General features: G+C 42.3%; 4 protein-coding genes and 1 pseudogene across 14 annotated transcripts; 2 read left to right on the forward strand and 3 right to left on the reverse strand.

The window, feature by feature from the left end:
- Positions 1-132, reverse strand: part of LOC109867007 (vitamin D(3) 25-hydroxylase-like) — a 4554-nt pseudogene extending 4422 nt beyond the window's left edge.
- Positions 133-2331: 2199 nt separating this feature from the next.
- On the forward strand, positions 2332-11140 carry LOC109867518 (transcription factor E2F4-like). Its single transcript, XM_020456711.2, has 10 exons — positions 2332-2780; positions 3580-3689; positions 4091-4252; positions 4672-4715; positions 4812-4876; positions 5518-5806; positions 5903-6058; positions 6255-6302; positions 6510-6554; positions 9974-11140. The coding sequence occupies exons 1-10, from the start codon at positions 2625-2627 to the stop codon at positions 10087-10089; spliced, it is 1191 nt and encodes a 396-aa protein (XP_020312300.1). The 5' UTR covers positions 2332-2624; the 3' UTR covers positions 10090-11140.
- Positions 11141-24887: 13747 nt separating this feature from the next.
- Positions 24888-72442, forward strand: elmo3 (engulfment and cell motility 3). 2 transcript variants are annotated; one of them, XM_020456980.2, is made up of 21 exons: positions 24888-25079; positions 27385-27493; positions 28435-28475; positions 28591-28663; positions 31155-31205; positions 31387-31556; positions 32352-32451; positions 32792-32943; positions 33195-33273; positions 35527-35577; positions 35778-35900; positions 36109-36231; positions 36418-36522; positions 36712-36820; positions 40949-41085; positions 60175-60338; positions 65433-65545; positions 65739-65843; positions 65994-66073; positions 67645-67725; positions 67963-72442. In XM_020456980.2, exons 2-21 carry the CDS (start codon positions 27419-27421, stop codon positions 68173-68175), a joined length of 2145 nt encoding a protein of 714 aa, XP_020312569.1. In that variant the 5' UTR covers positions 24888-25079; positions 27385-27418; the 3' UTR covers positions 68176-72442. The 2 variants fall into 2 exon arrangements, with proteins under 2 accessions (XP_020312569.1, XP_031657721.1); XM_031801861.1 differs by lacking the exons at positions 24888-25079; positions 27385-27493; positions 28435-28475; ... (10 more) ...; positions 36712-36820; positions 40949-41085 and adding an exon at positions 56740-57212.
- A 10921-nt stretch (positions 72443-83363) lies between these two features.
- On the reverse strand, positions 83364-102142 carry LOC109867008 (cyclic nucleotide-gated cation channel beta-1). Of its 9 annotated transcripts, none has more exons than XM_031801946.1 (22): positions 101886-102104; positions 99017-99308; positions 96186-96219; positions 95170-95873; positions 94019-94196; positions 93755-93772; positions 92407-92505; positions 91913-92067; positions 89950-90111; positions 89265-89473; positions 89050-89100; positions 88258-88344; positions 88031-88095; positions 87696-87818; positions 87465-87606; positions 87108-87267; positions 86909-87006; positions 86723-86806; positions 86429-86547; positions 86169-86315; positions 85906-86083; positions 83364-85804 (listed from the first exon to the last, which is right to left on the reverse strand). In XM_031801946.1, exons 4-22 carry the CDS (start codon positions 95408-95410, stop codon positions 85580-85582), a joined length of 2541 nt encoding a protein of 846 aa, XP_031657806.1. In that variant the 5' UTR covers positions 95411-95873; positions 96186-96219; positions 99017-99308; positions 101886-102104; the 3' UTR covers positions 83364-85579. The 9 variants fall into 9 exon arrangements, with proteins under 9 accessions (XP_031657806.1, XP_031657805.1, XP_031657803.1 ...); XM_031801945.1 differs by having other exon boundaries at positions 96008-96219; XM_031801943.1 differs by having other exon boundaries at positions 95170-96219; positions 102028-102142.
- A 5003-nt stretch (positions 102143-107145) lies between these two features.
- Positions 107146-121530, reverse strand: LOC116356348 (uncharacterized). 2 transcript variants are annotated; one of them, XM_031801898.1, is made up of 14 exons: positions 121464-121530; positions 118735-118819; positions 118553-118583; positions 118361-118412; positions 118161-118263; positions 118009-118028; positions 117745-117847; positions 116998-117018; positions 111589-111613; positions 111386-111470; positions 111055-111146; positions 108935-108989; positions 108724-108812; positions 107146-108371 (listed from the first exon to the last, which is right to left on the reverse strand). In XM_031801898.1, exons 2-14 carry the CDS (start codon positions 118816-118818, stop codon positions 108343-108345), a joined length of 789 nt encoding a protein of 262 aa, XP_031657758.1. In that variant the 5' UTR covers position 118819; positions 121464-121530; the 3' UTR covers positions 107146-108342. The 2 variants fall into 2 exon arrangements, with proteins under 2 accessions (XP_031657758.1, XP_031657759.1); XM_031801899.1 differs by lacking the exon at positions 116998-117018.
- Positions 121531-121896: the final 366 nt, after the last annotated feature.

The raw sequence follows: 121896 nt of genomic DNA on the forward strand, positions 1-121896 counted from the left end.
CCACTTTATGGGACTCCCAATCACAGCCAGATGTGATACAGCCTGGATTCAAACCAGGGACTGTAGTGACACATCCTGCACTGAGCTGCAGTACCTTAGACCGCTGCACCACTTGGGAGCCTGAAGGGCCATGTTCGAGACCATCAAAACGACTATAGGCGACTGCCGACTGACTGATCTACAAATCACCTTGCATCACAAATAACAACCCATTACTATTTGTATATCAGTCAGAATTTACGCATGATACATTGCGATTTTGATCCTCTCAGACACAGCCATTGACTTGATCTTAGAAGGCAGTGTGACAAAAAACACATCTAATGACCGAAGGAAATTAATTCAAAGTGGCGTTACCTGATTTGACATTTTGTGATATTTATTGAGATGCTTTGTTTTCGGTGGAAAAAATACCCAATTGTCATACTTGAGTAAATGTGAAAGTAACTCAGTAAAATACTACTTGATTAAAAGTCTAAACGCATTTTGTTTTAAATATACTTAAGTATCAAAAGTATAAATAATTTCAAATTGCTTATATTAAGCTTTTTTTTTATATGTTATTTGTATTTACGGATAACAAGGGGCAAACTCCAACACTCAAATCATTTACAAATGAAGCATTTGTGTTTAGTGATTCCATCAGATCAGAAGCAGTACGGATGACCAAGGATGTTCTCTGGATAAGTGCATGATTTTGACCATTTTCCTGACCTGCTAAGCATTCAAAATGTAACGGGTTTCAGGGAAAATGTATGGAGTAAAAAGTACATGATTATCTTTAGGACTGTAGTGAAGTAAAAGTAGTCAAAATATAAATAGTAAAGTACAGATACCCCCCAAAATAATTAAGTAGTACTTTAAAGTATTTTTACTTAAGTACTTTAAAACACTGGAAATTGGGCGAACTATTAGAAATTTAGCTGCCAGGAAATGGCGGAGCGATTTCTGCATATTGCACCTTTCAATGATGATCACATTTTTTGGTTGCACCTCAACTCAAATTGGTTTGAGTTTTAGCAACATTTAATCTTAAGAAAAGTGCTTTATTAGTGGTTGTACCTATCTTTTTTTTTTTACACAGTTCTTTTGAAGAATGTCGAGAATGACCGCCATCCCTGCAGTTAAATTCTTATATATTTTTTTACAACTGGCCCATTTAAGAATATAGTTGAATAGCCCTGGCCTAGAGATTACATGCGACATACACCTTTCATGTTCTTGGGGCGGCAGGGTAGCCTAGTGGTTAGAGTGTTGGACTAGTAACCGAAAGGTTGCAAGTTCAAATCCCTGAGCTGACAAGGTACAAATCTGTCGTTCTGCCCCTGAAAAGGCACTGTTCCTAGGCCGTCATTGAAAATAAGAATTTGTTCTTAACTGACTTGCCTAGTAAAATAAATAAATGTCCAAGAGACATGCTACTCAATTTTAGGTTTATGTGCAAAGGTTGCTTTGATGAAAGTATTTCATAGATGCTTCATATTGCAACTTGACACATCAAGTACTTATTGATTATTAATGTTAGTTAGAAGAATAGCATAATAATAGAGTTGTATACAAGACCTACCATCTCCAGGTTTTTCATAAGATTCCCAAATATTAGAATGGGTTGTGGACCAGGAGGAAAGTTTTTGGGTCTATTAACCTTTCGGAAGAAGATGAGGAGGTAGATGCATATCCACACAGAACAATTGAACACACCATACATGTTGTTCAGATCCAACCATAGTGACAGCACACTGCGCTCCTCTTCTCCAAAGTGACAGACATGGGCGTACACGCATGCGCACATTTGCACAAACAGTGTTCTGGTAAATAGAATTTGCCATCTATAATTCTCTATTTATTACACAGTCATTGTCAGTAGCGTGACCATAGCTTTTTTGTCATTACCACTGAGATTTTCTTCATGTATGCGATATGTCTATAGAGCAATGAGTATGCAATGAAAAAAAGTAGTAATATCAGACAAAATAGGCACCACATTCTCATTTTTAATTTCCTGGTACATGAATTGCAATTGATTAAGCATTTCTCAAACTGTAAAATCCTAAAGATTTAGCATAAGCATATCCTCGAAAAATGTATTATTATTTGACTGTTAAATGAAAGTAGTTAGGGCATGTAGAAAATAGAACTGTCCCTAAAAAAGGGCCACATTTGCAGTCTAATCCATAATAAACAAACATTTAGTGATCTTGTGATTTAGCATAGGTGATGAGGTAATATCTAATATTGCGAAATGCTTTACTAGCAACAGTTGACTTTCTTGTCAAGTTAAACGATTACTATTTATAGTGTACGCTTTTCATAGTATCTCATGTTTTGCAGGTGGCCCCTTAGCTTCACAAACCAAACCATCCCAGCATACCTCGTGTGTCCAACGGCTTCGGACGGTATGCTCGTTGAAATATTTTGCAGGCCTGTTTTTTTTTAATTATCAGGTCAATAATCTGGACCGGACCATATTGGATTATCCTACAATTAGTACCATGCAAAGTATTTTATATAGATAAATCTCACTTTAGCACGGCGAATGAAAAGGGGTTTCTAGCTAGCAAGTGAGTTTGGGCCGGCTAGCTAACGTTACTGTTGTACGGATTCGAACAAGAATTCCTAATCAGATGGAGTTGGAGTCGGAAAGAACCGAATTTGGAGCTATGGGTGACTCGCTTCAACCTCAAACCCCAAGTCGACACGAGAAGAGTCTAGGATTGCTTACAACCAAATTTGTATCTTTGCTACAAGAGGCCAAGGATGGAGTTCTAGACCTGAAAGCAGTAAGCATGCCTTATTCTTTGTTGTTGGCACGCGGATGTAAATGTAGCTTGTGGCTTGCTACCGTTAGTAGTAAATCTAAATCAAGGTTTTCGCTAGCTAACATTAGCCATCAGCGTGATACGTTGGGTCAAGTGTTTTTTTTCTTCTGTTTATGTGTTTGAATAGTTCAATTAACTCCCTAGTTTGTTACAATTTGCCCGTCCACTGAATGTAGGAAAAGTTGGCTAGCCAGTTGCCAAGTAACGTTACTTCTACTCCTCTGTTGAGGTCATACAGTCATTGGTTGAGGTACTAAGCAGCAAGCTAGCCAGCTAACTTGATATATTCTGCCCCCTGCAGCCGCAATGAAGACAAGCACGCAAGGCTGCACGTTGTTGTTGTGAACTGGATCTGGCAAAACAGTTAAAACCCGAACCCGGTTCAGAGTCACACACCCTTTTATGTAGCTAGAAACTAAATAAATCCGCAAGTCAAAATTATCATTGGTTAAATTATGCTGACAATATGTTAGCTTTTGTTTAGGCTGGGCGTGACTGACCACAATAGAATATATGTCATCCCATTGCAGTAATGAGGATTAACCCATCGTAGTTATCAGCACTAGCCATATGTTTATTGCTGTAAGTGCTTGTTGAAGACTCAATTATGTGTAACTTTGAAGCCCATGAATAGCTAAGATTCCTCAACGTTATAGAATCTACCAAGCTATTTGTTTTTAGCTGTGGATTTGTTCAATGGACCCCCAAACTGCTCTACACCAATGTATAAATAACATTGACCACTCTTTCTCTCCCACAGGCAGCAGACACCCTAGCTGTAAGACAGAAGCGACGCATCTATGACATCACCAATGTGCTTGAGGGCATCGGACTGATCGAGAAGAAGTCTAAGAACAGTATTCAGTGGAAGTAAGTCAAGGGCATGGCGTTATGGGCTCCGTTAGTAAATATTGGGTGACACCCTCTTGCCATTCAGAAACTACAAGTGTGCTAGCTGTCTGTTATGTAAGTGAAGTCAGATAAGGAGAGGTGTCTTAACTGTGTTCCTACCAATGCCTTGCGTTGACTGTTGTGTGTGTTATCCAGAGTCATATATTTAGAGAGTTGGGTCAATGGGGTTTCTGTCAGAACATTCCGAGAGCGGCACTTTCCTCCATAGCTGTTGCTAAGTGATAACACTTCCCGTGTTGTGCTCTCTATTTCTGAAATAGATTTTGAAAACTATAAACATTTCCAGTGAAAGTAGATATGCAAATTGTTGATACCACAACACGGTACATTTCTTTGTGATACCTGTTTCCTGTCCCCAGGGGTGTTGGTCCTGGCTGTAACACACAGGAGATAGCCGATAAACTCATTGATCTGAAGGCAGAACTGGATGATCTGGACAAGCGGGAGCACGAGTTGGATCAACAGAGGGTCTGGGTCCAGCAGAGCATCATGAACGTCACAGACGACTCACAGAACAGCCCATATCCTCAACTACAATCCCTCTGTCTAGTAGTCACTAAGCTTAGCAGATCTAGCGTGTTAGTTACTAGATATTTGTATTTATTTATTTCACCTTTATTTAACTAGGCACGTCAGTTAAGAACAAATTCTTATTTACAATGATGGCCTACCCTGGCCAAACCCGGACGACGCTGGGCCAATTGTGCGCCGCCCAATTACGGCCAGATGTGATACCGCCCAAATTCGAACCAGGGACTGTAGTGACTTCTCTTTCACTGAGATGCAGTGCCGTAGACCGCTGCGCCACTCGGGAGCCAAAATGGGTTAAGGTCACCCCAAGATGCTTTAGATGGTAGTGATCAGATTTTTAACTCAATGCTTAGCTCTTAAATTCATGTTGCAGTAGTAAATACAATCTTCACCCTTAACACAAGCACACTATGGCTTATGTAAAACACGAAGACCTCTGTAGTGCTTTCAAAGGTATGTTTCTCTCATATTTTTCTGTGTTGTTCAATTATCTTTTTGTTCTAAAAATAAAAAATAAAATCCCACTCACCCCATCTCTGGCCTCCACAGGTGACACTCTCCTAGCGATCCGCGCTCCCACAGGCACACAACTGGAGGTGCCCATACCTGAGTCGGTAAGTGTTTGTACTATTAGACCCAACTACTCTCCTCTTTCTGTCTCACCATCCTCAGATCAGGGGTCTCCAACTTGGATTCTGGCGAGCTGTTGGTTGTGCATGGCCTGACGACACACCCTGAATTGAATTCCTCTTCTCTATCGATTGCTACATACATTCAGTCTGAATCAGCAATCCTAGAGATCGTTTGTTTGACTTCAAAATAAATCAATCAGCGATTGGATCGTCTCAAACAAATTTAACCAATCAGAATATCAAAGTTGATAAGGTCATTATGTAGGCTGGCTCTTGCCCAACCCTTCGGTATCTGGGACCAATCAGAATGGTCAGAATGTGTTGGCATTCTAGAAATCATAGCGGGAGGAAGGCAAATCTAGACTCACTGTGAAGAAGAAACTTCAGTTTGTCTGGAGCGATGTGGATGGTAGCCAGCCAAGGTTGTGCATGCTTCTGTTCCAGCCTAGCACTAATTCTACTTTTAAAAATAAACTAATCGCAGTCTGGACAACGATTTATACAATTATATGAATCAACTGTGTCAGTGCTGGGTTGAGACAAAGGCCTACACGCAGCAGCTCTACAGAATCTGAGTTGGACTTCCCTGTGCCACGACCGTCTGACTGAGTGATTGTTGGCAGGTACTGATTGGACAGAAGAAGTATCAGATCCGTCTCAAGAGCTCAGCAGGACCCATTGAGGTTCTCCTTGTGAACAAGGACCCATCCAGCCCGTCTCCAGTGGTACTGTCCGTCCCCCCACCCGAGGACATGCTCCAGAGCCTTCCAGTGCCTGCTGCTGCCAACACAAAACCGACACCTACTGCCCCCTCACAGCCCAGCCAGCCTCTGGCCCACTCCTCCAACCCCAGTCCTGCCACACTCTTACCTGCCTGCACAGCTACTTCTAATCAGGCAGTCACCACTGCAGGTACGATTTGGTCTTTATCTGAGCAGTGTAGTTATTACGTGATGAAGTGAAATTGCATAAAAAGATGTCACTTATATCACCATCCTTCTTTTACAGTGTCCAGCACACCGACTGTTTCCACACCCACTACAAACACAAATGCCCAATCGACTCCCCTGTTGGACACCCAGCCTCTCCAGTCCTCTGCCTCATTGGATGGCTGCTGTTCTTCTTCAGCAGTCTTTGAACCAATCAAGGCTGACCCCTCAGAATGTAAGTGTCATCTGCTGTTTCCCTAAGATCATGATGCTTCTCTATCCTGCTACAAATTCATACAAGGGGGATACCGCATAACTACTACATTTACATCAGAGTCTAGGTTTATTTCGTGTGTTTAGATACTCTTTGTATCAATCGTTTTGGGGAGTTGTTGAGTGAGTGACTAATGTTTTCTGTCTTCTGTTTGTAGTGCTGTATTTCCCCAAAGAACTTTCAGACATGTTTGACCCGACTAAAGGTAAAGATCACCTCAAAATATTATGAAGTCTATTGAAGGAGTTGACATGTGTAACCACTGTATGAACATGCTATTACAGATTATATCAATGTATAGACAATCATTTGAAATTATAGATACCAGAATAGAAGTTGTATATCTTTATTCTAACCCCTCATCCTCATTTCCCATATCTCTCCCTCTCTTTCACACCATTTCTCTGAGTAGAGATCATGAGTGCAGACCTGTTGGAGGAGTTGATGTCTTCCGAGGGTAAGTTGACATTTATAAACTAGGTGGTTCGAGCCTTGAATGCTGATTGCCTGACAGCCGTGTTATATCAGACCATATACCACGGGTATGACAAAACATTTATTTTTACTGCTCTAATTACATTGATAACCAGTTTATAATAGCAATAAGGCACCTCTGGGGTTTGTGGCATATGGCTAATATACCACGGCTATGGGCTGTATCCTGACACTCTGCGTTGCGACGTGCATAAGAACAGTCCTTAGCTGTGGTATATTGGCCATATACCACACCACCTCAGGCCTTCTTGCTTAAGTATACAGTTCTGCTGACGTGGATTTGTGGATCAGCAAATATTTACTTAACCTATCACAACTAAAAGAGGGTTGTCTTTTAATTAGGAATGCACAATATATCGGTGAACATATAGGAATCGGACGATATTAGCTAAAAATGCCAACATTGGTATCGGCCCTATGTCTAGTTTAACGGCGATGTGCAAAGCCGATGTCAAAGCTGACGTGCATACCTATATAACGTAGGTACATGACGTAATGATGCCACATAAAATGTTGCGCTACATGTGTAACACAGCATTCCTAACCTAGCCCACAATGTCTGCTGTGTGGATCGAGCAGTCAACAAGTCGAGCAGTCATTTGAAAGAGTAAGAACAATTCAGCAAGACAACTCAACGACAAAATCCATTAACGCCATGATAATGGAATTCATTCAATCAACTATTCTCTGTCATGGGTGATGTTGGTTTTCGCCGACTGGTCGAGCACAGGTACACACCACCAAGTGCGCTATTTTTCAGATGTTGCCCTAACGGAAGTTACACAGTAATAGCGTCCCTGCTATTAGCTTCACGACATACGATGGAACGCCGTTTGGGTCTTTGCGTGTCAAAAAAGATGCACGTCAAATAACACTTTGACACATTAAATAAAGCTTTTAATTTGACATGTAAAATAACAGAGTTCTATTATAGAATGTTGTGTGTTTTGAATTTGCACGTGCAAGCCAAGTGCCACCACTACTATCAGTTGCACTGTCAAAGCTGTACAAAAAAGGTCTGCAAACACCGGCCACAAACGATGTGTTTACAATACCGCGTTGGTAATAAAGCATTATTTGTTCGACCGTAACTTCTGGGGTAGCTTGGTACCTTGCTAGCACCAATACAACCAGCCTACAACTGCAGTCATTTTCATTATTCTTAGCAATGATTTAGGAATCCTTGTGAGTAAGTATTAGCTAGGTAGCCACTTATTGTTCGCCCTTTGAAATTGAACTTAAGTAGCTAGCCAGCTAGTTAAACCTGTTGCCCAAAGCTAACGTTATAAGCAGCCAGCTAGCTTCATCTGGCTAGTGAAGCTCGACCAGACCGGGTTATGTGTTGTGAAGCAAGCCACAATAAGAATTTGGCACAATAGTGGAATTTGCCGTTTGCCTTCAAAATACAAGTACCTCTTTGAAAGTGATGTAAAAGGTTAATTGGTGGAATCTTGTCATATTTAGACTAGATAATGTTAATGGAATGGAATGTGAAGCAATGAAATTGTGAAGCAATGAAATCTGTCTACTCGGTGACACCCACAGAACACAACTGTGAAGAGTTTATGCAAATATTAACATTGTAGGACTGTGACTGTGTGAAAGCACCTTCCCAGTTAGCCTATTGTGTGTATTGACATTCATATTGCCCTGTACAGCCTATTGTGTGTATTGACATTCATATTGCCCTGTACAGCTTTACCTAAGGATTGGGTATTGGGGCGGCAGGGTAGCCTAGTGGTTAGAGAGTTGGACTAGTAACCGGAAGGTTGCAAGTTCAAACCCCTGAGCTGACAAGGTACAAATCTGTCGTTCTGCCCCTGAACCGGCAGTTAACCCACTATTCCTAGGCCGTCATTGAAAATAAGAATTTGTTCTTAACTGACTTTCCTAGTTAAATAAAGGTTAAAAAAATTAAATTAAATGGTGTATCAGTCTACTCAAGATATTTTTTATCAGACTCCAAAACATCCATGTAGTATTGTTTTTCCTCGGGAATAGTGTTCAATACACACAGGTTGACAATACATGTGACTCAATTAAGTTGTTTCAGAGTCCTGCAATAAGAGCTACGATGCTAATGTTCTCTGGGTGTCACTGAGTAGACTGATACCCCATGTCATTGATCCACAATCCATAGGTAAGGCTGTACAGTGAAATAAGTATGCCCCCAATGCAATTCTAAAGTATAATACATCCAGTGTGATTTCAACAGATTTTTGTCACATTAACAAATTATTGTCTTTTGTTGATTTTCTATAACATTCCAACCTCATTTAGCATGATCTATTCAATACTGGCAGAATTCTAGTATTTGTATTCATTTGTATCACTGTCAATTGCAAACTCTTATTTTGAAGGCTAACCGCAGAGTCAACAATTGTGGCTAATCCTTATTGTGGCTAGCTTCACATAGATGGGTCCGACCACCATTAATCAAATAAGAACTGTCTTATGAAGTAGGGTTATTTTAGATGATGACGCCTAGCTATATAGTTAGCTAGCTAACTATAGCTACTGAAACAGATTGTCGTTTTGCTATACTTTTGGGGAAGAACATTGTTTGCATCCATGAGCGAGCTAGCTAGCTTTTTTTTATGACCAGCACTCTAGGTGCGCGATACAACTTTACCAGCATCATAGCATACATATCGATGAATCGTTGTGATATATGAAATAGTGATAGTGTAATCAATGTGTAATAACTACGTACAAAAATTATGAATGCGTTAAATTATTATGTGACGTGCAGTCATATTCAGGCCCTGATTGTTCAACAAGCTTATTTAACACGTCAAATAGTGTTATTTGACGTGTATCTTTTTTGACACGCAAAGATCCAAACGGTGTTCCATAGAAATCCTGGTTAAGAACGAAACGACTGAACAAATTAACAACGAAACAGAGCAGCAAGTAAGTGAAATAAATAGGTTTTGATTGATTTACTGGTAATGGGGACATACGTAAATGCCAACAAAATAACTTTTTGGTCAGTGTGGTGTGTGTGTGTGTGTGTGTGTGTGTGTAACCTTAACTAGGAAAAAACCTTAACTAGGAAAAAAAATCTTATTTACAATGACTGCCTATCCCGGACGACGCTGGGCCTGTTGTGCACCGCCCTATAGGACTCCCAATCACAGCCAGATGTGATAGGGCCTGGATTCGAACCAGGGACTTTTGTGACGCCTCTTGCACTGAGATGCAGTGTCTTAGATCGCTGTGTTCATGTGTGTGTGTTAACTGTACTAGAATGCTAGTACGTTTTTCTTATATCGGTTACCTGTATCGGGTATTTGACAAGGAAAATATTGGGTATCAGCCAAAAATGGCATATCGGTGCATCACTACTTTTAATCTCTTATGTCCCTCTCTTTTTCCTAGTGTTCTCTCCACTCCTCCGTCTATCGCCCCCTCCGGGTGACCACGACTACATATATAACCTGGACGAAACCGAAGGCCTGTGTGACCTCTTTGATGTTCCGATTCTTAACCTTTGACCTCTGAGCTGAGTTCCCAAAAATGTATTATGTAAGGAAATTTAAGAATCATTTTTACCATTTTCTATGGAAAAAAAACAAATGTGTGATTCTATTTTTGGATCCTGGTGTATTATAAGATTTTTCTGTGTAAACAATTAAGTGTTTTGATGTCGTACCCAAATATTTCCACTAAACATTGGCAGCAAATGTTTGAGGGCGTAGTGGCTTTAGGTTAGATAAAAAGGGGTATAGTCCTCTCCAATCTGAACGGATGATCTCTCAGGTGAAATGTCTCGCATTCATGCTGACCTGTGATTAACTCTATTCCCTCATTTATCTATGTTTGAAATATATATGTAACAAACTGGCAACGGCAGTCATCATCACACTCTGATCCTCATCAACTCGGTGTCAACAGATTCAAAGACACCTAGGCAGCTGCATACACTCGGACAGTACGCACGAATGTGTACAGATACACAGCTGATAAAAGTTATGCGCTTTTGTTCTGTATATAGAGAATATTTATATTTTGTATTAAGAGCCTTTGTGGAGTTGTGTATAATGAACTACATGTGAAATACATTGAGACAGCAGTAGTGAACTAGGGTGCCAAACAAAGACAGAGACAGTTTAAGTGTTTCAGATGTTGCTCGCATTGGATCAACTGCTAAAACTGCTACACGTTTATCATTCACTTTGGCCCCCTTGCGTTGTTTTGCCAGTAAGTTTTTTTTCTTGCAAATTATGTATATGAATATTATTTTATTCAGTTTGTTTGTAAAACGATTCAACTTTTTTTTTTTTTTTTTTTTTTAACAGATACGGTAATTAGTTCCTATCAAGTAGGGGTTAGTGCTTTGAGAACTGGTCTATAGTCTGTATATGTTGCTCAGAACTGTGTTCAATACAAAAAACGTTCCCCAACATGCTTTCACCATGACTATGGAAACACAAATGTTGACTTTGTTATTTTTGTGAGAGAATATTTATTTAAATTTTCCTTCTGTTTTCATTCTTGTTTTCATTCATTCCCAGAATACATTGTTTCCCTTTTATTATAGAAGAGCATTTTTTATACACCACTATAACAACACTACTGTTCAAAAGTTTGGGATCACTTACAAATGTCCTTGTTTTTGAAAGAAAAGCACATTTTCTGTCCATTAAAATAACATCAAGTTGATCAGAAATACAGTGTAGACATTGTTAATGACTATTGTAGCTGGAAATGGCAGGATTTTATTTTTATGGATTATCTACATAGGCGCACAGAGGCCCATTATCAGCAACCATCACTCCTGTGTTCCAATGGCTAATTGATCATTAGAAAAACCCTTTTGCAATTATGTTAGCGCAGTTGAAAACTGTTGTCCTGATTAAAGAAGCAATAAAACTGGTCTTCTTTAGACTAGTTGAGTATCTGGAGCATCAGCATTTGTTGGTTTGATTACAGACTCAAGATGGCCAGAAACAAATTCTTTCTTCTGAAACTCGTCAGTCTATTCTTGTTCTGAGAAATGAAAGCTATTCCATGCGAAAAATCGCCAAGAAACTGAAGATCTCGTACAACGCTCTGTACTACTCCCTTCACAGAACAGAGAGAACTGCCTTTGACCAGAATAGAACGAGGAGTGGGAGGCCCCGGTGCACAACTGAGCAAGAGGACAAGTACATTAGTGTCTAGTTTGAGAAACAGACGCCTCAGTCTGGCCAACAAAAACAGAATATTAAGATGGGCAAAAGAACACAGACACTGGACAGAGGAACTCTGCCTAAAAGGCCAGCATCCCGGAGTCGCCTCTTCACTTTTGACGTTGAGACTGGTGTTTTGCAGGTACTATTTAAAGAAGCTGCCAAAGATAATCCTGAAAGAGCTGCAAAGCTCCACAGCGGAGATTGGAGTAGCTGTCCATAGAACCACTAAGCTGTACACTCCACAGAGCTGGGCTTTACGGAAGAGTGGCCAGAAGAAAATAAGCAAACTTGTTTGGCGTTCGCCAAAAGGCATGTGGGAGACTCCCCAAACATATGGAAGAAGGTACTCTGGTCAGATGAGACAAAAATGTAGCTTTTTGTCCATCAAGGAAAACACTGGTGCAAACCCAACACCTTTCATCACCCCAAGAACACCATCCCCACAGTGAAGCATGGTGGTGGCAGCATCATGCTGTGGGGATGTTTCTCATTGGCGGGGACTGGGAAACTGGTCAGAACTGAAGGAATGATGGATGGCGCTAAATACAGGGAAATTCTTCATGGAAACTGGGACGGAGGTTCACCTTCCAGCAGGACAATTACCTTAAGCATACTGCTAAAGCAACACTCAAGTGGTTTAAGGGGAAACATTTAAATGTCTTGGAATGGCCTAGTCAAAGCCCAGACCTCAATCCAAGAATCTGTGGTATGACTTAAAGAAGTACACCAGCGTAACCCATCCAACTTGAAGGAGCTGTAGCAGTTTTGCCTTGAAGAATGGGGAAAAAACCCAGTGGCTAGATGTGCCAAGCTTATAGAGACATACCCCAAGAGACTTGCAGCTGTAATTGCTGCAAAAGGTGTTTCTACAAAGTACTGACTTTGGGGGGGTGAATATTTATGCACGCCCAAGTTCAGTTTTTTATGTCTTATTTCTTGTTTGTTTCACAATAAAAAAAAATATTTTGCATCTTCAAAGTTGTAGGCATGTTATGTAAATCAAATGATACAACCCCCCCAAAAAATCTATTTTAATTCCAGGTTATAAGGCAACAAAATAGGAAAAATGCCAAGGGGGGTGAATACTTTCACTAGCCACTGTCTATGTGTGGGTGTGTGTGTGTATGTATATATATATATATATATATATATATATATGTGTGTGTGTGTGTGTGTGTGTGTGTGTGTGTTGAAAGCGTTCCACAGTGATGATGGTCCATGTTGACTCCAAAGCTTCCCACAGTTTTGTCAAGTTGGCTGGATGTCCTGTGGGTGGTGGACCATTCTTGATACACGTGGGAAACTGTTGAGCGTGAAAATACCAAGCAGCGTTGCAGTACTTGACCCAAACTGCTGTGCCTGGCACCTACACCAGTGTTTTATTGCCCCCCCCCCCCCCCCCTACAGGTTTTTGAGCAAAAAAAAAAGAGTTCAATTTCCATTGTTTTCTATTAAAAAATGTAAAAAAACACCAGGAAATCAGCTCCAATTTATTTTAATTTGGGAAATCTGTTCCTATGTATTTCCAAACATAATAGAGCGACACGTGATCATATACAAATGTAAGCAAGGTTTGAAATAATCTTTTAATAAAATATGTCTGGGCTTCTTGCTGTCAATTTGCAGGCTACAAATGATTTGTTATTATGTTCCGGCCCCCAACCATCCGCTCAAAAAAAGAAATCAGCCCGTGGCTGAATCTAGTTGATGATCCCTGCCCTACACTGATCGAAGTTGATTTAAGAAGTTACAATAAGACATCATAGCATTCACCTGGTCAGTCTTTGTCATGGAAAGAGCAGGTGTTCTTAATGTTTCTATACTCAGTGTATATCTGTCAGATATATTACTAATTTGTGGTTATGGTGTATGAACTATATTGACAAAACTAGCATCTGTATCAAACTTCTCTCACATCATTGCACTTTACACCACTCCAACCCGTTAAGATTGCACCATCGGTCTGGGTTGGGTGGTGTTGCCAGTTCACTGAAGCCTTCATTGCCCAGGGAATTGAAGCTGAGTCTGCTTACATGTAACATTGGATGTGTTAAGAGGCTCAGAGGATCTACAGTATCATTCCATTCGTAATAATAGGATCATGATGACTAAACTGTTGAGTTACATCACACATGAAAGGAATATATATATTTTTAAATATGTATTTGTAAACTTTGCATAGTTTTTTCCCGTTTTTGTCTTATCTTATTGTTGTTGGCAGAGAAGGCCAAATTGCAGGTAATGCAATGTTAGAACTTACTATGGCTAAAGAACCCCATATACAACTATGATGACTGCATGAATTGGATTGCAAAACATGTAGCATTGGCTGCTGCACAGATCTGTAGGTAGGTTATCCAAAATCAAGATAATATAATCTGACACAATATTTATCAGACCAGATTCATATTTATGGATTAGTAGTAGCCTATATAATTGAAATACCATACATATTTGAATGCGGACAACGATCACATCATTCCCCCCAAAAATGTATTACATTTTTAAATACTGAATGTGGAAAATATGCGCCATATTTTAGTGTATTCTAAACCCACCTATACTAATTTTGAGCGCTCTATAGGTGTTTCACTGAATTTCCCCTTGAAATGAAAATGCATTTACAGTAGACCTACTGTAATGTTGGAAAAGTTGGGACGGGTCTATGGTCTACAACAGGGCGGCAGGTGGCCTAGCGGTTAAGATCGTTGGGCCAGTAACTGAAAGTTGACTGGTTTGAAAATCAGCTGATTTGATTAAAAAAACTCTGTGCCCTTGAGCAAGGCACTTAACCCTAATTGCTCATGTAAATAGCTCTGGATAAGAGTGTCTGCAAAATACCTCAAATGTAACATGGATGGGCAACTCCAGTCCTTCGGGACATGAGTGTCACACTTTTGCCCCAGCTAACACCTGAGTCCAATAATCAAGTAATCATGATCTTCAGTTTAGACTGCAATTAGTTTAATAATCTGAAATTGCTAAGGATGGGGGGGAAAGTGTGACACCATCCTAGGTTTACAACAATGATTTATATATACTCACACTAACTCTTTAGACCCCAATAGAATTATACTGTAGATTACTGAGAATTTTCACACATTTCAAACAAAGACATAGCAAAAAAAAAAGACAACTACAAGTTAACTTAGTTGTAATGAGCACTTTTCTTTAATATGACACTGCATTCATGTAAATAGGAATAACACTCATTTTGTGTAGACAATCACTATCAAAAAATACTATCTCTCAACACAACATAGAACCCTAGAGTATTTCAATTGTATATTTGACTAAATTACTCACTCAAAATATATACAGTACCAATCAAAAGTTTGGACACCTACTCATTCAAGGGTTTTTATTTATTTTTTACTATCTTCTACATTGTAGAGTAATTATATACACTGCTCAAAAAAATAAAGGGAACACTAAAATAACATCCTAGATCTGAATGAATGAAATATTCTTATTAAATACTTTTTTCTTTACATAGTTGAATGTGCTGACAACAAAATCACACAAAAATGATCAATGGAAATCAAATGTATCAACCCATGGAGGTCTGGATTTGGAGTCACACTCAAAATTAAAGTGAAAAACCACACTACAGGCTGATCCAACTTTGATGTAATGTCCTTAAAACAAGTTAAAATGAGGCTCAGTAGTGTGTGTGGCCTCCACGTGCCTGTATGACCTCCCTACAATGCCTGGGCATGCTCCTGATGAGGTGGCGGATGGTCTCCTGAGGGATCTCCTCCCAGACCTGGACTAAAGCATCCGCCAACTCCTGGACAGTCTGTGGTGCAACGTGGCGTTGGTGGATGGAGCGAGACATGATGTCCCAGATGTGCTCAATTGGATTCAGGTCTGGGGAACGGGCGGGCCAGTCCATAGCATCAATGCCTTCCTCTTGCAGGAACTACTGACACACTCCAGCCACATGAGGTCTAGCATTGTCTTGCATTAGGAGGAACCCAGGGCCAACCGCACTAGCATATGGTCTCACAAGGGGTCTGAGGATCTCATCTCGGTACCTAATGGCAGTCAGTGTACCTCTGGCGAGCACATGGAGGGCTGTGCGGCCCCCCAAAGAAATGCCACCCCACACCATGACTGACCCACCGCCAAACCGGTCATGCTGGAGGATGTTGCAGGCAGCAGAACGTTCTCCACCGCGTCTCCAGACTGTCACGTCTGTCACATGTGCTCAGTGTGAACCTGCTTTCATCTGTGAAGAGCACAGGGCGCCAGTGGCGAATTTGCCAATCTTGATGTTCTCTAGCAAATGCCAAACATCCTGCACGGTGTTGGGCTGTAAGCACAACCCCCACCTGTGGACGTCGGGCTCTCATACCACCCTCATGGAGTCTGTTTCTGACCGTTTGAGCAGACACATGCACATTTGTGGCCTGCTGGAGGTCATTTTGCAGGGCTCTGGCAGTGCTCCTCCTTGCACAAAGGCGGAGGTAGTGGTCCTGCTGCTGGGTTGTTGCCCTCCTACGGCCTTCTCCACGTCTCCTGATGTACTGGCCTGTCTCCTGGTAGCGCCTCCATGCTCTGAACACTACGCTGACAGACACAGCAAACCTTCTTGCCACAGCTCGCATTGATGTGCCATCCTGGGTGAGCTGCACTACCTGAGCCACTTGTGTGGGTTGTAGACTCCGTCTCATGCTACCACTAGAGTGAAAGCACCGCCAGCATTCAAAAGTGACCAAAACATCAGCCAGGAAGCATAGGAACTGAGAAGTTCCTTTATTGGGGGTGTCTTGCTAATTGCCTATAATTTCCACCTGTTGTCTATTCCCATTTGCACAACAGCATGTGAAATTTATTGTCAATCAGTGTTGCTTCCTAAGTGGACAGTTTGATTTCACAGAAGTGTGATTGACTTGGAGTTACATTGTGTTGTTTAAGTGTTCCCTTTATTTTTTTGAGCAGTGTATATTTGAGATTCTTCAAAGTAGCCACCTTCTGCCTAGATGACAGCTTTGTACACTCTTGACATTCTCTCAACCAGCTTCATGAGGTAGTCATCTGGAATGCATTGCAATTAACAGGTGTGCCATGTTAAAAGTTAATTTGTGGAATTTGTAGGGGTGGTATACAGAAGATAGCACTATTTGGTAAAAGACCAAGTCTTATTATTGGTGTCCTTTAGTAGTGGTTTCTTTGCAGTAAGTCAACCATGAAGGCCTCATTCACACAGTCTCCTCTGAACAGTTGCGATGTGTCTATTACTTGTACTCTGTGAAGCATTTATTTGGGCTGCAATTTCTGAGGCTGGTAACTCTAATGAACTTATCCCCTGCAGCAGAGGTAACTCTGGGTCTTCCTTTCCTGTGGCGGTCCTCATGAGAGCCAGTTTCATCATAGCACTTGATGGTGTTTGCGACTGCACTTGAAGAAACTTTCAAAATTCTTGAAATCATCCGTATTGACTGAACTTCAAGTCTTAAAATGGACTGTTGTTTCTCTTTGCTTATTTGAGCTGTTCTTAATATGGACTTAGTATTTTACCAAATAGGGCTATATTCTATACCACCCCTAACCCCTAAGAAATTCCACAAATTAACTTTTAACAAGGCAGACCTGTTAATTTAAATTAATTCCAGGTGACTACTTCATGAAGCTGGTTGAGAGAATGCCAAGAGTGTGCAAAGCTGTCATCAAGCCAAAGGGTGGCTACTTTGAAGAATCTCAAATATAAAATATATTTAGATTTTTTAAAACACTTTTTTGGTTACTATATGATTCCAAATGTGTTATTTCATAGTTTTGATGTCTTCCCTATTATTCTACAATGTAGAAAATAGTAAAAATAAAGAAAAACCCTTGAATGAGTAGGTGTCCAAATATTTTACATACACTACCGTTCAAACGTTTCAGTATTTTTTTAAATGTATTGGCCAGTCTGAGATATGGCTTTTTCTTTGCAACTCTGCCTAGAAGGCCAGTATCTAACAGAAGGGGGAATTAACAAAGATTCACTGACAACAACCAAAACAAAACAAAACAAAACAGATGGGTTCTGAAAGTTAACTAGCAACAACAACTGGGACCTAAAAGACATCCACCATGAGCGTCCCCTAAATGCCCCCTGAGATACAAACAAAAGAAAAACCCATTACTAAACTTAAAGACAGAATGCAAACCAAAAAGTTGAACAAAACAAAAACAGGGAAGATCAGACAAAGGAATGTTTTTCTAGAAATCTAAGGGTCAACTAAAGGTGTTGACCCTTCGCATCTCTCAAGACAACTGGAGCACGGGGCCAGCCACTCTTAAATATCACTTGGGCCAGCACTGGTGAAACTCCTTCTGAATAACTATATAGACAAGCCAGCACAGGTGTAACACATATTGACTAATGAGGTGACACAAATCGGTGCTCCCTACGTACTAATGTGCTAAAAGTCCAGCCTCATGCACAGACAGAAAATAGTGTACGTGCTGTATATCCACCATTTTCTGCCAGTGCGTCCAACATTATAGTTGCTCCTGAGCTGGTCAAGATGGTCAACCCTGACAATTTTCTTGTTATAATTCATTACAAACTCTGCAAAAGATATACATTTGTTCTGTCTGAACTTAAGACAATGGTTTGAGGATGTCCTTCCCTGAGCTGTTTGTGGACAGAAAATACACCTCTCTTTAGTCCCTCCAGCGACATGCCGTTACATGATCTACTGACCATTTCACACTGACCTCTCTGGAGCTTGCCCTCCATAATGGCCTTGGGGAAGTTCTTACGATTGGGCCTTACTGTGCCACAATAATATGTGTTGGTGTCAAGCAAGTCTCTCACCAGAGGAATGGATTTGAAAAAGTTGTCTGCGTAAAGATGGGTGGTGTGACAATAGGTAGCCTCTCATGCTTCACCCCACCCCTACCCTCCCGACCTATGTGCACATTGAAAACAAGGCAGTAACCAGTCAATGAGTCACACAGACACCATATTTTAAACCCCCACTTCACTGGGTTCTTCAGCATGATCTGTTTCCATAAAGAGTCTACTGTCAAATTGGATCATTGCCTCATCCACAGAGAGGGCTTGCCAGGGATGAAATAGTTTGGGGAAGTTGTGTTGCAAAATGTGGATGAAAGGCCTAATCTGTCTCATTTGTTGAATTTGGATCCAAAAAGTGCATGTACCTACATAGCTGCTCAATGTGTTTGCGTGCCATTTTACTAGCTACACTGAGGGCTGCATCAGTGGACCAGTACCAATGAGAGAGGTGGATTCCCATGAGAGTATTGATGCCTATGAACATTTTCAATTACATATTCAGACTCAGGGGAGGATGGCCAAAAATCCACTGTTTTATTTTATAGTATTTATTTTTTTATTTCAATCTTCAATGCTGTTACACAAAGCGTGCCATGAGTATGAAAATTATATATTCTGAATTGGGGAAGGATGGACAAAAATCCACGGCTTGTTTTTGTTTTCTAGATTTTTTGTTGTTGCTTTCAGTCTTCTAAGGCTCTTTCTGTTTAAGGAGCAGGTTGTTGGGGTGGGAGGAGGGTGACTAATGACCTGACAAAGATTCAACTCAGATCAAGCTACCCAGGAAAAGGGCTGAAAATAGCCCATATTATGACATCTATAGCAATATGTGTTTTTAGTCATGAGGTTACGTGAAACACAAACAAAGTAAATCAAATCAAATGTATTTATATAGCCCTTCGTACATCAGCTGATATCTCAAAGTTCTGTACAGAAACCCAGCCTAAAACCCCAAACAGCAAGCAATGCAGGTGTAGAAGTATGGTGGCTAGGAAAAACTCCCTAGAAAGGCCAAAACCTAGGGAGGAACCAGGCTATGTGGGGTGGCCAGTCCTCTTCTGGCTGTGCCGGGTGGAGATTATTACAGAACATGGCCAAGATGTTCAAATGTTCATAAATGACCAGCATGGTCTTATAATAATAAGGCAGAACAGTTGAACCTGGAGCAGCAGCACGGTCAGATGGACTGGGGACAGCAAGGAGTCATCATGTCAGGTAGTCCTGGGGCATGGTCCTAGGGCTCAGGTCCTCCAGGAGAGAGAAAAAAGAGAGAATTAGAGAGAGCATATGTGGGGTGGCCAGTCCTCTTCTGGCTGTGCCGGGTGGAGATTATAACAGAACATGGCCAAGATGTTCAAATGTTCATAAATGATCAGCATGTTCGAATAATAAGAAGGCAGAACAGTTGAAACTGGAGCAGCAGCACGGCCAGGTGGACTGGGGACAGCAAGGAGTCATCATGTCAGGTAATCCTGGGGCATGGTCCTAGGGCTCAGGTCCTCCGAGAGAGAGAAGGAGAGAATTAGAGAACGCACACTTAGATTCACACAGGACACCGAATAGGACAGGAGAAGTACTCCAGATATAACAAACTGACCCTAGCCCCCCGACACATAAACTACTGCAGCATAAATACTGGAGGCTGAGACAGGAGGGGTCAGGAGACACTGTGGACCCATCCGAGGACACCCCCGGACAGGGCCAAACAGGAAGGATATAACCCCACCCACTTTGCCAAAGCACAGCCCCCACACCACTAGAGGGATATCTTCAACCACCAACTTACCATCCTGAGACAGGGCCGAGTATAGCCCACAAAGATCTCCGCCATGGCACAACCCAAGTGGGGGCGCCAACCCAGACAGGATGACCACATCGGTGAATCAACCCACTCAGGTGACGCACCCCTTCCAGGGACGGCATGAGAGAGCCCCAGTAAGCCAGTGACTCAGCCCCTGTAATAGGGTTAGAGGCAGAGAATCCCAGTGGAAAGAGGGGAACCGGCCAGGCAGAGACAGCAAGGGCGGTTCGTTGCTCCAGAGCCTTTCCGTTCACCTTCCCACTCCTGGGCCAGACTACACTCAATCATATGACCCACTGAAGAGATGAGTCTTCAGTAATGACTTAAAGGTTGAGACCGAGTTTGCGTCTCTGACATGGGTAGGCAGACCGTTCCATAAAAATGGAGCTCTATAGGAGAAAGCCCTGCCTCCAGCTGTTTGCTTAGAAATTCTAGGGACAATTAGGAGGCCTGCGTCTTGTGACCGTAGCGTACGTGTAGGTATGTACGGCAGGACCAAATCAGAGAGATAGGTAGGAGCAAGCCCATGTAATGCTTTGTAGGTTAGCAGTAAAACCTTGAAATCAGCTCTTGCTTTGACAGGAAGCCAGTGTAGAGAGGCTAGCACTGGAGTAATATGATCAAATTTTTTGGTTCTAGTCAGGATTCTAGCAGCCGTATTTAGCACCAACTGAAGTTTATTTAGTGCTTTATCCGGGTAGCCGGAAAGTAGAGCATTGCAGTAGTCTAACGTAGAAGTGACAAAAGCTTGGATTAATTTTTCTGCATCATTTTTGGACAGAAAGTTTCAGATTTTTGCAATGTTACATAGATGGAAAAAAGCTGTCCTTGAAATGGTCTTGATATGTTCTTCAAAAGAGAGATCAGGGTCCAGAGTAATGCCGAGGTCCTTCACAGTTTTATTTGAGACGACTGTACAACCATTAAGATTAATTGTCAGATTCAACAGAAGATCTCTTTGTTTCTTGGGACCTAGAACAAGCATCTCTGTTTTGTCCGAGTTTAATAGTAGAAAGTTTGCAGCCATCCACTTCCTTATGTCTGAAACACATGCTTCTAGCAAGGGCAATTTTGGGGCTTCACCATGTTTCATTGAAATGTACAGCTGTGTGTCATCCGCATAGCAGTGAAAGTTAACATTATGTTTTCGAATAACATCCCCAAGAGGTAAAATATATAGTGAAAACAATAGTGGTCCTAAAACGGAACCTTGAGGAACACCGAAATGTACAGTTGATTTGTCAGAGGACAAACCATTCACAGAGACAAACTGATATCTTTCTGACAGATAAGATCTAAACCAGGCCAGAACTTGTCCGTGTAGACCAATTTGGGTTTCCAATCTCTCCAAAAGAATGTGGTGATCGATAAATATAAATATGTGTGTATCACAGTTTAGTGTGAACCCTTTTTACTCCACTCAACACAGGATTTAATATTATCCAGCACACAATCCCAACAAAGAAGACCAGGACAGGTAAGTATGCTCAAGGTAAGTTTTATTTTAAATTCATGGGTTAACATGGATCGGACCCCGATCCCACATCGGGCATGCAAAGGTGACACACTGCACACTGATATGGCACTGCAACAATGTGGTGAAAGGCACCACAAATCTCACTCTACTGCACACTGTGAATTATTCTGATATGGCACTGCAACAAGATAGTTATTCTAAGGGAAGGCACTGCAAACAATATGGTGAAAGGCATTACAATCTCGCTCTATTGCTGCACACAATATGGGGCCCACCCTTGGCCCTGCTCTACTCTGCCAACCCTCTAACGGACTCTACTGCTATGGGACAAACTATAGAGGGGGAAAGACAGACAAGACAACATATAGAAAGGGTGGGGATCGGTTCATTTTCGAATCCGAGTGTAAATAGAGACGAATATACTGATAAAAGTCACCTTGTCCAAGAGAGATTTAAATGGTTATCAAAACGCCAAGCCAGGGTAAGCCTACATGAAATACAGGCCTTATTTTAAGTTTATAAAATGATGGAAAAACGATTGGAACCATTTCCCTGTTTGACCACTAGGTTTTAAGGGTATTATGACCTCTCCACTGTGGGGCTCTATTGGCCAGTACAGAGAATAAAGTAAACCCACAAGTCCAAATCCTTATCTCCATCCATGGCTAATTTTTGTCAATTACACTTTGCTCATGATGTGATGTAATTGGTGTAAAGCCAATCCAAACTGGCTTTCCTTGACACTTTTTTTTTGGTGCGCCAGCTGAGCTCAATGCAGATTGGCTTGTATTTTAAATCATTTTAAATCAAGGGAGACCAAATGCTCGCTGGCTTCCCTTGCATTCTATGGCACACTGTTGATTCGAGAGAGGTTGTTAATCACTCCATCTCTGAAACCTCAAAAAGCCAGACTAAAATAATACAGCTAACTAGGGTAGCTACAAGTTAAGTAGTACTTGATGTAGGCTAACAACCCCTCACCCACAAACACACATAAGCAAGAATACCTAGCCACAGCTTCACTATCTAAGTTATCTAGCTAGTTAACTAGCAAGCTAGACTGTTGGTTTATAAAAGCCAAAGAAAGCTAAACTAGTTTTTATGAATTTCACATCCATTTAAATGTATAGACGAAGACCACTAATGTAGCCATCTAGCCAGGCTAATGTTGCTAACTAGCTAACCAAAACTTGCCTAGCATAGTTCACAATTGTCCATTTAAACAACTTTAGCTAATTTATTCATTACAAAATGTAGCTAACATTAGATAGTTAATCCAGAGATTATTATGCTGCGTTCACATACTAGCGGGAACTAGGACATTTTCGGACCTGCTGATTCGTTGAATGCGTACGTGTATAACTACAACCAATTAGCAAGTGGGAAATTTTGGAGTTTCCTAGTTCCTACTAGCACGTGAACGCAGCATTACTTTAGCCTTGATTTGGCAGTCCCGTCTAGATCATCATGGCCTTGTTGAGTGACGTGAAGCTTGAGACAGGCATTTCTGTATACATTTGTAGTTCACATTAGCAGCTAATTAGCATTTCATTTGGGGGGGTGAATACAGGCGAAAATATTGAGAGATTTATACCGTTATCAAAACGGCATGCCTACATGAATCACAGCCCATACTTTAAGTGTTTCTAAAATCCACAATGGATCAAATTAATAGTGGAAAAAATATTGGAACCATTTCCATGTTTGACCTCGAGGTGAAAGATTTGTATAACTATCCCAAGATAGACCTGGGTTTTATGAGCATTATGACTCATACTCAGTGGTGTAAAGTACTTCAAAAAAAATACTTGAAAGTGCTACTTAAGTCGTTTTTGGGGGTGTCTGTACTTTACTTTACTATTTCTATTTTTGACAACTATGACTTCACTACATTCCTAAAGAAAATGATGTACTTTTTACTCCATACATTTCCCCTGACACCCAAAAGTGCTTGTTACATTTTGAATGCTTAGCAGGACATGAAAATGGTCTAATTCACACACGTATGAAGAGAACATCCCTGGTCATCCCTTCTGCCTCTGATCTGGCGGATTCACTAAACATGGAGGACTGCTCCTTCTGGGAGTGCCAATATGGCCGACCGGTGTCTCCATAGCACAGGTATAAGCCTCTCACCCTGGTTTGAATCCAGGCTCTATCACAACCGGCTGTGATCGGGAGTTCTATAGGGTGGCGCGCAATTGGTCCGGCGTTGGCCAGTGTAGGCCGTCATTGTAAATAAGAATGTGTTCTTAACTGACTTGCCTAGTTAAATAAAGGTTAAATACTTTTTTATATTTTTTTACATAAAACCAAGTGGTCAAACAGGGAAATGGTTCCAATAGAAACACTTAAAATAGCTTACCCTGGCGTGACGTTTTGATAACCATGTAAGTCTCTATCTGACAAGGTGATTTTTATCAATATATTCGACTCTTATTTACTCTCAGATTCGAAAATGCTAATTTAGCTAATTTTCATCAAAGTAGACATCATGCAAAACTATAAATCCCTGCAAGCTCCTGCATTTCATCTCTAGCTGACACCTTTGCTAACAGGAATTGTGTCAATTTAAAACTTGCACAAGACATTTCACAGAATTGTCAATTTAAAGAAATGTTGCACATTTATTCATAACTACATTTAGATAACATAGTTAATCCAGAGATGTTTTTACTTTTGCCTCGATTCGGCAGTCTCGTCCAGATCATCATGGCATTTGTATTTCTTTATGATAGCCACATTAGCAGCTAATTAGCATTTACATTTTGGGGGGTAAATACAGGCGAATATATTGATAAAAGTTACCTTGTCCAATAGGGATTTACATGGTTATCAAAACGTCACACCACAGTAAGCCTAGACAGCCCTTATTTTAAAATCTAAAATCTTCTACGGGAAAAATGAATGGTGTAAAAACGATTGGAACCATTTCCCTGTTTGACCACTAGGTTTTATGGGTGTTATGATTCATACTGTGGTACTCCATACCTTCTTTTCACTGTCTATGGTCGACACACAGTGCTTCCTACAGGGGGCGGGTGACTAAACTCAACCCGGAACTTTGCATGGTCAATAATTTTTGGAAACCTCTCCACCTAGGCACATAGGTTCTCCAAAATAGTTGAAAATATAATTCACTCTCGGATTATTGTCGTCCTCTCTAGGGAGAGATTTCAAATGCTTCCAGTCCCGATCTCGGCGCTTTCGCGAGGACAGTAACTTTTCTTTTCAAACAGGTAGGAGCCAAATAAAAGTGCAACTCAACCAGATATTTTCTTTGATTGTTCGCTAAACTTTGCGAACGAGAATGAACAAATCTGTTTCGTCAACCTGATACAAATGGCCCCCGGGTCCCAAATTCAGCATTACCTGTTTCTTTTTAATGTTACCTGTTTCGTCCTTTTTTGTGTCTATGGCGAACTAGTAGGATACACGGGCTGAGGAGCGTTGACATCATCAATAGTCAGTCACCCTAACTTTTATATATGAGTGAAACAACATCTCGAATCACCCTACATAATGAATAGTTTAATTCATTGGTTGGTATTTTTTAAGTCGTTTTCAGTGTATGCTAGCATGTACTGTGAAATGGCTTACTGCAAAGAAAATAGTTTCCATTCCATTTTTGTAAAGTGTCAGGTAACAAGCAATCCTCAATGTTTCGACATACATTTGCAATTAATCACGACAGAAAAGGGCTGGCTCTCGAGCCATGGATCAATTTCACTAGTGTGTCGACAACTGCCATTGACAAAGTTCTACTCAGCACCCAGAATGTAAAGCCTCAGGCACTAATAACCCCTCTCAAGTGGTGGTGCCGATGACAACAGACTTCAAAGTGTGTGTGTTTGTATGTATGTGTGTGTGTGTGTTTGTGGTGGCAGTTGTAGGTGGTCTGTCAGGATTGGAATTCCAGGGAGCTGAAGGCCAGCTCCTCCCCACCCCCTAAGGGGACAGGCGGTGGGATGGTTATTACAGCGTCAAGGGGCATGGCACAGTGTTAGTTCAGCAGGCTAACAGAAGGGATACTGGAGGATACACATTTATGCATAGCCCTATATGGTCATGGGCACTATTACTATATGGTTCACTGTAATCAAATCAAGCTTTATTTATACAGCACATTTCCAACATGGAGTGCAACGCAATGTGCTTCACAGGAAAAAACTAAAAATTATGAAAATAAAAAGTGAAATATTTACTACACAACAAACATAAGAGGAGTGAACCGTAGTTATACCATTCATATACAGGATTTACAAATGCAGAGACACTGATTCACACTTTACCTCTATACTCATACAACACATTCTCTTTTTCTCTCTTTTCTTTTTCTCTCTCTCGCACCTCTTCCTCTTGCAGTAGTAGCAGCGAGAGGGTGCAGCCCAATGCATGCTGGGACAGGCAGGGGAGAGAGCCTAGGAAACCCAAACACTGCTCTCCCTGCCAGCCTGTCATGTAGCCTACATTTTGCATTTTAGTAATTTAGCAGACACTCTTATCCGGTGCGAATTACAGTTAGTGGATTCATCTTAAGATAGCTAGGTGGTACAACCAAATATCTCAGTCATAATAAGTAACATTGTCCTCAATAAAGTAGCTATCAGCAAAGTCACTGCTAGTAAGAGGGAAAAAAGTTAAGTGCGAGTGTTAGTTCACAAAAGGCTTATTATTATAATTGCCTTGTATTAATAGTAGGCTAGTATAGTAATGTTTGGGTCGAAGGAGCATTGTCTTTCACAAGGCTTCAAGAGTATTAGTATATGAAGTGAGTGAGAAGATTTTCAGGTTAGAGTTTCCATCTGCTCTGCTTTAAATGTGTCTTAACAAAATACCAAGGCTGAAGAGCTTATGACATTCCAGTAATTACAGTGTTATGTGATCAGCTATCAATGTAGGCTACAAGTTAACATCTATTAACCTACTTGGGATGACATAGGGCTACTGAAATGGAAGGGTTCTAGAAAACTATGTGCAGTTTGTCAGGTGAAAGAGGAAGTGTCCATGTTTTGACAGAAATGGCACTTAAACACCAATAATAAAACATAACATATTTTTTGTAGGTTAGTTCCATTGACCTATGAATTGGAGACACACACACATATATTTCCCTTTTCATCAAGTGAAGCATGTGCAGAATTGTTTAAAAAACTTTAGTGTTTCCATATGTGCTGGAGAGAGTATGAAAAGAGCTTGACTGTCCTCTCCTCTGGGACTCCCATCTGTGAGCTGAGGAGGAAATGGATGTCTATGTGTGCCATGGAGGTTGTGTATGCATGTCTGTCTTTGTCTAGCCTTGTATTCAATTGTATGTAGTCCTATGCACAGAAAGGGCTATGTTTCTGTACACACTGAAGCAAATGTAGACATAGTACCTTAAAAGAGGAAGATATAAGTTCAGCAAATTCATTTGGAAAATGAAAGCTCCAATGACTCGAGGGCAGGGCCAATCTGGTCAGGCAAGAAACGTACAGAAAAATACTAATTTACTGTCTGAATTATTTGATAGTAATATTAACCTCATTTGACCTTATATCTCAGAGTCTTAGGAGGACAAACATACACACACTTCAAGATGCCCCAACAGGATATTGTGAAGATTGCCATCCAGATGCCAGGGGCATACCCTCAGCTCATTCAACTGGACCAGGTAAGCATCAGAACACAGGAGTGGAGCCTGAGTCAGAGAGTTTAGAAAATCTACTGTACTATCAACGCCTAAGTGGAAAGTTACAATAGGAATCCGTATTGCAGCCTGTGGGTTGTATTAGAGCTGTGGTATATGTAGCAATACTGAGCGGAGATGGGCAGGATAATAATGTTTTTTATGAAGGGCTGATGCACCTCGGCATTACATTGATGGCCCACCCCGGCCAAACACTAACCCAGACGATGCTGGGACAATTGTGTGCCGCCCTATGGGACTCCCAATCACATCCGGTTGTGATACAGCCTGAAATCGAACCAGGGTCTGTAGTGACGCCTCTAGCACTGAGATGCAGTACCTTAGACCGCTGCGCCACTCGGGAGCTAATGTGCTGGGTGTTTAGGATGTCAAACTGTGAATAGACCAAGGCCATAATTAAATAAAAGGTTTTAGTTAGATATGGGTGCCTGTGAAGTTTGAACAAGCTGCTGCTGTAGACATTTCATGGGAGAAAAAAACTAACGGCAAGTCCCTCAGAAGCACTCCTATTGGACTACCAGACCTCACCAAAAACCTCTGATTGGTTGACCCCCTACAGACCACAAATTACAGGGCAGTGATAGATCTACCACAGTACACAAACACTTTTGATTGGTTGACCACCATGTATACCACAAATTACAGGGCAATTGAAGTGTAGACATTAAAGTAGTTTGTCTCAGTTTGTCTTATTTATTCACTCTACCGAATGTCCCTGTTGCCTCATAAGTCAACAGCATAGAGGAAGTAAAAGCTTTGAGTTTATCTTGGATCAGCAGGCTCAGGGTCATAGGACCAGTGTACTATAGTTAATCCACCATGGCTTCCAAAATGAAAGCATGATATCTAAATCACTTCTTACCTTCTGCTGCTTATTGACCACAAATATGTTTTTCTCCTGACAGAAAAAGCCCCTTTCTGCTGTAATAAAGGAGGTTTGTGATGGGTAAGTGTGTGTGTCTGTGTGTGTGTGTGTGTGTGTTCATGTTATCCTTGTAGAGTTCAAGCAAATACTTTGTCCACTTGCAGTAGTTACAGTGCCTATGATGACTGGGTTTTAGGTGGAATCTCCCAGGCCCTGATAACTACGCCCTCCAGTATGCCGACGGTGTTCAAACCTACATCACTGAATCTGTGAGTTGATTCTCTTTCTTTTCAGTGAACATGGAGGCTGTCTGTAAACAAACATAGGTCTTTCTGTCTGTCTAGTGTGTGACTTCAATACTTTAAGTTGACAGTAGAGGGTGTGGTGTCCCTGTCATGCCAGTGATGTCTGAAATGTCATCAACGCCAGTGGCCTTGGTCTGGGTAGCTGTTGGAGCTAAACTAAGCTTGTGACTTTTGAAAAGGCCAAACACAAACCTCTACCAAGGGGTATGCTGTGGCTGTGTTCATTGTTATTCCACTGGGTGTGTGATGAGCATGGGGTAATAGGAGGGCTGGTTGGCACTGTTACAGTTGTGTGTCTGAGGAGATATTCCAGCTATTTCCTGGGCCAGTGCAGGCATGAATGACAAATTAAACTAAACCTACTTAATTTCTTGCTCTCTCTCGATCTCTCTCTCTCTCTCGTCCCCCTCTCTCCTTTCCCCCCTTCTCTCTCTCCCTCACTCTCTTTCTTTCCCCCCTCTCTAATTCTACTGAACAAAAATATAAACACAATATTAAGCAGATCTACTGTATATAGTTATAGTAGACATAATGTATATAGTTATAGTAGACATAATGTATATAGTTATAGTAGACATAATGTATATAGTTATAGTAGACATAATGTATATAGTTATAGTAGACATAATGTATATAGTTATAGTAGACATAATGTATATAGTTATAGTAGACATAATGTATATAGTTATAGTAGACATAATGTATATAGTTATAGTAGACATAATGTATATAGTTATAGTAGACATAATGTATATAGTTATAGTAGACATAATGTATATAGTTATAGTAGACATAATGTATATAGTTATAGTAGACATAATGTATATAGTTATAGTAGACATAATGTATATAGTTATAGTAGACATAATGTATATAGTTATAGTAGACATAATGTATATAGTTATAGTAGACATAATGTATATAGTTATAGTAGACATAATGTATATAGTTATAGTAGACATAATGTATATAGTTATAGTAGACATAATGTATATAGTTATAGTAGACATAATGTATATAGTTATAGTAGACATAATGTATATAGTTATAGTAGACCTACTGTATATAGTTATAGCAGACCCACTGTATGTAGTTTTAGCAGACCTACTGTATATAGTTATAGCAGACCCACTGTATGTAGTTTTAGCAGACCTACTGTATATAGAATGCCTACTGTATATAGTTATAGCAGACCTACTGTATATAGAATGCCTACTGTATATAGTTATAGCAGACCTACTGTATATAGAATGCCTAATGCATTTAGTTATAGCAGACCTACTGTATATAGAATGCCTAATGCATTTAGTTATAGCAGACCTACTGTATATAGTTATAGTAGACCTACTGTATATAGTTCTAATATACCTACTGTATATAGTTATAGTAGACCTACTGTATATGGTTATAGTAGATATACAGTATATGGCTATTGTAGACCTACTGTAAATAGTTATAGTAGACCTACTGTATATAGTAATAGCATGCCTACTGTATATAGAATCCCTAATGCATTTAGTTATAGCAGACCTACTGTATATAGTTATAGTAGATCTACTGTATATAGTTATAGTAGACCTACTGTATATAGTTATAGCAGACCTACTGTATATAGTTATAGCAGACCTACTGTATATAGTTATAGCAGACCTACTGTATATAGTTATAGCAGACCTACTGTATATAGTTATAGTAGATATACAGTATATGGCTATTGTAGACCTACTGTAAATAGTTATAGTAGACCTACTGTATATAGTTATAGCATGCCTACTGTATATAGAATGCCTAATGCATTTAGTTATAGCAGACCTACTGTATATAGTTATAGTAGACCTACTGTATATAGTTATAATATACCTACTGTATATAGTTATAGTAGACCTACTGTATATAGTTATAGTAGACCTACTGTATATAGTTATAGCATACCTACTGTATATAGAATGCCTAATGCATTTAGTTATAGCAGACCTACTGTATATAGAATGCCTAATGCATTTTGTTATAGCAAACCTACTGTATATAGTTATAGTAGACCTACTGTATATAGTTATAGCAGACCTACTGTATATAGTTATAGCAGACTTACTGTATATGGTTATACTAGACCTACTGTATATAGTTGTTATTCTCCCACTGCATATAGTTATACTAGACCTACTGTATATAGTTGTTATTCTCCCACTGCATATAGTTATACTAGACCTACTGTATATAGTTATGAGTTATCTGTGACCAACAAATATATATCCATAGATTAGGGGCCAATGAATTTTTTTCAATTGACTTATTTCCTTATTTGAACTGTAACTCAGTAAAATCTTTGAAATTGTTGCATGTTGCATTTATATGTTTGTTCAGTACATGTTCCTCAGAGGAGTGTGAAATTATTTATCATTGTGTGTATGACTATATTTGTTATTGTGTCTGCTCTGTGGTCTTCATGTTCTAGAACCGTCTGGACATTAAGAATGGCTGCATTCTCCGTCTGACCAAGGCACCGGTGAGTCTGCAAACAAGAGCCTAACAAACCAACCATGCTCTGTTCATTACATAATCCCCTCTTGGCTGTGTGTGTGTGTGTGTCTGCACGCTATGTAGGCCTATTGCAATTGTATTACATTATGGGTATATCTACTTCATCCATCCTTTGTCTGTGTGTTTTTATGTTGTGTGTGTTGTAGGGCCGTTGTGCCGAGGACCTCTACAAGGGCATCCAGAGCTCAGACTCAGGTGTGCGCTGTGATTCGCTGAAGCAGCTGGCCTGTGTGTCCACTGACGTCACTTTTGCCCAGGAGTTTATCAGCCGTGATGGCCACTCTCTGCTGGTGAAGATCGTAGAGGACGCTGACGAGTCAGTTCCCTTCTCTGTGTCTCTCTATATGTCTATGTGTCTCTCATAATGTCACTATGTCTTTGTTTGTGTCTCTGTCTCTCTCTACTCTCTCTTCAACTAACCTTATATAGCAGAGACAGCAGACTCACATAAGTGAGCGCTTCTCTGTCTGTCCTGTTCTCCTAGCAGACTGTGGTTATTTTGGGGGATGGGGGAAATGCAGTGCAGTAGTGCATATTTCTGCTGGCTGCAGTTGAATGCTGTGCTTTGATAGATGCTGCTGCAGAGATATGAGACGATTACCTCACGTGGGAACACGTCCCTGGGTGAAGTATGGGCTGAGTCTGGCCTTCCCCTCATACTGTTAGCATAGTTACTATGGAGGAATTCAAGGATGCTGTAGTTGGGTTCGTCTGTTGAATTCTAGAATAACATTGAGTTGGCATGGAGAATTGGCTAGGAAGAATATGCAGCTGTGTTGCGTAGTTAGTGATTTGGTTAGTTTGATCAAAATCAACATGGGATGGAGAGATCCAAGGATATGAGTCTGACCTCATGCTTTTGAACATGTCTTAAAATAGTCACAAATCAATTATACCTCTATTATACCACTTGAATCCCAGGGAAGGCATGAAACACATTCCTACCAAACCTGAGAAAACATTTCAGCCTGGTATAGTCTAGTCTCTCCTAATCTCGCCACCTAGAACCAAATCAGTGGAAATACTCAGTGGCGTCTGTGGTTTTCTTTGTCAATGTTGTATTTGCTGAAGTTGTAATATTCTGTTCTGAGTTGTGTGTATTGTCTGTTAGGGCCCCTCTGATCATGACCCACACACTGACAGGCTTCATGGAGTTGATGGACCATGGGATTGTATCATGGGAGAATCTTTCTGCTGTCTTCATCAAGAAGGTAGGTTCCTAAACTATTGGCTTCTTTAACCTAAGTGGAGGAGGATAAATAAAAATATGTCAGGAGTAAGAAAGTAAGGCATTAGACATTTAGGGTTGGTTCCCAGGACTAGGCTTAATCTTTGTCTGGGAAACCGTCCCATAATGTTAATGTGTGTAATGTTTGACCATGAGAAATGTCTGATAGGAGCTCTGGTGACCACTAGTCATGGGACTGACTCTCCGCACTCAGTTTCAACCTATTATATCCCCATCGCATTCTATCCCACTATTATCCTACTCTGCTATCTGTGCTCTTCTATACTAACTGTATCCTGTGTCTATTTCCTGGTACCTGTCAGATTGCTAACTTCGTCAATGCCAAGGTGCTGGACGCGTCCATCCAGCAGGTGTCCCTGGCCATCCTGGAGAGCATGGTGCTGAGCAGCAGCAGCCTCTTCCAGCAGGTCAAGCAGGAGGTCACTCTGGAGAGACTCCTCTCACATCTGCAGGTGTAAGTGTGTGTCATCCATGGATAGAATTGTGGGAAAAACCTGCATTACCTCCAATGAATGAGTGTGCTTATACCTGCTTACACACATAGACCCTCATTTCTAAATCATATTACGGTTAAATGTACCTCAGGAAAATGTAATGATAAGCTTGTCCAGGGTCTGAAGTCTACAGTTCATCTAAGAAATACACACACATACTACTCTCTCCCATCTCTCATTATGCCCACCCATACGCTCTCTTTCATTCCAGGACAAACCAACAGATTCAAACCAAAGCCATGGCCCTCCTCATGGCTCTGCTACAGACTGCTGGAGATGCAGACAGACAGGTAAGAATGGTCTCTATTTCCCCTCTCTCTCTCTCTCTCTCTCTCTCTCTCTCTCTCTCTCTCTCTCTCTCTCTCTCTCTCCCTCTCTCTTTCTCTGTCTGGATCTCCCTCTCTGTCTCTCCCTCTGTCTTTCTCCCTGTCTCTCTGTCTCTCTCTCAATTTAATTTAATTCAATTTGCTGTGTAACAATGTGCATATTGCTTACTTTGGAGATTTACAATATTAACATAATTAATAATAATAATCAATAATATCAATATAACAGTAACAACAATAACCATACATTGGACAATACCAATAAGCATAGAGGTCATGTGCAGGTTGGTTGGTCTGTCAGACACTGTCCCTCATCTTATGGCAGGCAGCAATGTAGTGCCCTGCCATCCCACAGCTCTCTGCGTTCTCCCCCAGCAGAACAGATAGCCTATCCTCATCAGAGAGGTCTTTGAAACCTTGAATACAGGTTTTTGTCAGGAATTGCAGCTCTGTCTTGGGTTCTGCTGTGGTGCAGTGGTTGCACAGCCTTTCCTCTACAGGGAGCCATGTTTTCCTGTGTCTACCCTTCTCAATGGCAAGGCTGTGCTCACTGAGCCTGTACTTTCTCAAGGTTTTTCCAAGGTTTTGATCATTAACCATGGTCGCATAGTTTGCCATGGTGTACTGTCGATTTAGGGCCAGATAGCACTGCATTTTGCTTTGTGCTTGTGTTTGCATTTCCCAATAAGTAATGTAGTTTTGTTTTGACTGTGTTGTAATTTAGTTTGATCTGATTGATTGGATGTTCTGGTCCTGATGCTTCAGTGTGTTAGTAGAGGCTTGAGTGTGTTAGTAGAACAGGTTTGTGAACTCAGCCCCAGGACCAGCTGGATGAGGGGACTCTTTTCTTTGCTCAGCTCTTGGTATTGAAGGGCGTTGTAATGATATGAGAGGGGATCACTGTATTTGAGATGTTTCCAAAACTTAATTGCTTTTTAAAAAGTTTTTATTATTAGTGGATATTGGCTTCATTTTGCCCTACATGCACTGTTTGTAGTTTTCTTCTGGACATGTAGGAGAATCTTACAGAACTCGGAATGCAGGGTTTCAATGGGGGGTTTGTCCCATTGGGTGAAATCTTGTTTTGCAAGTGGCCCGCACTCCTCGCTGCCATAAAGTGCAATTGGTTCAATGACACATTCGATTAGGTATTTCATTTTGAATTTGTTTTTTAATGGCGTAGAATGCCCTGCTTTCTCTCTCTGTCTCTCTGTCTCTGTCTCTGTCTCTCTCTCTCTCGCGCGCTCTCTCGCTCTCTCTCTGTGTATCGCTCTCTCTCTCTGTATATCTCTCTCTCTCTCTCTCTCTCTCTCTCTCTTTGTGTATCGCTCTCTGTCTCTTCTCTGTGTATCGCTCTCTCTCTCTCTCTCTCTCTCTCTCTCTCTCTCTCTCTCTCTCTCTCTCTCTCTCTCTCTCTCACTGTCTGTCTCTGTCTCTCTCTCACTGTCTCTGTCTCTCTGCCTGCCTGTCTCTCTCTCTCTCTCTCTCTCTCTCTCTCTCTCTCTCACTGTCTCTCTCTCTGTCTCTCTCTCACTGTCTCTGTCTCTCTCTGCCTGTCTGTCTGCCTGTCTGCCTGCCTGCCTGCCTGCCTGTCTGTCTGTCTGTCTGTCTGTCTGTCTGTCTGTCTGTCCGTCCGTCTGTCTGTCTGCCTGCCTGTCTGTCTGTCTGTCTGCCTGCCTGTCTGTCTGTCTGTCTGTCTGTCTGTCTGTCTGTCTGTCTGTCTGTCTGTCTGTCTGTCTGTCTGTCTGTCTGTCTGTCTGTCTGTCTGTCTGTCTGTCTCTCTCTCTCTCTCTCTCTCTCTCTCTCTCTCTCTCTCTCTCTCTCTCTCTCTCTCTCTCTCTCTCACTCACTCACTCACTCACTCACTCACTCACTCACTCACTCTCTCTTTCTCTCTGTGTATTGCTCTCTCTGTCTCTCTCTCTGTCTCCCACTCTCTGTCTGTCTCTTTCTTTCTTCTCTCCCTCGCCTGCTCTGTTTTCCAGAGGGAGGTCCAATTTAATCAGTTTAACCAGCCTGAGTGAGTCTGTTCAAAACAAAGGGTTTTGTTCAGATTTATGTGACCATTATGTCACTGGTGGCAGAGTCCTGACCTGATTTGTGACTGTATAGCTTTTACCGCCTACTTATGGGGAAGTAGTGTCACTGCATTTCAGTAATAACTGATATAGCCAGTGGTAGTTATTTGGTGATGACACACATGATATTGGTTTTCAGGAGCTGTTTGCCTTCTTAGGAATGAAGAATCTTCGACAGTACATCTATAAGGTAAACCATCTTGAATGTTCAAGATTGAGGTACAAGGGCACCTTACTGTCATTGCATCCAGTAGAATGTCAAATTGGGGAAATGCAATTGTCTTTCATTAAATCTTCTATGTAGCAATTTTTTGGTCTTCCAGTCATTTTATCCATAGTAAATACTCTACTGTCTTGAACCTATGTCTCATGGTTTGTTGTGACCCACAGAACATTATCCATAGTTCTGCCTCCGTGGGGGATGAGATGGCCCACTACCTGTATGTCCTCCAGTCTGTCACTCTGAACCACCTGGAGCCTCGCATGAGGATGCCCCTGGACTCCTACAACCAGGTGAGATAGATGACCTCCCTGACTTCTGACCCCTCCCACACCTGGAAACCACTGCCTCTTCGCGCCCCAGGAGAGAGTGCTGACTAGTGCTTACTAAGTATCCTTGAAATCCACTTAGTCATACAGTACCATACTCCCTTATATTGGACCATAGTGTCTCTCTACTGTTATCTTTCCATCCTTCCCCTTCCTCCCTCTCCTCCCACAGGACCAGAGGGAGATTCTACATGGCCTGCGGCAGGCAGCCTTCGAGACGGAGAGTGAGAACAGCTTGAGTCATGAGCGACGGCGCTCTCTCTGTGCCAAGGAGTTCAAGAAGCTGGGCTTCTCTGTGAGTCTACTCTATGGGATTCTACTTACCACCACCTCAATCAGTCACTCTCATTCGGCCTCTGTGTGTCCTACATATACTGTACATATTAATAAACTTCTCTGAGTCTTGCTCTTGTCTATCCAAACCATTGTCTCCCTCCATACAGAGTGTGTTTAATTCCTGTTCTGTCTTCTCTCTCTAAAGAACAACAGTAACCCAGGTCAGGACCTGCTGCGGGCCCCTCCTGGCCTGCTGGCTCTGGACACCATGGCCTACTTCGCCTCCCGCTACCCCGATGCCTACAGCAGGGTGAGCAGAGGGAGGGGAAAGGGAAGAACGGGGAGGAACAGAGGGCGGGAGGGAGTTAAAGGGACAATCCTGGGTTTTTGTTCGGGAGAGGGTTAAGTATTTGTCATCCTCTGACTATTTATTTCTCTCTCGTTTTATTTCTCTCTCTGTCTCTCTCTCTCTCTCTCTCTGTCTGTCTCTTTCTCTCAGTTTGTTCTAGAAAACAGCAGTAGGGAGGATAAGCACGAGTGTCCATTCGCCCGCAGCAGCATCCAGCTGACTCTAATCTTGTGTGAGATCCTACGAATCGGAGAGCCCCGTAAGTCAACCTGAGCTTGTACATGTAGGCCTACATGTATTTAAGACAGGTTAAGCCAGGTCTGGCTTTTTTTCCCCACTGATGTCAGGCATGTTTCCTCTACTTATGACTTTCAGCTGTTAGTGTCAACATGCTGGTGTGAGTTCACACAGTATGGATACGTCTGTGTATGGGTGCATTGGGTCTGTACTGGAAACATACAGTACCAGTCATGATTTTGGACACACCTACTCATTCAAGGGTTTTTCTTTATTTGTACTATTTTCTACATTGAAGAATAATATGAATTATGTAAAAAACAAAAAAGTGTTAAACAAATCAAAATATATTTTGAATTTTATATTCTTCAAAGTAGCCACCATTTGCCTTGATGACAGAATGCACACTCTTGGCATTCTCTCAACCAGCTTCACCTGGAATGCTTTTCCAACAGTCTTGAAGGAGTTCCCACATATGCTGAGCACTTGTTGGCTGCTTTTCCTTCACTCCAACTCATCCCAAAACATCTCAATTGAGTTGAGGTCGGGTCATTGTGGAGAAAGGTCATCTGATGCGGCACTCCATCACTCTCCTTCTTGGTCAACTAGCCCTTACACAGTCTGGACGTTTGTTGGGTAACTATTTGTTAACCTCTCTGGGATATTTGGGACGGTAGCGTCCCACCTCAACAACAGCCAGTGAAAGTGCAGGGCGCCAAATTCAAAACAACAGAAATCCCATAATTCAAATTCCTCAAACATACAAGTATTTCACACCATTTTAAAGATAAACTTGTTGTATATCTAGCCACAGTGTCTGATTTCAAAAAGGCTTTATGACAAAAGCACACCAAACGATTATGTTAGGTCAGTACCTAGTCACAGAAAAACACAGCCATTTTTCCAGCCAAAGAGAGGAGTCATAAAAAGCAGAAATAGAGATAAAATTAATCACTAACCTTTGATGATCTTCATCAGATGACACTCATAGGACTTCATGTTACACAATACATGTATGTTTTGTTTGATAAAGTTCATATTTATATCAAAAAATCTCAGTTTACATTGGCGCGTTACGTTCAGCAGTTCCAAAACATCCGGTGATTTTGCAGAGAGCCACATCAATTTACAGAAATATTCATAATAAACAATGCTAAAAGATACAAGTGTTATGTGTGGCCTTTTAGATCCACTTCTCCTTAATGCAACCACTGTGTCAGATTTCAAAAAAGCTTTACCGAAAAAGCACACCATGCAATAATCTGAGTACAGCGCTCAACAAAGCAAGCCATACAGATATCCACCATGTTGTGGAGTCAACAAAGTCAGAAATAGCATTATAAATATTCACTTATCTTTGATGATCTTCATCAGAATGCACTCCCAGGAATCCCAGTTCCACAATAAATTTTTATTTGTTCGATAAAACAAATATCTCCTTTTTGTTCACACGTTTAGCCCAGTAATCCAAATTCATGAGGCGCGAGCAGATGAAAAGTCAAAAAGTTCTGTTACAGTCCATAGAAACATGTCAAACAATGTATAGAATCAATCTTTAGGATTTCCAGCAAAGCACCCCCACACCATCACACCTACTCCTCCAATGCTTCACGGTGGGAACCACCTACTCTGCGACTCACAAAGACACGGCGGTTCGAATCAAAAATCTCAAATTCGGACTCATCAGACCAAAGGACAGATGAGTAGGTCCTCATTGTGAGTAGGCCGGAGTAGGCCCTCATTGTAATTAAGAATTTGTTCTTAACTGACTTGCCAAGTTTAATAAAGGTTAAAATATTTTCCATTGCTCGTGTTTCTTGGCCGAAGCACGTCTCTTCTTGTTGTTGTTGTCCTTTAGTAGAGTGTTTTTTTTGCAGCAATTCGACCATGAAGGCTTGATTCACACAGTCTCCTCTGAACAGTTGATGTGGAGATGTGTCTGTTACTTGAACTCTGTGAAGCATTTATTTGGGCTGCAATTTCTGATGTTGGTGACTGTAATGAATTTATCCTCTGCAGCATAGGTAACTCTGGGTCTTCCTTCCCTCTGGCGGTCCTAATGAGAGCCAGTTTCATCATAGCACTTGATGGTTTTTGCGACTGCACTTTCATTGATTATTTGATCTGTTCTTGCCATAATATGTACTTGGTCTTTTACCAAATAGGGGTATCTTCTGTATACCACCCCTAGCTTGTCACAACTGACTGGCTGAAATGTATTAAGAAGGAAATAAATTCCACTTTTTAACTTTTAACCTTTCTAGCGCAGGCGTTCCACTAGCAGAACCCCTCGACAACATTCCGCTGAAAAGGTAGTGCGCAAAATTCAAAAATATTTTTTTGAAATATATAACTTTCACACATTAACAAGTCCAATAGAGCAAATGAAAGATAAACATCTTGTTAATCTACCCATCATGTCCGATTTAAAAAATGCTTTACAGTGAAAGCACAACATATGATTATGTTAGGTCATAGCCAAGTAAAAAAAAAAAAAGGCATTTTCCCAGCCAAATAGAGGAGTCATAAAAGCAGAAATATAGATCAAATGAATCACTAACCTTTGATGATCTTCATCAGATGACACTCATAGGACATCATGTTACACAATACATGTATGTTTTGTTCGATAATGTGCATATTTATATCCAAAAATCTCAGTTTACATTGGCGCGTTACGTGCAGTAATGTTTTGATTCCAAATCATCTGGTGATTTTGCAGAAATACTCATAATAAACATTGTTAAAAGATACAGCTGTTATTCACATAATTAAAGATAGACTTCTCCTTAATGCAACCGCTGTGTCAGATTTCAAAAAAACTTTATGGAAAAAGCATAATCTGAGAACGGCGCTCAGAGCCCAGTCCAGCTAGAGAAATATCCGCCATTTTGGAGTCAACAGAAGTTAGAAATAACACTATAAATATTAACTTACCTTTGATGATCTTCGTCAGAAGGCACTCCCAAGAATCCCAGTTGGACAATAAATGACTGATTTGTTCCATAAAGTTTAATAAAGTACATAATTTATGTCCAAATAGCCACTTGTTGGTAGCGTGTTCAGCCCAGTAATCCATCTTCATGAGGCGCGAGCACTTCATCCAGACAAAAACTCGAAAAGTTCCGTTACAGGTCGTAGAAACAAGTCAAACGATGTATGGAATCGTTCTTTAGGATGTTTTTAACATAAAACGTCCATAAGCTTCCAACCGGAGAATTCCTATGTCTGAAGAAAAGCACTGGAACAAGAGCTAACTCTGTCGGGAGCGTGCGTCACGAGCCTGAGATACTCTGCCAGACCACTGACTCAAACAGGTCTCATGAGCCCCTCCTTTATCGGTGAATCCTCAAACCAGTTTCTAAAGACGGTTGACATCTAGTGGAAGCCGTAGGAAGTGCAACTTGACTCCATAGACACTGTGTATTCGGTAGGCCAAGCTTTGAAAAACTACAACCCTCAGATATCCCACTTCCTGGTTGGATTTTTCTCAGGTTTTCGCCTGCCATATGAGTTCTGTTATACTCACAGACATCATTCAAAGAGTTTTAGAAACTTTAGAGTGTTTTCTATCCAATAATAATAATAATATGCATATATTAGCATCTGGGACAGAGTAGGAGGCAGTTCACTCTGGGCATGCTATTCATCCAAAAATGAAAATGCTGCCCTCTATCCCAAAAAGGTTAACAAGACACACCTGTTAATTGAAATGCATTCCAGGTGACGACCTCATGAATCTGTTTGAGAGAATACCATGAGTGTGCAAAGCTTTCATCAAGCCAAAGGGGGGCTACTTTGAAGAATATAAAATATGTTTTGATTTGTTTAACACTTTTCTGATTACTACATGATTCCATATGTGTTATTTCATAGTTTTGATCTCTTCACTATTATTCTACAATGTAGAAAATAGTAAGAATAAAGAAAAACCCTTATGTATATGTATATGTGTACAGTATACAGTATGTCTTAAACTACTGATTAAGAATATACTGAAGCTATGTGTAGCTCTATAAAGGTACGCTGATACAGGGTTGTGTTCATTAGGGTTTGCAACGGAAAACATTTAAAAACATTTGGCAACAAAAAACTAAAATTAACGTTTCTTAAAGGTCTCATATTGTTCCTCTCGCTCTCTCTCCCCTAGCCTCAGAGACTGGTTCAAACTACCACCCCATCTTCTTCTCTCAGGACCGGCTGCTAGAGGAGCTTTTCTGCGTCTGCATCCAGCTGATCAACAAGACCTGGAAGGAGATGAGAGCCACGCAGGAGGACTTTGACAAGGTAACACAGCCTGTGTTACCCATCATACACCTGTCTGTGTCTCACAGTAACTTTTTTTCTCACTCTTTCCCCATATCTAACTTTAATCTATGAGTACAAGCAACCACTTCTTAGATGGTTCATTTGTGTGGCAAAGCAGTAATCTAATTTAGAAAATCTAACTTCAAAGCAGTCCATGGCATCTGGAGTGGACACTGTCTATTTGACTGCATACACTACACTGAAAACAATAACAAGCGCTCTGTGTCCTATGAGCCACCATAAGCCACTACAGTATCCAAGAACAGTATGCAGGACAGTGACAGGCAACCCGCTGGGGTATATTAGTCAGACGGAATTGTTAGAACGGAACATTGATTAGTCAAAGTCTAGATGGTAGACACGGATGTAGAGCTATAGCCTTTGAAGCGTTTTTATTTCCCAATAACCATCCCTAGGTGATGGCCATCTCCTTTCTAATACTAACTGCACTGGGCTCCCTCAGACAGAACCATTCAAGAACACTCAACAACAACAAAACAGCCTCACAACAGGGCCATGTTTTACAAAGGAGTCATTCCATGTCATTTGAGCAAGCCATGACATCTCAGATTGTTCTTAAAATGTTTCTGTAGTTAGAAACAGGTAAGATTGTCATTCCTGAAACATTATTTTGTTGAAATGTTATTTTATATATGAGAAATTAAGCTAATTGATTGCACCCAAATGTGCAATTTTAATTTATAGGATTCAGATCATATTCAACAAATATAGTACCCAACATCTGACATTTCCTAGCCAAAGATTAAGCGTAAAAGAAGGACAAACTGATTTGCTTTCATAGAGGACTTGCTTGAATTATGAGGATGACCACAAAATATATTTTCATAATGAGCCAAATCTATTGGTTTTCTACCCAAAGTTTAGCATGAACTGTGGCATCTAGTGGTCAAAACCTGATACTTTCACACTACTTTATGGTAAATAATACAAGCGACAATGACTATTTCTCTGAAAAGTTCCATTTTTATTTTTTGAATTACCTGGATTTCTGCATAAATTGGTCATGAAATTTGATCTGATCTTCATCTAAGTCACAACAATAGACAAACACAGTCTGCTAAAACTAATAACACACAATTATGCATTTTCATGTCTTTATTGAACACACCATGTAAACATTCACAGTCCAGGGTGGGAAAAGTATGTGAACCCTTGGATTTAATAACTGCTTGACCCTCCTTTGGCAGCAATAACCTCAAACAAACATTTTCTGTAGTTGCGGATCAGACCTGCACAACAGTCAAGAGGAGTTTTGGACCATTCCTCTTTACAGTTCAGCAATATTCTTGGGATGTCTGGTGGGAACCGCTCACTTGAGGTCATGCCACAGCATCTCAATCGGGTTGAGGTCAGGACTCTGACTGGGCCATTCCAGAAGGCATCTTTTCTTCTGTTGAAGCCATTCTGTTGTTGATTTACTTCTGTGTTTTGGGTCATTGTCCTGTTGCATCACCCAACTTCTGTTGAGCTTCAATTGGCGGACAGATAGCCTTATATTCTCCTGCAAAATATCTTGATAAACTTGGGAATTCATTTTTCTATTGATGATAGTAAGCTGTCCAGGCCCTGAGGCAGCAAAACAGCCCCAAACCATGATCCTCCCTCCACCATACATTACAGTTGGGATGAGGTCTTGATGTTGTTGTGCTGTGGATTTTTTTCTCCACACATAGTGTTGTGTGTTCCTTCCAAACAACTCAACTTTAGTTTAATCTGTCCACAGAATATTTTGCCAGTAGCACACCTGGAACATCCAGGTGCTCTTTTGCAAACTTCAGACGTGCAGTGTTTTTTTTGGACAACAGTGGCTTCTTCTGTGGTGTCCTTCCTGAACACCATTCTTGTTTAGTGTTTTATGTATCGTAGACTCGTCAACAGAGATGTTAGCATGTTATAGAGATTTCTGTAAGTCTTTAGCTGACACTCTAGGATTCTTCTTAACCTCAGTGAGCATTCTGCTCTGAGCTCTTGCAGTCATCTTTTTTGTGTGTTAATTAATTTGCAAAAAAAAAAATATATAATTTACCCCTCCACCATGTTGCCTGTGAGCTCAATATAATATTATATATATTTTCAAAAAAGTGTGGATCGTCATTATTTGGCCCATATAGATGAATTAGCCAGATCTGTTTTTGTTCCAATAGCATATTTAAAATAATCCATCTTCCTTGAGGATCTGTTTGCACAGTTTGCACAATCGGACCAGAATGTGAATTAATTTGTATAATCACTCCTTTTGAGTTTCTTTGACCATGACAAAAATATACATTCTCCCTCCCAGTACTTTTTCCACCCAACCTCATCTATTTTTGTAGAATGAGTTTCCTGTAGACAATATATATTATATTCTTTCTCTTTTAACCATGTAAAAATTGATATTATTTTTTATGATCTGCTAAGCCATTACAATTATATCTTGCAATACTTATTTCCCCACTTACCATAATGATACCCAAGTTTCAATTATACTTACCACAACCAATGTTTGTAAACTTACCATTATAAAGCACCATGATGATTAAGTGTCCATATACAGTGGGGCAAAAAAGGTATTTAGTCAGCCACCAATTGTGCAAGTTCTCCCACTTAAAAAGATGAGAGAGGCCTGTAATTTTCATCATAGGTACACTTCAACTATGACAGACAAAATGAGAAAAAAAATCCAGAAAATCACATTGTAGGATTTTTAATGAATTTATTTGCAAATTATGGTGGAAAATAAGTATTTGATCACCTGCAAACAAGCAAGATTTCTGGCTCTCACAGACCTGTAACTTCTTCTTTAAGAGGCTCCTCTGTCCTCCACTCGTTACCTGTATTAATGGCACCTGTTTGAAGTTGTTATCAGTATAAAAGACACCTGTCCACAACCTCAAACAGTCACAATCCAAACTCCACTATGGCCAAGACCAAAGAGCTGTCAAAGGACACCAGAAACAAAATTGTAGACCTGCACCAGGCTGGGAAGACTGAATCTGCAATAGGTAAGCAGCTTGGTTTGAAGAAATCACCTGTGGGACCAATTATTAGGAAATGGAAGACAATACAAGACCACTGATAATCTCCCTCAATCTGGGGCTCCACGCAAGATCTCACCCCGTGGGGTCAAAATGATCACAAGAACAGTGAGCAAAAATCCCAGTAACAAAGCCTACCATCAGTAACACACTACGCTGTCAGGGACTCAAATCCTGCAGTGCAAGACGTGTCCCCCTGCTTAAGCCAGTACATGTCCAGGCCCGTCTGAAGTTTGCTAGAGAGCGTTTGGATGATCCAGAAGAAGATTGGGAGAATGTCATATGGTCAGATGAAACCAAAATAGAACATTTTGGTAAAAACTCAACTCGTCGTCTTTGGAGGACAAAGAATGCTGAGTTGCATCCAAAGAACACCATACCTACTGTGAAGCATGGGGGTGGAAACATCATGCTTTGGGGCTGTTTTTCTGCAAAGGGACCAGGACGACTGATCCTTGTAAAGGAAAGAATGAATGGGGCCATGTATCGTGAGATTTTGAGTGAAAACCTCCTTCCATCAGCAAGGGCATTGAAGATGAAACGTGGCTGGGTCTTTCAGCATGACAATGATCCCAAACACACCGCCCGGGCAACAAAGGAGTGGCTTCGTAAGAAGCATTTCAGGGTCCTGGAGTGGCCGAGCCAGTCTCCAGATCTCAACCCCATAGAAAATCTTTGGAGGGAGTTGAAAGTCCGTGTTGCCCAGCAACAGCCCCAAAACATCACTGCTCTAGAGGAGATCTGCATGGAGGAATGGGCCAAAATACCAGCAACAGTGTGTGAAAACCTTGTGAAGACTTACAGAAAACGTTTGACCTCTGTCATTGCCAACAAAGGGTATATAACAAAGTATTGAGATAAACTTTTGTTATTGACCAAATACTTATTTTCCACCATAATTTGCAAATAAATTCATAAAAAATCCTACAATGTGATTTTCTTGATTTTTTTTCTCATTTTGTCTGTCATAGTTGAAGTGTACTTTTTTACTTTTTTGCCCCACTGTAGCTGTACCATAATAATTTGCACTGTTAAGCATACTGTAGCTGCTACTTTTGTAAACCTCCAAATGTCCTAATATTCCACCCACTAAAACCTCCCCGCATATCTAGGTCTGTTGTCACTAAGACCATCAGACCATCTCCGTGACTCATGACACACCTTTGCGTCCTAAGGCAAATCCTTGGCCGCCAATTGGTGTTGGCCAGAGGGAAATATGGGCAATCCTATGATAACATAATTATCTATGAGGATGCCTAAGAGAACTAACCAAATAACATGGAAAACAGTCATAAAAAATAGTAACAATAATAGATAGTATTAATATAAATAATAACAGCACAATCTAACAGCATGCTCATATTTGAAAGTCCTAGCAAGGCTATAAGCATGTCAGCCCAGCCTGCTCACTTCATTGGATTCAATTGTTGGTAAAAAATAAAATATAAAATGAAACAAAGAAGAGAAAACAACCTAAATATATCGCAAGACAACCCCGGGCACTCCCTTATTCTGGCACAGCCACGCACAACAGCCAAGAACACATGCAGTACTGACAATCCAGAGCGAGTGAACCTGTAAAACCAACCTGTTTATGTGCCTCCTTGAAGGAGGGAGGTGCAGGAATCAAGAGCAGGAGAGCAAGGAAGTCCCAGTGGCACAATAGTTTATTCCGAAAGTCCCAACTCAACAACATCATGGGGGGGAATACGCCCAAACGAGGTCGCCACACACAGGGGAAATAAACGATACCCACGGGGGAGAAACCTACACACATACCAAACCGGTACAACTGCCGTGTGAAAGAAAAAACCTGTGGTGCAGACACGCACCCCTAACACAGTAACCACAGCAAAACAATCCCGCACAGACTAACAGGCAGCGGAGGTAAATAAACCCACCGAAATCAACTAACAGGACACAGGTGTAAACAATACAGACAGACACAATCAAAAAGGAAAAATGGATCGGTAGCAGCTAGTAGGCAAGCGACGACGACCGCCGAGCACCGTCCGAACAGGGAGAGGAGCCACCTTCGTTGGAAGTCGTGACAGTACCCCTCCCCCTGACTCGCGGCTCCCACAGCGCACCGGCGCCGGCTTCGAGGACGACCCGGAGGACGAGGCTCAGGGCGATCCGGATGGATGAGGTGAAACTCACTCAGCATGGGTCCAAGACGTCCACCAAGACGTCCTCCACCGGCACCCAGCATCTCTCCTCCGGACCGTACCCCTCCCAATCCATGAGGTACTGCAGGCCCCTCACCCGATGCCTGGAATCCAGTATGGACTGTGTAAAAAACCAGAGGTCAGGCTGACCGAGACCCCCAGACGCTCCATGAACACCTGCCAAACCCGGGACGTGAACTGGGGACCCCGATCAGAAACTATGTCCTCAGGCACCCCGTAGTGCCGGAAGACGTGAGTATACAGGGCCTCCGCAGTCTGTAGAGCCGTAGGGAGACCTGGCAAAGGGAGGAGACGACAGGACTTAGAAAACCGATCCACAATGACCAGGATCGTGGTGTTAGGATGGAGGAAGATCAGTCAGGAAGTCTACCAACAGGTGTGACCAAGGCCGTTGTGGAATGGGGAGCGTTTGTAACTTCCCTCTGGGCAGGTGTCTAGGAGCCTTGCACTGAGCGCACACTGAGCAGGAGGAGACATAAACCCTCATGTCCAAAGCTAAAGTGGGCCACCAGTACTTCTCCCTAAGGCTTCGCACCGTCCTATCGATACCCGGATGACCAGAGGAGGGTAACGTGTGCGCTCACCAAATCAACCTATCACGGACACCAAGCGGGACGTACCTCCGTCTAGCTGGACAATGAGGTGCAGTAGGCTCTGACCGAGATGCCCACTCGATGTCCGTGTCCACCTCCCACACCACCGGCGCCACCAGAAAAGAGGCCAGAAGTATGGGGGTGGGATCGATGGACCGCTCCTCTGTATCATACAGACGGGACAGTGCGTCTGCCTTAGCGTTCTGGGAACCTGGTCTATACGATATCGTAAATCTGAATCTGGTGAAAAACATGGCCCACCTTGCCTGGCGAGGGTTCAGTCTCCTCGCCGCCCGGATGTACTCCAGATTACGGTGGTCAGTCCAGATGAGGAAAGGGTGTTGAGCCCCCTCACGCCAATGTCTCCACACCTTCAGAGCTTTACGACAGCCAGCAACTCCCGGTCCCCCACGTCATAGTTTCGCTCCGCCGGGCTGCGCTTTCTCGAATAGAAAGTGCAGGGGCGGAGCTTCAATGGCGCGCCCGAGAGCTGTGAGAGCACGGCTCCAATCCCAGCCTCGGATGCGTCCACCTCCACTATGAATGCCAAAGAGGGATCCGGATGAGCCAACACGGGATCCTCGGTAAACAGAGTCCTCAAGCGACAAAACGCTCTGTCCGCCTCAGCCGACCACCGCAGACGCACCGGTCCCCCCTTCAGCAGTGAGGTAATGGGAGCAGCCACCTGCCCAAAACCCCGGATAAACCTCCGGTAGTAATTGGCAAACCCTAAAAAACACTGCACCTCCTTTACCGTGGTGGGAGTCAGCCTATTACGCACGGCTGCAATGCGGTCACACTCCATCACCTACCCTGATGTGGAAATGCGATAACCCAGGAAGGAGACAGCCTGTTGGGAGAACACGCATTTCTCAGCCTTGACGTACAGGTCATGCTCCAACAGTCGCCCAAGTACTCTACGCACCAGAGACACATGTGCGGCGCGTGTAGCGGAATACAGTGGGGAGAACATGTATTTGATACACTGTCGATTTTGCAGGTTTTCCTACTTACAAAGCATGTAGAGGTCTGTCATTTTTATCATAGGTACACTTCAACTGTGAAATCACATTGTACGATTTTTAAGTAAATAATTTGCAATTTATTGCATGACATACGTAATTGATCACCTACCAACCAGTAAGAATTCCGGCTCTCACAGACCTGTTCGTTTTTCTTTAAGAAGCCCTCCTGTTCTCCACTCATTACCTGTATTAACTGCACCTGTTTGAACTTGTTACCTGTGTAAAAGACACCTGTCCACACACTCAATCAAACAGACTCCAACCTCTCCACAATGGCCAAGACCAGGATGCTGTGTAAGGACATCAGGGATAAAACTGTAGACCTGCACAAGGCTGGGACGGGCTACAGGACAATAGGCAAGCAGCTTGGTGAGAAGGCAACAACTGTTGGTGCAATTATTTAAAAATGGAAGAGGGCCAAGATGACGGTCAATCACCCTCGGTCTGGGGCTCCATGCAAGATCTCACCTCGTGGGGCATCAATGATCATGAGGAAGGTGAGGGATCAGCCCAGAACTACACGGCAGGACCTGGTCAATGACCTGAAGAGAGCTGGGACCACAGTCTCAAAGAAAACCATTAGTAACACATGCCGTCATGGATTAAAATCCTGCAGCGCACGCAAGGTCCCCCTGCTCAAGCCAGCGCATTTCCAGGCCTGTCTGAAGTTTGCCAGTGACCATCTGGATGATCCAGAGGAGGAATGGGAGAAGGTCATGTGGTCTGATGAGACAAAAATTGAGCTTTTTGGTCTAAACTCCACTCACCGTGTTTGGAGGAAGAAGAAGGATGAGTACAACCCCAAGAACACCATCCCAACCGTGAAGCATGGAGGTGGAAACATCATTATTTGGGGATGCTTTTCTTTTCAAAGGGAACAGTATGACTGCACCGTATTGAGGGGAGGATGGATGGGGCCATATATCGCAAGTTCTTGGCCAACAACCTCCTTCCCTCAGTCAGAGCATTGAAGATGGGTCGTGGCTGGGTCTTCCAGCATGACAACGACCCGAAACATACAGCCAGGGCAACTAAGGAGTGGCTCCGTAAGAAGCATCTCAAGGTCCTGGAGTGGCCTAGCCAGTCTCCAGACCTGAACCCAATTGAACATCTTTGGAGGGAGCTGAAAGTCCGTATTGCCCAGCGACAGCCCCGAAACCTGGAGGATCTGGAGAAGGTCTGTATGGAGGAGTGGGCCAAAATCCCTGCTGCAGTGTGTGCAACCCTGGTCAAGAACTACAGGAAATGTATGATCTCTGTAATTGCAAACAAAGGTGTCTGTACCAAATATTAAGTTCTGCTTTTCTGATGTGTCAAATACTTATGTCATGCAATAAAATGCAAATAAATTACTTAAAAATCATACAATATGATTTTCTGGATTTTTGTTTTAGATTCCATCTCTCACAGTTGAAGTGTACCTATGATAAAAATTACAGACCTCTACATGCTTTCTAAGTAGGAAAACCTGCAAAATCGGCAGTGTATCAAATACTTGTTCTCCCCACTGTATATCAGAATGTCATCGATATACACCACCACACCCTGCCCATGCAGGTCCCTGAGAATCTTGTCTACAAAGGATTGGAAGACTGCTGGGGCATTCTTCAACCCATACGGCATGACAAGGTACTCATAATGGCTGGATGTGGTACTAAAAGCTGTCTTCCACTCATCTTCCTCCTGGATACGTACCAAGTTATACGCGCTCCTGAGATCCAGTTTTGTGAAGAAGCGTGCTCCGTGAAATGACTCAGTCGCCATAGCGATGAGAGGTAGTGGGTAACTGTACCCCACCATAATAGAATTTAGACCTCTATAGTCAATGCACGGACGCAGACCTCCCTCCTTCTTCTTCACAAAAAAGAAACTCGAGGAGGTGGGTGACGTGGAGGGCCGAATGTACCCCTGCCTCAGAGATTCAGAGTCATATGTTTCCATAGCCACCGTCTCCTCCTGTGACAGGGCATACACGTGACTCCTGGAAAGTGCTACGTTTACCTGGAGGTTTATCGCACACTCCCCTCGTCGATGGGGTGGTAATTGGGTCACCCTGTTTTTACAGAAGGCGATAGCCAAATCGGCATATTCGGGGTGAATGCGCACGGTGGCGATTTGGTCTGGAATCACCACCGTCGTTGCACCGATGGAACCTCCCACACACCTACCTGAGCACTCCTCTGACCACCCCTTTAGAGCCCTCTGTTGCCACGAAATAGTGGGGTTGTGAAAGGCCAACCAGGGAATCCCCAACACCACTGGAAATGCAGGAGAATCTATGAGGAAGAGACTAATTCTCTCCTCATGACCCCCCTGAGTAACCATGTCCAGTGGAGCCATGGCCTCCCTGACCACCCCTGACCCTAATGGTTGACTATCTAGGGAGTGCACAGGGAAGGGTTTGTCCATCTGAACAAGGGGAATCCCTAACCTATGCGCGAAACCGCGGTCCATAAAATTCCCCGCTGCGCCTGAATCTACTAGCGCTTTATGCTGGGAATGGGGGAAAGAAATGAACACATACATGTGACCAACAGGGGGCTCTGGGTGAGCCTGGTGCTGACTCACCTGGGGTGTTCCGAACATTACTCGGCCTGCCGTCTCGGCTCCCAGACGAGCTCCTCCAGCACCGGTCGGCAGTGTGCCCTCTCCGACCACACCCAGTGTAGGAGGAGGCTCCTCCTCCGATCACCCTCGCTGCAGCACCCCCTAATTCCATGGGGGTTGGAGCGGAGGCGCTGGGGGGTGGAACCAACAGGACCCGATCTGGACGCCCGCACGTAGCCAGCAAGTTGTCCAACCTGATGCACGTGTCCACTAGCTGGCTGAGGGTAGCGTCTCTGCATGCTAGCTCCCTGCGGACGTCCTCACGTAAGCTGCGCTACAGCGGTCAATTAGGGCCCTGTCGTTCCACCCTGCGCGGGAGGCCAAGGTCCTGAACTCCAGAGCGAAGTCTTGTGCGCTCCTCGTCTCCTGCCGTAGATGGAACAGACGCTCACCCTCCGCTCGACCCAACAATCCCGCACAGACTAACAGGCAGCGGAGGTAAATAAACCCACCGAAATCAACTAACAGGACACAGGTGTAAACAATACAGACAGACACAAACAAAAAGGAAAAACACAACCCGTCGACACAACCCTCTCTCCACCCTATAGATTATGTTTTTTATTCCAGGGTCATTGCTCTATCACCTTGGCTGTTTTACACCTAGGCCTATATCATTAGGATCAAGAATATAAAAGGTAGCATAAATAGCTTATATAGAAATATATAATATACCTTTCTCTCACTTAGAGAAGTGCTTCCATAAGCCAATTATTGTGATAGTTTCTACCGTTAACTTTAATCACTTTATCCCAGTGTTAACCAGCCCACACACACACTAGAGACAACAACCCTGTTGACAATATCTAATCCATCCATTCGCCAGTGTGTATCAGAAGAATAATCATCCTTTACATTTTTTCTTTTGAGATTTATTTTTTAAATGTAAAAGGTTAATACCAATTATTTTAGGATCGTATAGGCCTATTCCAATTGAGAACCTAGGCAGGTTTTTAATTATATAATCCTTTATCCTAGCCCTATAATACATCTATTCATATTTATGAAGTTTTATTTTAAAAGCGAATCATTCTGATTCACATTGGCGAACAAGGGCGGCACTATATAACAGCTTTTAAGCCATAATATACCCAACCTCTACAATTAGGACATACAGTTGAAGTCGGAAGTTTACATATACACTTAGGTTGGAGTCATTAAAACTAGTTTTTCAACCACTCCACAAATTTCTTGTTAACAAACTATAGTTTTGGCAAGTCGGTTAGGACATCTACTTTGTGCATGACACAAGTAATTTTTCCAACAACAGGTTATTTCACTTATAATTGACTGTTTCACAATTCCATTGGGTCAGAAGTTTACATACACTAAATTGACTGTGCCTTTAAACAGTTTGCAAAATTGCAGGAAATTATGCATGGCTTTAGAAGCTTCTGTTAGGCTAATTGACATCATTTGAGTCAATTGGAGGTGTACCTGTGGATGTATTTCAAGGCCTACCTTCAAACTCAGTGCCTCTTTGGTTGACATCATGGGAAAATCAAACGAAATCAGCCAAGACCTCAGAAAAAGAATTGTAGACCTCCACAAGTCTGGTTCGTCCTTGGGAGCAATTTCCAAACGCCTGAAGGTACCACGTTCATCTGTACAAACAATAGTAGGCAAGTATAAACACCATGGGACCACGCAGCCGTCATACCGCTCAGGAAGGAGATGCGTTCTGTCTCCTAGAGGTGAACGTACTTTGGTGCGAAAAGTGCAAATCAATCCCAGAACAACAGCAAAGGACCTTGTTAAGATGCTGGAGGAAACAGGTACAAAAGTATCTATATCCACAGTAAAATGAGTCCTATATCGACATAACCTGAATGGCCGCTCAGCAAGGAAGAAGCCACTGCTCCAAAACCGCCACAAAAAAGCCAGACTACGGTTTGCAACTGCACATGGGGACAAAGATCGTACTTTTTGGAGAAATGTCCTCTGATCTGATGAAACAAAATATAACTATTTGGCCATAATGACCATCGTTATGTTTGGAGGAAAAAGGGGGAGGCTTGCAAGCCAAAGAACACCATCCCAACCATGAAGCACAGGGGTGGCAGCATCATGTTGTTGGGGCGCTTTGCTGCAGCAGGGACTGGTGCACTTCACAAAATAGATGGCGTCATGGGGATGAAAAATGATGTGTATATATTGAAGCAACATCTCAAGACATCAGTCAGGAAGTTAAATCTTGGTAGCAAATGGGTCTTCCAAAAAATTGGAAATTACCTCATGGATACTTCCAAAGTTGTGGCAACATGGCTTACAAGGTATTGTTGAGGTATTGAAGTCAAGGTATTGGAGTGTCCATCACAAAGCCCTGACCTTAATCCTATAGAAAATTTGTGGGCAGAACTGAAAAAATGCGTGCGAGCAAGGAGGCCAACAAACCTGACTCAGTTACACCAGCTCTGTCAGGAGGAATGGGCCAAAATTCACCCAACTTATTGTGGGAAGCTTGTGGAAGGCTACCCAAAACGTTTGACCCAAGTTAATCAATTTAAAGGCAATGCTACCAAATACTAATTGAGCGTATGTAAACTTCTGACCCACTGGGAATGTGATGAAAGAAATAAAAGCTGAAATAAATCTTTCTCTCTACTATTATTTTGACATTTCACATTCTTAAAATAAAGTGGTGATCCTAACTGACCTAAGACAGGGATTTTTTTCTAGGATTAAATGTCAGGAACTGTGAAAAACTGAGTTTGGTGTATGTAAACTTCCTACTTCAACTGTATGTTATTAAACAAACAAAAAACGACCTTGATATTTCTAATGTACAATCTTTAAATTAAATACATAAAAAATCATAAAGAAAAAAAAGGTCAGCCTTACCCATCCCCGCCTTCCCCTAAATCAAAACTTGATTTTACGTCCATATAGTTCAAAGTTCCATATTGCCTAGATAGAAAAATGAAAAAAAAGTTCATCATACCCATTCTGCATTACCATAAATCCAACCTTATTTTAAGTCCACATAGTCCACGGTTCCATAGTGCATGAAACATTTTTGTTGTTGTTGTAAAAAAACAATAAATCCATATTTGTACTGTGTAATGCAGTGCAAATATGTATTGGGGACTACTTCAACAGGAGGTAGCTACACTCACAGCCACGTTGTAATCTTCCAGTCCTTGAACATTTGATTATTTACATGTAATTTATCGACCACTAGACGAACATTCTGCTTCTCTGCTCAGAGCCTTTTGAAAGTGGGGTGCAGAGCACGTCGTCTCTCCACTATTTCATGAGGACATTTTTCATTAATAGAGAATGGGGAGTTCTTCAATTCCCTACCCTGTTGTAAGAAGGCAATTTTCATTTCGTAGTGGGTTAGCATAGTTACGATTGGACGGGGCCTTCCCTCTGTTCTTCCACCAAAACGAGATCTTTGAAAATCAATTGTTTCCACCTGTTCATCCATCATCTTGAGATTACGTTTCATGAACACTGACTTTTTCCTCCGTTGACTGATAGATTTAGTTTTCATCCTCCTTTATTCCCATTATAACAATATTATTTCTCCTACTTCTGCACTTTAGATCAAGTAATTCTGCTTTCATTGTTTTATTATCATACCGTAGCCTCTGTAGTGTCTTTTAGGGAGTCCAATATTTTCAATATTTTATTTTCCGCTCGTATTTCTTCTATATTTTTATTACTGTAATCCATTCCTGTTTTTAAAGCCTCAACCTCCCCCAGTAGCCCAGGCAATAGATCCAGTTTTTGTTAACTGATCGCTCATATTCTATCTTCTGGAGACATAGTTATAAAAACATCCCCCTCCAATGTTAAGTTTGGAATTTTTGAAGGCAGCTTACCTCCCGTTTGGCTCGCAGAACTCGAGGAAAGATCTTCTCTTGTTCGATTCGATGTATCCATTTCTTTTTTGAACATATCAAAATGCTGATCAATAAATAGTTCCAGATTCACTATAGTATCCAGAATGTTTGTTTCGTAGGTATCAGCAATTTTTTTGTGATTAATTCATGGGACAAGCTGTGCCTACCATGCTGCCACCTGCCACATCATCACCCCCCTTGCAGTCATCTTTGCAGGACGGTCACTCCTAGGGAGAGTAGTAACAGTGCTAACTTTCTCCATTTATAGACAATTTGTCTTACCGTGGACTGATCAACATCTTTTGTAACCCTTTCCAGCTTTTGCAAGTCAAGAATTCTTAATCTTAGGTCTTCTGAGATCTCCTTTGTTTGAGGCATGGTTCACATCAGGCAATGCTTCTTGTGAGTAGCAAACTCACATTTTGTGAGCGTTTTTTATAGGTCAGGGCAGCTCTAACCAACATCTCGTCTCATTGATTGTACTCCAGGTTAGCTGACTCCTGACTCCAATTAGCTTTTGGAGAAGTCATTAGCCTTACATATTTTTTCCAACCTACACTGTGAGTGTTTAAAGTATGTATTTTATGTAGACAAGAAAAATACAATAGTTTGTGTGCAATTAGTTTAAGCACAATGTGTTTGTCTATTGTTGTGATTTAGATGAAGATCAGATCAAATTCTATGACCCGTTTATTCAGAAACCCAGGTATTTCCAAAGGGTTCACATACTTTTTCTTGCCACTGTAGTATGGAGAAGCAATACTCCAAGCCACAGCTTCATACTCCTTGGTGTGGGGGGTACATGGGCGGTTTTTGACAATTTTGGGGGATTCCTCATGTCTTACTCATTTGTATGAAGAATTTTGGTCCAAATTGGATGTTGGGTACTATATTTTGGTCATAAGTTCCTAACCTTGTGTAACGATCTTCTTCATCTGAGGAGTATGAAAGATCGGACCAAAACGCAGCGTGGTAAGTGTCCATTGTAATGAAATATAACTGAACACTGAAATACAAAATAACCAAAGTGAAACAATGAAAATCGAAACAGTTCTGTATGATGAAACACAGACACAGAAAACAACTACCCACAAACCATAGTGGGAAAACAGGCTGCCTAAGTATGGTTCTCAATCAGAGACAACGATTGACAGCTGCCTCTGATTGGGAACCATAACAGGCCAAACACATAGAACTATGACACACACTCAGATTTGTGAACATGGTCCCTAGCTGTGTGTTGCCGCTCTCCATGTTGTCTGTTGTCTGTAGCTTGTGAGGTGTGGAAATACTTTGTTGCTTTTATGAATTTTGTCTTGCTGCTTTTTGTTTTATGTTGCTCTGTCTGTATGCTACGTCTTGCTTGTCCTATGTTGCTCTGTCTGTATGCTATGTCTTGCTTGTCCTATGTTGCTCTGTCTGTATGCTATGTCTTGCTTGTCCTATGTTGCTATGTCTTGCTTGTTCTATGTTGCTATTGTCTATATTGTAATTGTTTTTAATAACCTGCCCAGGGACTGCGGTTGAAAATTAGCCGGCTGGCTAAAACCGGCACTTTTACTGAAACGTTGATTAATGTGCACTGTCCCTGTAAAAATAAAAATAAACTCAAACTAAACTCAAACTCAAACTCACGCCCTGACCAAACTAAAATAGAGACATAAAAAAGGAACTAAGGTCAGGACGTGACACCTTGTGTCATTGTGTTGCACAGCTTGTGCCCACAACTCCCTTCCAAAGTCCCGTGGGGCAGGGACAATGAGGCATTAGAAGCACAAAGAGAATCCCGCTCCATAGCAGAATCATAGCTAGGGATAAAGGCCCCACACAATCGCTTGTTTCCATCAGCAGTAATTACACAAGAGAAAATCCTCTGGATGCCGACAATGGAGAGATGGACAGTGGTCAGCCATGTTAGAAAGAGAGACAGAGAGAGGGGGGATACAAAACTAAGGCATCTTCCTATGTTGCTTGTGTTATTCTTCTCTCTGCTTTAGATTAGTTCACCCTTTAGTCAGATACTTGTTAGGTCTGATGAGAAATATTAAGGGAATGAATGCAGACTCCTGGTGCTGAGTGAATGTGTTGTTTACTGCTTGAAGAGTGACTGGTGTCTGTCCCGTCCATGCTTGTCTCACAGGAGCAAATTCAACACCTCAGTTAGACTGTCAACAAGCCATAATGAGAGTCTATATTTGGCTTTTATTACCATGTACCTCAGACTCACCTCTCATCCTCTACCGCTCTGTTGCAGTCTCGCTGTTTCTCTTCTCATTCAATCACAAACCCTGTCTCTCCATCTCTTTCTCTCTCTCCCCCTTCTCTCCAATAAACCCCTAACTGTGCTGTCGATTTCAGCAGTTAATCGCTACCGGCAACACACTGCTGCCAGCTGGGGGCCTCCAACTAGCTCTGTGTGTATGTGTGTGTGACGACCCCCCCACCACACACACACACATAATTTTCCCGTGCACACACACACTGCTGGGTTGTAAGGGAACAGAGACAGCTGCTCCCCACTATGGCTGAGGTAACAGTCTCCTGTACTAGGGTTCTCTTTCTATTGGCTAAACCAGAGGAGTGACGGCAGGGGAGAGAGGCACCGGACGGGAGTGTTTGTGACTATGTGTTTACAAAATAACCTTAGCTCTGGACTATGATGCCATAAAGGTGCTACTCTCTCTTATTCCCCCCTCGGCTGTCCTCTCCTCCATTTCTCTCCTCTCATATCTCCCTTCCTCTCTCTCTTGACCCTGGAACTAACATTGTTGGCCTCTGGGTTGTACTTGAAGGACACACTATGGAGGTGAGATACTGTATTTTTGTTAATTTATCATTTATAGGTGGTATGTACACAGAATGTGGATAATGTTGTTACACAGGGTGGAGCTTGGGGGCATTTAAGCAAGGTGTCAATTATAGCTTTGCTTTGTTCAAGTATTTATCAGAATATAAAATTACTGTCTGAATTTCGGTTACAGTTTTAGTGCCATTGTCCTTGGATGTGTTCTTATAAAGATATTGTTGTGCCTACATGGATTCATTAAGTAATAAGGCCTGAGGAGGTGTGATATATGGCCAATATACCATGGCTAAGGACTGTTCATATGCACAACCAAATCTGGAGTGCCTGGACACAGCCCTTAGAACCCCCCGAGGTGCCTTATTGCTATTATAAACTGGTTTCCAACGTAATTAGAGAAGTAAAAATACATGTTTCGTCACACCCGTGGTATACGGTCTCATATACCACAGCTGTCAGCCAATCAGCATTCAGGATTCAGCATTGAAAAATCAGCATTCAGGGCTCGAACCAGTTTATAATACATATTATATTACATGGCTATTACATATTAGTACATTCTGGGCTTAAAAAAAATATTTTTTTAGAATTGTGTGATTATTATACTATAAAGTGCTGTGTAGGTAATGTACAGTAGTTGCTGTGTTGTAGTGTAGCCTTGTCCAATTCTGTGTTTAACACAGGATATTTGTTTAACGGTCACTGGTTGTAAAGTTATATTGTTTTTAGTAATATGTATTTTGTTACAGGTGTTGCATTCTATTTCCTTTCATTTCTGTTATTGAGGCTTGATTATTTGGGATTTAACATCAGCACGACAGGCATTGGGATGAATTGGTCCAATAGACTTGCTGCTGACAAATACAACTATGTGCCTCATGAGTACTGTATGCACAGCAGATAGATGATGAGTGCCCCATTGCTATACACTGTTTGCTCCTTGCTTCTTACTCCATAGATACTGGGGTCTCTATGGACACTCTGTAACTTAGAGCCTGTCATCCTTCATGGGTCATGGTTATTGTGCCCTTCACATATCTGTACACATTATTTCATAAAAGGGCTCCATACTGTGGTGCTGTGGAGCTTTTGAGAGGGCAGGTTACCATGACTCACAGAAAAATGACATTCCCATGGCGACGGCTGCTTGGGGTCAAGAGCAGTGTTGAGACACATTCCAAGTAGGGACACGCTGAGAGGAAGAGCGATGAAGATAAAGTGAGAGAGACAGAGGAGGGGAGGAAAGAGGGAGATTGAATTAAATTGTGTTGGGTTTGGTGTGTTCTCATAGATTTCTGTAATGAATTTTTAAACTGTGGCCACAATGGTAGAGAGAAACATAGATTTTCCTCTCTCACATACAGACACACACTTGCACAGACACACACCAGCGGCGGTCGGTGCCATTTAAGATGATGGAGGACGATAATTTTTTTTATGGGCATGGCCTTATTTCTATTAAAGCATATTGGATGACTGTCATTCATATTCCATTCACCCAGATACATGTGACATTGATAGGTTTAGGCTACTACATGATACTCAACATGTTCCCTATACCCATCATGATGTTGCTACAACCTAGCCTATGAATGAAAGTTTACAACGTAGGTGCACAGGTTGAGAGAAGAATTTGAGTAATCAAGGTGACAGACAGTGACACATTCAATACTGCATTGCACACTCTTGCCTGCATCTAGTTGATCTAGGCCCTAGAGTGTAATCATTAGTCCAACAGTGGCAAACTACAGTTTCTATTGGACAAATTCAGGTATGTTTATCCCTGTTTCGTTCCGTTTAAGAAACGTTTTTCAACAGAATCAGGGGAAGAATACACCCATGATCACACGCAAACACAGTTCACTTTCATAGCAGCCACATACAAACAGCATGTACACTTTGCTCATTGTATATTCCTCCTCTCACCTTTTCCCTTCACTTGTGGACTTCAATGTACAACACATCAGCTGTCTGTGACCAGGCTAAAAAAGCTTTCCAAGCCAAACCTTCATATCACAACCACTAACCGCTACACACAGCCTACATCATTGTCACCAAATGAGCTAATGTCATAGTCAACATAGCTACTAGAACTAACACCTAGTAAACTCGCTACAATCATGCAGTACGGTGTACGATCGCCAAGCATGTTATGCAGTTACACCGGCAGGCCCCGGTGGCAATACATTAATACAATCAAAAGCTTACCTTGACTTGGAAAGGTTCCAATGTTGGATAACCATAGCCAGCTAGGTAACATAGCATCCCTCTCTGTTTGAGCTGGGTGTTTGAATAGGCTAAACTAGCTAGCTGCATTCACTAGATAAGTGTAAATAAATATAATACAACGAAATATAGCTAGCTCTCTCTCGCTTATCTTTCTTTTTTGAATAAAAGTATTTGTTCAAAACTAGGCTAGCTAGCTGTAGCTTATGCTTTCAGTACTAGATTCATTCTCTGATCATTTGATTTGTTGGACAACATGTCAGTCCTCCAGAAGCTGTCATAATTACTGCGTAAGTCTATGGAAGGGGGTGAGAACCATGAGCCTCCTAGATTTTGTATTGAAGTCAATGTACCCATAGGAGGACGGAAACTAGCTATCCTCCGGCTACCCCATGGTGCTACCATACAGAGTGTTGTTAAGGTTACTGTTGACCGTCGCTGCAAAACAGTGTGTTTTAATCAATTATTTGGTGACGTGAATTTATTTTGCATAGTTTTATCTAAAAGGTGTTTAAAGCCTTGTGTAAGCATCACTGTGTCCAGCTCTCTCTCAACTCATACCCACATTCACTCAAATTGCTAGCTACTGAAATATATGCAAACATACATAAACTATGATATACAGTACTGCATACTTTTGAATAGTGTAACCCACCAGAGAAACCATTTCTACAGCCATAACATAGCTGGTATTTTTCCATTTAAATAATCATTGTTGACTCTCTCTGTACATCTTTAGGTAATGCAGGTTGTGCGTGAGCAGATCACTAGGACTCTGTCCAGTAAGCCCACGTCTCTGGAGCTGTTTAAGAACAAGGTGAATGCTCTGAACTACAGTGAGATCCTCAAACTACGCCAGACAGAGCGGCTGCACCAAGAGGAGACCCTCGCCCCGCCTGTATTGTGAGTCCTTTAACTGTTTGAGAAGAATTTTTTTCTCTCTATCTCGATCTCTCTCACTCTCTCTATGACACACACACACACACGCACACACAACCCCTTGTCAGCCTGTACTTCCCCCAAAGGCCTCTAGAGGACAGCGATCAGCCCCCGTAGTGTGTGTATGTGTGTATACTTCAGTGTGTATCAAAATCAAATCAAATCAAATTGTATTTGTCACATGCACCTAATACAACAATGCTTTAAAACCTTAACCAACAATGCTTTAAAACGTTAGAGAAAAATAACTGATAAGTTAAAAATAGATAAGTAAAAAAGTAACAAATAATTAAACAGCAGCAGTAAAATAACAATAGCGAGGCTATATACAGGGGGTACCGGTACAGATACAATGTGGAGGCTATTTACAGGGGGTACCGGTACAGATACAATGTGGAGGCTATATACAGGGGGTACCGGTACAGATACAATGTGCGAGGGCACCGGTTAGTTGAGATAAATGAGGTAATATGTACATGTAGGTAGAGTTAAAGTGACTATGCATAGATAATAAACAGAGAGTAGCAGCAGCGTAAAGGGGGGGGGGGGGGTGATTAGATGTTCAGGAGTCTTATGGCTTGGAGGTAGAAGCTGTTAAGAAGCCTTTTGGACTTAGACTTGGCGCTCCGGTACTGCTTGCCATGTGGTAGCAGAGAGAACAGTCTATGAGTAGGGTTGTCTTTTAAAATTTTTAGGACATTCCTCTCACCGCCTGGTATAGAGGTCCTGGATGGCAGGAAGCTTGGCCCCAGTGATGTACTGCGCCGTACGCACTACCCTCTGCAGTGCCTTGCGGTCAGAGGCCGAGCATTTGCCATACCAGGCAGTGATGCAACCATGCTCTCGATGTTGCAGCTATAGAACCTTTTGAGGATCTGAGGACCCATGCCAAATCTTTTCAGTCTCCAGAGGTGGAATAGGCTTTGTTGTGCCCTCTTCACGACTGTCTTAGTGTGTTTGGACCATGATAGTTTGTTGATGATGTGGACACCAAGGAACTCTCAACCTGCTCCACTACAGCCCCGTCGATGAGAATGGGGGGGCATGCTCGGTCCTCCTTTTCCTGTAGTCCACAATCATCTCCTTTGTCTTGATCACTTTGAGGGAGAGGTTGTTGTCCTGGCACCACACAACCAGCTCTCTAACTTCCACCATAAAGGCCAGGGGTGCACAATTAGAATTCAAAGAGGCCCAGTGACTAACATTTTCTCCCCCCAAAGGTCCAAAACCATTCAAATGTCTAACATGCGCTATGATTTGAGTTTGAGTTTATTTTATTTTTACAGGGACAGTGCACATTAATCAACGTTTCAGTAAAAGTGCCGGTTTTAGCCAGCCGGCTAATTTTCAACCCCAGTCCCTGGGCAGGTTATTAAAAACAATTACAATATAGACAATCATTGAGCAGTGAGCACACGCAGAGCAACATAGGACAAGCAAGACGTAGCATACAGACAGAGCAACATAGAACAAAAAGCAGCAAGACAAAATTCATAAAAGCAACAAAGTGTTTCCACACCTCACAAGCTACAGACAACAGACAACATGGAAAGCGGCAATACACAGCTAGGGATTATGAAAACAAATCTGATTGACCTTTAGCCATGTATTCATACATTTTGTGAAAGTGTGATAGGTGGTGCAGTTATGTGTGTCTGATGGCAGTGTATTCCAGACATGGGAAGCTCTCACAGAGAAAGCAGATTTACTAAAGGTGCTTATCCTTAAGGGAACTATACAGTCACCTCATACAGTCAACTATACAGTCATTTGGGGGCATATGTAGTTCTTGTATATGTATAGCTAATAAACAAAGTACTGCATTTCAATAACATTTCAACAATATTTATTGCACATTTTCAATGCAGACACATTAAACATGAGGTAAAAATAAATATGCAGCCAAATCATAAATAAAAGTAGGCCTATCACAAATGTTCTCTCTCACACTTCACTTCTCCATATCTCTTCTTTAGTGAGAGAAATGGGCTTTTGCTTTCCCTGCCAGTATTTGAACCTTGGCTGGAATGGAGTCAGTGCCATTCTTATGCACATATGTAGGTGCTCATTGGTGAGTCTAGAATGGTACTTATTTTTAATGATGTTCAAATTGGAGAAAGAAGACTCACAACTGTATGTGGAGCCAAACATGGTCAAGGTGTGTAATGATACTTTGGTTAGACCAGGGAAAACAGTCTCAGACACAGTCTGCAGCCAGAAAGGGTCATGATCAGTTCGTTGAAAGTGCTCTCTTAGTGCAACATTTGCTTGTAGATCAATCAGTTCCATCTGTAGAGATCCAGCATGTGCCCACTTGAAGGTCTGTGTCACCTCCTCTGAAAGTCCCCTGACATCTGTGATGAGGAATGGAATCTCAATTAGAAGAAGGAGCTGCTGTCCAAGGCTGAAGCTGTCAAAGCGATTTCTGAAGTTTCCAATCAGCTTATCTATGAATTCAACATGAGGAGAAACATCTCTCTCAACCTGAATCTGTTCCTGCACTTTTGGGAAGTGTGCACAGTTTCCTTGAAGATCTTCCTTGAACACTTCCAGTTTCCTCTGGAAGGACCAGACAGATGTCATCAAATCACAAACTGAATTGTTCTTGCCCTGTAGTTTCACGTTGAGCTCATTAAGGTGTGATGTCTACCAAAAAAGCAACAATGTCCATTTTGCTCTTGTCTTGCAAATATAGTGAAAACTATGTTGCCTTCTGACTCCTGAGCTGTACTAGGAAAGCTGTTATTTCCTTTCGAATGGACCAAAAGCGTTCCAACACCCTGCCTTTACTGAGCCATCTTACATTGTTGTGCAGCAGTAGGTCATTTGCATTTGCCTCAACTCCTTTCAGGAATTCTCTCAGCAGGCGATGTTGATGAGATGAGGATGCCCTGAGGAAGTTGATGAGTTTCATCATTGTATTCATCACTTCAGCATACTCTTCTGATAGATTGGTGCACAGGACAGACTGATGAATGCAGTGGTAAGCAGTGAGATCAGGGTTGTCCTCTTTCAGCCGTGCCACAGCTCCTCTCTCTCTTCCAGTCATGACAGGGGCCCCGTCTGAGGTGATAGAGACCACTTGTTTTAGATCTATCCCCCTCTTTCTCAACTTCTCCTTTATGGCTTTGTGTATGTGTCCTTTCCTCTTCTATGTGTCGCGAGTGGTGTTACACCTAACAGATCTTCACAGAATTCCTTCTTCTCTGTGTGGTCAAATCTAACATACACCAGAAGCTGGGCCTTATCACTCACATCAGTAGGTTCATCAACAGCTAATGCTCTGCATGGTGCACTCCGAATAGCTTCATCACTCTGTGTTAATACATCCTCTGTTAGTATTTCACTCTTTCTTGCTGTTGTTGGACGTGACATTGGGATTTGCTTGATCTTTTCACAGCTCGTCTTTTTGTTTACCATCAAGTAAAGTTTCAGCAACAGCATTCATGCACTCCGTCACCACTCCCCCGTCAGTAAATGGCTTCTGGTGTTGACCCAAAATCCAAGCAATTGTTTGTGAACATTCGTTTGCACGTTGTTGGGCAGTGAATGCATGGAAGAGGACTCTGGTGGACCGATCATACTGGGCTTTGAGTTCATTTATTTTGCGTGCCCTCACCTCAAACTGATGTGGATATGTTTGCTCAAAAGATTCACTTTGACACGTTTTATTAGAGCCACGGTCTCTGAACATATCAGGCAGAGTGATTTGACACTCGCTGCGGGAAGGATAAATGCATATTTGTCTGTCCACTCCTCTCAGAAAGATACATTTTCTGGATCGACTTTCCTGACTTTTTCGCATGCCATTCTATAATTTCTCCCCTCGCTTCCGCTTTTTTCTTCTCTCGCTGTCTCTCTCTCTGACAACATCAGTCTCCTAACATGCATTGTAAACATTCACTTTGACTGGCTGAGTTTTGTGAAGTGATTTAAATAGCACACGTGATTGGACAACACACAGTAGTATGGGGCGCTGTCTGGATGTTTAGCTCAGTGTGGATGTTGCCTGTAATCCATGGTTTCTGGTTGGGGTATGTACGTACGGTCACTGTTCGGACGACGTCATCGATGCTCTTGTTGATGAAGCCTGTGACTGATGTGGTGTACTCAATGCCATCAGAAGAATCCCGGAACATATTCCAGTTTGTGCTAGCAAAATAGTTCTGTTTAGCATTTGCTTCATCTGACCAGTATGCAAGTGTAAATGAATGGCCACCATTCTTCTCTGGTCCAGAATGCTTTCAACCCCTATGAAATCAGGGGTGTTTCTATATTCTGTCCCTTGCTTTAGCAATGCAAGATACTCACTTATCAGTATCAGGTCAAATAAAGCTCATTGAATTGAATAGAATGATGTTGAGTGTGTTATGGGTAGACCTAGAGAGACCATATTTTATGACAAACAACGTATATATCTCCTCTGCCATTAGCAACTGTAATTTCATTTCTAGGGTAAATTAGTTTAAATTAAATAGACAGAGAACAGAACTACCGCAATGTTACTTTTGTACCTGCCGGCGGGGCAGGAGTAACACAGCCTTGGAACGGAAGTAACAGTTTGCGAGAAGCGCACAATATCTGTCTTATCTCCATGTTTCTGGTTTGTAATGCTCGTTACGTTCAACAAATGTACTATCAGCCATAATTTTATGTTTGTGTCGATTTGAATAATTAATTAACTATGCATCAACATCACAATGTTGTGCAACCACAATATTTTGCCTTACAATATTAATCAGACTAAAATGGATGACATAATAGCTGTATTAACCATCCTTTTCTCGTCTCACTTTAATGGGAATGTAGAAGGATATGTTTCTCACCATTTTCATTGACTATTCATGCTTAGCCATAGCTCGGCGAAACATTGTAGGACTTTGTTTTTTTTGCAGGGAGCTCGTCCTATGCATTAGGAACATACTGACTTCACTACGTCATTCTAGCTTCTATCTTATCTGAGAAATTGAGTGCATTACTTTAGACCCATAGTACTTTCATCCTGGCTCTCCCCTACTTGCAGTGTGTGTGACTCTTTCTTTGTCTCTGCCCCTGCAGAGAGCTGAAGGAGCGTCTGAAACCTGAGCTGTTGGAGCTGATTCGCCAGCAGAGACTGAACCGCCTGTGTCAGGGAACACTCTTCCGCAAGATCAGCAGTCGACGAAGACAGGGTGAGACTCTGCACACCTCTGTGAGGGGTGGACAGGCATTTACATTAGAAAGAGAGAGAAAAGTAAAAGGGGAAGCTGCCAGGAGAGCCCAACCCCCAGTGAGAAATAGGGAGACGAATGAAGGATGGTAGATGAAGAGACAGATGCCCTTTCTTTAATCATGCTGATGATTTGTTATTATTGGTCATTTCAGATAAGTTGTGGTACTGTCGTTTGTCACCCAATCACAAAGTCCTGCACTTTGGCGATGTGGAGGAGGACACAGAAACACCCCCCATCGAGAGTCTCCAGGAAAAGAGTGAGTTTTTAACAACAGCAACACTATGAGTGACTCTGTAACCTTCCATTGTAGCCTTGACACTCCTTTGACATCACCCTCTTGTCATTGGCTCTGTGTTCAACGCTGAAGTGTGCCGCTAAACATGCTTTTCCTATTTTCCTCTCTCAGTTCCTGTTGCAGATATCAAAGCACTGCTGACAGGGAAAGACTGCCCTCACATGAAGGAGAATAAGGGCAAACAGACCAAGGTTTGTACGATAAGATATAAGGTATGGATATGCGTCTTCTGCTTTTATCCAACCCCCTCCTCCGATATATACACCTACACACACATGGTTGGAGAGGCTGGAGCAGAGGGCAGCGCAGAGCCCAATGAGAAATTTAGGGGGTTAAATTGAACATCAGCAGAAGGTGGAAGCTGAGATATTGATCCCAGCAACCCTCCAGTTGCCGGCTCACTGCCCGCTAGATCCCCCCCCCACCCCCCCACCCCATAAGCATTGGCTACCACTGCCCCTACTGACAACGTCCCCTGAACACACCTTTGGCCCTACAGCTAATTTCCTCTTTCACACTATGTACAGCGGGACAAAAAAGTATTTAGTCAGCCACCAATTGTGCAAGTTCTCCCACTTAAAAAGATGAGAGAGGCCTGTAATTTTCATCATAGGTACACTTTAACTATGACAGACAAAATGAGAAAACAAATCCAGAAAATCACATTGTAGGATGTTTTATGAATTTATTTGCAAATTATGGTGGAAAATAAGTATTTGGTCACCTACAAACAAGCAAGATTTCTGGCTCTCACAGACCTGTAACTTCTTCTTTAAGAGGCTCCTCTGTCCTCCACTCGTTACCTGTATTAATGGCACCTGTTTGAACTTGTTATCAGTATAAAAGACATCTGTCCACAACCTCAAACAGTCACACTCCAAACTCCATTATGGCCAAGACCAAAGAGCTGTCAAAGGACACCAGAAACAAAATTGTAGACCTGCACCAGGCTGGGAAGACTGAATCTGCAATAGGTAAGCAGCTTGGTTTGAAGAAATCAACTGTGGGAGCAATTATTAGGAAATGGAAGACATACAAGACCACTGATAATCTCCCTCGATCTGGGGCTCCACACAAGATCTCACCCCGTGGGGTCAAAATGATCACAAGAAGGGGACCTGGTGAATGACCTGCAGAGAGCTGGGACCAAAGTAACAAAGCCTTCCATCAGCAAGGGCATTGAAGATGAAACGTGGCTGGGTCTTTCAGCATGACAATGATCCAAAACACACCGCCTGGGCAACGAAGGAGTGGCTTCGTAAGAAGCATTTCAAGGTCCTGGAGTGGCCGAGCCAGTCTCCAGATCTCAACCCCATAGAAAATCTTTGGAGGGAGTTGAAAGTGGGTGTTGCCCAGCAACAGCCCCAAAACATCACTGCTCTAGAGGAGATCTGCATGGAGGAATGGGCCAAAATACCAGCAACAATGTGTGAAAACCTTGTGAAGACTTACAGAAAACGTTTGACCTCTGTCATTGCCAACAAAGGGTATATAACCAAGTATTGAGATAAACTTTTGTTATTGACCAAATACTTATTTTCCACCATAATTTGCAAATAAATTCATTAAAAATCCTACAATGTGATTTTCTGGATTTTTTTTCTCATTTTGTCTGTCATAGTTGAAGTGTACCTATGATGAAAATTACAGGCCTCTCTCATCTTTTTAAGTGGGAGAACTTGCACAATTGGTGGCTGACTAAATACTTTTTTGCCCCACTGTACCGGGCCCTCCATAAACTATGTTGTGCTGTGTCCTGCAGGAAGGGTTGGACCTGGCTTTCAGCATCACTTATGATGTGGAGGAGTACAGCCTCAACTTTATCGCCTCATCCAGAACAGACGTGAGTAGTCATGTCACAGGAGCTAGTGTCTGTATTGTCCACATCCTTCTCCCACTCTCTTTTCCCAGAGTTAAATCACAGATCTCTCTTTCTCTCTCTCTGTTTATCTTTCTCTCTCAATTCAATAACTTAATTGGTGTGGAAATTTAAAGCATTTACAGTACATTGCAAAAGTAAACATAAAGTATAACAAAGATGGTCAAATAACAAGATGATATCTCTGTCTCCCTCCTTCAGTTCTGCCTGTGGACAGATGGACTGAGCGTGCTCCTGGGACGGGACATGAGTAGTGAATGCATGAGGAGTGAGCTGGATATCCTGCTTTCCATGGAGATCAAGCTCCGCCTCCTGGACCTGGAGAACGTGCCCATCCCAGACTGCGCCCCCCCGGTGCCCAAACCCCCCAGCAACTTCAACTTCTGCTACGACTTAAGCCAGGCTGAGCAGTAGGCCTGGAGAGAGGTCAAGGCATGGTAGAGGAGGAGACCTGGGGCTTGTTCAGGAGGATGTAACGTTACAGAATGTTCGGATAGAAATGCATGAAGTAGAACATACATGATCATCTGTCCTATGGAATAGGGGCGTATGTCAGTTCTATTCATACTATTTCTATCTGCAACTTCAGAATGTTTCATGTCACTGAATGTACCCCAATAACGACCAAGCACGTGGATATAGCTAGATACACAGGAGGAACAGTGGCAACATGGAGGCCTAGATGGACATAAAGATGATCTAAAGCGGAGGCAAAGGTGTCTTCTTATATGGGCGGAGTAATGTGGAAGACGAGAGGCTGAAGATGATTCCTTAGGTACTATTAGAGTGGTCATCTTTTTGGGTGTGGTCTGGGAACACAAGTGTATTGTAACTGTAGAAATGAAAAACAGAAAGGAAAACACTGCACACTGCTGCTCCCAGGTGATATTTATTTATAACAACGTTTAAACCCTTCGGTCTTCATCAGGCATCCATATCCCAGATGGGTATGGAAGGTCCTATATATAGGGGCAGTTCTCAGTGACATCACTTCCTGAAACAGGAGGTAAAAAATATATAACATAGGTTGACAATATTAACATTCAATGTATCAAAGTATATGATCATACACAATGTGATCAATATTTACAGTAATATATATATATATATATATATATATATATATACACAATACAATATTAAATTAGGATAAAAAAACACAATCATTTGGACATTTTGAAACTATAAAAACAGTTTTCAAGAAATTACCCACAAAATGACAAGTGGCTAATGAAGGGAGTTATGTTTTCTATAGTTGAATGCTTCATACTTTAGCATTACTTGTCTTCAGCGTTTCTCCCATTCTTACTTCGGGCGTCACCCCTCCATGGCTCCAGTCCTTCACAGTCCTTCACTGTGTATTGTGTTTGGGCAGAGTTCATGTTTTGTTTTGGTCATATCTGTGTTTAAGTTTTTCTAGTTTTTCAACTTTTGGGGGGTTTTCTATAAACTGATGATACCTTTGTGAAACAGGCAGCATGACAGCTCTTCTGAACGTACTGAACCAAAGGATTGAAACAGAACAAAACAATACATATATATTGTTGTGTATATATATGCCTCTGAGACAGAATCACTTGTTTTGACGTTTACATTTTACATTTCAGTAATTTAGCAGACGCTCTCATCCAGAGTGACTTACAGGAGCAATTACAGTTAAGTGCCTTGCTCAAGGGCACATCGACCCTTGAGCACCTAGTTGACATGGTACTTAACAACTTGACCCCCTACACCAACAGAATCCTGTCTAGCAGATTGTAACGGGCTTTATTAGTCTTTACAGGATAGGTACAGTTTGGCGTAGCACATAGCATTTTCCACCAACCTTAAAGGGATTCTCTGGTACTTTTGTATACTTTTTAGACAGTAGTTCTGAAAGTAGCACCCATGAGCCAAAAGTGGTCCCCGAATATTGCGTAATACATCACATGTGCAGATATGTGTACCACGTCATTGCTCTCTCTCTCTCACTCTGCTGTGTATGATTCTTGCTCGTGGTCACTCAAGTGGCTAGTGGGTCAATCTCATTAGCTGGAACTGGAATTGCTAGGGGACTGGCCCACAAAGGGGAAAATGGTGCAGATAGTATCGCCAAGTTAAGGTCGGTCGAAAATTCTCTGTGCTATGCCTAACAGTACTTTTTCTGTAATGGCTAATGGAGCATCACATTAGCCCGTTACAATCTGCTAGCTAGCAGAATCCTAACTCCCTGTTCTAAAGTGGTACTTTAATCATTTGAAGACAGAAACAAGAAAATAGAGGTAACCGAGATAATCAGGCTCCAAGCCTGGTAGAATCCCTATTTATAATATATGAAATATCCTTTATATGTACAGTCCCTTCGGAAAGTATTCAGACCCGTTGACTTTTTCCACATTTTGTTATGTTACAGACTTATTCTAAAATGAATTTAAAAAATAAATAATTCTCAGCACTTTACACACAATACCCCATAATGACAATGTGAAAACAAGTTTTTAGATATTTTTGCAAATGTATTAAAAATAAAAAACAGAAATGTGCATAAGTAGTCAGATCCTTTGCTATGAAACTCGAAATTGATCTCCGGTGCATCCTGTTTCCATTGATCATTGTTTCTACTACTTGATTGGAGTCCACCTGTGATAAATTCAATTGATTGGACATGATTTGGAAAGGCACACACCTGTCTATATAAGGTCCCACAGTTAACAGTGTCAGAGCAAAAACCAAACCATGAGGTCGAAGGAATTATCCGTAGAGCTCCAAGACAGGATTGTGTCGAGGCACTGATCTGGGGAAGGGTACCAAAAAATGTCTGCAGCATTGAACGTTCCCAAGTACACAGTGGCCTCCATCATTCTTAAATGGAAGAAGTTTGGAACCACCAAGACTCTTCCTAGAACTGGCCGCCTGGCCAAACTGAGCAATCAGGGCACAAGGGCCTTGGTCAGGGTGGTGACCAAGAACCCGATGGTCACTCTGTGGAGATGGGAGAACCTTCCAGAAGGACAACCATCTCTGCAGCACTCCACCCGTCAGGCCTTTATGGTAGAGTGGCCAGACGGAAGCCACTCCTCAGTAAAAGGAATATGACAGCCTGTTTGGGTGTTTGCCAAAAGGCACCTAAAGACTCTCAGACCATGAGAAACAAGATTATCTGGTCTGATGAAACCAAGATTGAACTCTTTGGCCTGAATACCAAGTGTCACATCTGGAGGAAACCTTGCACCATCCGTACGGTGAAGCATGGTGGTGGCAGCATCATGCTGTGGGGATGTTTTTCAGCGGCAGGGACTGGGAGACTAGTCGGGATCGAGGCAAAGATGAACGGAGCAAAGTACAGAGAGATCCTTGAAGACCTGCTCCAGACCTCAGACTGGGGTGAAGGTTCAGCTTCCAACAGGACAACGACCCTAATTATACAGCCAAGACAACGCAGGAGTGGCTTCGGGACAAGTCTCTGAATGTCCTTGAGTGGCCCAGCTAGAGCCCGATCTAACATCTCTGGAGACCTGAAAATAGCTGTGCAGCAACACTCCCCATCCAACCTGACAGAGCTTGAGAGGATCTGCAGAAAATAATGGTAGAACCTCCCCAAATACAGGTGTGCCAAGCTTGTAGGGGCCTACCCAAGAAGACTTGATTCTGTAATTTTTGCCAAAGGTGCTTCAACAAAGTACTGAGAAAAGGGTCTGAATACTTATGTAAATGTTTTATTTCAATTTTAAGTTGTTAAACTGTTTTTTATTTGTCATTATGTGGTATTGTGTGTAGATTGATGAAGAAAAAAAAGATTTATTCAATTTACGAAAAGGGCGTAACAAAATGTGAAAAAAGTCAAGGGGTCTGAACACTTTCCGAAGGCACTGTATGTGCATATAGCATTTTAATTAGTTCCATTTGCTTATGAGCCCTTTGATGAGAATACCTCAGAGATACTCACATGGGCTGATGATCATGATTGATCTTCTGTACGTTTTATTTAAGGTTGTCCTAAGGTTTGATGGCTAACATTCAAACGGTTCTGTCTTAGGCAATGGGCTTTTGTGCTTTTATTGGTGTTGAGAGCTTGATCAACGATACAATCACCTTCCATATGCTCTTTATTGTAGGTACTATTCAAGCTACAGATAAGGTAGCTTAAGATACAGATAATGTAGCTAAGGTACAGATAAGTATTTTGTATCACTGACAAATGATTTAGCTTCAAGCACCATATATTTATCTCTGCTATTAATTCATTTTGCCTGGTAACCATTTTTGCTCCGGAGCTGAGGGCAAATGCTCTAAAAGGTTCATTATGAATTTCAGTCCATACTAAATGGATATTAGTTCAACATTGATATTGTTGTAGGGTACTTAGGATTTATTTTCATGACAATATGAATGATTCTGATAAATAAATCTGACTGTAATATATTGTAAAACAGTAAACAAATGTCATATTAGTATGGTGGACCTTCAACTTTACATATTCAAAATCTCAATGGCCTGTGAGATGGGTGAAAAGGTCAACTCATAATAATGGATTTTTGTAGCCAGTTCCTTAGCCAGTGATCTGGGCTTCTCTGAAATTGGTGGTGATTTTGCTGTTCATTGCAAGTGTGTTCATGTTAAACACACAATAATCTCCATGGTAACCCCTAATTATGCTTTACTAAGATTAGGGTTGACATGAATAAATATGATTTATACAGATTGTCTTTGTCTAGTTTGGTTCATGGTCTGGTGGAATTGTAGAATAAACAAATCTACTCCAACTCATGGATGATTCCAAGCAACAGATAAACGAGATAAATGTACATTTATTGCTAGAATTAAATATTCAATAAATACATATTTAATTTTACACAAAGAAACATTTGAACTAGTTTGCTTCCTTCAGTGGCCGTGTTAAATTAAGTTGAATACAAAATTACTTAAGCCTGCTCAACTAAAAACATGATGATTAAGGGCCAGGGTCCTCAGACACAGATTAATTATGTTCCTAGACTAGATAAAATACTTTATTAGTCCATACAAGATGGAAATGTGTCTTCTGCTTTCCCCCCTAACCTCTCCCACACATACACATTAGGTTGGAGGGGCTGGAGCAGACTACGGCCAGGATGTAATCTGATCGTGCTTTGTCTGCTAAGCACCTTTTGAAGGCAATGTTCCGCATTCGCTAGAACGCATTCACGGTAAATGCTACATATGTCGGCTAAACCGTGAATTACTTGGAAATTGCCCATAGCCGACAAAGCGCTAACAGAATGAATCCTGGCCTAAAATGCATTTACATGGGAGATTCTCCAATGACAAGGATTTTTAATCCAGCACTAGACAATTTGAGTCTAAGAAATTGGCTCTATGAGTCCTACTAAGTGTCTAACTGCTGGAACCTGCCAGTTTTAGAGTTCACATGGGTTTGAAACTAAAATAAACTACTGAATCTATTACAAATAAACTCTGGATAATAGGAGCAAGTAGGTGCGTAATGCAATTACTGAAATGTGATTCAAGCAGCTGGGGAGAGAAAAAAATCAGAGTAGGTCAGGTCAGCTCCACCCACAAAGCGGCAGTGGACGTTCTCTATGAATGGAAGCTGTGATTGAAGGAGCTCAACCATTGTTAGGGAGATGTATTTACACATGGAGATGTCCAGTGTCCGCAGTCTCTTACAGTGTTGGACGAGCATGGATAGAGACCTGTGGGAGCATAAGTTTACTGCTGTCACACAATGATATACAGATAACATCATTTATTTATCACAGTCTAGTTCTAGTTACTCAACTTAAACAATGCTTCACTGTTTCATAGTACTGGCATAGTTTCACATACTGTCTGTGTGTATGTTGGTGTGTGTCTCACCTATCTGTGAGTGCATTGCAGTAGGACAGGTAGAGGTGCTGCAGCCTGGCGAGGTAAGGGGCGGCACGGGCAATACCCTGGTCACTAATGCGGGGGCAGTGGCTGAATTCCAGGCTGGTAAGGCTGCGGCAGTGGTAGGCCACCGACGCCAAGCTGTCATCACTGATCTCAGGCAGAATGGAGAGAGAGAGGCGCTGGAGGTCTGGATAACGCAGCACATGCTCACAACAACAAAGGCCCGGTTAACTAGGGTTCCCCATTCAATGGACACAGGACATCAACCACTCAATCACTTTATGGAGTTTTTCCTAACCTGACCAGGAAAAACTATTGGCATTGATAATAACCTAAAACTAGGGCCAATAGTTAATCCTGCCTCATCAGGAAAAACTCCTAGCCTTAGCCATAGGCTATATATATACAGTGGTGCAAAAAAGTATTTAGTCAGCCACCAATTATGCAAGTTCTCCCACTTAAAAAGATGAGAGAGGCCTGTAATTTTCATCATAGGTACACTTCAACTATGACAGACAAAATGAGAAAGAAAATCCAGAAAATCACATTGTAGGATTTTTAATGAATTTATTTGCAAATCATGTTGGAAAATAAGTATTTGGTCACCTACAAACAAGCAAGACTTCTGGCTCTCACAGACCTGTAACTTCTTCTTTAAGAGGCTCCTCTGTCCTCCACTCGTTACCTGTATTAATGGCACCTGTTTGAACTTGTTATCAGTATAAAATACATCTGTCCACAACCTCAAACAGTCACACTCCAAACTCCAGTATGGCCAAGACCAAAGAGCTGTCAAAGGACACCAGAAACAAAATTGTAGACCTGCACCAGGCTGGGAAGACTGAATCTGCAATAGATAAGCAGCTTGGTTTGAAGAAATCAACTGTGGGAGCAATTATTAGGAAATGGAAGACATACAAGACCACTGATAATCTCCCTCGATCTGGGGCTCCACGCAAGATCTCACCCCGTGGGGTCAAAATTATCACAAGAACGGTGAGCAAAAATCCCAGAACCACACGGGGGGACCTGGTGAATGACCTGCAGAGAGCTAGGACCAAAGTAACAAAGCCTACCATCAGTAACACACTACGCCGCCAGGGACTCAAATCCTGCAGTGCCAGACGTGTCCCCCTGCTTAAGCCAGTACATGTCCAGGCCTGTCTGAAGTTTGCTAGAGAGCATTTGGATGATCCAGAAGAAGATTGGTAGAATGTCATATGGTCAGAAGAAACCAAAATATAACTTTTTGGTAAAAACTCAACTCGTCGTGTTTGGAGGACAAAGAATGCTGAGTTGCATCCAAAGAACACCATACCTACTGTGAAGCATGGGGGTGGAAACATCATGCTTTGGGGCTGTTTTTCTGCAAAGGGACCAGGACGACTGCTCCGTGTAAAGGAAAGAATGAATGGGGCCATGTATCATGAAATTTTGAGTGAAAACCTCCTTCCATCAGCAAGGGCATTGAAGATGAAACGTGGCTGGGTCTTTCAGCATGACAATGATCCCAAACACACCGCCCGGGCAACGAAGGAGTGGCTTCGTAACAAGCATTTCAAGGTCCTGGAGTGGCCTAGCCAGTCTCCAGATCTCAACCCAATAGAAAATCTTTGGAGGGAGTTGAAAGTCCGTGTTGCCCAGCAACAGCCCCAAAACATCACTGATCTAGAGGAGATCTGCATGGAGGAGTGGGCCAAAATACCAGCAACAGTGTGTGAAAACCTTGTGAAGACTTACAGAAAATGTTTGACCTCTGTCATTGCCAACAAAGCGTATATAACGAAGTATTGAGAAACGTTTGTTATTGACCAAATACTTATTTTCCACCATAATTTGCAAATAAATTCATTACAAATCCTACAATGTGATTTTCTGGATTTTTTTTCTCATTTTGTCTGTCATAGTTGAAGTGTACCTATGATGAAAATTACAGGCCTCTATCATCTTTTTAAGTGGGAGAACTTGCACAATTGGTGGCTGACTAAATACTTTTTTACCCCACTGTATTCTCATGGGAACCCCACCTGTGTGATGCTGCTGTCAGTGAGTTTGGAGCAGGCAGACAAGTCAAGGTCCTGGAGGCTCCTGAGGACCAGCAGTGAGGCCCCCTCCTGTTCCCTGAACACCCCCAGGGCCTTGTCCGTCACCAGCCGAGGCTTCTCCTGGAAGGGCATGCTGGGAGGCCGGAAGAAACTCATGTTCCCAAAGGTACGAGTGAAGCTGGGCCCCTTGTACTCCTGCAAGGAGTCAAGATGAGAGGTTGAAGGTCAGATAACGGTCAGGGGAGCATGGTCGTACTAAGCTACATTGGTGGTAACCTGAATGGTAACCTGAATATAAGCACAGAAAAGACCAGGTAGTCTTCTTATATCCTATTCCCAAGACTTCACACTTTTCCCAACCCAGCCCTCTCTCACCATTTCTTTGCTAGGCTCACTCTCCTTGGTGGCCTCCACCATGCCACACTCAGGTCTGTGAGGTAGATGTAGAAGGTGAGGTCCAGCTCCCTCAAACTAGAGCCCAGCAGCTGAGCCAGAGAGAACACAGCCAGGTCCTGAGAGAGAGGGGAGATAAAGGAGCATAAGGGATAATGTCCTGATAAACATTTCATTCTATAAAAGAGAAATCCTGAAAGAGAGAGAACAGCACACACACTGACCCTGATATAGGTGCAGCTCTTGAGGCTGAGGGTCTCCAGCCGTGCCCTGGGCTCCGGGGCAGAGAGCCCTTTCACTATCTCGGCCCCACTGACGTGCAGGCACTCAGACAGATCCAGGGTCCTCAGCTCCGGCAGCACCATCAAGTCAGCCAGGCCTTTATCAGTCACCCTCCAGTCCCGGGACAGAGAGAGGAGCCGGAGGCCCTTCAGGCCCAGGGCCACAGCTTGTACAGCCCGGCTGGTGAGCTCTGTGCAGACGCTGAGGTCCAGGATCTGAAGGCCAGGCTGGTGCTTACAGAACACCTCCACAGAGTAGTCCGTCAGCTCTTTACAGCCCCGCAGACGCAGCTCTTCCAGAGACAGGCCCTCCACCTGGGCCACAGAGCACAGCGACTCTGGGGTGAAGCTGGTTCTGCTCAGGTCCAGCCAGCGCACTGTGGAGGTCTGCTCCTGCAGCAGCCTGCGGAGGTTCCGTAGCGAGAGCAGGGCAGAGGAGTCAGGCCCCACAGGGCAGCCACGGTACGGGTCAAACTCAAAGGCGATGTGGCATCCAGCCAGGCGATACGGCGTAGTCTGGGAGTGCAGCCTGTTAGCCGGTTAAAGGTGAGGTCTGATAGGTAGCGCAGGTCAGAGAGATCCAGTTTCTTAAGACCTGCTAAAGCTACCTGAACCTAGGAAAAGGACACACTAATTTAAAAACTGGCATGTGTAATAAATAAATAAAAAATAATTAGAAAAATAATCATCATCATCGTGTCCAACCGCCAGGGTCTGACCTGCTGGCGGTGTTCCTCTCTTGACAGAAAGACTCCAGACATGTCTAGGCCACTGAGGTCCAGCCTGCGCAGGGCTGTCAGGTGGGGCAGCAGAGCCAGGAGGGAAGACTCGGTCACGCTGCTCCCAGGCAGGGCCAGGCTCTCCAGCCAAGGGCCCAGGTGAAGCTGCAGCACAGTCCGGGACATACGGGAGCCATCCAGGTGGCTGGTGGCCAGGCTGCAGCTGGAACGCCTACTGAGGCCCCGGATCAGATCCAGGGAGGAGATAGAGGCTGGGAAGTTGAAGGTGAGATTCCTCTGGAAAGTGGAGTCAGAGTTAGGCTTAGCCTACTTGTGAGATTGATGAAGTTAATCATTAATAAACATTTCATTCTATAAAAGAGAAATCCTGAAAGAGAGAGAACAGCACACACACTGACCCTGATATAGGTGCAGCTCTTGAGGCTGAGGGTCTCCAGCTCTTGAGGCTGAGACCCTCAGCCTCAAGAGCTGCACCTATATCAGGGTCAGTGTGTGTGCTGTTCTCTCTCTTTCAGGATTTCTCTTTTATAGAATGAAATGTTTATTAAGGAGAAGTATATCTTTAATTCCATGTATAACACTTGTATTTTCATCAACATTTATGATGAGTAGTCCTGTAAATTGATGTGGCTCTCTGCAAATTGACCCCTCCCTTTTGTACACTTCTGCAACTCGCTGTTAATTATTTATGCATAGTCACTTCACCCCCACCTACATGTACAAATTACCTCAACTAACCTGTACCCCCAAACACTGACTCAGTACCGGTGCCCCCTGTATATAGCCTCGTTATTCTTATTGTGTTACTTTTTATTATTACTTTTTATTTTAAATATTTTCTTAACACTTCTTGAACTGCACTGTTGGTTAAGGGCTTGTAAAGTAAGCATTTCACGTTAAAGTCTACACTTGTTGTATTTGGCGCATGTGACAAAGTTTGATTTGATATTGATTTGATTGTGTGAAAGGGTTAGAGACGGGGTTGGGGTTTGGGTGGTGTAGTGGGGGTTGGGAAGTGGTGTCTGAGGCTCTTTCACATTCTTAGAGGAACAGAACTAATGAAGTAAATTTAATCTATAGTCGTGGACAAAAGTTGAGAATAACACAAATATAAATTTTCAAAGTCTGCTGCCTCAGTTTGAATGATGGCAATTTGCATATACTCCAGAATGTTATGAAGAGTGATCAGATGAATTGCAATTAATTGCAAAGTTCCTCTTTGCCATGCAAATGAACTGAATCCCCCCCCAAACATTTCCACTGCATTTTCGCCCTGCCACAAAAGGACCAGCTGACATCATGTCAGTGATTCTCTCGTTAACACAGGTGTGAGTGTTGACGAGGACAAGGCTGGAGATCACTCTGTCATGCTAATTGAGTTCGAATAACAGACTGGAAGCTTCAAAAGGAGGGTGGTGCTTGGAATCATTGTTCTTCCTCTGTTAATCATAGTTATCTGCAAGGAAACACGTGCCGTCATCATTGCTTTGCACAAAAAGGGCTTCACAGGCAAGGATATTGCTGCCAGTAAGATTGCACCTAAATCAACCATTTATCGGATCATCAAGAACTTCAAGGAGAGCGGTTCAATTGTTGTGAAGAAGGCCAGGAACAGTTTGGTGACGAACAATGCCTTTTCCAGCAAAAGTGATAACTAAGTGGCTCGGGGAACAAAACATCGATATTTTGGGTCCATGGCCCGGAAACTCCCCAGACCTTAATCCCATTGAGAACTTGTGGTCAATCCTCAAGAGGCGGGTGGACAAACAAAAACTCACAAATTCTGACAAACTCCAAGCATTGATTATGCAAGAATGGGCTGCTATAAGTCAGGATGTGGCCCAGAAGTTAATTGACACCAGGGCGGATTGCAGAGGTCTTGAAAAAGAAGGGTCAACACTGCAAATATTGACTCTTTGCATCAACTTTATGTCATTGTCAATAAAAGCCTTTGACACTTATGAAATGCTTGTAATTATAATTTAGTATTCCATAGTAACATCTGACAAAAATATCTAAAGACACTGAAGCAGCAAACTTTGTGGAAATTAATATTTGTGTCATTCTCAACTTTTGACCACAACTGTAGGTAGGCCATGACTGGCCTCACACTCCAGTACAGTAGGTGGCGGTGTATGCACAGTAAAAGAAGGAGGCGATCCACCAACCCAATCCCAAAGAAGGAGCCCCCCCTCATGCATTTACCACAAATTCCTCGTTTTGCTGTATTGTACATTGCTCTGTTACTCTTGTTTGTATGTTCATTAAGTATACATGATGCCAATAGCTAGGTTTCCATCCAACTGGCGACAGATTTTCTTGCGAATATTCTCAAATCCATATACAAACAATATGCCCACTTTCCCAGCAGATATTTTTCTATCAAATTGACTTGTTGATAAAAGGCTGTGCAGGTTGATGTAGTGCACATAAAAATACCTTTTGCAGAATAAATGTACCAAATTAAAAATACAAGTTAAATGGATTTCCATCGCATTTTCAACTCTCCTGGTGATTTACTCACAAAATGGTTTCATTATATAGCGAGTATGCTCACTCTAGCATTGGCACCCGCACTCCACCTAACAGCTCGCAGATACAGTGCCTAGCCTACATGATGAGATTGTTATGGACAAAAGAGCAAATAATTAGATGATCCTGACACCAGAATAAGACCGTCAACATTTATTGTAAAGGAGCATCAAGCTCATCACCTCATAATTTATTTCAGCTGTAGCTGAATAAACTGCACTCTTTCCTGTTGAATCCCAGTGGGAGGACCACACGTCATCACGTGACTCCAAGTTTACTTCTAAACTCAGCAAAAAAAGAAATTTCCCTTTTTCAGGATCCTGTCTTTCAAAGATAATTCGTAAAAATCCAAATAACTTCACAGATCTTCATTGTAAAGGGTTTAAACACTATTTCCCATGCGTGTTCAATGAACTATGAACAATTAATGAACATGCACCGGTGGAACAGTCGTTAAGACACTAACAGCTTACAGATGGTAGGCAATTAAGGTCATAGTTATGAAAACTTAGGACACTAAAGAGGCCTTTCTACTGACTCTGAAAAACACAAAAAGAAAGATGCCCAGAGTCCCTGCTCATCTGCATGAAAATGCCTTAGGCATGCTGCAAGGAGGCATGAGAACTGCAGATGTGGCCAGGGCAATAAATTGCAATGTCCGTACTGTGAGACGCCTAGGACAGCGCTACAGGGCGACAGGACGGATAGCTGATCATCCTCGCAGAGGCAGACCATGTGTAACACCTAGACAGGATCAGTACATCCGAACATCACACCTGCGGGACAGGTACAGGATGGCAACAACTGCCCGAGGTACACCAGGAACACACAATCCCTCCATCAGTGCTCAGACTGTCCGCAATAGGCTGAGAGAGGCTGGACTGAGGGCTTGTAGGCCTGTTGTAAGGCAGGTCCTCACCAGACATCACCGGTAACAACGTCGCCTATGGGCACAAACCCACCATCGCTGGACCAGACAGGACTGGCAAAAAGTGCTCTTCACTGATGAGTCGCGGTTTTGTCTCACCAGGGGTGATGGTCAGATTCGCATTTATCATCGAAGGAATGAGTGTTACACTGAGGCCTGTACTCTGTAGCGGGATCGATTTGGAGGTGGAGGGTCCGTCATGGTCTGGAGTGGTGTGTCACAGCATCATAGGACTGAGCTTGTTGTCATTGCAGGCAATCTCAACACTGTGCATTACAGGGAAGACATCCTCCTCTCTCATGTGGCACCCTTCCTGCAGGCTCATCCTGACATGACCCTCCAGCATGACAATGTCACCAGCCATCTTGCTCGTTCTGTGCGTGATTTCCTGTAAGACAGAAATGTCAGTGTTCTGCCATGGCCAGCGAAGAGCCCGGTTCTCAATTCCATTGAGCACGTCTGGGACCCGTTGGATCGGAGGGTTAGAGCTAGGGCCATTCCCCCCAGAAATGTCCAGGAACTTGCAGGTGCCTTGGTGGAAGAGTGGGGTAACATCTCACAGCAAGAACTGGCAAATCTGGTGCAGTCCATGATGAGGAGATGCACTGCAGTACTTAATGTAGCTTGTGGCAAAACCAGATACTGACTGTTACTTTTGATTTTGACCCTGCCTTTGTTCAGGGACACATCATTCAATTTCTGTTAGTCACATGTCTGTGGAACTTATTCAGTTTATGTCTCAGTTGATGAATCTTATGTTCATACAAATATTTACACATGTTAAGTTTGCTGAAAATAAACGCAGTTGACAGTGAGAGGATGTCTTATATTATTCTATTTTTTAAATCAATATTTATATCAAGTGTTTCCACCAACATTTCTCTCATTATTTTTTACCAATACAAAAAGATCCCACCCTGTCTAGCATATTTTTATTTAAAATATTTGGAAAGCTTACTGACAAATGTTCTGTTTCCATCAGGCCTTAAGCATTCAAAATTTAACAAGTAATTTTGGGTGTCAGGGAAAATGTATGGAGTAAAAAGTACATTATTTTCTTTAGGAATGTAGTGAAGTAGAAGTAAAAGTTGTCAAAAATATAAATAGTAAAGTACAGATACCCCCAAAAAACGACTTAAGTAAAAATACTTTAAAGTGTTACTTAAGTACTTTACACCACATCAATGCATTCAGATTTGCTGCATATAGAAAGGTTGGTTGTTTAGCATAACGGGTGTGCCTAATCCTGAATTCTGATTGGTTAAAACCACATTCCAGCCAGTGTCTATTCCACTAGTTGCCACCATCTAAATCTATGGGGTTAAAATGCCTATTTGTTACATCTGACTGTGCAATCCATCAGCCCAGCCAGGCAATTTTATAAACTTGATCTCCACAATAAAAAGCTTATAGACATCATCTCTCATTTCTTTTAGACTAGCATTTCGTTTTCAACAGCAGAGATTTGTATAACCTTGCCATCTGTCTCTCCTACATTTGCAACATTGTTTCAATATTGAATTTTGATCTCCAGCTGAAATCTCCTGCTGTCCCATAGTAATGTCTTCGGGACGAGACAGACAGGCAGGCAGCGTTTGTCATCCAGTCAAAACGTTTTCTATGCCAGGCAAAATCACGCCTCATTAGCTTAGCTCATTGTTATGGATGTATCACAAAAAAATGTCACTAGAAAACAACAAACAAATGTAAACGGAAAACACCCCAGCTACTTTGCTGTTATTTTTGCTGCACTTTTTGACGTGACTGTAAGTTAGCCATAGTTGGCTAGCTAGCAAGCAAGGGATAAGAATGTTGCCAGCCAATATGGCAATGGAACATTTAGAATGAACAGCTTTGCACACTCTTGTCATTCTCTCAATCAGCTTCTTGAGGTAGTCACCTGGAATTAATTTAAATTAACAGGTGTGTCTCCTTAAAAGTTAATTTGTGGAATTTCTTTCCTTGTTAATGCGTTTGAGCCAATCAGTTGTGTTGTGAGAAGGTAGGGGTGGTATTTAACTTTTTTTTTACTAGGCAAGTCAGTTAAGAACAAATTCTTATTTTCAATGACGGCCTAGGAACAGTGGGTTAACTGCCTGTTCAGGGGCAGAACGACAAATTTGTACCTTGTCAGCTCGGGGATATGAACCAACACACCTCCAGGCTGTGTAAGGGCAAATTTTTGCAACCTTTCGGTTATTAGTCCAACGCTCTAACCACTAGGCTACCCTGCCGCCCCTTGGGACTATCATTTGTTTTTCAACAGGACAATGACCCAACACATCTCCAGGCTGTGTAAGGGCTGTTTTACCAAGAAGGAGAGTGATGGAGTGCTGCATCAGATGACCTAGCATCCACAATTCCCCGACCTCAACCAAATTGAGATGGTTTGGGATGAGTCGGACCGCAGAGTGAAGGAAAACCAGCCAACAAGTGCTCAGCATATGTGGGAACTGCATCAAGACTGTTGGAAAAAACATTCCAGGTGAAGCTGGCTGAGAGAATGCCAAGTGTGCAAAGCTGTCAAGGCAAATGTGGGCTATTTGAAGAATCTCAAATATAAAATATATTTGGTTACTATATGATTCCACGTGTTATTTCATAGGTTTTATGTCTTCACTATTATTCTACAATGTAGAAAATAGTAAACAATCCAAAGTGTTAATCCCTCGAAGCCGGTGTTCTGAGGATATATTGGCACGGTTTGTCAGCCCTCGACTTTATCTCGGGCCTAACAACACCGTGCCAATATATCCTCCAAACGCCGGCTTCTCGGGCATTATCACTTAAACAAAATCAACTCCTGCGCAACTTTGAGGCAAAACAGACGCGGTTGGCTTAAATTGTTGACAATGTAAACTATATTGTCTCCAATGTTTATTGAAAACATAAATATATTTGCACAATGAGCATTTGATAACTGTTGTTGGTTAGCTAGGTAGTGAATTTGAGCCATATTAGCATTGACATGAAATCAGCCAAAACAAGACATGGCATCAAGAACAAGATGAAACAGGTCACTCGCGATTATCCACATGGCAGTTTCTTGTCATTGTTGGTAGCTACCTGGCGATCCAGAATCACAACAACTCATGGACTTCTGCCCCATTGAAGCGTGAACATCGTTAGCTAACCCATCTATTAAAAGCAGGTGTATCACAAAAGTTTTTTTCTCAGCATCTGTTGCATGACAGCTTTTGTCACCTACACCATATACACAAAGAATGTAATCAACTACTAACATAACAATATTCACATACAAGCTACACATTGTCTGGCAGTTTCGGTAGCTGGTTTATAGACCCTATGTATTCCATTGGTGAATTTAGGATCTATACAATTATGTTACACCTTGCATTGCTTCCTGAAAAACTACATTCAGGGGTTTATGTATTTTCCTATTTACAAAATTTTGAAAACAGAATTTGGTTAACAGTATGATTAAAAAGTATATCCAACAGATAAGAAAACCTCTAACTTAAAAACATGTACTGTTCATGTATAAATTGTGGACATGAGTCGTCTTCTGATCTGTCAAGTTAGTAATTTTTTAAATAATAAAACAGTCATTTTAAACATACGTGTCATTTTAAACATACCCATCAGTGTCAAAAGCTGTTGTAACTGTCATTTGTTCAGCTAAATTCAAAATTATTTTATAAGGTATAGCTGCCGACTAAAAGTACATCTTTGATTGTCTGGCATGGTGAACTCATGATTGACAGTTTACCAGTCTTGATTAAATTATTAGCTGCACTTCTACCTTTCTGCATACAAAACAATATGTACATTGACAAGCTGACCATTGTAAAAATTGTACACTCATTTCAACATGAAAAATATATACATCATTGACCCATTCACCCCAGGAACACTATCAAGGGCCATGAAAAATAAGGCAATAATAACATTCCTTTGAACAAAACTATAAATAACTGGTCATCTTTACAAAACGTAAACATTTCAAAATCTTTCCTCAGCTTCCAACATTTTTATAGTATTTCCCATTCACACTCACTGAATGAATACATTTTAAAAAAGGAATAAAATGAACAAAAACTAGGGTTTAGAAGGCATTTGTTTTTCCGAAAACAGACAGAACAGAAGACTTGGAGAGGACCTCCCCCACACACACAGCTGTACCCTGGGTGACCACCTTGTCATACCCCTGATGAGATGATGTCTGTGTCAATTATTGCTGATTGGTACATTTACCTCTGGGATTGTAAACACAAACATATACTGCAATATCAAAGACATCAGTTTAGCACCCGTTTCTCCATCCCTGTGGAATTAGGTCACCTAGGCCCTATACACTGAGTATACAAAACAATATTAAGAACACCTGCTCTTTGCATTACATAAACTGACCAGGTGAATCCAGGTGAAAGCTATGATCCCTTATTAAATCCACTTCAATCAGTGTAGATGAAGAGGAGGCAACAGGTTAAAGGATTTTTAAGCCTTGAGACAATTGAGACATGGATTGTGTATTTGTGCCTTTCAGATTATGAATCGGCAAGACAACATATTTAAGTGCCTTTGAACGGGATATGGTAGTAGATGCTGGGCGCACCGGTTTGTGACAAGAACTGCAACACTGGGTTTCAAACTCAACAGTTTCCCGTGTGTATCAAGAATCGTCCACCACCCAAAAGACATCCAGCCAACTTGACACAACTGTGGGAAGCATTGGAGTCAACAGTGGCCAGTATCCCTGTGGAATGCTTTCGACACCTTGTAGAGTCCATGCCATGAGAAATTGAGTCTGTTCTGAGGGTGAAAGGGGGCAGTTGAACTCAATATTAGGAAGGTGTTCCAAATTTGGTAAACTCAGTGTACTGAGTATCAAAGGGTTAGCTAAAAGAAGAGTCTATGGGTATAAAGAAACAGAAACTGGGTCTGTGACTCTTGAGACATAATTGGATGATCTTTAGGAACCATGGCTCTTCTCTCTCTGGTCTCCCTCTCTGCAGTAGAGTACAGAGGGACATAAAAGTGCATCCCTTTCTCCACATGAAGACAGCTTTTAAAGCTTTTGGAGACAACTCATGCCTTTCTCTTTTCTTTCTTCTTCCCACTCTCTCCTGCAACTTCTCCCTCCACTTGGCCCTGCTCCTTGGAGAGTGTCTCATCTCTGTGACAATGGGAGACGGGGCAGAGCAGCGTGGAGCTGTCTAAGGTTGGTGACATGGCGTCAGCCTTGCGCTCTGGGTCCAGACTGGAGACTGGAGAGACTGGGGACAAGGGAGGCAGGGAGGAGGACATGGAGGGCTGTGGGGAAACTTGGGAGGTTAGCTCATTCAGAGCATACAAGTGTGTGTGTAGATAATGTGGGTGTTTAAATTTTTATTTTTTTACAGCAAATGCCATACCTGTAGAGAAACGCTGGATTTGTTGATCTTCTCCTTAATCTTGGCGAGGGTCCCTTTGAGGCCTGTTTTCTGATGCGCCACATCCAGAGCAGCTTTGAATAGCTTGGGCGTGACTGTTCGAGGAGGGATCACCTGGGCCGGCTCCTTCGGAGGCTTCTTATCTTTAGTGAGCATCTTCCTGATTCCGGAAACAACAAACAATCACAAACTCTTATACACGAAAAATGGTGAACTGAATAGTAGTCTTTATTCCCCTGTCTAACCTGGCCTTCTTGCGGAGCAGCTTCTGGGACTCGGGGTAATGCACTAGAATCTCATTGAGGTCCTTCTTGTCCAGGATGAACAGGTTGGCGAAGCCATGAGCCACCACGTTTGCTGTTCTCCTGTTCCCTCCACCAACTGCCAGCAAGCTTTCAACCCAAAGAGAAGAAATCCAACTAGAAAAAGTACATTTCCTGAAGAAAATGTGTGTGCTTGCTTCAGTGAAACAAAGAGCATACGTCAGACCTGACATCATGCTCACCTGATTTCCCCAAACACTGATCCCGCCCTCAGTGTGACAAACACAGTCTTCCCATCTGGCCCGCCCACCACCTGCACCTCTCCGGCTTTGATGATGTACATTTCCCGCCCAACTTCACCCTGAAACACAGAGCGACAGTCAGACATCTCCTGCTCTTAACAGTTTACCTTACACAAAGAAGACGCAGAGTGCATACAAACTACACATTAAATACATTCAAACAGAGAAGCACGCTCGCGCACACGCGCATGCACGCGGACACAAACAAGCGAGATAGGTGGCTTTAACCTTTACCTTTTTGCAGACATAGTCCCCTGGGAGGTAAACAACAGACCTCAGTCTCTTCAGCATGTCAAATATCATCTGTCTATCGCAACCCTGAGAGGGAGAAGTAGGGCTGAGTGAGAACTACAGAGAGATAGAGCTTGTCAAATCTTCTGTGTTCTGAGACAGCCTGAAGAGGCCCTAAGACTTACGCACCTGGAAGAGAGACACTTTACTGACAATGTCATAGTTGACATCCACAGCGATGTCCAGCCTCATCTTGTCTGGGAGCTGAACCAGAAGCTCCTGTTCATCTGTATAGAGACAGACACAAATAGAGAGTAAACACAACGTAACACAAGGCAATGCAGCACAATGCAACAAAACAACACAGCACAAAGTAACATGTGCCTACCCAGCATGCCCTGGGACTGCCAGGTGTAGTTGTACCAGGTTTTAACCCGGTTCTGCACGTCTTTAGGGATACGGTAGGAGGCCATGTATTTGACAGTGTTGTCCATGCATGCTCTGTAGTACGTCTGTCCTGCTGTGGCTGCACCAACCACATCTCTCATCTGAAAGAAACGGTCATTGGCCAATCAGGAGTTGACACTAATCACAACAGCCAACACTATAATTAGCTTATAATAGAACAGATGTTCAGATAATGATTCAGAGCTAGATAACAAGTAGTAGTCTTATCAATCAACAAATCTAGATATTTCATCCTTAAACCCATGATCATATTGCTATTGGTAATGTGGTAACCAACCTGTCCAATCATGATGGAAAAGGCAAACACTCCAACAAAGTAGTTTATGAGCTGAAAGATGATTTCAAAGAGCGTTGTGGGGTCCGGCAGTCCACCAATGGTGATTAGGGTCTTCACAGCAAAGTAGTAGCAGCGGATGTAACTGAAAAACATGATTGCAGGGACAATTCAATGATAGTGTGAAGGTATGATTATGATGAATATAAGTTTATTGAAGGTGAATCCTCACACCTGTTGCCCTGTCCGTCATAGACCCACTGCGTGGAGCCCAGACCTTCATACGCAGAGCCCCAGTAGTACAGACAGGCATTACAGTGCAGGCAGTACAGCAGGTAGGTGGTGGTCCGGATCACTCTGATCAAACCAGACAGAAGGAGAGAGAGAGTGGCTTTTACATACTGAGCTGCCCCTCATGTCTCTAAGAAAGACCAGGGCCTGAGTCTCAGAATAGGAGTGCTTATCTAGGATCAGGTCCCCCTGCCCATATAATCCTATTAATTGTGACCTGAGCATGATGATGCAGATAAAATACTGTGCTAAAAATGTAACAAGTTGATTGTGCTCACCTGTAAACGTAGGCTTTGGTAAGGATGCCCTCAAGACGGTCGTTGAACTCAAAGAAAGACATTATCTGGAGAATGGAGGAAAGATGACATTTTAATTGCTGTCTGAATAGCAGTCTGAATAACATGATGGTATGTTTCACAGTAGCCAGCAATTGTCCGATTAACAAATCACCCTTATTAGTGAACTTATTTCATTGTAGACCACACAGGTAGCAGGTAAGCTTTACTTTTAGTAGTCGTGGGAAGCGGAGGAGTGGGTTGATCCCAGTTTTAAAATAGAACAACTCCAGTGGAACAAGACTCATGACATCCATCTGTAACCCAGAGAAACACAGTCAGAGACATGGTCTGTAAATAAACTGACATCATCACATGGCTAAAAAACATATTTCTCAAAGCTATTCAGTAGTAAGTAGCGTGAGGCAGTTTCTGTAGCGTGAGGCAGCTTAATGTACAAGTACACACCCTGGGCAGGACGCTAGTCTATCACAGGGCCTTACCCCAAAACTATCTCCTTAATGCTGAGTGCCAAGCAGAGACTCATCAGGTCCCATATTTACAGTCTTTGGTATGACTCAGCCAACTAGAAGGCTAACTAGAAGGCCACGGAATAGTCATTCAGTAGTGAACACTGCAAAATCATTTTCGGGAGAGACGAAGGTTGAAAGTCATGCGTCCTCCGATACACAACCCAACCAGCCGTACTGCTTCTTAACACAGCGCGCATCCAACCCGGAAGCCAGCACTTGGCAACCTTGGTTGCCAACTGCGCCCGGCCCGCCACAGGAGTCGCTGGTGCGTGATGAGACAAGGACATCCCTACCGACCAAGCCCTCCCTAACCCGGACGACGCTAGGCCAATTGTGCGTCGCCCCACGGACCTCCCGGTCGCGGCCGGTTTCGACAGAGCCTGGGCGCGAACCCAGGGACTCTGATGGCACAGCTGGCGCTGCAGTACAGCGCCCTTAACCACTGCGCCACCCGGGAGGCCGCAAAATCATTTTCAAGTGAAACCTTACCTTGAACCGGAAGGTTTTCATGTAATTCACTCTCATGTCCTTTTTGTCAAACTGCAATGAGAACAAACAAAAAACACATACATCAATGATTTTGACACGTGTATTCCTGTGTGTGTATCTGGAAAATATATTTGAGATGTAACCCCTCGTCTGGCAACATGGTCTCATTAGAATGCCAAAATAGGGACATTTCACAATTGTAGTCTCAATCTCACCACTATGTCTCCACTGCGGACAAACTGCAGGCGGGGCTGGAAGACCAGGATGTCCAGGATGTAGATGAGGTCACAGAGATAGTCAGTGACTAGCCACAGGTAGATGTTACTGGGTGTCTGGTAGGGGAAGGCCCAGCGCACCGGGATAAGCCACATGTTCCAGTTCCACGCCAAGGTGACGAAAAACAGCCACAGCACATAGACCAGATCTAGAGAGAGAGATGCATCATCCCCATAAAGCAAAAGAAAGAGCAGGTATGACAAAGATCAACAAATTAGGTCACTAACGTAGCCAAACTAACGTTCAGATCAAAGCAGGAGGTTGTGACTAGTTACCACAGCCACAAAGTCATAATTATGGCTAAACCCCACCTATTTCTACAATTTCTCTTCTTAAAATCTTATTTTAAACCTAACCTTAACCACACTGCTAACCTTGTCTATTCTTAACCTTAAATTAAGACCAAAAAGCAAATGTCTGTTTTCAGGAATTTTTACAATGTAGCCAATATTGACTGTGGGTGTGGTAACTAGTGACAACCATCAGGAGATGACAAAATTGGAGTAGAAAAAGTAATAGAGAAGGAGGAGGGAATAATACAAGAATAGGAGGAGGAAAGCAGGGGGAAGAGAGGAGGGTTAAAGGAGGAGGAGATAGTGAATGCATGGCGGAGGGGGAGCTCACTGGTGAAGGGGTCGATGCTAGCGGGGAAGCGGTAGTGCAGCAGAGCTCTGATCCAGCGAGGAGGCATCACCTTGCAGCATAATCTGGGTTGCTGCTCCTCTATCTCCTCCTCCTTCGGCTCCTCTGGAGGCGCAGGAGGTGGTGTTGGAGCTCTCGCAGGGGCTGCAGGTGAAAGAGCAGAGGAGAGTCACGGGTCAGAGGTGAAAGGTCGGGTTAAAGAGGTCGTTGGCCACAGCTGTGCTGATGCAGCTCACCTGTATGTGAGCGGACGGTCCGAGTTTTGATATGTGCGTTTGCACCTGGAAATAAAAGGTATTGTAACCCTTCACTTGAAAAAGAAAAAGGAGAGCCTCACACTCTAGGAGCTCAGATGCAATAATTTTATAACCAACATTTTGAGAGCCAAGCTGTTTTCAGTGTACAATGACAAACACTGCGGGTCACTAGTTTATATATACTGAACAAAAATATAAACGCAACATGTAAAGTGTTGGTCCCATGTTTCATGAGCTGAAATAAAATATGTTCCATACACACAAAAAGCTTATTTCTCTCAAATTTTGGGTACAAATTTGTTTACATCCCTATTAGTGAGCATGTCTCCTTTGCCATGATAATCCATCCACCTGACAGGTGTGGCATATCAAGAAGCTGATTAAACAGCATGATCATTACACAGGTACACCTTGTGGTGGGGACAATAAAAGGCAGTTTTGTCACAACACAATGCCACAGATGTCTCAAGTTAAGGGAACGTGCAATTGGCATGCTGACTGCAGGAATGTCCACTAGAGTTGTTGCCAGATAATTTAATGTTAATTTATCTACCATAAGCCGCCTCCAATGTCGTTTTAGAGAGTTTGACCGTACGTCCAACCAGTCAAACAACCGCAGATCACGCGCAGCCACGCCAGCCCAGGACCTTCACTTCCGGCTTCTTCACCTGCAGGATTGTCTGTGACCAGCCACACGGATAGCTGATGAAACTGATGAGTATTTCTGTCTGTAATAAAGCCCTTTTGTGGAGAAAAACTAATTCTGATTGGCTGGGCCTGGCTCCCCAGTGGGTGGGCCTATGCCCTCCCGGGCCCACCCATGGCTGCACCCCTTCTCAGTCATGTGAAATCCATAGATTAGGGCCTAAATAATTTATTTGACTTATTTCCTTATGTGAACTGTAACTCATTCAAATTATTGTATGTTGTGTTTATATTTTTGTTCAGTATAGTTTGAAAGGAACACACACAGGTGTCTGTAATCATGGCTGGCTGTTGCTTGATTTCATTGGTTGATTTAGAAATATAAATAGAACATATAAAAAGCATGAATGGTTAACATAAGATTATAGATATCATTTGGCTACATAGGCCTACAAACATTATTTACAATGGATAGCAAAAACACAATCACAAGAATGGCTTCAGATCAAAGTCTACGCCGAGACCGAAGGGAGCAAGGGTTTTTAAATCAAAGATCCAGGCGGCCTCTCGTTTTAACAATAAATTCTCAAGGTCACTTCCTCTTCTAGGAAGGGTGACGTATTAGATGCCGAAATAGCGAAGGGACAAAATATAGAATGGTTAGCTTCCAAAAAGTGGTCCGCAACTGGGTACGTCAAGTTCTTGCACCTAACTGTAACCCTTCACAACAGGTGTCTTTCTTAGTCATGGAACGAATGAGGTTGCTTCGTAATTCAAGACAACTGATACAGTTCAGTCCCTTGTGTATCTACTGTGTTGCATTCTAACAGTGTGTAGATTACTGCTGCCTGTCAGGTTTTTAAGAAAATTTAACTACAAGTATTGGGAGTATTAGTATTTCTTCTTTTTTTTGCTCCCTTGTTGCTAGCATTGTCAAAATCAGGCCCATTGTCTGTAAGCCATGTGTGTTTTTGTGGCATGCGTTGGACATTGGACATTGAGCACATGACCAGACCTGAGTGTAACTGTTATGCGTTACCCACAGGCAGTTGGACTGTCATCATCAGAGTGATCTGGGTCTATGAGTTTCTCTTTGGCCCTTTCTGTCCTCTCCTTAAACATCTTGACCAGTTCCTGTAGGCGCTCATTCACCACGTAGCTGGCCTGGCTAGCGGAAGATGCAGGGCGCTCCTTTAGCCTTCAAACACAAAACATCCATAGGTAATTAACACACACACACACGAAACAGTTTCCCTGAAACCACACATCAATGTTATTTTGAAGTGAATATAACAACACTTGTGTTGGTGTGAATAAAAGCACAGTGAAAATGGAAAATGTCTCCCGTACACACATTTTTATCTCTGCAGCTTTATTGTGCCTGAATTTCAGTCAATATGACCGTTCTCAAGACATTCACTGATAGTATAAGAAAGGCTATTCTGACCACATTGTCGATACCCAACGACTAACACATTTTGTGCAGTAGACATATGTAGCTAGCTAACAGTTGTGATGTGGAGGTATCCGTATTCACCCATCGTCTCCACTAAGGATGCTGGACTGGCTAGGCCATGCCCTCACTGCGATCTCCATCTCCTCTTCATCCTCCTCACTCTGAGAGTACAACTTCTTTCTGTGGAGGGGAGGCAGGGAATTACACTGTAGCAGTGCCTGATACACAGACAGTTGGAAAAACTAAGGCTGCTATCATTTGGAACCTGCTCTGTTATTAGAGTGCTCCCTGTAGTCTTGGCCTTACCACAGAGCATTACAGTTTACACAGGAAGGGAATAGCAGTATAAGGAATACAGTATGGAACATGGTGAAATTATGTTGTCTGAACATTCAACACAAATCTCATGTACACTGAATGAGGCCCTGAACAATATTGAGCATCAGCTTTTTCAAGCAGTATACATTTTTACAGAGAACCACACAGGTTAGGAAGGGGTGAAGGAGTGAGGATGCAGTAAGGGTGATGTAACGATGTACGCTGAGAGTCGGGAAGCAAATTCAGGGAGTGAATGCATTTAATTAATAAATGAACAAAACAAGAAACACAAACAGCGCACGGACATGAAACAGCAACAATGATGACTGGGGAAGAAACCAAAGGGAGTGACATATAAAGGACAGGTAAATCAAGGAGGTGATGGAGTCCAGGTGGGTGTCATTATGCGCGTAAACGCTGGTGACAGGTGTGCGCCGTGACGAGCAGCCTGGTCACCTAGAGGCCAGAGAGGGAGCACACGTGACAGGTGAATTTCTGATGATGGGATGAATGTTGATGGTTGGATGGATCCTTGATGTGACAATGATTACACATCTTACATATTGGTCCAGATATTCTTGGGTTTCTTCTCACTAGGTCAGTCCATGGTTCCATCAACAGGGGCAGGGAAGTATGTGTGAGAAACAGAATGAGATGGGAGAGGTAGAGAATCACAATGACAACAACAATCACTAACAGCATTCATACAATTAGTCACAGACGGAACACACCAGATGACAGGTTGAAGATAGTGCAAGATACTCTTGTTGTACTTACTTATCCATTTATTGCACTTACTATTGACATGACTCGCAGCGGTATCAGACTACAGAACAGACACATAACAACAGAAAACAGCACAAGATAGAACAGCACAGCAACACAACACAATAAAACAGAGCAGAGCAAAAGACTACAAACATAGATGAACATTAGATGCATAGATAGATGCTAATGAGAGACAGACAGTAGATGGAGAAGTAAAGGGACACTAAACACTGTCTAAAGAGGTTAGGGGGTGTGGGGGGGGGCTTTCAATCAACAAAATAAAATACAAATACAGTCTATAAACTAAGATGCACTGTATTTTATAGACGTTCTCCATTCTTACTCTTTTTCAGCAACTTTACTGTTGACCAAAGCAATATAGAAGGAAAAAAGAAAACACCAATTTAGAGGATATCAGAGGTTGGGAAATAAATTGCAGTAGTAATAGTAGAATTAAGAGACAGCAGTCATGTGCTTTATATATATATATATATATATATATATATATATATATATATATATATATATATATATATATATATATATATATATATATTTGGACAATATCTTTATGTGGAGGCAATTTCATTTGAGAGTATGCGCTCACCTCTGACGGCTGGTTTTGGACACTCCGGGTACGGTCAGGGTCTTGAAGTTGGAGTCCTGTAGGGTAAGGATTTGGGGAATGTGGTGGCGGTGGTGCTCCCCTCCGCCCCCTCCTCCCTCTCCGCCGGAATCCACATCCTCCACACTGACAGCTGGGTGCACACTGAGCCTGGAGCTCACTGGGGAAGCAACAGGAACACATTGAGTGACTCAACTGTTCTCCAGTGGAACACAGCTAGTAATAAGGCTTATGTACTGTGGTACTCTACACACATATACTAGACCAGTGGTATTCAAAGTTGGGGACTTGACCCCTAGTGAACTGCAGTGGGGTTAAAAAAAACATTAAAAATATTGATTTGTTTTTAGAGGGGTGGACAACAAAAATACAGATTATTGTATGGGTTATTGGTTTCCTTTCATTTTGATAAGAGATTAAAATGCAATGAATTTAAGGTTATTTGTTGGCGTAAAAATCCAAATTTACAGATTTTAAGGCTGTGACATTAGATTTGCTATGGGGTGGGGTCGTGAGAAATTTTTGGGGAAAAAATGGGGTCCCCATTGAAAAGGTTTGAATACCACTGTACTAGACGCTTCGACGCTCTAAGTGTCAACACAAAATAGGACACTACAACTGTCAAATACTCTGGGCGGCAGGTAGCCAAACGGTTAAGAGCGTTGGGCCAGTAACCGTTGGTTCGAATCCCCAAGCTGACTAGGTGAAAAATCTGTTGATGTACCCTTGAGCAAGGCACTTAACTCTAATTGCTCTGGATAAGTGTCTGCAAAATGACAAATGTACTCTCTCTACAATTTTTGTCAGCGCTTCAAGTGCCACTTGAAGGCTTGCCTATCACAAAACAGACAGCTGAAACTATTATAACAAACAAACATACAGAGAACAAACAGACCATTTAAAGCAAGAGCTTCCTCGAGCCACAAGATCCTAAGCTTCTAGGTTTTTCTGAGAAACATGCTACAGTACATACAAAACAGACATGTCACAGACAGAAACAACAACAAAGAACAACTGACTGCAACACAAGCCCAGCAAAACACAGCACAGCATCATAGCAAAGTGTCACAGCACAGGACAGCAACACAGCACTGAACAGAGCAGGATGTCTGTGTGGGCTGCTGCTGAATCACCTGAGGGTAGAGCGGACGTGGGGTCGTCCTCGATGTGGAAGGTGGGGTTGAAAAGCCCTGACAGCTGCCTGGACAGGCTAATGGGTGGCAGGCGGGGGTAGGAGGGCACGTTGGGCATCTCTAGGGTACTGTTGGGGGAGGACAGTGAGGGGCTGCGAGTCGGAGGGTGGTGTTGGAGAGGGACCTGGCGGACCAGGCGGTCCAACTCCAGGTCCCGGTTTTGCTGCTGCTGCTTAGGCATCCTGGGGCTTAAGGCTGTTCAGGCGGTTCTGCACGTTGGTGTAGGACTGTCCCACTCGCTGAGGTAAGTTGTATATCTGGCTGGGAAGATTGGCCAGGGTTTGGGGTAAGCTGGATAACTGCTGGAGTAGGTTGGTGGGTAGACCAGGTAACTGCCGAGGTATTTAAACTTGGAGCTGGTGGGGCAGTTGGGACATCTGTTGGGGCAGTTGAGAGATCTGTTGGGACATTTGGGTGAATGACCGAGAGTACTGGAAGAACTCTGGAAGAGTTCTGGGGGGAGAGAGGGCATTAGCTGGGTGACCTGGGAGGTGAACTGGGAGAGGTTGGTGGGGAGCTGGGGCATGGGGGAAGTTTAGGAGCGGTGATGTACTCTTTCAGCAGGTTATTGAAGCTGTTGAGGCACACAGGCGAGTGAGGGATACGCATGAGACAGCTCTTTACTGCATCGCAGCTGGCAGGGACTGGGAGGAGAGCACAGCACCGTCAGTCAGGCAGCACAAGACAACACTCATCCAAATGAACACTCTGACGTGAGCTTCTTCAGTCACATTGTCTGTCACCAGATAGCACTGTGAGAAAGCATGAATGCACGCACCCAAGCAAAATTCAGGCACACACACGTTGTGGTCACTGCATTCTCTGAAGAGAAAAGATTGGCCAGGTCCATCATGGGACTTACAAACCAAGATAGAAGATATGCATTCAAATGTGATTACAATATTCTCATTTCAAACATAAAAACAGTTGTATTATAATGAGCAAATACTTAATACCACAGTCGCCCTCCTCTACAGTCTTCCACTCCTCCTGCAGAGCCATAGAAGCAGCAGAGGAACAGGAACAGCCATGAGTGACAGAACAACAGCAGGGAATAGCATTTAGTGACAGGTAGTTACCACAGCTGCACAAGCCTCAAGAGAGACAGATAAATGTTGAGTCTTCCCATATGGAAAAGATATAGAAGAACCTAACACAATTGTTCTATGTTCTACCTGGAACTTGTAAGTAATGCATTTGGCAGCAAATACAAATAGAACATTCATAGAATATTCTTGTAATATCTGACTTACAGTTGAAGTCGGAAGTTTACATACACCTTAGCCAAATAAATTTAAACTCAGTTTTTCCCAATTCCTGACATTTAATCCTGGTAAAAAATGCCCTGTCTTAGGTCAGTTAGGATCACCACTTTATTTTAAGAATGTGAAATGTCAGAATAGGAGAGAATGATTTATTTCAGCTTTTATTTATTTCATTACATTCCAAGTGGGTCAGAAGTTTACATACACTCAATTAGTATTTGGTAGCATTGCCTTTAAATTGTTTAACTTGGGTCAAATGTTTTGGGTAGCCTTCCACAAGCTTACCACAATAATTCCTCCTGACAGAGCTGGTGTAACTGAGTCGGGTTTGTAGGCCTCCTTGCTTGCACACGCTTTTCAGTTCTGCCCACAAATTGTCTATGGGATTGAGGTCAGGGCTTTGTGATGGCCACTCCATTACCTTGACTTTGTTGTCCTTAAGCCATTTTGCCACAACTTTGGAAGTATGCTTGGGGTCATTGTCCATTTGGAAGACCCATTGGCGACCAAGCTTTAACTTCCTGACTGATGTCTTTAGATGTTGCTTCAATATATACACAGAATTTTCCATTCTTATGATGCCATCTATTTTGAAGTGCACCAGTCCCTCCTACCGCAAAGCACCCCCAAACATGATGCTGCCACCCCCGTGCTTCCCGGTTGGGATGGTATTCTTCAGCTTGCAAGCCTTTCCAATTTTTCATCTAAACATAACGATGGTCATTCTGGTCAAACAGTTCTATTTCTGTTTCATCAGACCAGAGGACATTTCTCCAAAAAGTACAATCTTTGTCCCCATGTGCAGTTGCAAACCGTAGTCTGGCTTTTTTATGGCGGTTTTGGAGCAGTGGCTTCTTCCTTGCTGAGCGGCCTTTCAGGTTATGTCGATATAGGACCCGTTTTTACTGTGGATATAGATACTTTTGTACCAGTTTCCTCCAGCATCTTCACAAGATCCTTTGCTGTTGTTCTGGGATTGATTTGCACTTTACGTACCGAAGTACGTTCATCTCTAGGTGACAGAACGCGTCTCCTTCCTGAGCGGTATGACGGCTGTGTGGTCCCATGGTGTTTATACTTGCATACTATTGTTTGTACATATGAACGTGGTACCTAGGAAATTGCTCCCAAGGATGAACCAGACTTGTGGAGGTCTATAATTGTTTTTCTGAGGTCTTGGCTGATTTCGTTTGATTTTCCCATGATGTCAAGCAAAGAGGCACTGAGTTTGAAGGTAGGCCTTGAAATATATCCACAGGTACACCTCTAATTGACTCAAATTATGTCAATTAGCCTACCAGAAGCTTCTAAAGCCATTGCATAATTTTCTGGAATTTCCCAAGCTGTTTAAAGGCAGTCAACTTAGTGTATGTAAACGTCTTACCCAATGGATTTATGATAGAGTCAATTATAAGTGAAATAATCTGTCTGTAAACAATTGTTGGGAAAATAACTTGTGTCATGCACAAAGTAGATGTCCTAACCGTCTTGCCAAAACTATAGTTTGTTAACAAGAAATTTGTGAAGTGGTTGAAAAACGAGTTTTAATGATTCCAAACTAAGTGTATGTAAACTTCTGACTTCAAATGTATGTGGGTGGGTAACATTTAGAAATAACAGAAATGTTACATGTACTATATAAAAACTGTGAAGGGGGGGATTTTCCCACCTTGGGGATTCGAACCAGCGACCTTTCAGTTACTGGCCCAATGCTCTTAACCGCTAGGCTACCTGCCACCCCCAAAACATACAAGAGACATGTAAGCTAAGCCTTCTAAGGTCTCATATACATGAGACATACACATTTCAAAGCACTTGCATATAACTGTCTGATGCCATTAACGCACGCAAAGTCACACTTATTGAACAAAGAAGCAAAGTCTGCCGCGAGGAGCAGGAAGGGGGAAAGCAGAAAGAGGAGAAGAGGTGGAAGTGGGAAGGACAGGAGGAGGAGGAGAGGGAGGACAGGAGGAAGACTGGAGAAGGAAGAAGAATATATTTTTGATAGCAGCAGTGACTCTATTTAGGTATTAAGTTGAGATCGCTCAACAATCATTCTCACGATAGCACATTGGTAGTAATCAGTGACAAATATCAAAGATAAGCTGGGCTTGGTTAAAATCCTGGATAGTTGACCAAAGGCATAGCTGTAGATACAGTATATCAACTGTCCAGTAGGAGCCCAGCATTAATATTGTATTTTTCTTACGGTAATTGTCATGTTTTTGTTTTATAATAGTCATAGATGATGTAGACTCATGTATTTTGTCACATATATGTCATACAATGTCCATGTAGGAAAGTGGCCACTCATGTATTCGATTGTGTTTGTCATACAAAGCCAAACATACACCATTTCAATGTTGATATAGAAGATACATGTACAAATCATTATTTGTATCTTACCTGATTCTTACTAGATTTTTGTACAAATAATCTACTTCTGCCATACAAGATTATTATTTTAATTTAATGATTCTTTTCCATATGTGTTATGACGAAAACCATGGCTTTGACATTACCTTGGTAGTGGTGTTAGGTTTGTTGCAGTACTTTGCTTTCTGTGGTTGTTGGGTCACCGGTTCAAGTGCTACTTTGGCGTCCTGGGCCTTTAGTTTAGGTTCAGGCTCTACTGTCTTGAATCGCTCTGGCTCTGGGCTTGAATGAGGGGATGGAGAGGCCCTCTGGGGCTCTGGCTCCTCCTGGGGTTCCTCCGGTTCAATGTCGGGTGATGCAGCCTCTCTGGGCTCTGTCTGAGGGGTACTCTCTGCTGCCTCCACTGGGTCCTCCTCAGCAGGACACACCTGGCACCTACTGTATAGTACAGGTGCAGTTAGGGGCCACATCAAAGAAATGTGCATACAGTGATATGAACAAATAAAAATGAACACAGCATGGGGAAAAAGATAGCGTCATGGTTGCCCCATTATTACAGCGAAAACGGATTTCTTCTAGCCCAACCAGGTCAAAAGATCTGACCTATATATTTCCTACAGAACATTTTTTATCTTCCTATAGCGGATCGCCGGGTTGTCATTAGTTACCACAGCCACAAAATAAAAATGGTCTATATCATAAAAATTCATGAAAACAAAAATGTGCTTTTTGGTCTTCATTGAAAGATGCCCTTAGCAGAAATCGCTCCGGCATTTCCTGGTCGCTGAAATTGTAATAGTTTTCCTAATTTCAGTTTATATGACAAAACAAGCATGTATGTGTAGAGAATCATTGTACCATCTAAACCATTGTAAAATATATTGTCCATAATCAAAAATATTGTACTTTCAGCTGTTTGAAGCTGGTATACAAAACCGAAAGGGAAGGACGCAAAAACGGAACTTAAGCATGGGAAGCATTATGTGGCGTACAGCAGGTCAGCCACCAGGGGGAGACTCGTAGAGGCCTGATGGCAGACAAGAGTACACGTCACGAGGCGATTGTTCCATCTGCTGGACGTGCCAGGTCTCGAGGGGATCTCCGGACAGGACTAATTGGGGCTGATTGGGGATTGTGGAGTAATCAAGGGTTGATTCCTCACCAGCTATACAAGTCCCATAAAGCTGCCAGAAGGGCAGCACACAGGGGAGAGACTGGGGGAGGAAAGGACTGACGTATAGTTGGGGACGGTACCAGAGGTAACAGGAGGGAGTTTAGTTTTAATCCCCACAGGACACAGCAAGACCCGGAGCACCAAGGACGGTATCCCGGAGAGGGTCTCTTGGGGGAGACTATTTCTTTTAGATTATTATTTTAATAAACACCTTTGAAACTGAGCTAATCCTACTCTGTCCGTGTCTGATCTATGAAGCGTTTTGACCCAACCCCTTGGTCTGCCATAATAGAAATAATTTCGAGTCACCCAAAAAGTTACATATTGCAGCTTTAAGGTTAGGCGTATGGTTAACAGTGTTGTTACGGTTAAAGTTAGGTTAAAATCCGATTTTTAAGAAAATAAATGGGCAAGGTTTAGTAATTTGAGACTGTGGTAACTAGTGACGAACGGATCGCCATGTTGTGGGTTGTTCTAAAACTACTCAGTCATGTTACCTCATTGGCTAGCTAGCTAACAGCCTGTTACCTTTACCAGTATATCCAAACATTTGGGGCATAGAAATTAGATCAATACTCATAGCAATGCATGATGCTGCGTTCACATCCTAGTCGGAACTAAGAAACTCCGACTTGCTAACTGGTTGTAGTTATAGAGTACCACATTATGAGTCATAATACCCATATAACCTAGCGGTCAAACAGGGAAGTGGTTCCAATCGTTTTCCACCATTTTTACCATAGGGGATTTTAGAAACACTTAAAATAAGAGCTGTGCACAGTAGGCTTACCCTGGCATGACGTTGTGATAACCGTGTAAATCTCTCTAGGACAACGTGACTTTCATCAATATATTTGCCTGTATTTACCCCCCAAAAATGAATCTGGGTGTAAATGGAGCCGAATATATTGATAAAAGTCACCTTATCCAAGAGAGATTTACATGGTTATCAAAACATCACACCAGGTTCAGCCTACACGAAACACAGCCCTTATTTAATCCCCTATGACGAAAATGAATGGTGGAAAAACTATTGGAACCATTTCCCTGTTTGACTGCTGGGTTTTATGGATATTATGACGCCTCCACTGTGGGGCTCAATACACATGCTGACTAGGATGTGAACACAGCATGAATGACAGATCTCTTGCATGTTGTCATCGCAATACTTTTTAAAGAGACAGTGTACAGTGTAATGCGGTGTAGTATGATTCAATTTTAGTCCTGTATTGACGCTTTGCCTGTTTGATGATTCGTCAGAGGGCATAGTGGGATTTCTTATAGGCTTCCGGGTTAGAGTTCCGCTCCTTCAAAGCGGCAGCTCTACCCTTTAGTTCAGTGCGGATGCTGCCTGTAATCCATGACTTCTAGTTGTGATATGTACGTACAGTCACTGTGGGGACGACGTCATCGATGCACTTATTGATGAAGCCAGTGACTGATTTTCAGATCCTCCTACATTTCATGTGGTGCTCCTAACTTTTTAAAGTTGGGAGCACCAGTGCTTCCAATGAAATTGTTTAATTTATCACAGCAAAATGTTGCTCCCAATGCCTCCCCCCTATAACCGCCATAGGTAGAACAACATGTCACTTGCCAATCTTACTAATACCGTGCATTATCTAATCAACCTAGCTACCAGTTTAGTAGCCAATCAAGAAAATTCAATAGAAGAAATAAGTGTAAAGTTAAACATAAACTAAATATATTTTTCAGACATTTAGTTTGTTGCCAGTACACAGTTAGCAGCGGGTGTATTCAAGGTGTTACATCTGATAGACTACGCATGGTCAAAAACAATTCGCTTGCAATATGGACAAGGCAGGCTTGAGGCTACTCACTTGAACACTCAAGAGATTTCGAGTGCATTCGGTAATAGTTTACCTCCCAAGACTAATCTTTGCGACATTAACGAATCTGTTGTCAAGTCAACGAACGTTTTGCTGTGTTTTAAAGTTTTGAAATAGAGAGAGAATCGTCTACCTCTCAATGGATTCGCTCGAGCCCAAACCTTAGACACCCTTCACCCGCTTCGAAGCGATAAACAGGAAACCCGCTCAGTTACTACGCAACCGTCGAGAGGGGACCAGCGGTTGCCAGGGGAAGCGATGTCGTGGTTATGATTACATCATGATTACATATTTTGTCACATGCACAGGTTCGTTGATGTAGTTGCAGTGTACAGTGAAATACTTAAGCTCCGATCTCCAACAGTGTAGGTGTGAATTAAACAATAAAACAACTATGATAATATATACATATTTACAACTGTGACAATGATACATATACATGTCCATTAGGGTGTAGGCAGGGTAATTGTACATTGAGAAGGGGGGAGAAACATTTAAATGTCCATGGGGGAGCAGCAGAAAGAGGTGGGTGCGTGGGGGGTTAGGAGTAGTGGTGGCTATCCACATTTCTTCAGCCTCCTGTGGTTAAAGAGTCATTGTTGTGCCTTCTTCACATCTGTGTCCTTGTGATTTAACCATTTCAGCTCCTCGGAAATGTGTACGCCAAGGAACTTGAAGTTTTTGACCATCTCTACATAGGCCATGTTGATGAGGATGGGGGCGTGCCCAGCCTGATTCCTCCTGAAGTCTACAATCAGCTCCTTTGTTTTGCTGACTTTGAGGGAGAGGTTGTTTACCTGACACCACAACGTCAGCATTCCTACCTCATCCCTGTAGGCTGTCTCATTGTTTTTGGTAATCAAATCAAATGTTATTTGTCACATGCTTCAAATACTTACCTACAAGCCCTTAACCAACAATGCAGTTCAAGATATCAAGTTAAGAAAATATTTACCTAATAAACTCAAGTAAAAAATAAAATAAATAAATAACACAATAAAATAACAATACCGAGGCTATATACAGGAGATAACGGTACCGAGTCAATGTGCAGGTGGAACAGGTTAGTCAAGGTAATTTGTACATGTAGGCAGGGGGAAATGGACTATGCATTGATAATAAACAGCGAGTCACAGCAGTTTAAAAACAAAGGGGGGGTTATCAATGTAAATAGTCCGTGTGACCTGCGATCAGGCCTACCATTTTTGTGTCGTCAGCAAACTTAATGATGGTGTTGGAGTCGTGCTTGGCCACGCAGTGAACAGGAGTACAGGTGGTCTGCTTAAAACATGTAGGCATTACAGACTTGGTAATCCGTCTGGCCCCGCAGCCTTGTGAATGTTGACCTGTTTAAAGGGCTACTCACATCGGCTATGGAGAGCGTGTGTCACTTATACTCCCTCTCCGGCGTTTAGCTCATCTGGTAGGCCTGTGTCACTGGGCAGCTCGCGGCTGGTTTTCCCTTTGTCGTCCGTAATAGTTTGCAAGCCCTGCCACATCCGGCGAGTGTCAGAGCCGGTGGAGGAGGATTCAATCTTAGTCCTGTATTGACGCTTTGCCTGTTTGATGGTTCGTCGGAAGGCATAGCGGGAATGCTTATAAGCGTCCAGATTAGTGTCCCGCTCCTTGAAAGTGGCAACTCTAGCCTTTAGTTCGGTGCAGATGTTGCCTGTAATCCATGGCTTCTGGATGGGATATGTACGTACGGTCACTGTGGGGACGATGTCGTCGATGCACTTATTAATGAAGCCGGTGACTGAGGTGGTATACTCCTCAATGCAATTGGATGAATACCTGAACATATTCCAATCTGTGCTAACAAAACAGTCCTGTACCGTAGCATCCGCGTCATATGACCACTTCCGTATTGAGCAAGTCACTGGTCCTTCCTGCTTAAGTCTTTTCTTGTAAGCAGGAATCAGGAGGATATAATTATGGTCAGATTTGCCAAATGGATGGTGAGGGAGAGCTTTGTATGCGTCTCTGTGTGTGGAGTAAAGGTGGCCTAGAATTTTTTTCCCTCTGGTTGCACATGTGACATGCTGGTAGAAATGAGGTAAAACGGATTTAAGTTTGCCTGCATTAAAGTCCTCGGCCACTAGGAGCGCTGCTTCTGGATGAGCATTTTCTTGTTTGCTTATGGCCTTATACAGCTCGTTGAGTGCAGTGTTAGTGCAGGCATCGGTTTGTGGCTACAAAAACTATAGATGAAAACTCTTTGGTAGATAGTGTGGTCTACAGTTTATCATGAGGAACTCTACCTCAGGAAAACATTACCTTAATACCTCGCGCACCAGCTGTTATTGACAAATAGACACACAGCTGCACCCCTCATGTTACCAGACGTAGCTGTACTGTTCTGCCAATGTACAGTAAACCCAGCCAGATGAATATTATCAAAGTCGTCGAAACATAAGATATTACAATTAATGTCCCATTGGTAGGATAGTCTTGAGCGGAAATCATCCAATTTATTTTCCAGTAGAACGGATGGTAGAGGCAGGTTGCCCACTCGCCAACATATTCTCACAAGGCACCCCGATCTCTGCCCCCTGTATTTCTGTCTTTTCTTCACATGAATGATGGAGATTTGGGCATGGTCTCGGAGAAGAAGTATATCCTTAATTTCACAACAACACTTCATCGCTGTTCTGATATCCAGAAGCTCTTTTTGGTCATAAGAGACGGTAGCAGCAATATTAATGACAAAATAAGTTACAAACAATGCAAAAAAAATACAAAATAGCACAGTTGGTTAGCAGCCCGTAAAATGGCAGCGATCCCCTCTGGCGCCATTGTATCAGGCCTACTATTGTCGTGTCGTCAGGGAACTTGATGATGTAGTTGGAACTATGTGAGGCCGCACAGTCATGGGTATACATGAGGCGACTGAGGACGCACCCTTGTGGAGCCTCCATGTTGAGGATCAGTGTGGACGAGGTAATGTTGCCTACCTTCACCCCCTGGGGGCAGCCTGTGCTGAGAAGTTCAGTCCCAGGGCTGTAAGCTTTGTGGTGAGCTTAGAGAGCGGTAGGCAAATTGGAGGGTTAAGTGTGTAGGGATGGGAGGAAGTGATGTCTTTGAATAGCATTTCAAAGCACTTCACGATGACGGAATTTAGTGCTATGGGTCAGTAGTCATTCAATTCAGTTACTTCCCTTTTCTTTGGCAGGGGATGATAGTGTACATCTTGACGCAGCCTGAGCTGCTGACAAGCATTTTTCTCTGCTCATACAGGAGTAATAAAGGCCCAGTGCACTAATTTGGCAAAAAACATACACCCCCCAAAAATATATTTTTATATTATTATAATTTTTTGGGTGATTTATCAGGGGGTGCTGCAGCACCCTTACTTCCCGTAGCTATGCTCATGAGGATAAAATCAAAGACAGTACAGTAAAGATAGGCAGAAACTGCTTCTCCAATAGAAATCCCCAATCACACTTCTAGACGATGTCATGGCGACGCTAGCTATCTAAGATCATGCGTCGGAACATGTCACCGGGTCGTGAAGAGGGCACGACAAAGCCTATTCCCCCTCAGGAAACTAAAAGGACTTGGCATGGGTCCTCAGATCCTCAAAAGGTTCTACAGCTGCAACATCGAGAGCATCCTGACTGGTTACATCACTGCCTGGTACGGCAATTGCTCGACCTCCGACCGCAAGGCACTTCAGAGGGTAGTGCGTACGGCCCTGTATATCACTGGGGCAAAGCTGCCTGCCATCCAGAACGTCTACACCAGGCGGTGTCAGAGGAAGGCCCTAAAAATTGTCATAGACTGTTCTCTCTATTACCGCATGGCATGCGGTACCGGAGTGCCAAGTCTAGGACAAAAAGGCTTCTCGACAGTTTTTACCCCCAAGCCATAAGACTCCTGAACAGGTAATCAAATGGCTACCCGGACTATTTGCATTGTGTCCCACCACCCGCCAACCCCTCTTTTCACGCTACTGCTACTCTCTGTTCATTATATATGCATGGTCACATTACCCATATCTACATGTACATACTACCTCAATAAGCCTGACTAACTGGTGTCTGTATATAGCCTTGCTACTCTTATTTTCAAATGTCTTTTTACTGTTGTTTTATTTCTTTACTTAGCCATACACACACACACACATACCTTTTTCGCACTATTGGTTAGAGCCTGTAAGTAAGCATTTCACTGTAAGGTTTACACCTGTTGTATTTGGAGCACGTGACAAATGAACTTTGATTTGATTTGATGTGTAACCTGATCAGGGCATGACAGGGATGAGACAGCCTTTAACTCCCCTCCCACACATGTACAGGCATGTGTAGGAGGGGAGGGACTTCACACGTTTATGGCCAGTTGTCTCTTAAACCATGACCCCAATAAATGTTACATTTAAAATGCTATACAAGTGTAGGGCAGGTGGTTGGAGATAGCCTATGCATTTGTTCTGGAGTAGGCAGGGGACTCTGAGGATGTTAAGCCTGAGTGAAAACTTACTCTGAGTCTTTGTCTTCCTCCAGAATGGCTTCCTGGCTTTGAATGGACAGTTTGATTGATTGGGTATCTTGCATCTGCCTGATGGCCGTCTCAGCTGTGTGTCTGGCCACCCTCTCCGCCATTCGCACCAAATCCACGCAGCCCTGGGTCATCCTGCAGAGATTTGCACATTGCTGGGATATTACTAGTATGTCATATTAAGCTAACTTTATTTAGACAACTTTATTTCTCATTTAACTTACTCCTTTAGACTGAAGGGGGAAAAAATCTGGTTAACCCAATGAGAAGATATGCAACTTCTGTTGGATCACCATAACCAGACAATGTGTAAAATAGTGACTGTGTGTAGACTGCTGTGATATTCTACATAAATTACTTTGAGATATTTGATCTTGTCTGACTCCTTGCTTACCGTTCCTCCATGGTAGCCATAGCTATGCCTTCAGCCTCTTGATGCTCTCTATGAAGGGTGTCCACCAGGCTGTCGGGGTCTCAGCAGCCTCCAGCGATGGGGTACCCACTACTTTGGGTATTTTAGAGACTTTGGGACAAGCAGTCATACAATACGTCACTGTCTGTGTCTGGACTGTTACAACTGATAAGACACCCAGAGTCAACATGGTAATATGAACAATCAATTGTGTTTGACGTGTAGCATTGGATTTGAGAGGAAAATCTTTGAAATCAACAATTAAAATATGACATGGCCATATATTAAAATATGACATGGCCATATATATTTTATTTTTCAATTATAAGCAATACGCTTAAATGTTTTGTAAGAATTTAATATCATCATCTCATAACACAACAAAATATTTCAGATGATATCTTTATTATTATTATTTATTTATAACTTTTTTTTACCCCCTTTTCTCCCCAATTTTTTGTGGTATCCAATTGTTAGTAGTTACTATCTTGTCTCATTGCTACAACTCCCGTACGGGCTCAGGAGAGACGAAGGTCGAAAGCCATGCGTCCTCCGCCAGGCCTGCCACAGGAGTCGCTGGTGCGCGATGAGACAAGGATATCCCTACCGGACAAACCCTCCCTAACCCAGACGACGCTAGGCCAATTGTGCATCGCCCCATGGACCTCCCGGTCGCGGCTGGCTGCGACAGAGCCTGGGCGCGAACCCAGAGTCTCTGGTGGCACAGCTAGCATTGCGATGCAGTGCCCGGGCCACGGCCTCCCGGGTGCCCATGGCCACCCGGGAGGCCATCTTTATATTATTTTTATAATATTTCACAACACGTTATTATACTGTCAGGGATACTTTTTAGGCATGATGTCATAATTTATCAACTTATTTGTAATAACTTGACTCCCTTGACTTGGTTTGTCAAATCCTCTTTTGTGGATTTCATACCAAAAAAATCTATCAGATCAAAATAAACATAATTACAACTTTAGGCCACATTCATAGTTCAAGGCGATAAGAATAGGTCACGAGGGAAAACATGTACAATATGATTAAGTGGTTTTTGTGTTAGCTTTTTAGGGCAGCAATAATCTTTACCTTCAAAAAAGTAGTTTAATATGGTATATTTCATGTACAAAAACTATGAGTCACAAGGTTGCCTCATAGCTCTATGTGTCTGTATGTATTTTCTAATATACTTGATCTCTTAATGCATCCAAATTACTTCAAAGATTACTACAATGAAGACGAGACCCATTTCTTGCTACATATCGACAAGAGTTGAACAACTGACATTAACTGACAAACAGTTCATTTTAATACATTGACTATACACAATTAAAATCAAACAAAAATATCTGCATTCCATAAAGAGTAAGGTAAATTAAACATATTTTTTAAGCGATGTCTCACAGCTGCCAGGTTGCTCAGTGGAGCTGTATAAATGTCGACAATCATCTATGTCGGTAAGTCTGTTTTTCTGCCTCTATCTCTTTGCTCTCAGTCTCAGTCTCTCTCACGGTTCCTCAGTCTTCTTTCTCCTTTTGTTTAAGGGGATCTCAGCACTCCCACCCCCCCTGAAACGGAAGGAGAAGATGGACTGAGTTAGGGTGTCTCTAAACCAGACCAACAGAAGGAGAGGGTTACAGTCTCTTCTGTGACTGCAACACTTTATGGAATATATAAGAAATAGTACAAAATAAAAGAGAAATAGTAGGTCCCAAGCCTACACTAACTGCATGGCATAACATCTCAATTAACCTGAAATTGTAAAAATTGCTGACGGGTCTAACTCTGTCTAACTGACTCTGTAGTGAGTCCATTGTGTGATTTTAGATCTGCTTGTATTTTCAACTGAGAATGAGGCCTCGGTTTGAAGGTAAGAGGAAGAGAAAATTTGAAAAACAAACTAAAATAAATGTCACGTACCATTCGGCACAACTTCAACATCATCTCTGGATCTCGCGACAGGCTGTGGCATCTTGAGGCCGAGGCCCGTCACGAACCAGCCCACGACACTGTGGGACACATAGAGAAACACCTTACTAACGGGCCAAAGGGAACACAGAAACATACAGACATACAGCTGAGCCTACATTCTAACGGCTGTAGCATAGTGCCGTCTGTGGGTTAAATTTACTTTGAGTTCTGTGAGTCCTCATCTCCTTTGAGGGACTCCGGAGATGGTGAGAGAACTGAGAGAAAATGAGAAGACAGGTGTACAACATTAGCATAGCTAGTAGATTTGTATTATTGGGTGCAGGTTTCTTGGACACAGATTAAGACAAGTCCGGGACAGGGCCTGCAAACCATTACAGACTACAAATGAAGCACAGCCGAGAGCTGCCCAGGGACACGAGCCTACCGGACAAGCTAAACTACTTCTATGCTCACTTCGAGGCAAATAACACTGAAACATGCATGAGAGCACTAACCGTAGCGGAAGACTGTGTGATCACGCTCTCCGCAGCCGATGTGAGTAAGACCTTTATACAGGTCAACATTCACAAGGCCGCAGGGCCAGATGGATTACCAGGATGTGTACTGCGTGCATGCGCTGACCAATTAGCCAGTGTCTTCACTGACATTTTCAACCTCCCCCGAGTCTGTAATACCAACATTTTAAGCAGACCACCATAGTGCCTGTGCCCAAGAACACTAAGGTAACCTGCGTAAATGACTACCCGTAGCACTCACGTCTGTAGCCATGAAGTGCTTTGAAAGGCTGGTCATGGCTCACATCAACACCCTCATCCCAGAAACCCTAGACCCAGTCCAATTTTCATACCGCCCCAATAGATCTGCAGATGATGCAGTCTCTATTGCACTCCACATTTCCCTTTCCCACCTGTATAAAAGGAACCCCTATGTGAGAATGCTATTCATTGACTACAGCTCAGCGTTCAAGTGTCCTCAAAGCTCATCACTAAGCTAAGGACCATGGGACTAAACACCTCCCTCTGCAACTGGATCCTGGACTTCTTGACGGGCCGCCCCCAGGTGGTAAGGGTAGGTAACAACACATCCGTCAAGCTGATCCTTAACACAGGGGCCCCTCAGGGGTGCGTTCTCAGCCCCCTCCTGTACTCCCTCTTCACTCATGACTGCACGGCCAGGCACGACTCCAACACCATCACTGCATTTGCCGATGACACAACAGTGGTAGGCCTGATCACCAACAACAACGAGACAGCCTATAGGGAGCAGGTCAAAGACCTGGCTGTGTGGTGCCAGGACAACAACCTCTTCCTCAATGTGATCAAGACAAAGGAGATGATTGTGGACTACAGGAAAAAGAGGACCGAGCACGCCGCCATTCTCATCGACGGGGCTGCAGTGGAGCAGATTGAGAGCTTCAAGTTCCTTGGTGTCCACATCACCAACAAACTAACATGGTCTAAGCACACCATGACAGTCGTGAAGTGGGCACGACAAAACCTATTTGGCATGGGTCCTCAGATCCTCAAAAGGTTCTACAGCTGCACCATCGAGAGCATCCTGACTGGTTGCATTACTGCCTGGTATGGCAACTGTTTGGCCTCCGACCGCAAGACACTACAGAGATTAATGCGAACGGCCCAGTACATCACTGGGGCCAAGCTTTCTGCCATCCAGGACCACTATACCAGGCGGTGTCAGAGGAAGGCCCTAAAAAGTGTCAAAGACTCTAGCCACTCTAGTCATAGACTGTTCTTTCTGCTACCACACGGCAAGCAGTACCGGAGTGTGAAGTCTAGGTCCAAGAGGCTTCTTAACAGCTTTTACCCCCCATGCCATAAGACTCCTGAACATCTAGTCAAATGGCTACCCAGACTATTCGTATTTGCCGCCCCCTCCCCCCCCACACACACCACTGCCACTCTCTGTTGTCATCAATGCATAGTCACTTTAATTAACTCTACCTACATGCTACCTCAACTAACCGGTGCCCCTGTACATTGACTCTGTACCGGCACCCTGTATATATTGATATTTTTTACTGCTGCTCTTTAATTACTTGTTATTATTATCTCTTATTCATATTTTCTGAAACTGCACTGTCGGTTAGGGGCACGTAAGTAAGCCTGTTGTATTCGGCACATGTGACTAATACAATTGGATTTGATTTTGATTTGACTATTTTGATTTGGCAAGTTATTTCAATTGAAATCCTCCATTGAGTAGGTTTCATACTCCAGGACTAGGCTTAATCTATGTTGAGGTAACTGGCCTCAAACGTTTAAACTCTGCTTCTACCTTTGTCAAGAGATGACCTCTTACCCTGAGCCTGTTGGGCCTTACTTAGGGCCTCTATGTAGCCTGCAGGGAGCATCACAGGCTGAGGAATAGCATTCTTAATCCAGTTAACCACACTGCAATGCAAGGCAGACGGGAAGAAAACAGACAGAGAGGAATAAAGAGATGAGGGGTAGAAGCCAAGTGGTAGAGAGATGGGGGGGGGGATTAGGATTATGATACATTTTGTCGGCTGTGATGGGGTGAAAGTGAAGTTACTGAAGTTGAATTTGGCTGTGTATATGTGTCTGTTCAGGTGGCAGAAGAGTGGGAGGGGGCTGTACAGTGGGGGGAGGCGTGTCTCTGTGTGACTCACTTGGGGGGGAACTGTGGTATCTGATCCTCTTCCTCATATTCTGAAAACATCTCCACCACAGGTATATGTGGGAGGGGCTCTGCATCTAGAAAGAAAATAGACCAATCAGTGACCACATCAATAGTGAGTCAAAGCAGTTATAACATTTGTGACATACCGGTACACACAAATGGGATTGCTGTGTGACAAATTTAAACACATACCCGGCACATCTTTCATGTTATAAATCTGAAAAAGAGAAGTCAGCATTTGATTTACAGCAACATAATGTGAATAACTCAGCATCACAAACTTTTGTTTTTTACAATGGGTATATTAAATATTTACCATATAGTTGTTTTGATCATTTTATGTTATTACATTACAATAGTTTAAAATGCCCATCTGCTGTCCAATTATACATTTATTTTTAAATGGGCTATTTGGTTATGAAAGGGTGCTGTTTTAAAGGAATTATGAATCTATTTATATAAATTGTTAAACAATTTACAATTTGAACTGTATCTATATCTGTCAAAGCAATGCTGTTAAAGTTTTCATTCAAAAAAATTCAAACCCAAATCATCAAATATACACTGAGTATACAAAACATTGAGAACACCTGTTCTTTCCATGATATGACTAACCAGGTCAATCCAGGTGAAAGCTATGATCCCTTATTGATGTCACTTGTTAAGCTTAAAGCCATTTCACACAGTGTAGATGAAGGGGAGGCGACAGGTTAAAGAAGGATTTTAAGCCTTGAGACAATTGAGACATGGATTGTGTATGTGTGCCATTCAGAGGGTGAAGGGGCAAGACAAAAGATTTAAGTGTCTTTGAACAGGGTATGGTAGTAGGTGCCAGGCGCACCGGTTTGTGTCAAGAACTGCAACGCTGCTGGGTTTTCACGCTCAACAGTTTCCCGTGTGTATAAAAAATGGTCCACCGCCGAAAGGACATCCAGCCAACTTGACAACTGGGGGAAGCATTGGAGTCAACATGGGCCAGCATCCCTGTGAAATGCTTTCGACACCTTGTAGAGTCCATGCCCCGTAGAATTGAGGCTGTTCTGATGGCAAAAGGATGGGGTGCAACTAGGGCTGTGGCGGTCATGAAATTTTGTCAGCCGGTGATTGTCAAGTAAGTAACTGCCGGTCTCACAGTAATTGACCGTTAATTAGCATAAAGACGTTTGGCATCTCCTGGCTTCCACACATCTACAAGCCACCAATGCAGACTTTTGGAACATCTACATTTTAAAAAGTGTAATAAATCAATTTAGTATAGCCTACACCTTCACAATAAATCCATTATTTATTTTAGACAGGTCTAAAGAAACATGATATGAAGAAAATGTAGTCTATTTCAGAAGAACAGAATAGCATACTCTGAGTTGTCCTTATGTTAGGCCCTGATATGGCTGTGCCATATGGCTGTAGGCTACACTAGTTCATTTAGCAGACAAGATTTGTTTAGAATTCCGTGGCATTCTTTTATATTATTTTATAGTATGAAGAATACAATTGAACATATACAGTGGGGCAAAAAGTATTTAGTCAGCCACCAATTGTGCAAGTTCTCCCACTTAAAAAGATGAGAGAGGCCTGTAATTTTCATCATAGGTACATTTCAACTATGACAGACTAAATGAGAAAACAAAATCCAGAAAATCACATTGTAGGATTTTTAATGAATTTACAATTTGCAAATTATAGTGGAAAATAAGTATTTGGTCAATAACAAAAGTTTATCTCAATACTTTGTTATATACCCTTTGTTGGCAATGACAGAGGTCAAACGTTTTCTGTAAGTCTTCACAAGGTTTTCACACACTGTTGCTGGTATTTTGGCCCATTCCTCCATGCAGATCTAGAGCAGTGATGTTTTGGGGCTGTTGCTGGGCAACACGGACTTTCAACTCCCTCCAAAGATTTTCTATGGGGTTGAGATCTGGAGACTGGCTAGGCCACTCCAGGACCTTGAAATGCTTCTTACGAAGCCACTCCTTCGTTGCCCGGGCGGTGTGTTTGGGATCATTGTCATGCTGAAAGACCCAGCCACGTTTCATCTTCAATGCCCTTGCTGATGGAAGGAGGTTTTCACTCAAAATTTCATGATACATGGCCCCATTCATTCTTTCCTTTACACGGATCAGTCATCCTGATCCCTTTGCAGAAAAACAGCCCCAAAGCATGATGTTTCCACCCCCATGCTTCACAGTAGGTATGGTGTTCTTTGGATGCAACTCAGCATTCTTTGTCCTCCAAACACGACGAGTTGAGTTTTTACCAAAAAGTTATATTTTGGTTTCATCTGACCATATGACATTCTCCCAATCTTCTTCTGGATCATCCAAATGCTCTCTAGCAAACTTCAGACGGGCCTGGACATGTACAGGCTTAAGCAGGGGGACACGTCTGGCACTGCAGGATTTGAGTCCCTGGCGGCGTAGTGTGTTACTGATGGTAGGCTTTGTTACTTTGGTCCCAGCTCTCTGCAGGTCATTCACCAGGTCCCCCCGTGTGGTTCTGGGATTTTTGCTCACCGTTCTTGTGATAATTTTGACCCCACGGGGTGAGATCTTGCGTGGAGCCCCAGATCGAGGGAGATTATCAGTGGTCTTGTATGTCTTCCATTTCCTAATAATTGGTCCCACAGTTGATTTCTTCAAACCAAGCTGCTTACCTATTGCAGATTCAGTCTTCCCAGCCTTTTGTTTCTGGTGTCCTTTGACAGCTCTTTGGTCTTGGCCATAGTGGAGTTTGGAGTGTGACTGTTTGAGGTTGTGGACAGGTGTCTTTTATACTGATAACAGCTTCAAACAGGTGCCATTAATACAGGTAACGAGTGGAGGACAGAGGAGCCTCTTAAAGAAGAAGTTACAGGTCTGTGAGAGCCAGAAATCTTGCTTGTTTGTAGGTGACCAAATACTTATTTTCCACCATAATTTGCAAATAAATTCATAAAAAATCCTACAATGTGATTTTCAGGATTTTTTTTCTAATTTTGTCTCATAGTTGAAGTGTACCTATGATGAAAATTACAGGCCTCATCTTTTTAAGTGGGATAACTTGCACAATTGGTGGCTGACTAAATACTTTTTTGCCCCACTGTAAAATAGAAAGGATATTTTCCCCAAACGATTTCAAAAGGAAGCACATGCGACTATTCTGTGTTGAGCGATTATGTCACGTTGTCTAATGATTGGAGACAGGTGCAGGACTATGTAATAGGGTTTTTTATTTACTCCACCCAAACAAAATACAGAGGTGTAAACCTCTAAATAATACACAGGACGAGGCCCGTAAAACAAGTGCACAATAGCACGTAGCATGGAAGCCGATACAACAGCACAGGTACTCTCAGGACCAACGGACATGGTAACAATAACCGACAAGGACAATGAGGAACAGAGTGCACATATATACCCTACTAATCAGGGGGAATGGGAACCAGGTGTGCATAATAAGACAAGACAGTCCGTGGTAGTGAATCCAGTTCAGTGACGCCTAGAAAGCCGGTGAAGTAGATCTCCGGGGGTGGTGAACGGAATGAGCAGCAGTACCATGGGATCCGTGAAAGGTTAACAAAGAAACTGGTCCTATATGCTTAATTTAGTTGTGATACAAACGTTGGTCTATATGTTTAGATTTTTACTACATTCTAAGGCTGCATGATGGTACTCTAATGATGATTTGAAAACAGTTGCAAGATGCACACACTTCATCAGTCTCTCATTCACAATTTGACAAGCACTTGATAAATAATCTCACCAGACCTCGAATTTCCCAGCGGCATTCCCCTTGTGTGGCCATAATGCCACCAAAAGAAATCCATGCCTTTTGCGGCCAAAGTGGCCATTGTGCCCTTTAGCTGAATATAATAGGCTAATCTTAATTCCCTCTTCCCAGCTGCGGTGCCCTGAGGCACTTCTCACTTACATGGCTCTCTCAGATGTAGCCAATGCCCGTCATGTGATCGGTTCCTACTCACAGGCATTTCAGCTAAGGAGAAGGCTACAAGTGAATGAAGACAGACACATCGGGGACGCACTGTTAGAACTGTCCACATTTAGCTACTTTTAGTCAGCCAACAAGATGAGTAGGCCTAACGATCAGCAAAAGCACAAGCCTATGTCAATCTACTATCCCTCATAATACAAAAGTTGACCTATTCTATTGGTCAACTTGTCCTTCTGTGCAAGAAATAAATATTCCAAACATACTCCCAAACAGCTTAAAATGTTGATAAACTATTAGGCTATTTTTTCACATTATAAGTGCAGAAATGCACACATTGCAGTGGGATATAAGCGCGAATGTTCCAAAATGCAATCAAACACTGTTCTCGAAAGTGACGGCAAATGTGATTACGCATGTAATGCTTTATTATAAAGGTGCATTTTTATGGGGAAAATGATCTTCCCCAAACGTAAAACTCAATAGTTTCAGACTTTTATTGAGAAAAATGAGCGAGAAAGATCACATCGCATCAGTGGATGGCTGGGTGACAGCAGCGTTTTGCATGCGCCAACAGAGTGGAGCAGACATTTTCTCTCTCAATCCTATTGAAAAAGCTAAGGTCCGGTTGAAATATTATCGATTATATATTGTAAAAACAACCTGAGGATTGATTATAAAAAACGTTTGACATGTTTCTACGAACTTTGCGGATATTATTTGGAATTTTCGTCTGCCCTGTTGTGACTGCTTGAGCCTGTGGATTTCTGAACAAAACGCGCCAACCAAATGGAGGTATTTTGGATATAAAAATAATCTTTATGGAACAAAAGGGACATTTATTGTGTAACTGTGAGTCTCATGAGTGCAAACATCCGAAGATCATCAAAGGTAAGCGATTCATTTTATTGCTTTTCTGACTTTCGTGACCAATCTACTTTGCTGCTAGCTGTTTGTAATGTTTTGTCTGCTGAGAGAGATGTCCTTACATAAACGTTTGGTATGCTTTCGCCGAAAAGCTTTTTTGAAATCTGATATGCCAGGTGGATTAACAACAAGCTAAGCTGTGTTTTGCTATATTGCACTTTTGATTTCATGAAAATTGAATATTTTTTGTAATTTAATTTGAATTGGGCGCTCTGCAATTCAGCGGATGTTGACGAAAATGATCCCGCTAACGGGATGGGTGCATCAAGAAGTTAATATTAGGAAAGTTGAGAAATAAATATAGTAGATCTAGCCAAAAGCCCCGGCACCAAGTCAATGTGCAGGTTAGTCCTCCTCTTTTTAATAGAGGCCATCAAAACTATGTTTTCTCACGCGATTGCATAGCCTATAGAAATGTTGCACAATTTGAGCTCATGGGCTCTCATGAAGTGTTTGATGAGATTTTCAATTACATTTGCATTGATGTCAGAGAGATTAGTGGCGGTTTCTAATGTTTGGTATACTCTGTGCACGTCTGTAAGATAAAGAGTACATTTCATCAATCATTGATATAATTTGTCCTTGATTTCTATCCTTTCATTAAAATAAGTGGTTGATGAAATGTGAAGCTTTAGAGCAAATACTATTCTGGATTTATTGAAGGTGTTTGTAAGACTACTCAGACCACTAAGGGGGTGGGTGGGTGTCCGGCCCAGATACAGCCCATTACCTAGCTGTACTTACACATGGCTCTGCGATATACTCCTCATGTGTTTTAAGCAGATAGAGGAACATAAAGGGGAAAGATGAATTTCCGGTATTAGAAAATGAAACTCCAGCACAATGTGGAATTCTTGTTAGACAACTGGACTTTCTTTAACTGGACTTTTTTTGTCTAATCAGCACCACCCTGCTGATTTCCAAAAGCTGAACTAGAATACAATTCAAACTACAGTAGGCGGACCTGGGGAGAGACTGGTAAGCCATAACCACTCAGTGCTTTTTAAGGGGTTCAATGCTTTTAAAACTAACAGTTGGCATACTATAAAAAAAATCATTAAACGTTACTGATGAGATGAAATCTATAGTGTCTTAACACCCTTGATATTATCACAGACTATTTGTTTATAAACCTCTCTCATTTGTAGATCTCTGAAAGCCCTGTGAACAATTTTCTTTGATTAAGCTAGTTATTCAAAAGCCTGTTCTAACATTATAGACCATCTCCGGTTATTCATCAAGCAGGTAGCAGAATTATTTTACAAAAGGATTTTAAGTGAGAATATTCAGTTATCATGGGGAGGTAAGGGTTTAATATAGCATTAATGTAGTAATCATGTTTTAATGCAACTGAAGCACTTTTAAAGCCTTGATGCAACCTGAAAAACATGATTTTTATCATCTCTTTTTAAGAACAAAGTATTTTAACTCATTGAGCACCACGTGCTCTCCTGAAAACAAAGCTACCATGACATGATGGTGTCACCTCACCTCTGTTTCATCCTCCTCCTCTCGAATATCCTCTCTGTACTTTTCATCTGGCTGGGGTACCACTTTACTCAGTCCATCTGCAATCCACTTAATCACCCCATTCCTGTTGGAAAGAGGACTCTTCAGTCAATTTATAGAACTATCAAACGTCTTTCTTTTTGTTTTATATATTTCCACATTTCAACATACCTTGTATATTACTTCAAGAAAAAAATGATACAGAATAAACCAATTCAACACTTTGATAAAGTCCTCCCTTCATACCTTTCATCCTCCTGCAGTGACTGATGGATTGAAGCAGAAAGTGGAGGGAGAGAATGAAAGAGTCACACATTAACCCTTTATACAGCAACAAAAAACATTCCACTGATGACATCATAGGCTGGTTGATACAGGTAGTGTTGTCTGCCACTCACCCTGGATACAGAGTTGGATCTGCTGAGGTTAGGTGTGCCTGCTGGTTGAGGAAGAGCACTTGTGAATCCATTGGAGAGCCAGGTCATCACTCCACTCTGAATACTGAGAGAGAGAGAAATGACATCAATAAAATCATCATTGGTTGAATACTGTATGCAAGCAGACCAACCAGCTCACAGGTCCAATTTAACACACATACCTGTTGTCCTCAGAAATATCATCTTCCTTCTGTTTGGCTGGTTGTGCCTTGACTGTTGAGAAGCATTTACATAAAACAGAAGTGAAGTAGAGGATCAACAAATTGCATAAGCAATTATAAAACACACTTATTCACAGTTCTTTCATGGTGTTACAAAGCGACGATATAACGTTTGTAGAACAGGAGCATTACCTTTTTTCACTTCATCTTTAGACACGTTTCTCTTTGGGAGAGAACGATTAAGAGAGACAATCAGGTAATGTGAAAAGGACAAAAGTCATAAAGAAAAAAACATATCTTTGGTAATATCATGAGAGTTTTTCAGATATACATGTGAGTTGATCTGTGAGCAGGCATAATTAGTGTGGTCTTACTGGTGCGGGATTGGCCGTCTCCTCTCCCAGAGAACCAGGGGCGTCAGGGGGCTGAGGAACCACCTTCACCACCCAGTGAAACATCCTGAGACAAAGGCAAAGACCAGGACAACAGCTCAGTAACACCTGCCGAGGTGAGCATTCCATAATATGAATAAACCAGATGTTACTATGGTACCCTGAGGTCAGACAAAGTCAGAATGTCAGATAAGCTATAATGGAACATAAAACTATTGAAGGTTAATCTAGTCAATCCAGAGACCATAATGATTATAATAGTCACGATCACATACAGTTGAAGTTGGAAGTTTACATACACCTTAGCCAAATACATTTAAACTCAGTTCTTCACAATTCCTGACATTTAATCCAAGTAAAAATTCCCTGTCTTAGGTCAGTTAGGATCACCACTTTATTTTTAGAATGTGAAATGTCAGAATAATAGTAGAGAGAAAGATTTATTTCAGCTTTTATTTCTTTCATCACATTCCCAGTGGGTCAGAAGTTTACATACGTATTTGGTAGGATTGCCTTTAAATTGTTTAACTTGGGTCAAATGTTTTGGGTAGCATTCCACAAGCTTCCCACAATAAGTTGGGTGAATTTTGTCCCATTCCTCCTGACGGAGCTGGTGTAACTGAATCAGGTTTGTAGGCCTCCTTTCTCACACATACTTTTTCAGTTCCTCCAGTATCTTCACAATGTCCTTTGCTGTTGTTCTGGGATTGACTTGCACTTTTCGCACCAAAGTACATTCATCTCTAGGAGACAGAACGCGTCTCCTTCCTGAGCGGTTTGACGTCTGCGTGGTCCCATGGTGTTTATACTTGCCTACTATTGTTTGCACAGATGAATGTGGTACCTTCAGGCGTTTGGAAATTGCTCCCAAGGATGAACCAGACTTGTGGAAGTCCACAATTTATTTTTCTGAGGTCTGATTTATTTTGATTTTCCCATGATGTCAATCAAATAGGTACTGAGTTTGAAGGTAAGCCTTGAAATACATCCACATGTACACCTCCAATTGACTCAAACATTGTGTGGAGAGGGGAGGGGGGCAATGCAAATAGCCTGGGCAGCCATTTGACTAGATGTTCAGGAGTCTTATGGCTTGGGAGTAAGAAGCTGTTTAGAACCCTCTTGGACCTAGACTTCGCACTCCGGTACCACTTGCTGTGTGGTAGCAGAGAGAACAGTCTATGACTAGGGTGGCTGGAGTGTTTGACAATTTTTAGGGCCTTCCTCTGACACCGCCTGGTATAGAGGTCCTGGATGGCAGGAAGCTTGGCCCCAGTGATGTACTCGGCCGTTCGCAATACCTTCTGTAGTGCCTTGCGGTTGGAGGCCGAGCAGTTGCCATACCAGGCAGTAATGCAACCAGTCAGTATGCTCTCGATGGTGCAGCTGTAGAACCTTTTGAGGATCTCAGGACCCATGCTAAATCTTTTCAGTCTCCTGAGGGGGAAAAGGTTTTGTCGTGCCCTTTTCACGACTGTCATGGTGTGCTTGGACCATGTTAGTATGTTTGTGATGTGGACACCAAGGAACTTGAAGCTCTCAACCTGCTCCACTGCAGCCCCGTCGATGTGTATAGTGTATATTACTAAAAACTCGCCTGTAGCCGACCCTTGATTTACAATGTCATGTCAGATCTTGTGGGGAGCTTTGATTTTGGCTCTTGCTGGCAGCAATTATGTTGTCAATAAACACTCTCCACATGCTGCTTCAAGATAATAGTTGCCAGTGCTTGAGCCTGTGATCAATACAGCACAGCTACTTTAATATTTTTACGGAAATCAACCAGCCACCTTGTTAGGCCAAACCTGACTTTGACTGTTAAAGAGATGTTTAAATAGAATAGCATGTTGCAGGGCATAACGTTCAACACCACACCACTAATAAGCTGCTTTAGAGGACAAGCAAGTTAACACAGAACAGAAGATGGGAACAAGAGCAAGAAAACATATTTAATCAACAGTGAGAGAACATGCAGAAAACATCATTATCCCGGTGTGTTTCTTCTGCCTTTTATTTTTCTCTAAAACAACCATATATTATAATGAATATAATTCAATTCAACAACAATTTATTCTGTAACATGTCATCCCATGTACAGGTCAAGTGAATTAATGTTGCACCTACAAAACCTACACTCTGCCACACTAGTATACCTGTAGAGAACCTGTGCATGCTGGCCATTTAATCCCAGGCTAATTTCTAACTAAATTTCTCAATCTTGAAAGATTATCCATTGCCACCTGATTTTTGGCCCAATCTGAGTATCATAGCTCAATCATAGCTTTGATTTCTTTGCATTGAAGCAGGCACCAGTAAATTACTATACTTATAAAGTCACAAAAACACGCTCCAAAGGTGCAGCCTAAACACGCTATGCAAAAGCAGAGGATTTTATCCTGCTGACAATAGTGCTAGCAGTGGTCTGTACAAACTACTCTGTAACCAACAACCTCGCAAACATCATCAAAATGAACTATTCCAAACTTGCATTTTATCAACTATTGCAAGTATTATAAATTTGCACAACACCACTATAACTACTCTTAAATAATAACATATACCTGTAAAATATTTACACATAAGCATCACAATTTCAGTTTACAAGATCAGCACACCACAACACTGACATCTCAGCAGAAAATGTGAAAATAAACCCATTAGTAAATCCATTCAGAAATATTAGGTGAAGAGTTAGTATGAATATATCTTACCTGTATGTTCAGTGGTGGTGCAGCTGCATACCTGAGGGAGCCCAGGATGGACAGCAGTGTTCTGTCTGGATTAGGATGGAGAGAGGCGCTGCTAAAGGGATTATGGACCTGAAGGACGGCACTACTTTGCTGAGATTAGCAATACAAACCTCAGGCCGTACATGAACCCCAAAGCCTCAGGCCCAAACTGACAAGATTCTCTGTAGAAATTTAAGCTGTTTAAATAAATGTAGTTGTTTGACTTGCATGAATAAAATCAGGGCTCACTGAGGAATGAATGGTCACTGTGAGTGGAGTCATTTGGCGGGTACTTATGACAAAATACTGTATGTAAATCATAGATAGCAAGATGTAGTACAAATTACACACTATACAATAAAAACAAAATCACAATCAAACATATTCTATACTTTCTCACCCTCTCTTAAAATAC

Source organism: Oncorhynchus kisutch, linkage group LG22 (genome assembly GCF_002021735.2).
Source record: "Oncorhynchus kisutch isolate 150728-3 linkage group LG22, Okis_V2, whole genome shotgun sequence".
NCBI classification, from domain to species: Eukaryota; Metazoa; Chordata; class Actinopteri; order Salmoniformes; family Salmonidae; genus Oncorhynchus; species Oncorhynchus kisutch.

Bases quoted from the DNA above. Each gene is read 5' to 3' on its own strand.
- LOC109867518 (XM_020456711.2), top strand. From the start codon at position 2,625: ATGGAGTTGGAGTCGGAAAGAACCGAATTTGGAGCTATGGGTGACTCG. The intron at 6,059-6,254 runs GTAAGTGTCATC...TTCTGTTTGTAG, and splicing joins CAAGGCTGACCCCTCAGAAT to TGCTGTATTTCCCCAAAGAA. The intron at 6,303-6,509 runs GTAAAGATCACC...TTCTCTGAGTAG, and splicing joins CATGTTTGACCCGACTAAAG to AGATCATGAGTGCAGACCTG.
- elmo3 (XM_020456980.2), top strand. From the start codon at position 27,419: ATGCCCCAACAGGATATTGTGAAGATTGCCATCCAGATGCCAGGGGCA. The intron at 27,494-28,434 runs GTAAGCATCAGA...TTCTCCTGACAG, and splicing joins AGCTCATTCAACTGGACCAG to AAAAAGCCCCTTTCTGCTGT. The intron at 32,452-32,791 runs GTAGGTTCCTAA...GGTACCTGTCAG, and splicing joins CTGCTGTCTTCATCAAGAAG to ATTGCTAACTTCGTCAATGC.
- LOC109867008 (XM_031801943.1), bottom strand. From the start codon at position 95,410: ATGCCTAAGCAGCAGCAGCAAAACCGGGACCTGGAGTTGGACCGCCTG. The intron at 89,101-89,264 runs GTGAGATTGAGA...TTCTCATTGCAG, and splicing joins TCCGCAGTGGAGACATAGTG to TTTGACAAAAAGGACATGAG. The intron at 88,096-88,257 runs GTAAAGCTTACC...TCCATTCTCCAG, and splicing joins GCTTCCCACGACTACTAAAA to ATAATGTCTTTCTTTGAGTT.
- LOC116356348 (XM_031801898.1), bottom strand. From the start codon at position 118,818: ATGTTTCACTGGGTGGTGAAGGTGGTTCCTCAGCCCCCTGACGCCCCT. The intron at 111,614-116,997 runs GTAAGTACAGCT...TCTCTTTTTCAG, and splicing joins AGTATATCGCAGAGCCATGT to ATTTATAACATGAAAGATGT. The intron at 108,372-108,723 runs GTACGTGACATT...CTTCCGTTTCAG, and splicing joins TGTTGAAGTTGTGCCGAATG to GGGGGGTGGGAGTGCTGAGA.